This window comes from Caloenas nicobarica, chromosome 3, assembly GCF_036013445.1.
Source record: "Caloenas nicobarica isolate bCalNic1 chromosome 3, bCalNic1.hap1, whole genome shotgun sequence".
Classification (NCBI taxonomy): Eukaryota; Metazoa; Chordata; class Aves; order Columbiformes; family Columbidae; genus Caloenas; species Caloenas nicobarica.
The window spans coordinates 67,829,902-67,951,797 of NC_088247.1; the positions used below are offsets into that span (position 1 = coordinate 67,829,902).

The 121,896-nt window shown below is 42.7% G+C and overlaps 7 protein-coding genes across 7 annotated transcripts in view; 1 reads left to right on the forward strand and 6 right to left on the reverse strand.

The window, feature by feature from the left end:
- Positions 1-7,796, forward strand: part of ZBTB2 (zinc finger and BTB domain containing 2) — a 9,448-nt gene extending 1,652 nt beyond the window's left edge. The window contains exons 2-3 of the mRNA XM_065631836.1: positions 2,615-2,798; positions 4,822-7,796. Of these exons, the coding sequence (XP_065487908.1) occupies positions 2,626-2,798; positions 4,822-6,184 (1,536 nt within the window). The 5' untranslated portion in view covers positions 2,615-2,625 and the 3' untranslated portion in view covers positions 6,185-7,796. The remainder of the gene's footprint in view (positions 1-2,614; positions 2,799-4,821) is intronic.
- Positions 7,797-27,913: 20,117 nt separating this feature from the next.
- LOC135986934 (A-kinase anchor protein 12-like) lies at positions 27,914-40,300 on the reverse strand. Its single transcript, XM_065631489.1, has 4 exons — positions 40,222-40,300; positions 32,273-36,135; positions 29,584-31,494; positions 27,914-28,939 (listed from the first exon to the last, which is right to left on the reverse strand). Exons 1-4 carry the CDS (start codon positions 40,298-40,300, stop codon positions 28,931-28,933), a joined length of 5,862 nt encoding a protein of 1,953 aa, XP_065487561.1. The 3' UTR covers positions 27,914-28,930.
- Positions 40,301-44,204: 3,904 nt separating this feature from the next.
- Positions 44,205-52,127, reverse strand: LOC135986759 (A-kinase anchor protein 12-like). The gene is made up of 3 exons (XM_065631147.1): positions 48,270-52,127; positions 45,580-47,490; positions 44,205-44,935 (listed from the first exon to the last, which is right to left on the reverse strand). The coding sequence occupies exons 1-3, from the start codon at positions 52,080-52,082 to the stop codon at positions 44,927-44,929; spliced, it is 5,733 nt and encodes a 1,910-aa protein (XP_065487219.1). The 5' UTR covers positions 52,083-52,127; the 3' UTR covers positions 44,205-44,926.
- Positions 52,128-59,909: 7,782 nt separating this feature from the next.
- Positions 59,910-72,292, reverse strand: LOC135986935 (A-kinase anchor protein 12-like). Its single transcript, XM_065631490.1, has 4 exons — positions 72,214-72,292; positions 64,265-68,127; positions 61,576-63,486; positions 59,910-60,931 (listed from the first exon to the last, which is right to left on the reverse strand). Exons 1-4 carry the CDS (start codon positions 72,290-72,292, stop codon positions 60,923-60,925), a joined length of 5,862 nt encoding a protein of 1,953 aa, XP_065487562.1. The 3' UTR covers positions 59,910-60,922.
- A 3,612-nt stretch (positions 72,293-75,904) lies between these two features.
- LOC135986936 (A-kinase anchor protein 12-like) lies at positions 75,905-88,335 on the reverse strand. The gene is made up of 4 exons (XM_065631491.1): positions 88,257-88,335; positions 80,260-84,122; positions 77,571-79,481; positions 75,905-76,926 (listed from the first exon to the last, which is right to left on the reverse strand). The coding sequence occupies exons 1-4, from the start codon at positions 88,333-88,335 to the stop codon at positions 76,918-76,920; spliced, it is 5,862 nt and encodes a 1,953-aa protein (XP_065487563.1). The 3' UTR covers positions 75,905-76,917.
- Positions 88,336-92,884: 4,549 nt separating this feature from the next.
- On the reverse strand, positions 92,885-104,371 carry LOC135986937 (A-kinase anchor protein 12-like). Its single transcript, XM_065631492.1, has 4 exons — positions 104,293-104,371; positions 96,324-100,186; positions 93,635-95,545; positions 92,885-92,990 (listed from the first exon to the last, which is right to left on the reverse strand). Exons 1-4 carry the CDS (start codon positions 104,369-104,371, stop codon positions 92,982-92,984), a joined length of 5,862 nt encoding a protein of 1,953 aa, XP_065487564.1. The 3' UTR covers positions 92,885-92,981.
- Positions 104,372-108,616: 4,245 nt separating this feature from the next.
- LOC135986789 (A-kinase anchor protein 12-like) lies at positions 108,617-116,197 on the reverse strand. Its single transcript, XM_065631196.1, has 3 exons — positions 112,340-116,197; positions 109,651-111,561; positions 108,617-109,006 (listed from the first exon to the last, which is right to left on the reverse strand). Exons 1-3 carry the CDS (start codon positions 116,150-116,152, stop codon positions 108,998-109,000), a joined length of 5,733 nt encoding a protein of 1,910 aa, XP_065487268.1. The 5' UTR covers positions 116,153-116,197; the 3' UTR covers positions 108,617-108,997.
- Positions 116,198-121,896: the final 5,699 nt, after the last annotated feature.

Here is a 121,896-nt window from a genome sequence, read left to right on the forward strand (position 1 = left end):
TGTGCCACCGCTTCTCCCCTCGCGCTGTCCGAAGTAAGCGTGCGTCTTCCGAAAGGACTCGGCCTCGCGTGGGTTTTCGCCCACAGCTGAGCAAATTAGGTAATTTCAAAAGTTGTGATAAAGCGGAGCCAGGCCAGCCTGTCAAGCCGTGCAGTGGAGGGACTGTCCCTGTAGGGTTTCAGGGCACAGGAAATGTTGTACACAGGTGTTGAACCCGTCAGTGCTAAAGCACAGCCTTGCTGGTGCTAATCACAGCGTTGTGATTAGCTAAGGGTAAAACTCCAGAACAAATGCATACCTGTAATGTGCTGCTGTATATATACAAGAGACAGCACTTTCCTTACCCCTGGCATATAATTTCAGTTCAAAACATTTAAATATCTTTTAAATGCACACAAAAACTTAGTGTTGTGCATGCGTAGGAACACTGTATCATTTTGTGTAAAGATTAATTCAGGTCTCTGGTGAAGGGTAACAGTTTCAACTGCCACAGTGACTGCTGTTTGGATAACGGTGAAACTACAAGCTGAACAAACTTAGTATGATGATAACTACAAAAGATGCCTTTCTGGCTTGGAGCTCCCTCACATAGATGGTTTGCTCTGCCTGACATCTTCACTGTCCAAGTACAAACCAGACAACACTCATGAATTGAAAAATGTAGCACACAGAGAATAATCTAAATTAAAGCTAAAACAAACAAACAAAACCAAAACAAACAAAACAAACAAAAACACACCCAACAAAAAACAACACCCAACTCTGGTGTGTTTTTTGAAACATCACAAGGTCTACCTGTGTGGAGCATCTTGCAGGATTAAATAACAATGAACATGGGTTTTGCTACTGCTGACAGCAAGTATTCCCTCTTGGAGAGAGAGGATTTTGGCGTATTGTTTGTACAAACATAATTATCCAAAAAGTAATTTAGAGAAGAGAGGATGAAGCTGAAGAGAGTTGGAACCTGTTGTGTTTTGTTTTGTTTTTTTCCCCTTATTAACTGTAAGAAAATAATCAATTGTGTCTGACATTGTATTTCTTTGCCCTTACACCCCTGACTCAAATGAGTTCTGATCTCATGTGAATGCAAAGGAATGCATTTGGTCAGCCTGGTTATTGCTTTAAATACAAGGGCATTCTTCACTCTCCAGCAAGTAGAAATGCTTATTTCTCCAATGACTAAACATATTGGCATATGTGTAATACATTTTTATTCTCTTTCCCAAAAAGCCACACTGTTACTGTATAGATGAAATAAGCTGTTTGTACCCTACCTAAAATTTCAACAACTTCCTGTTAAATTTGAAGGGGAAATACCCAAGACTTTTTATAAATCTACCATTTTTAATCCACTTCTGGTTTCACTTTCTCTTTCTTTTCTGTTCATAGAGCATCTGCATTGTTCTGGGCACAATATGCATAGGTATTTTGTTGAATTGCTGTTTTATGGGGCTACATTACTGCATAATTTCATTTTTTTTCTGCCCAAAGCTCTGTTTGTTTTGGTTAAGCTTATACCCACTTGTTGATCTTACCAGCCATATATTCATCCATCCAACCACAGGCAACAGTCCTAATGTCTTTCTCCAGCTGTTTTTCCCCAAAGTTATAAATTCTTGCTTCCAAGGCTGCCATCAAATCCTTTGGAAAACGTTTATAGCTCTCAGGTAGTTCTTTGAGGGCAGCCTCCAGCAGCTGGTACAAGGAGGTGCAGGAGGAGGGAGGTCCACAGAAGCCTTGGTTTAGGGGGGCTCAGGTTTGTGCCACATTACACTGTTAGTTATGCTGCCTTGCACCAACAGCCAGTGATGGACAGAACTGCACCTCTCACTCCTTGGGTGTCTTGATTTGCTAGGTAAGCCTAAGGCTCTCGGGCATGTGGGCTCCTTACAAAATGCTGTTGTATCTGGTCTCAGTAAATAAATAGTTGTTGAGTGAAAAGATTGGCCCCTCGTGTTGTGACAGGCCAGAGGGCTTGCCAACACCTAGAATGAATTCATTTTTTCAGCCCAGGGACACTCAGGTATATATCTGGTATTTCTCAGGAGAGGGCATAACCATCAGAAATGCTTAGTTATTTAATGTTCGGTTTGGGTTCAGCTGGATGGACACATAACTTTTAGGTAATAGATATACAGAGACACTGAAAATTCAGGTTAAAAGCATCTAATTTGTCTTTTTTTGGGTTCTACTCTTGTCTCTCCTACTCATTTAGGTGAGGGTAACTGATACCAGAAGGGAGATTTATTTTTCCTATTTGAACAGATGAGTGGCAGCCAAAATACTTTGTTCTTCCCATTACAAATAGGTGTTTTTACTACTTATTTCTTCCTCTCCTTTTGCTATGTATGTTTCCCTATGCCTTTTCAGAGCTCTTTAGTCCTGGCTCTTTAAGCCTCAGCAAATCCCTTGCACCTGCGTGAATTGCATTGCCCATCATGAACCAGAGATCCTTGCCTACGTGTGAGATATCATGCACACAGTAGCTTGGGATGAAGAAGTGTTAGCAAAGCATGGTGTACAGATATTAGAAGAAAATATCTGTTAAGAGACAAGTACTGTTACATCTGTGCATCTACTGAAAAGTTTTACATGGAAGTCATTTGCTTTTCAGAGTGTAAAAAAATGGATTTGGCCAACCATGGACTTATTCTGCTGCAGCAACTAAATGCTCAGAGAGAATTTGGTTTCCTGTGTGACTGCACAGTTGCCATTGGTGATGTCTACTTCAAAGCACACAAATCGGTCCTTGCTTCTTTCTCCAACTACTTCAAGATGTTGTTTGTTCATCAAACCAGGTAACTATAAAAAGGTTCACTGTTCAAATGTTCAGGTAGCTACGCTAAAGAGGTCGAACAACATTTTTAAACCTGAAAGTGTTGGGTTTGCTTCTTGCTATGACATAAGGAATATGGAATGCAGTTTTATCTGCAAACTAGAATCTCACTTGAAAACGTGTTAAAGTTGAACTGTGATTCATTAACACTAATGTTATGATTTAGCACAATTTCTTTATCATTATAAAAGCATAGAATTCCTAGAACTGAATATTTAAAGGATTCTGTCTTTACTCTTGCACTTTCCTTCCCCCACTCACTATCCTCTTCTCTGTCTTGGCATTATTCTTTACATTTCGATAGCATTTTATACAACCCAATTAGTATTTGCTAGGAGATTTTGAGAAACGAACTTATAAAAGAGGTTAATATTTTAAATTTTGTTTTACAGTTTACCTAAGTTAGTTAAATAATACTGCATAGTGGTAGAAAATAAGATTGTGTTTATTTGGTGTGGGTTGTGTGGGGTTTTTTTTTCTTTTTTTTTTTTTTCTTTTTATGTGTGTGTGGGCAGCCTTACATGGAGGGCAATGAAAAACTAACAAAAGACTGTTTTAAAGAATTTTTCTTGTCTTTTTCCCAGTTATTTGAACTATCTCAAAAAGTTTATGTTAAGTGAGTGAAACTCTTAACTCCTTGGCTAAAAGTTCTTAGCTAAAAGTAAACATCAAGGACAGAAGTGCATTTGCGCTTCTGAGACAGGGCTGCGGGCAGATGTATCAGTCTTCATGCTCCATCAGGAGCACACAGTCATCTCTGGAAGACAGCATTGCAAAATTTACTTTTGAGTAATATATCTGAACTCAAAAGCAGTCAGGGAGCTCAAGAAGGATGCACCTCAAGAAACAGAAGAATTGGCTGTAATTTCCTCCTCTGCTTGGTAGTCTACTGTGGTTAGAGCGTTCAGACCACAGCATGCAGTCTTGTCCATTTCAGGATTTCTGTCTTACTTAACATTTGTTTAATACGAGAGCTACAAATAACTCAGAAAAAACATTAGAATCCCAGATCCTCTCCTGTTAGCTAACTGGCCTAACCCAGATGTTCCTCATTTTCTTTCTTCTTCTGTGAGCCTTGGCTCTCTTTTTGCACAGGGATCCAACTTCAACCAGGGGAGTGGTGGGTGTTTCAGTCCAGAGTATCCTAAAGGTGGATGCGTAGGGCATGCTGTCAGCTGGAGGATGGTGTTGGTTTCAGTCCCGGGCTGAAGAAGGCATCGCAGCCAAAGCATCTCGCTTTGTTGAGCACTCTAACCAAGGGGCTATTAGGCTGACCAGGTGGTACCACTGGTGCTACTGTTTCTTCCTCCCTGTTGAAGGAAAGAAGCTACCGCTCTGCTTTGTAAGGAACCTGGTCTCCACGGGATAGATGTGCTCAGGCTACACCTGTTGCATCAGATCCTCTCAAGGGATTCACACCCCATCCTGCATGGTTTCTGGGTCATAATGCAGTTGAGACAAGGTGATACCACACATTTGCAGAACTGTAGGTGTGAACACTAGTAAGCCATAGAAGCCAAAGAAGCAAGTGCCAGATGAATTTTAGGTGTTTTCAAGACTAAGTACTGAGAAAAGTTTAATGGATTGTCAATTAGACTCCAGTGCTAGCAGGTTCTAATTTAGCTGGATGTCTTTAAATCCAACCGAAAAAAAGGAAAAATATCTTTGCAATTTACAAAATATATTAATATGTGACAACAAATCTATAACATAAAAGCAATTTAGGAGGGTAGAGATTGCAATGGGACAGCTTTGTCTTTCAGGCCAGTTACTTGAAGAAGTTACTGGAAAAAAAAAGTAATCTTTCAAGTGGCCAATAAGATTAACTCTTTTATGTTAAAGCATTTCTCTATATTTATTGCAGATTCTGTGTTTGAATTTAAGTAGATGCTTCTGATTTTTATCAATGCTTGAATAACTTAGATCTAGTAAAAAAAAAAAAGATTTTCCGTATCTCTTACTGATCTTTTTGTTTCACCTTTCAGTGAATGTGTCCGTTTGAAAGCGACTGACATACAGCCAGATATCTTCAGTTATCTTTTGCATTTGATGTACACTGGGAAGATGGCACCGCAACTCATTGACCCAGTTCGACTAGAACAGGGAATAAAGTTTCTCCATGCGTATCCACTAATTCAAGAGGCCAGCCTTGCAAGTCAGGGAACTTTTTCTCACCCAGATCAAGTTTTTCCATTAGCATCTTCATTATATGGCATTCAGATCGCAGATCACCAGATAAGACATCCCACTAAGGTTACATCAGCGACTGACAAACTCGGGCGAGAACCAAGGCCACAGACATCACGGATGAACCAAGAGCAGGTTTCTGAAGGCTCGCAGCTCTCACAGTTAGCCACAACTCTGCCACAAGTGACCCGGACAAATATGTCCACTTCTGACCCATTGCCATCTTCTTTATCTCCAGAATTGGTATCTGCTGCTGGAAATAATTCACCTTCAGGAGAAGAGGCCAACATGGAAGCATCTTCTTCAGATGAACAGCCTGCCTCACTCACAATAGCACATGTCAAGCCAAGCATTATGAAAAGGAATGGAAGCTTCCCAAAATACTACGCCTGCCACCTCTGTGGTCGCCGGTTCAATTTGCGAAGTAGTTTGCGTGAGCACCTGCAGATCCACACGGGAGTTCCCTTCACATCTAGCCAGCAGGGAGAAAGTAATATTTCTTTGTCTCTCTGTAACAACACAGCTGATAAAGATGCCGTGGAAGTGCCTGAAGCAGGGATGATTAGTGACAGCGAGCTGCAGCAGATCTCAGACTCCCCAATAATTGATGGGCAGCAGCAGTCGGAGACCCCACCCCCCTCTGACATTGCAGACATAGACAACTTGGAGCAGGCAGATCAAGAGAGGGAAGTAAAAAGGCGGAAATATGAGTGTTCCATCTGTGGTCGCAAATTTATTCAGAAAAGCCACTGGAGGGAGCACATGTACATACACACTGGCAAACCCTTCAAGTGCAGCACTTGTGACAAAAGCTTTTGTAGGGCTAACCAGGCTGCCAGACATGTGTGCCTAAACCAGAGCATGGACACGTACACGATGGTGGACAAACAGACTCTGGAACTCTGTACCTTTGAGGAAGGCAGTCAAATGGACAACATGCTAGTACAGACCAACAAGCCCTACAAATGTAACTTGTGTGACAAAACGTTTTCAACTCCCAATGAAGTGGTCAAACATTCGTGCCAAAATCAAAACTCTGTCTTTACACTAGAAGAAGATCGCTCCATTCTGCTAGGCGGTGGGGACACAGAAGCCACAGAGACTGATAATGCAGTGTTAGCCTCCATCAAAAAGGAGCAGGAAGCAGTGTTGTTAGACTGAATGTGAAACCTGTATCAATTTTTTAAAGTTTCTTTACTCCTTTTTTATTAAATCAATTTTTTCCTCTCCCCACCTCTTACCTCACTTACCCCTGCCATCTTTTCCACCAGCCTCCTTCCCACCCTTTGTCTTCAGCAACCAGAATTGTACTGGCACATTAGGAAATTGGACTTTGCCTCTCCCACCAAAACAAGCAAAAAGCTCTTGCATCAAACCACAACACAATTGATTTTAATACAAAGGAACGTGTGAAAAAAATAATCCAGCTATGTTGATAGTATTAGTTAATCCAAATTTAATAGATTTTAAACAAAATTTAGATTGCTTAAAAGTGTATTTAGATACAATGATGAGTGTAATGAGAAATGGAGTATCAGTTTGATAAGCAAAAATATATATATATATATATTAGTTTCCCTGGTAAAAGGCATTTTGAGAAGATCTGGCAAATTAAACACCATGCTTTTTAGAAGTCCACATGCAAGTTGATTAAGGTTATAACTTAAAACCCTCGGAACTTTCCTCAATGAGTGCAAAAATTGCTGTTCATTGAGTTAAAAAGAGCTGAGGGTGTTGGGTTTCTTTTAGCCTTATGTTTTCCTTCAAGTATGCCTTTGGGTATCTGTTTCAGATAGCATCATTGAGTTAAGCAAAGTAGTTACTTAGTCAAATTTTGACTTAAGTAGCTGTAATAATAATGTGATGGCAATCTTTATATATATATAAAAATACTGTATATGTATAAAGATTTTTATATATATATATATAGAAAGTGTTTGTGTGTATATTGGGTACAGGTAAATAAATGCACACATCCTTTTTAAGCAACTGGCCATCTACTCTCAGATTCAGCCCAGAAAGTCTTTTAGTTGTTTGACCAAAGTAGTCATTGCACAGGTTATTTTTAATCAAATTTAAAATGTCCTGAGCTGTGTGCATTTTTATTGGCCTGTTGAAGAGAAGCTAATAGGTAAGTATTGTCACCCATGCTATACAAAGGAAACTAGAGAAGTGATGTACTGGTGACCACTGTACCATCATTAGTGCAGCACGTGTGTGTTGTTAGCTATAGGTTTGAGTCATTCTGGATGAAAGGAGAGATAAAAGCTTTATGGCCTTAGGCAAAGAAAGTCCATGATTTCGTTTGGTCTAATGGCATGAGTTAAGAGGAAGAAAAAGTGGTGCAGAGATATTCTAGCAACAGGGGATCATGGTTGTTTTAAAGTGAATCTGTAGTGCTGACAGACAAATTCTGCTCTATGAGAGTCCCGTTATTTTCAAAGCCGACACAAAAACTGAAAGGGTGAATTCTGTAGTTTTAGTTACTGCTGATGGTAGCACTGCATCTTTGTGTTAAAAATCAAGTTGCTAATTATTATTTTATATAGATGCCCAGATTTTTTGCTGGTAGCCTAAAAACCTAAACTGACAGCAGCAATGAAGCCCACCGAGTAATTACTGGGCCAACAGAAGGCATAAGCGGACAGAATAAGTGCCCCATCATAAATGGAGACAGTGTGTGTTTTGGGGGGAGGGGCGGGAGAGGGCAAGTCACAACCACAGCTCTTCTCTGTGTATACGTTTAAACTGAATATCATCTTTTTGTGTATAGTTAAGTTCTCAGATTTGTAAGTTTTTATACATCATTTCATTGAATAAAAACTGAATTAAATGGGATTTGATTTATTGAGTTGAAAGTGGAAGGTTGTTCATTTTCAATCTTCATGAAAGACTTCTTACTGAATCAATTTAAAAGCCAAGCAACATATTCTGTGTATCAGACTAAAACCTCCATCATACAGATGAACAAATAGCTTACTAAAGCTCGAAAACAGTGGATTTAGCACAAAGGGTCACTACATATTCATTTTTTTCTAGTTTATTATAACATGAGAATTATTGTAAAATTTATTGTAAGTGGTTTTGAGTTTATTATCTCTCTGTATTAGAGTAATAGATCTGAAATCAATTGATTTTACTTCAAAGTATAAAAGTGTTTTGAGATAAAAAAGTAACATCTTACAGAATTATTTTAGTGATGCCCATTTTAAAACTCTTTTAGGATCTTCATTGACCAATGTAATTTCTTTAAATGTGGTCTTTATTTTGTCTCACTCTGAAATGCTCTCAGAGCAGGGGGAAAAAAAAAAAAGAATAAATCTTTCCTAAATCAGGATAAGCTGAGCTTTTCAGGTAGAGTATAGTCTCAAATTCATTTCCAAAATGACTACAGCTCCTAAAGGTGCTGTAGCCACCTCAGCTATTAATGACTGTTTGGTCAGATGCCTTTTTTTTTTTTTTTTTTTCCTTTTTTTTTCTTTTTTTTTTTTTCTTTTTTCAGAGCTCCAGCTCTGCTCCAGTTCAGAGTACAACAGTTTAGCTCAACTCCCCAGGTGACTGGTTGTACCAGAAGGGTACACATGGCCACACTATTTTTTGTCAGATATTCAGCAGCCCTGGGTTCTTGCTTCATTCCTGCTCTCACCTCCATGTTTAGGAGAACGTGATGTTTGCTCAGTTATATGTTGAATGGGCTTAAGTGAACTGATGCCACTGAAAAACAACCAGTCCTAAAAAATGCTATTTTTCTTTCAAATCTGTTCCCTATTTTAGCTCTGCAGAGGCCTTCAGACAACTCACGGATTGTGCAAGGGTAGAGATGAGCAGAGAAGAGGTTACTGAAGCTAGCGTTGCTGTTGGCAACATCCAGGGCAAAGCAAGTGGGAACCAGTGACTCCCACTGGGGCAGGTCCCTCATCTGGTGGGCAGTGTGGCCTCGCCAGCCCGTGTACTGCCCAAAAAGAAGGGGTGGCGCAGGGCAGGGAACAAGCGGCCAGCGGAGAAGTTGGTTATGAAAGCGCTGCTGCTGCAAGAAACATGAAATTGGAGGCTCAGCAGATATACTTTCACCTGTTAATATTTATTCTTAAGAAATAACTGTCAGGCAAAGAGAAAAAAAATCACAACAAAGAGATTATTTTTATATGTGTTCACTTATCAAAATGGTTTATTTTAAATACCTTTTATTGTCTGATGCTCCATAGTGATGTTTAAGTCATTGCCTCTCACTGCTTGAGCAGTTTTGTTCCTCTACAACAAATTAGAAAAAGTATGTTCTGGTTATTAACAGAAATTTGTGACCGAGTTGCTCATTACTCATTCAGTCCGCTCATCTTCTGAAGTTGTAAATATTCTACCAAATGAAAGAAGACAGCTTTGCAGGAACTACTGAATAATCAGTGAAAATCTGCTGTCATTCAAGGCTGTGGGCTGGACCTTCAGCTTCAGTGTATTTCCAAAGGAGTAACTTCAAAGTTAATTTCCTAGGCATGTCACTTGACAGGACACCAAGTACCAAACACCTACAAACCTATCTGCTCAATAGAAACAACAGATGATTATCACTTCTGAAAGTGAAGATTGCAGTCCTCTGCAATCAATCAATCAATGTCAACTTTGTATCAAGTATCGGTCACTGGTCTGATAATCATTCTGCATCTGCTGGGGGAGAATTTATTAGAAGATGCTAGTGTTACAAACATTGAAGAGTTTAAACTGTGCTCCAGCTTACACTGCAGGGCCATAAATTGCTATCTTCTTGTTCAGAAAATCTGCTTCCTGGCTCTCCAGCTCCAAATCTCATAAAATAATAGCTTCAGTCACAAAAGGTAGTCAGTCACAGTTAAAAAAAAAAAAAGCAGATTTCTTTCTGTTTGCTTTAAATAACATGCTGACATTACAAAAACTTTTTACGTTAAGTAAAGGAAACCTGGTTAGACAAGAGTAGGTTCTATGGTGCCTGATGGCATTGCAATCCCTTGCAATGTTTTTTTCCCAATCTGCTTAGCAGCAGGATTACCTTTTCTAAGTACTTCGCCTTTTCGGAGAGTAAGATAGTTCTTGAATGATCTTTGGCCCAAGCAATTGAAGACCACATTGATTCATTCTTAACCAAGTTATTTTCCTCAATTGCATTCCCACACCTTTTAATCTTAAAAAGCAAACACAACTAAGGGAGAGTTAATTTTGGAGGTCTGTCATTGACTCATATTTATTGCTTCCTAAAAGTCGATAAATGTTTCCATGTGGCAAGATATTTCATAGCCAAGATTGATTAGGAGTATTTAGGCTACTTAAAGAAAACAAATTCCATCTAACATTCCTACCTCAACACTGTAAATATTACACTGTTAGTTACAGCAGCACACCTTCCTAATGAAATCTAGGTGAAATACTTCTGGTGGTGATAAAGGCTGGCTGTTTAAAAAGCCCAGCTGTTGTCCTACCTGAGGCAGTATGTTTCCATTTCTACAGCTCTTGTTTTGTTCATTTGTTTTTGTTTGTAAAAATGCCTGTTGTTGTCATGGGATAATTAAACCCCACTCATACCAAAAGCAGAACAAAAGGCAGAAAAAAGCAAGAAGTCTTTTGCAGCACACTTCAATGTATATTTGCCAGATGATCCATTGTTACCTAGAAGTTCAAAGAAACTCACTGTCCTTAAACCTGGGCTTCTATCAAGCCTGCCATTAAAAATGACATATTTTAAAGAAATTTAGCCAAAACCATGAAACACACTTCCTCTGCAGTACAGTCTTGCTGCCATGCTGTCTATACATCCACGCTTTTGAAGAGATCACATGTGCCAAGATGCAAATCTCAGCACGGTCTTAGCCCAGCTGTCAGTAACTGGTGCTGCTCCTTGCACTGTTTCCTTCAATGCTATTCCTTACTCTCTCAACCACATGGCTAAAGCATTTTCCATCTTGTTACTATTGTATTGTGTAAGTCCAGTTTCAGCAGTGAATTATTTGGTGGATTGTCACAGTTCACTCGGGCCTCTCAAATTCACAGGGCACTGTACTCTGTGAAATGAGCTTTGTTTCATGAGCTCATTAGGTAAAAATCAAACAAGGGCTCAATCTCCTTTCAACAAACTACTCTAGATTGTCAGTTCTCTATCTTATTGCTTCAACAATTCACATGCTCATTAACATACAAAGTCATTAAACCACACACTTACAAGCAAAAGAGTTGCCTCGCTGAGCATGAGGGTACTCATCCTTCCTCATCCCTCACTGTGAGTGTCCCCTCTGTCACCTCAGGAATCCCAGCTGCTGGTGGATCCGATTCCAGAAGCTTTTTGGGACAAGCTGGTGTATACCTGCCTTCCAGCTTGGAAGTCTGGTCTACACCTTTCCTGTGGCTTGTTGCTCATCAGAAACGACCAAGCAGTTACTTTTGCAAGGCTGCAGGGACAGCAGCTCTTATCTCTTTCTGGACACAGTATCCAGGGCGCAAGCTGCTCCTTCTGCAGCCACATGGTGCTGCTCCCTGCACAGGCAGGCCTTCGTAGGAGCTGTGCCTTAGGGCAGCCCTGAGCAGGAGCCTAGTGAGCAGCCCCTGCGGGCCTTTGCCTTATTTCTGCTGTTGCCTTATCGTTTCCTGGCTTGATTCAGCCTGGCACTGAATACAGCAGCAACCTAGAGCTGATTCTGCACTTACCCTTCAGAGCCCATTGAAGCAGCTCAGTATTCTGTGTGTGCGTTTTCTGCACATATAGCACTGACGCAGGCTTGTACACTGTGTCATGCTTTTTCCTTTCTAGCAGCTCACCAGGCTGGATTGAAGCTCACCTACCAGGGAAGACAGCTGCTAGAATAAACTGCTGCCTTTGCCACATCAATTTCTCCAGTTTTTGGGGTGTTAATATGAAGCAGGAAGTATGGTTTTACACGCATTGGGGATGCAATCCATGTCGACTTGTGAGAAGCTAGCTGAGGCCAAAAGACAAGCGGTGAGTTGCCAAAGGCAGCACTAGATGGTGCAGTCACACCAGGGCAACCACCCAGGTCTCCTGGCTCATTCCAGCTCGCTGTTCAGCAGCCCTTCCCAGGGTCAGGCACTGTGCACGCCAAAGAGCATTTCCTAAAAGTGCTCCTGCACGGAGGGGCTGCACTGGAGACCCGGAGGGGGCAGAAAAGACTCTCGCAGTCCTGCCTTGCAGCAGCCTTGCCACAGACAGCAGAGTCCTTTGCACAGTGGCCTGCAGAACACTTAGAAGTATGAAGTCCCAAAGCTTGCAGCCGCAGGTATAGAATGGAGTACATTTTCACATCCTAACTGAGAAGAAAATACGTAATTTTAAATATTATTAAATTTTACTTTATACTATATATATGCACATATATATAATACTGTTGCATCTGCCATTTAGGACTGATGAAGACCATTTCCCCTCAAAAGGAGCTGAATCCAAATTGGATCGATTTCGTGGTGGCACAGCTAGTCAGCCCCTCCAAGTGCAGCCCTGGATAAGGTCAAGCACACGCTTCTGGGCAGCCCTGAACATTGACGCTGGTCACAGTCTCTGCGCCAGTGTCAAACTGTCAGTGAGAGTTTCCCATTCCCGCAGGAGCACGTCTTCCCTGACTACCCTCCAGAAGGGTGAAGCTTGGAAAACAGGGAGGGTTACACTGACACCGAGTCAGGTCCTTCCACCCCAACAGCAGTACTTGGAGGACGTGAAGGGAGTCACTCGAAGCTGTGCACCACTACTCTCCTGTGACATACGAGGTTTGTGTGAGGAACACGTTCCTTCTCTTGACAACGCCAAGCATCGATAGATGGTGACAGAGCAGCAACAATTTCAGCTCCGAGAGGCCATGGGTGCACGTTCACCCCGACTAACGGGTCGTTAACACGGCGCGTCCCACCTGCCGGCGGCGCGGCGGGGATTCCCCTCCCCCGGCAAGGGCGGCGAGGGCCGCCGCAGGGGAGCTGGGGGCGAGGGGCAGCGGGCCCGGGCGTGCCGGCTGCGGGGCGGGAGGGCGCGGCCCGCCGGAGGCTGGCACTCACGGCTCCGCCGTGTCCGGCGGTGCTCGGTACTTGGGGCGGGCGGGCAGGGCGTGGGGCCGCTGTGGGGATCGACGGGGGCCGTACCGGGCGGGCCTGGCCCGCGGCGGGCGGGCCCCTCAGCTGTAACGGCCGCCTCCGGACAGCGCGCGGGAGGGGCGGGAAGCGCCGCGCATGCGCAGGCGGCGGTGGCGGCGGTTGGCGGCGGTTGGCGGCGGGCGACCGTTACCGCGGTGCCGCCTCAGGCGGGTGTCCCCCTCCTGTCACAGATCTTGTGAGTGCAGGGACGTGGGTCACCCCGCTGCTGGGTGTCTCAGGAGTTTCATTGGCTTGCCCCACCTGAAACCTGCTACTGGTGTGGGCAGCAGAAATTTAGTCCTCCCAGTTGGTTTATTAACACCACAATTGGACTTAAAACTGGGCTGATCAGGGCAATGTGTCATCTTTCCCACAGGCCAACGTGCTTTTGAGGCCAGAGGATAGCTGCCCTGGGGAGTAAAGGTGTGCCTCAGAGCGGAGGGCTATGCTGTCACCCGTCTTTCCTGAGCTCCGTTGCTGCAAATGAAAGAAAAGCAAAAATCGCCCGAAGGAACTGGCTGAAATCTGGAACCGGCTTTCATCTGTGTGCAGAGCTGTGCCGTGCAGAGTGGAGAGCTGATGTGTGGTGAAACAGCAGCTCAAACTGAACAGGGAGTGAATGAAAAACAACTAAGTAGTTAACTGAGGAAGCAGCCGCTTAAACTGTCCGTGCCTCAAAGGACATGAGCTTTCCTGGTTTGGGGTGGGGTTTTTGTTTACTTTTTGTTGGTTTTCTTTTTTACATTCCATTAACTGTTTCCTCTTGAGAGAGTGGGAAAATACAAGGCACAGAAGTAGCACTGAGGTATTTTACAGTGATAGAAGATTTTGACATGGCAGAGGTTTCTGCGATAACTTTGCAAGGCAGATATGTCACTTGGGCAGCTTGCAATGACAACAGTTTTCACTATGCAGTTGAACCTTGCCCCCATTTCACAGCAAGAGCATAAGCAGGGGCTTCTGCAGTATTGTCAGCCGCTCGACAGAGGTGATTGTCCTGCTCTTCTCTGTACTGGTGCGGCCTCACCTGGAGCACTGCATGCAGTTCTGGGCACCACAGTATAAAAAAAGATACTGAGCTACTGGAGAGTGTCCAGAAGAGGACTACAAAGCTGGTGAAGGTTTTGGAGGGGAAGCCCTATGAGGAGCGGCTAAAGTAACTCGGTTTGTTCAGCCTGGAGAAGAGGAGATTGAAGGGAGATCTGATCATGGTCTACTGCTTCCTCACAAGGGAAGGAGGAAGGGCCAACACCGAACTCTTCTCTTTAGCAAGCAAAAACAGAAACCGAAGGAACGGCAGGAAGATGTGCCAGAGGAGGTGTAGGTTGGACATTAGGAAAAGGTTCTTCCCCCAGAGGGTGGTGAAGCACTGGAACAGGCTCCCCAGGGAGGTGTCACAGCCCCAAGCCTGACAGTGTCCAAGAAGAGACTGGAGAATGCCCTCAGACACATGGTGTGAACTGTGGGGTTCTCAAATGCAGGGACAAGAGCTGGACTCGATGATCCTTGTGGGTCCCTTCCAACTCATGACATTCTCTGATTCTGCCTCTGAATACCTTTCACAGACAGAATTGAGAACACATGGCATCCACTCTGCCAGCCAAGGAATAGCAGTGCCCTGATGACAGTACTCCTCTTAGGGCTGGTGCTTTCCCCTTGCCTCTGCCAGCCAGGCCACAGAAGGTGCTACCAAATGCAGGGTACTTGACCCAGAGAATGGGAGCCCCACCTTCAGTTCTCATTAACTCAGGGATCAGAAGTCTCTTAGCATGGGATTTGTATCTGTATCTTAAAAAGAAAAGCATACTAAGAATTTGGAGATGATGGTTGCATCGATGCTTTTTTCCTCTTCAGAAACTGTAAGAGGTGGATCCTCTTGCTTTCTGCTCCAAAAAGAAGTTGTCCTACAGAAATTAGTTCTCAACACCTGTATTTGTGTATCAGCACAAGTCCTTGGTAGACCCATGAGAAAGTCACCTAGTGTTGCAATGTCAGGTAAAAAATTCTCCTGCTTCTGATACCCCTGCAAGAGAGGGTGATGTCTGCCTCTGGCCACACCCTGCTGATGGTCTCCTCCCAACCGCTTACAGAAGCTGAGGTTTTGCATGGTGAGAGGAAACAAGTGCAGCTGCTGCTGCCAAGAAGATGTGTTTGCTCTGGCATGTAGCTGCCGGTAGCGGTACTCATGTGCAGTGCCACACCTCAGTGGTGACTCTTACCTAGAGAAATGAGCACATTTATTTCCTGTTGGTGTCCAGGAACATTATTAAACATGGTTCTGAGGACCAAGAAATAGAGGTACAATACACTGGCACTTAGCACTGCTGTCTCTGCCATTGAGCATAAGGCAGAGAGGTCATTTGCAAAAGAGTAACACTCCAGGCTTTAAGCTATCTCCTGGATAGCATGGAATTGCTCTGACTGAAGCAAGAAGTTTTGCAGAAGTGCCAGTTTGCAAAGACTATAGAGGAGAGCAGTTCCTCAGTTTGTCTCTAAAACCTACCAGGTGAGTGGCAAAATCCTTCTGTAATGTCCGATAGGCCCAAGAGGGTGCATTTCTTGGTATCATCCTGCAGTAAGAAACCTATTAAGATTACACAGAAACCCAAGAGAGGCTCTGGAGAATAACTTCACCAAGTCAAATCCCTGCTGGAGAGACAGTTAGGTCCAGGAAGGACACTTCTTCCCTAGCTGATAGGGGTGTTTGTGGCAAAGGCTTACGCTGCAGCCACCCCCCCAAACCTGTCAAGGCGGCCACAATCCCAAGTGCTCTCTTAGACTGCAGTTTTGATACAGAAAAGCCACAACCCAGAACAAGTCATCTAAATGTGACTCAGGGGCCACAGTCTGCCCTTCCAAAGAGTTCTTTCACCTTGTTCCAGGGCTGGGGGTTTTGGACAAGGCTCAGCTTGCAGCCAGGGTGTAGATTTAGGATTAGGGTTAGGACTGGGAGAGAAACAGAGTGGGAACCTCTCTCTAGAGTGGGGCTGCTGAAGGAAGGGGGAGCCTGCAAAAAGTCTGTGAAACATCTGGTGGAGAGTGTGGGCACAGGACGCTGCCTGTTCAGATGGAATGACACCAAACAAGTATTTCAAGCATTGCAGCACTAAACAGAATGTGTTTTTCTCCCCTTCTTTCTCTCTCTTCCCTAATTTCAGCTTCAATTTTCCCTTTCACCTGAGAGCATGTGAAGGAGATGCCCCAGTTTCCTCATAGGAAAGGGGAGAAGGAGGTGGGGGAATCCTTCCTGCCCCACCCTGAGGGGAGTGGGTTGAGATATTTGCCAGGATCTCGGGGCTGGTGTGCAGGCTTTTGCATGGAGCACATATGTAACTATACTGAGCATTAAAGGCATTGCTTTTTAATGATCATGACAAAAAGGTGAAGTCTTCAAAGGAGCAACTCTTAGCATCCCTGAATTAATCCTCATGAATAAAGCTCCTGGCTCTGCCACAGCTGACAGAAAGAAGACAATTTTAAAAAGCTTTATTAATGACAACTTACCCTCTCAACTTACTCTCTCAAGAACATCTTATTTTCCCAAGCAGTTCTCAGAGATGGAGATAATGAAAGTTTCAGTTAAGCAAGTATAGTAAGTAGTCTAGAGAGAGACTATACCTATCATCTCTTCTGATTCAGATTTCACTGAAGTGCAAAAAGCTTTGGGAGTGAGGCACTCTGTGCTTATCATGGAGAGAAACACTCACGCACTTCCAGATTTTCAAAAAGCTTTACTAGAGAGGAAATGTATTTACCTTCACGATGATGCCACTGCCCATTTTCATACTCTTCCTGCAAAGACGTAATCTCTGGTTTCCTCTTCAAAATTAGGTTTTCGTTTCACAATTGTTTAATAATAATCTTATTGTTATATATGACTGCATTCTTACACAAAACTCTGCTGTGATTTGGAGCCCAAAGTGATGGGATGTTGTGTGCATCCAAGTGACCCCTGTTGCTTTGGTCCTCACCAATATCTCTTCTCTCCCACCTGGACGTATAGTGAGAGGCACTGCACAGGGTGGATGAGTCTCAGTGCCTGACTCACAATTATGGTTTCCTTTAACAGCTCTGGAGGTCTCATTATGTTGTGGGATCCATTACCAGATTGCATTTTTCTTTAGTAAGTTATTGAGTGGTCAGGCTATTACACTAAAACCTGGAATATGTGCCCTCTGAGATCCTAAAGCCCCTAGCATGGCACATAACTCCTTTCTTACTCTGGGGCAGAGGTAACTATTGGATTTCTTGTAGCACTTCATCACGTTGTCCCAAAATCAGGGTTCTTTACCTGGTGTGCAATCCGCCAATCAAACACACAGAGCCAAGATCATGTGTACGGGCATGATTTTTTGTGTTATAATGAGATAATTCTTCTAAGGACACTCTAAACTGAGAGTCTCAAAACATAGTTAAACAAGTTAACTAATTATGCATATTCCAGGGTATTAATTCCAGGACAGCAGTTCCCGATTAGGAGTTTCTTTACTAAATCACTGTTACTTTGTTTATAGACTAGACTGACCTGGTACTAACCCACTTGCTTATATATCCTTCAGTTAGTAATTGCTGACAAAATACATTCCTTTAATTTGTAAGGACTATAATCAGGGGCTGCTTTTCTCCCAGCTGTCCATCTGACTCTCCAAAAGATGAATTTGTGACTGGGCCCTTGTTTCTGTTCCTCTGGTATCTCTACCCTAGTTGACTGTGGGTATGTTGTAGCAAGTATCCGTAGCCAGTTTAGAGGTTCCCCGAAGTAGCCACCTCTTAAGACATACATCACAGATGCGCTGCCCCACAGTGGCCTCTTGTGGAAATGTTACCATTTCCAGCTCTAGCCAACATAACATGAGCTACATGTGTAGTGAGACTATGGTTTAAGCCTTGAGGTAGGTGACTAAATGCATACTGGATTCCCTGCCAGATGAAAGCAAACCTCATCCTACCTGCTTCCGGTGCTGGGATAATAAAAAACCGTATCTTTCACATTGATGGTTGCCATTCATCGTTAGGGAGATTGACTATATCAGCTATACTGGGAACAGCCACCAGCTATACTGGAAACAGCCATGGTGAGAGGTTTGGCAGCAATGGTTAGGCCTCCGTAATCAGCTGTTAGTCACCACTTGCCATGAGGCTTCTTTTGAGGCCATACAGGAGACTTGTAGGGCGAGATGACTTGCCCAGGATTCCATGCTCTTTTGCTTTTGAGGTGTTATGAAACAGAAGGAACGGTTCTACATGCATTTGAGGTGTGACTAGTGAGAAACCCAGTTGAGAAACCCTTTTGGCTGAAAGACAAGCGGTGAGTTGCAGAAAGAAGCACTAGATGGTGCAGTCACACCAGAGCAACCACCCAGGCGTCCTGGCTCGCTGTCCCACAGCCCCTCCCAGGGGCAGGCACTGTGCACCCCAAAGAGCATTTCATAGAATCATAGAATAGTTTGGGTTGGAAGGGACCTTCAAAGGCCATCTAGTCCAACCCCCCTGCAATGAACAGGGACATCTTCAACTGGATCGGGTTGCTCAGAGCTCATTTCCTAGCAGCGCTCCTGCACCGAGGGGCTGCACTGGAGAGCCAAAGGGAACAGAAAGGACTGTCGCAGCCCTGCCCTGCAGCAGAGAGTGCAGAGAGCAGAGTCCTTTGCACAGGCGCTGCAGAGCCCTCCAAACCACAAAGTCCCGAGGCTTGCAGCGGCAGGTGCACAAGGGAAGATATTTTCCCATCTTCACTGATGAGAAAAGTTTGCTTATACTGTCACAACTAACACGCCTGGGCCCAGGCTGGTGCCTTGGTGTCACTCAACCATTCAGAAGGCAGGAGATGGCACTTTCACTGCCACTGGCTTGCCCTTGTCCTCAGCATCTTGGTGAGGACGCTCTGCTATGAGAAGACCTGTGGGAGGGCCATGGATGAGTGTCTATCTTTCCCACCGTAAGCACTTTTAGGTCGTGATAGATAGATAGATAGATAGATATAGATACAGATAGATAGGAATATATATGGGAATAGATGTTCTGAAGGGTGAGAGACAGAGCCAGACAGTTTCTTAAACTCCAGGATGCGTCCTTGTTCTTGAAATTTTTGCCTTTGTGGAGAAAGGGGAGCCTTTCTCTGGGTCTGAGCATCCCATTCCTGCAGGAAGAGATGCTGGAGGCAGAAGGAGGTGTTGAAGAGCAGCAAAGAACTGCATCCTCAGTGAACGGCTCCTGGGATGCTCAGGTGTGATAAGTCTCCCTGGAAGGGGAAATGAGCCTTGAGGGGGCGTTTTCTGTCCCCCACGCTCTGTTGTCATCTCTCCTGGGAGAGAGCCATGAGCTGAGGAGCAGGTGGCAGAGAAACTTCATCTGGGCGGAAATGCCGACGCGTCCCTGCACGCTATGTTCCAGCTTCCCCAGGGAAGTGCAAGGCCGAGGGGAAGTGACGGTTTGGTCTTCAGCACCGCCTGTCCCAGCAATGTCCCCAGGTCCAGGGAGAAGACAGAGCCTGAGCATGTCCTTGCAGTGGGAGTGTACACGCGCACACACACACATACACATGTGCACACACAGAGTACACAAAAGTCTGGCTGTTCCTCCAGCCCGGAGCACTGCCCTCCGATGAGGGTGAGAAATGTTAACTCTATAAGCATCAGCACTACTACTCCCTCTATTTAATTTTGTCTGCTGAAAAAAACAGAGTATCTTCTCCCTTTAGGGACACTCTGTTCCCATGGTTTGGTTACATTTTGAATTCACAACAGAATAAAAAAAGAAAAAGAAGTGTAGATTTTTAGCTGGAATTTAAAACAGTCTAACATCAGCATTGCTCATTTCACAGAATCACAGAGAATGTGCTCATTTGACAGTCTACTTTAAGCTCTTCTGAGCTGAAGAATAACTAATATTTCAGTCTAGCTGATTTAAAATTCAAACATAACCTTCTAAGCTTTGGTCTGTGTCCTATGTCTACAGTAGGAGCCAGTTAGCTGGTTTGGTGTCTCTCTATTACTTAAGAAAATAGGTAACGAGGGGAAAAACTGAGCTACACCGAACTTTACATTTCACAGGTCATAATTAGTTGTCCAGACACAATCATATCTCTTGTTTTTAGCAAATTTTAAAAACTCTTACCCCCCTCTTCTCCTGCAGAAAAGCACTAGCCTCACAGGATCTTTGGTTCATTGCTAAGTGTTACTTTAAAGATGTGAACTTACATTTAAAGTGAAGATATTCTTACTTCAAATGTTCATACGTATGTATGAACATATTATTTTAAAAGGACTTAATCACAGAAATGCCACTGTGTCCATAAAGCCTTCATGTGCTGCTGTTAAGTATTTACTGATGGACATTGTTCGTTACAAAGCTAGTTTTCTCTCCACTATGTACAGAGGGAACTTCCTTCATTTGGGGTTTTTGCTGTTTGTTTTTGTTGTGTTGGTTGATTGGTTTGGTTTGTGTGCGGTTTTTAATGATGGAGGTTTGTACATAGCAATGAGTGGTTCAGAACATCTGCCTGGAGGAGCAGCCCATGGTCACAGTAGGCTTGAGTTCTGGAAAAGCATATTGGATTAAAATGCAGTTGTCTTGAGAACAGAGAGTCTAAAAGTTCAGTACATAAAACGTAAGCTCCATAGCCACTACAGTTTATTTCCTGGCCACAGGGTAAAAGGCAGAGAATAAAGAAACAAGATTCCACCTTTCCCCTTCCATTTCCTACTCATCTGTGCAGAGTGGGATCCGTAGTCCCCATGTAGTTCTCACTCTTTTCATGCCATCCTGCCTCCTCTGCTGATCTGGAAGAGCGGTTTTACTTTCTTGTGTTGCCACAAACAGGTCCCAAATTAATGCTCAATAAAAGCACTCATTTTTTTCAACTAATTTCAATCTTTTTCTGGTTTTGCAACAGATTGTGGAGCCTCTCTGTGGAGGTTTTCTTTTAATGCCAGGTTGGTCATAATAAACAGTTTAGTTTTCAGTAACAGCAATCTTACATCACTTGATGCATGTTTGTCCCTGCTCCTGCAGTCCTCCAGCTGTGCTCTTCTGCTTCCCTGCATGTTGTCAGTACCACTCACTGCCACTTTCCTCCTTGTCGTACCTTGCCACTCAGTGGGGAAAATTAATCAATACCTTACGTAGTTTACAACTCAAAATTCAAGAGGTGTTATGTTATTTTTCAGTGACGTTCAAAGGTTCCTTGTTGCTATGGTGTGATATAGAAGTATAACAGGTTGGTTTGCACACCATCACTGTGCTCCTGTACATTAGCCAAAACCAAAAGTAGGAGTTTTTGAAGTTTTAAGCAAAAGCATCTCTACTGCTTAGATTGTAAAGTTTGATGCTCCCCAGTGACCCAAGCTCTTAACAGGAAAGAGAAAAGAAAGTATGATGTGTCTTTTATTGGAAAAATAAATAACTAATAAATAACAGGAATGTCCAGAGCCTTGAGACACGTCAAGAAATTATTACAGAGAGAAGTATTGTATCTGTTCTTTCCCTGAGCAACCACTTGTTACGAGTGAAAGCAAACAAAATAGTAATTCCAACATAGTCAATATGCTGCCATAGTAGATATAATCTACTTCTACCAATCAATATCAATACTCATTTAAAGGGTTTGTCTGGTTTTATGTGGGTTTTGTTGTTGTTTTCGCTTGGTTGGTTGGTTTTGTTTAAGTTAAATGTACTTTTGCATGAAAAACTGTAAGCAATATGCCCAGCCTTTGCCACACCATTCATATTGATGCAGGTTCCTCCCTTGCATCTGCGAGGCATTAACTGGCTCTACTGTGGGGAGGAGAGAGGATGTATGAGCCTCAATCCGATTGCAAGATCAAGACGGATTATGCAAAAATCCAATAAAAGCATTTCCCCAGCAGACAGACTTATGCCAAAGATAATAATGCTGTTTTCAAGACTATTCAGCAAATATTCCAGTTTAGAAAAGTTGATGTCATCTACAGAATAATGGGCAGGTCATATCTGTCTTTCTAATTCTTAATTGCCATAATGAAATGATAGTGAAAACACCATCTGGGAGATAAATAAATCGATCAATTTGGGCTATGGAGTTTCCTCTGAAAAAGCACCCAGATGGCAGCCCACCCAGACTGTGGGCAGGCTGCCCTTCTAGTCAGCATCTGAAACAGTTTGGCCAACATTTCTGCCTTGCCCGATGTTCCCATCCTTGGCCTTCCCTCAGAGCTGTAAGTAACTCTCCAGCCTCTTTGCTTTAGCGAGCCAGCTTTGAAAACTTTACTCCTTTTTGGCCACCTCTCTCTTCAACTACAACAGCAAGTGGAATTCAGATCCCGAGGCTAGCCTCCCCCCATGTTTGCCCTCCTCCCTTGCTGCTTTGCCAGAGGGTCTGGGCGCAGACACGAGGCGATGCCAGCGCAGGTGGCTGGGGCCAAACACACAAGTGTGTGAAACCCGCATTCGCTCCTGGTGCAGAACGAAGTGGAGGCAGCCCAGGACCCAGGGTGGCCTTAGGTCTGGGCCTGAAACTCCCTGGCCCTACCCAGGGACCTACTCTCAAATATTGGCTGAGCATCATCTCTCTCTCTCTGTCTTGCTCTGTGAGCCTCATGGCTAACCCTGGGAAAGTGAGAGGGAGCAGTGTTAGTTCAGGAGGTTGTGTGTCAGGTTTTCTGCTTCATACAGCCATTTCTATGGGAAGTGACAGGCACGGCTGACTATGTCATGCTGTCGTGGTTTAATTGCGGGGTGACAATAAAACCGTGGCAGATGTATTGTTAACCTCCTCTCCCCGCTTCCCACTAAGGACAGGCGATTGGGAGGGAAAGAAGGACAGAGAGAAGAGAGTTGGAAAAATTAAAACTGTTTTACTAATGCTACCAATAAAATAGAGAAAATAATACCAAATATACAAAACCAATCTTGAACGTCCCGGCAACTGCTCCGGCAGGTGTAGGGCCGGCACCCGAAGTCCTGGACTGGACTCTGCAGCCAACCGGAACTGGATTCAGTCTGTCACTAGGCCTCAGTTCACAGGGACAACTCGCAAGGTCCTCTCCCAATGTCGGCCATAAGGAAAAAGGGACGAGATCCTCGTGATACCCCACTTTTATATGAAGTATTACGTGAATGGGATGGAATACATTAGTTGGTCAGTTTTCAGTTCACCTCCTGCTTGCACATCTCACGGGATGCATCATTATCAATGACCTTGCATTCCATTGCTAGGTCTACCAAAACATGTACCTAACTTTCAGGAAAACTGCGGTTAGCAAGAAGACTTTAGCTGACAGGGAAATTCACTAAAAGACAAAAACTTGTTTTTAACAAAACCAGGACACATGCCAACTGTGGGACTGTTTGATGAAAATCTCCTAGAAATGGGTTTAAAGGTTCTCAAGGAACCTGCTTACCAAGCAGAGACAATAGCTCAAGCAAGGGAGAGGAGGCTGCAGCACTGCAAGGCTGAGGGTCCACAGGAGACCATGAGATAGGGACAGTAGTGCTGGGGAGAAGGCAGGGATTGCTGTTGGGCTGCTTCCCAAAGGCTTCATGGGATGTATGCCTTTCAGGACAGCAGTTGGCTTGTGAACTCCTTGCAAATTTTTACAATTCCCTTCTTGTCTAGCTGCTTAGAAGAAAAGGTGTCTTGCAGGTTATTCTTTCTAGTCTGGTGCTTTTGTAGGAGGGACAGGGACAGATTGGTCGGCTAGATTATGAGGAGAGGGTCAAGCTGCTGCAGGACTTCACACAGAGACCATTCCCAGGAAGCAACTCCCATGGCATATTAGACTTCTGCTTCCCTCATTTCATCATTTTGTCTGTCCCAGCAGCAAGGACTGAGACATGTGGGGTTTTCAAGCTCTGGAAACGGATGTCTTTTTCAAGGAGGAACAGGAGACACTTAAAATGTTCCTCAAATTTTAAAGAGTTTATATTATTTTTTCAAGAGGATGTTGGACCAGAACAGCTACGGGCCTTTACCGCATCCTTATCTTTCATTCTCACTTTTGTGAAGACTAAATGTAGTGTCCAACTAGAAATGACATCAGCCCTAAATCAGATATTAATGTTGTGGTGGCCAAGCTTCCATCTTGTTAGTAGCATCTTAAAATGTTCACAAAGCTAAAAGTCTTTTACCACATCTCATCCATCTCCCTGAAATCAGGACTCCAAACCCTGTGCTGTCAATTCCACTGGCCTTCTCCTGGCTCCACATTGTTCCTCGTTCCAAACCACATCCTTCCTTACAGGGCCATCAGCCTCCTCAGGCCTGCTCCCCTCCCTTGTGGCAGTGTGAATGACAAACATCCAGTGTTTGGCATCCAGACATGACCATCTCAGGAATCCTCTGTGCTTTTGGCAAGCCGCCTGCCCATCCCCAGGCACTTGCTGCATCCAAGCTGTGCAGGTTCCTTAACGAGCACAGCTGCCTCCCATATGCTCTGGATCTGAATTGGAAAGCCAGATCTGCTTCCATAGCTTGAGCTAATAGCCAGGATACTTGAGCTATTGCCAATAAAACAGCATTGCGAAAGAGAAAGCAGCACACAAACCTCTCATGCAAGAGGCTGGGTCTCTAATCCCTACTTTGATGCCTTTTTAGGGACTTCATGTTAACAAGTAACGGGATAGTATAAATGAATAAACCTTGTAAAAGGACTGGCAGAGGTTGTGCGCCTTGAACACAAAGTCTGGTGAGAGATACTGGTTTGATCTATACCTCCGATGTTAGAGCTGGGCAGTGAGATCTGTCACCTGCTGTCGTGGTTTAACCCGAGCTAGCAATACAACTAGGATAGCCACTCATTCACTCCCCCCTCCTCCCACCCTCCAAATAGGGGAGAGAATCAAAAGGGAAGGGAGAAACTTGGGTTGAGATAAACACAGTTGAATAAAATAACAAAATATTAATAAACAACTAGTAAACATATATATATATAAGAGAAATAGAATATAAAATATACTTAATGTAATTCTTCACAAACTCTGTCCACATTGAGCAGCCAGTCCCAGGAAAACAGCACCTGGTCCCAACAACCAATCCCAGAGAGGGAAAAGAGGAAAAAGGCAGAAAGGCCCAGAGGCCTCTGCAAAATGGCAGGATGGCAGAAGGCCAAACTGAAGAAAGTCCTGAACAGAACTCTCCTGAACAGGTCTCTGTCCCAGCTCCAACAAAGGAGAAAGAGTGGAAGATCCCGACTCTCCTTCGATATGAAACATGACGCTAATGGGATGGAATACTCCTGTTGATCAGTCTGGATGTCAGTCAGGGGCTGCCCCATCCATGCCCCCCTTCCTCGATGCTTCACACCTGTTGGTGGAGCACTCAGAATGTCCTTGGATCTCATAGCAGAGCAATTAAAAACATTAACTCTGTGCTGGGGTGTTATCTCTTTTTCTCAAACTTAGTCCAAATAATGACTGTACTAGCTATGAAAAAGAAATGTTTCTAACTGCATGAATTAACTTATATTCAGTCAAACCAGCACACCTGCAGTATGAGCCCCCTGATGCAATACAGAAGCAAGAGGAGGGACAGGCATCCTGCAGCACTTTGACATCTCTGCGTTTGCTGTGACCAGAGCAGGTAAGTATTTGCAGATACTGGATTTAGCATTTTAGCTGCGATAGGAAGGTAGATGTGTAGCTTTACAAAATGAGTTTAGGTATGAAATCCATGCAAGCCTTGAGATACAAATGCTGCTAAACATCTTTAGCCATAGAACATAGATGGCTGGAGAAGCTTCATGTCTTAAATCCAAGGTCTGTGAACATAAATCACAAGGACCTCTGAATATTCAGTGCCATGAGGAGTATAGTCCAGCTAAGCAGAAGTGTGGGAGCCTAGAAGATATGCATTATGGGTCTAAGGTCCTTAATCTTCTACTCTATGCCATTGTTTTTTTGGTGGACGTTCATATTGTTGTTTTGTTGGGTTTTTTTAATACTTCATTTATGCCAGGGAATTATTTACTCATTTTTCATTGTGGCTCACTGAATACTGTTACTTATATTGAGGCTTTTTTCTTCACAGTCTTCTAAAGTACCTTATTCTTATTACTACTTCTTAAGTATGCTTATTTCAAAGAACCTTACAACCAAATCACAGTTTAATTCTGTAATTAGTTCCTTCAATTCACAAAGACTGAATGTCAGTCAACAACAAACGAACTGTCAGGAGCAAAGCTAACTCTGAAGATGAAGCAACTATCAGAAAATAATTTACACTAAGCAAGCTGAAAAAAACCCACATACACACTTTAGAACAAATTTGTAGCTTTATTTAATCAATGAAAATCTACCTTAAAAACACAAAATCAAATTTAGTAACCCAGTACATTGGATTAGAGAAAGCTTTGAGCTTTAAGCACAAGCCAGAAGTCACAGTCTCAAATGAGAGTTTCAGAGGCCAAAGCAATACGCTGAAACAATGTAGTATCCTTCTGTGGAGGCATGCCCCTTGCACCATTAGCGTGGTTTTGGGTGCAGTATTTCTTTAGCTGTCAGTTATAATAAGAAGCTTTTGTATTTGTTTTATAGTTAAGTTTGTTGCATTGCTTACCTGGGCCCTGGATTAACGGAGAAAACAGGCAAGTTTAAGCACTCGTCTGTCCAATTACTACCAACAGACAATTTACACTGTGGTACAGCTAGCTTTATTTAAATGAGGTTCAGACAAGAATTAACTTTACATATTATTAACAGCTTTGGAGCTACAAACGTAAGAATCAGGATTACACAGGTCATGCTATTGTTATTTCATTTTACCTGCTGCAGTTGTTGCAATATGGCTTAATGTACATAGGTATACAATTTGTACAAATTCAGCCAAGTTTGCACTTGTGAGGTGTTATTAAGAGCACTATTAACTTGCAAGCCAACTTAAACCTGTGGAAACCAGCCGAGGTTGGTGGAATTGCCCAAAGCTAGGGGGGGAAGCTGCTGCTAACGATGGACTGACATAGACGGGATTGTTTGAAACCACATTGTTGGGCTTTAAACATTTATATAATTTGCTCTGAGGTAAGGAAAAAAAAAAAATCTTTCGATGCTTCCACGCAGGGCAGCACCAGATGGTGCAATCACACCGGTGCAGTTGCATTGCTTGCTGTATGTGCAGCCTTGAGGAGAGGCGAGCCCTGCCATAACAAGAGCATTTGTACACTAGAAGTTGTTTTTAAAATAAATTACTATACAGGTAGGATAGTGAGCTATTGTTCAACTTGATGGGCATCAGTTTCACAAAGTGTGGTCTGTAACCTTCACTTTTCAAATCAGAGCTGCAAGTTTGGACTTGTACCCCGTATTTGATTTTAATGTAAACAACAAAAGAGAGGACCAACTCCTGTTGGGGACAGACACCCCAGGACTCGTAGTCTTGGGGCTTCTTCCCATTGTTAAATCGCCCTGCTCATTCTGGTCTACAGCTGTTGGTTTTTAAGCTGAAGGTTTTTAAGATCTCAGCACCCCAAAATTCTCATCAGCGTTTTGCAATCCAAGACAGAATGCATCACCAAGCCCTTACCCTCCTTCCTGCTACTCCACCTGCTGTGATAAGGAAAGAGGTTCAAGCAGGGGTTGGGAAAGGAGGAAGGCTCTCTGCAGGAAGGATGTTAGATGGTGTAGGTTTGGGTAAAGGCCTGGGGTTGGATGGGGCAGTGACCAGAAATGAGCAGACTCTGAAACGAGAGGGATGTGACTTGAGGGTTGTTACATGAGCGAGACAGCAGGGAAATGGTAAGTCTATGGGATTCTCAGAAATGAGGGAAGACTGCGAGTAGAAGTGGTTGGTGGATCTGACACAGGTCAGGCCTCTTTTGTCTTTAGAAGTATTGTAGTTCTACATTAAAATCAGAACTGGGTTTAGGATATACATATAAATATTCAAAGCAAGGCAGCCAAGTTTTTGAGAGATTTTACAAGGGGAAAAACCTGGAACAATAAATAGGAAAGTACATGTTATCAATTTCCGCTCCAATGGTATCAATTTCCGCTCCAAGCTACTCTACAAAATTCATTTAAGGGTACACCTAAATAGTACAGAAGTATCATAGCTCTACATTAAAATCAGAACTGGGTTTAAGACATACATATAAATATTCAACACATTACAGTCTAGTCCTGAGACCTGAAGTCTGGAACAAAAGAAGAAGGGTATTCTCAATCTCCTTTCAAGCTACACTGTAGAAGTCATTTCTGACTAAATCAGGCCTGCACAGATACAACTGAAGGATGGATAGAGATACCTGAATGGGACTGAAAGGCAGCAATCTTGAGTATCTTGCTCAAGAATTTGTGTGTGATCCAGTTCCTGCTGTTTGATGAAGACAAGTCTGCTACTCAGCCAGAAGTCTCATGTGTTCTCATCAGCCAGCCTTCCTTCTCCTCCTCACACATGAATCAAGCAGCATCTACAGCCACTTGCAGGTCAAATCAAGGCAGCTAGGGAAGATGTGGGGAGTAGAGGGGACTGCAGAAAGGTAGGAGGATTAAGGGATGAGCTAAAGGATTCAAGGAGGTGGGACAGACAAGACACACGTTAAGTGGGGTAAAAACTGTGGCACAAATTTAATGGTCTGTCCATTCACTCAGTTGTGTATCTCCAGTCTAAATGGTATATTTTGGGCAAAGGCAAATGCCCTTCAAGTGGAACACACGTGTAGATATAGCGAACATTAAAGCCATTTTTTTTTTTTTTCATAGAAATGACAAAAAGGGTGAAGTCTTCAAAAAAGCAAATGTTAACATCCAAGAATAAAGGGTAGTGAATAAAGCTCCTGGTTTTGCTGCAGGATTGTCAGTTGTTCTCTAGGACTGGCATCTCTCCAAACGCCGCATGGATGCTTAGCACATCTGAAAGAAAGACGACAGTGAAAAAAAGCCATATTAATGACAACTTACTCTCTCAAAAATATCTTATTTTCCCAAGCAGCTCTCAAAGATAGAGATAAAGGTCTCATGACTTAGTTAAGCAAGCATAGTAAACATCCTAAGGAGAAGTTGTACCTATCATTTCTGATTCAGACTTCACTGAAGTGCAAAGAGCTTTAGTACATGGGGCACTCCAGGTTTATCATGGAAGGTGACACTCACATCCCTTAGGATTTTACAAAGAGCTTTGTTAAAGAGGAAACATGTTTGCAGATTAAATCCCATACGTTAAACACGTGCCATATGAGTGTGTATCTAGCAAAGCTGGAAACCACATTTCTGCCTCCCAGAAATATCACCCTAAACTACAGGCCAAGTCAAAGTCCATTAAAATGAGGGTAGCTGTACAGAACAGAAAAGAAAGTGTTAGCCAAGATAGAGGCAGTAAAGTGAGGGGGGAAAAGAAATAATGATTAAAAAATATATATATATAGATAATCTGTGGCCTGTTGGTTAAACTGAGGAGCAGTCTTTCACCAGAATTAAAAAAAAAAAACAAGACAGTTTTACAGACTCCAAAAACTACTATGAAAAAAAAGAAATTGCTGACTAAAAATGCTGCTTACATTCAAGGCCTCAGGAGCCACTGAGTTCTGACTTTGTGGACTATCACAAGATGTTGCTTCTTGGCAACTATCATTCTCCCATGTCTGTGTTTTTCCATCCTCCACTGGCAGGGGATGTTGTTGTTCTTCACTTTCTCTGCACATTTGCTGACCTGTATGTTGGTCTGGTATTTCCATAATCCGGCCAACCGGGTCTTTGGTCGAATTTTCTGAAGTACTTAGTTCTAGTGTTGATTTCTGAAGTCTCTCACTTCCCCTTGAAATGTCTTCAGGGCTAGTCACAATTGTTAAAGAATTCTCACTTTGTCCATCTTCCAGCACCTCCGAAGTTAACAGCATGTCTTTTGTCTTTTCCACAGGTACATGAATTTCTGCAGACTCTGCTGTTGTAGCAGTTTTCACTATTCGTGATTGCCGGAGCTCTTGTTCATTATTCCATATCTCTTCCGTGCCTACTGGAATCTGATGATCCACCTGCGTACTTTCCAGAAGCTCAGGTATATTTGTATCTGATGGGCTTTTCCCTGTGGACTTAATGCACTGCTCTGGCTCAAAGGCAGCTGGCTCTTCTGTTTCTGCAAGTTTGTGAACAGCTGTCTCAATGGCATTGAATACAATTTTCGTGCTCCGAGACTCTATACTCACAGACTGAACAACGTCCTCAAATTCTGTGTGGGTGAGAGACAGACTGTGAATTAGAGGAATACCATTTTGTTTGGGTTGCTCTGTACTCTGGGGCCTCTCTTGCTCCTCTAACATTCCATTCATGGAAGTGGGAGATACTTGAGGCTCAGGTGCTCCTGCACTACCAAGCTCTGCAGTCCCACAGCCTGAAAAGTCAATAGTAGCAACTGGGACTCCTTCAGAAGCCATTTGTTCTGCTGTGTTTGCCAAGGGCTGTACAGTTTCAGATGTTGTGTCTGCGGGTGTCACAGTTTCTGCCATGATGTGCTCTTCAGCTGCTGCAGCTGCTACAGGCACAGGCACCGTGAGAGCCTCCAAGCCTCTAGCTTGTGGGAAGGCTGAGTCAGAGCCTTCCTCTTGCACAGTTAAAACCTCTTGCTGGACAGCACTTGAACATTCAGCACCTCTCACAGCCTCCCCTTTTCCATATTCAAATACTTCTTTGGCTCCTTCCATCGAGTGCTCATTTTTGTTATCTTCTTTCTGAAAGTCTTGACAGGTGGAGGTTTCTGCAAGTTTTTCTTCTTTTTCCACAGTCTCTTCTTCAGCTAAGCTGCTTAGTGTTTCACATTTCTTAGCAATTGTGTCAGTGAGGATGGTGCTTCCATTTTCAGGGAGATCTGGGCATATTGACGCTACATTAGATACACTGTCTGCTTCAATCTGCGTGGGGGCCTCAGTGACAGGGGTACCCCTCTCGAAGTGTGTTTCAGTTTTGGGCACAGCCCCTTCCATTTTCCCACCCTCAGTTTCATCACTCTGGGAGGGGATTTCAGTTGTTTTTTCTCTGCATTGTGGCTCAACAAAGGGCACAGGATCTTTTGCTGTAATCTGCCTGCCATCCCCATCCCTCACACTCTGCTCAGCATCTGCAGCTGCCTCTGAGCCAATTGCTTCTGAAGGAAGGGCAGAGGTTTTTACTTCGTTCTGCAGAGGAACCTCAGCAACAGCAACTTCTGTGCTTTCTTCTCCAAGGAGCACAGCATCATCTTCTTTTTCCTCTCTCTGGGCAGGTGCCTTGCCAGGAACTCCTTTGGTACAAGTTTGCTCCTGAGAGTCTAAGTCAGGAATTTCATCTTGTCTTTCAGGTTTCATGGGGACCACAGTGACAGCTGCTTCTGTGCATTCTGGTCCCATCGTGAGGGTTTTGCCCTCTCCTTCAAGCTGCACAGGCTCTTCAGGTGGAAGCCCCAAGGTAGAGGTTTCATACTCCATCTTGTCCTGCACCTGTGGAGAATTGCAACAGACCTGTGATAAAGGGTAGGAACAGGGAGTGACCAGAAGTGTTCTGCGTGAAAAAGCACCAGAAAAAACAAGCAGAGGAGTATGGTTATGGGAAGAGCACGAGATGATGACACTGAGATCAGTGGGTCACCAAGATTCCAGCTCATGTTCAGTTTCTCAGGACACACAGCTCATTAAACAAAGGGCAGCCTAAAGCAAGGGATAACCAGCAGCACTTGAAACAAAGACTAAGCCAGCAAGTTGGTGGGGAGGTACAGAGGAAGGCAGGGACACATCAGCCACAAGAACTCCCGCACATTTAAAGCTGGAGATACTGGGGTCATTTATTTCCCCCGCTTTGCACAAGTACCTCAGCTACAATCGTACCTCTGCCTATGACTGAAGATACCACCTGCTATGTATGGTACCATATAGATCACATATGTATCACATATTTTCATATAATATCTTCAGTCACATTGTGCTGTGCAGGAGCCCTCATTGCAATTGTTGCAGCACCTTCCGATCCACACAAACCATCTCCCACCCATTTCTGCAGGAATTGCATCCACCTCAATCTGCATACAAGCCTCAGTGGCTGCTGCTTATGGACATCTGTGTGTCTGTCTCACTGGAAACAAACTTCAGTTGCCTCAGGCTGCACAAAAAAGGACCCTGGCAGTAATATTGCTACTACCTGGATCTAAAGTAGGTATAATAGCTAATGCTTGCGGATTTTTTCCTTTGACAGATGAACCTTGGTGTTATATGTAATACCTACCGCAGCGCGCACTCCTGGAATACATTCATCTCTTGCCTCATCTACTGCGAAATCCGTCATGGGTAGTTTTTCTTGTTCTGAAGCCTCCTGCTTTGGAAATGGCTCTTCTTCAGGAGTGACTGCTTTGACAATGTGAGGGTCTCTGTCTTGTGATGAAGGTTCCTCTACTGTTCTCTGAGCTTCAGATATTTCTTCATGGCCTTCTACAACTGGTTCCTCACGTGCCTGACACTGGCTTTCCTCTCTAGATACATCTACATTTTCACATCCTTCTGTGCTTTCTTTTGCTCCAGCAGATAGTCCACTTCTCTCAGAACCTTCCAGAAGGACACTCTCTTCAAGTCCAGTTTGGTCCTGAATGCTCCCTGCACTTCCCAGTGCCTGGAGGTCATCTTTATGTTCCTCTTTTTTCAAGGACTGGTCAAGCAAAACAGTTGCCTGACCTACAACTTGCCCATCTTCAGCATCATCTTTCATTTCTGAATCAATTTCTTCTTGCACTGTTGTAATTACAGTTGTTGTCATGGTTCTTTCACTAACCAGCTGGGCTGCATCTGCTGACTTTACTCTTTCAGCAACTTCCTGAAGAACTTTTTGTGTTTGTTTGTCTAACTCTTTCAAATTTTGTTCAGTGGCCTCTACTTCTTGTACAGGTGTAACTTCCTCTGTAGTGTCTGGGGTTTCTAACAACTGTGAAACAGCAGAAACCATCTCAGTTGTCTCCTCAGCAAGGGACACTTCCATTGTTCCTTCAGCACAGGAAGCTTCTGCTGTCTCTTCCAGAGCTGTCACTGCTTCGGAGGTTAGCTCTAGCTCACTTGCTGTGGTGTCATCACTTCGATCCTTTCTCATCTCTGGCTCTGTCTTAGCAGCTGCCACTGCTTCTTCCACAAGAACATCTGATTCAAATGTTTTCTCAGTTTCCGTCTCTTCCTCTTCTTTTGCCTGCTCAATGCACTCTGTCAGAGCAGCAGATATCCAAGATGGTGACCTTTCTTCAATACTGCTGATTGCCCTTTCCCCTTCCACAACGGTAACAGTAACCACATGTACCAGCCCTTCATGTCCTTGCTCAATTCTTAGGCTCTCCTCTAATTTTTCTGCTCTCTCTTCCTCTGAGGTTCGTTCTCTCATCGCTTCAGCATCTTTTGCTTGTTGGGCTTCCATCTTTTCCTGCTCTGCTGCTTCGTATTCGGATAAAGGAACAACAGCTGGAATATCTGAATCTTCTTCAGCTGTTTCTGCCATGTCTTCTCTTGTTTGTTTAAGATGATTTGGCTCTGGCTTCCGATCTGACTTTTTCTTCCTACGCCTAGGCATCAGCTTTCTAAATGGAACCCATGATTCATCTTTTCCAGGCTCACCATCTGATGTTGAATGCTCCAGGCTGGATCCCACCACAGAGTCTTCAGTCCTCTCTTCCATTCTGGTTTTGGATTTCCTTCTTGGAGTGACTAACCTTTTAAAGGATTCCCATGTTGAAATACCTTCGCCCTCAGATGGGCTTCCGGCTTGTTCTGGGGAAGAATTCCCTTGTCCTTGATCACTCTCCTGAGAGCTGGTAAGAATTGCATCTGTTACTGTTTCTTTGGTCTGTCCAGGTTCTTCCACTTTTTGGCTTTCTTGAGCAAGTTTATGTTCAGTTTCTTCATCAGATGATGATGATTTCCTCCTGGCTCTTTTCTTTGAAGAACCTACACATATAAAAGCTTCCCAGGACACAGAGGTGTCAACCTTTCTTTTGGGCTCTTCCGTGGCTTTCTCTGGTTTCTGGTCCATCCCATTTTCTTTGAATTCTCCCTGCTTTTCATCAACAGCATTTTCAGTTGAAGACACTGCACCATCCTTTGTCTTATCAATTTCTTCTTCTTTATCACTTTCAGAAGGTCTTCTGACACGTTTCTTGGGAGTCACCATCTTTTTAAATGACGCCCAGGCTGTGACACTTTCTCTTTTTCGCTCCACATCTGAAGTTGCAGCTTCTTCATTTTCAGTGACTTGCATTCCATCTGCAGATTTTTCCAAAGAAGGAATTTCATTCATCTCCTCAGGAGAAGAAGCAGAACTCTCCCCCTTCTGTTCCTCTGGGCTATCTGGGGAATCTGATAAGTGCTGAATTGGTTCACCCTGTTCCCCTAACTTAGATTCTTCTCTTTTGCCTTTTTGTTTCTTCCCAGACAGTTTTTTTAATCCAGTCCCCGTAAAGAGTTTCTTTAAAGGGCTGCCTTGTGGTTTAGTTTTTTCTTGAGAAGACAACAGTTCAGCTTCATTTGTGATACCTTCTGGAGGCCTCTTTCCAGCTGCCTCTTCAGGAGTTATTTCTGTGGTTACTTCATCTGGTTTGACAGTATCAGTCATAACTATGCCAGTTTTTCCCTGTAGACCTTCATCAGTGGGTTTGATTGTCTGTTGATCATCCTCCGTGTCAACAGAACATTCAGAAGTAGAAAAGGACTTCAACTCAGGAGCACCCAGAGTCAGTTTTGTCTCATGCTCTTCGCTTGCTTTCTTCTCTGTGGTTCTATCTTGAGCTTCTCCTTGTGTGTCTAACTTTCCAGTTGTGTCTTCTGATGTGGGTGAAATTTTCAATTCTGCTTCCTCTATTTTTTCATCGGAAGTTTCTTTCCCCAGTGAAGAAGGTTTATTTCCTTCTCTTCCTTCAGATTTTTTGAGCTCTTCACTAGAAAATTCAATAGCCAAAGATCCTGCTTCAAGTTTCTCTTCAGAAGCCATTTCATTTTTGTCCTCTGTTTCACACTTGGCTCCAGTTGACTCCAGTTTTTCTCCCACAGGTAGTACTTCCGAGGACATTTTCAGTTCTCCGTTCACACTGTCAGTGATAACAGGTACCACTGACCTTGTTTTTAGTAGTTTCTCTGTCACCTCACTTTCCTTTCCTCCTTCTTCAGTTTTTTCTTCCTTTTGACCAAGATCTTCTGAGACTTCCACCAGGTTTCCTTCTTGATCACCTTCTTCAGCTTTTTTCTCCATCGCACTTTCTTTAACAACTGCTGCTGCTACATCCTCTTTTTGTCCCTGCTCATCATGCCTGATTAGCTCTTCCTTCTCACATGCTTCAGCTCCTATGGCTGCCACAGTCTTTTCTGACTCCTGCTTTTCACCTTCAGTTTGCTCCTTCTCGTGCACTTCAGCAGTTACTGCTGTCATGTTCTTCTCTTCATCTTGCTTCTCGAACTCAGATTTCTCCTCCTTTTCACTGGTTTCAGTTGTTAATGTTGAGCCCTCTTTTTCTTGCTCCTCTTCTTGTGGAGGAGACTGTAGTTCATCTTCTTTAGGCTTCCTGAAACTCTTCTTTTTTCTAAATGCACTCCATCCCTGAGTAAAAAATCTTCTTAATGGTGATGTAGTATCAGTGGCTAAGGCAGCTGATTCAGAACAAATCTCATTTGCTTCTGGTGTTTTAGGAGATTCAGGTTCTGTTTGTTCATTTTTCAATGTGTCTTTGGTGTTGTCTTCTGCACAGTATGCATCCTCAGGCATCGCTGTTTCTTCTGAGCTGACTTCTTTTTCATCACCAGCTCCTTCATGGACTCGTGTTTCTTTTTTTACAGTAAGCAGCTGAACTGGTTCCGATTTCCCTGTCTTTTCCTTCTTCACGGTGAATCTGAATCCAACAAATTTAAAAACCTTTTTAAAACCCAGATCATAAGACTGAGGCTCAGATGCCTGGTCAAGGTTTTCCGCGTCTTCTTCCGAAGATGGCAACTGTTTAACTGTATAAGCATCGTCGTCATCGTCTTTCTCAGCATCTACACCATCCTTGGTGCTTGCAACAGATGGACTTGTCTCCATAGTTTCAGCTTCTTCCTTCAGAGTTACACTGGCATGTTCTGTCTGTCCAACTGTTTTTTTTAATTTAAAAAAAAAAAAAAGTTAGTTTCCTTCTCAATTTAATGTTATATTATACCTTTATGTAAATATATTGATTTTTTTTCATTTCTATTAAACTTTCCAAAACAGATGTGTTCTATTATCTGTGTGCCTCTTCCACGTGCTGTTATTAATTTTTTTTTTAAGGACCAGTTTTTGCTCTAAGATTACCAAAATTCCTTTCATTCCTTATATCAGTGTATAGGTCTTTCCAAAATTTATTTGCAAATATACCTTTTGAGCTTATATTCTCTCATTCTCTTTCTTTCTTTCATTTTTTTTGGGGGGGGGGGGGGGCGGGGGGAGGCGGGCGGGCACAAGGCTTATGTTTAGGCTTTTTGTTGTTGTCATTATTGTTGTGTAAGGTTTATCTTTTTTACTTTAAGAAAAACTGCGAGAAAAAAAATTAATTCTGTCCTATAATTACTCAAAGAATACACAGAACAATGTATGTAATTACCCCTGAAGCAAAGCTCAGTATCCTGATGCAGCAAGACCCTCGAAAAAAAGGAAAAAAAAAAAAAAGAAAAAGAAGGGGAAAGGGGAAAAAAAAAAAGGAAAAGGGGGGAAAAAAAAGGAAAAAGGAAGAGTGTGTTGATCTAAAATGATGGCCAAAAAAGAAATCTTATTTACAGCTCTGTCACAAAAGAACAATAACTTGTTAAAATGCCCATGGGAAATTTTGTATTTTTCTGGAAACTTAAAATCCCCAGAACAGTTACATTACAACATATTTGTTTTAAAGATCATAAATCTTGTAATTCTCCCATACATCACATCACCACTATGGCCAAACAGAAACCTCATCTACAGCAATTCCACATCACTTAATGAGGTTGTTACTATGCAGGCAGGTAAAATCCAACCCCCAATTGCTCGTAAGTCTGTGTTTGCATAATCTCATTCTTGAGCACTGCTTGAGTTCTACCTTCAGGACACGGGCAACCATCCTCTCCGTCTTGCTGGGACAATTTAGGTATTAATACTGTCGCTCCCTCTGGCCACAAGTTGCCTAAGTTCACAGACTGGCATCTACATTAAACCCGCCAAAATGCAGCAATCAAGAAGCCAGCACACATCCAGTTCAGAGCACAAAATTGCAGGCTCCCCATGCCCCAAATAAGTAACTTTGGAGGGAAAGGGTGGAAAGGAACAAGGGCACCGAGCCTTTAAGTTCTTCCATTTAAACACAAAAATGAGCAGGTAAAACTGCTGTTGCCTATAATGAGAATTTTAATTGTAGTAATAACTGTGCGATGAACATGCTTGATGATGAAACAGGACAACACGTGAAGATAAAAATCTATGGCATGTTCAAGGCTCCAAAAGATTCTTGGGCTTGGATACTGCCTTGGTTTCAGTTTAGCATTGTTCTTGACCCTTGATTTTGTGCAATAGGTGAAAGCGCAAGAGCATGAGTAAGTGTGCTCTTCTCTCTGACCAACCTTGTTAGAATGCGAAGATGACAAAATAAAGAATAATAATGATCAATGTTAAACAGCAACATCTTTGGAGAAGGCACGGCCCTTTTCTTTTAAGTGTACAGGTGCTGCTTTGATGCCTAAAGGCATGGTGGACACTGCTTTCAAAAGTACGTGCATCACCGAATTCCCCAAAGTGATTGATTTTTTTATTTGATCCATCTTTTAAGTTGGATCTTACTCTGCAGCTGGCCCTGCTTTGCACAGGGGCTGGACCACCTGATCTCCAGAGGTCCCTTCCAGCCCAGATGCTTCCTTGATTCTGCTTGCCTATGTTCCCTTTGAGAAGAACAGCATCTTCATAAGCACATAGACAATGCACTCTAGATAGTGCTGAAACACAACTACACAATAGGCAAAACTAAATCTACAAGTATACTGACTTCTAATAGCTATGTAGAGGGCAAACTATGTTTATATTCACTATCGACAGCCTACTGGTTGTTGTTTCTCAGTTGATGTAAACAAAGCTTTTTATTTTTCCCTTTATCTAAGAGTTTAAAATTATTTCCGTTAATTGTTAATTCCTAATTAAAAGTCTGACCTCTGATAACATCCTAACTCCCTGAACATTTTAAAACAGAGATGTTCAAACCAAGTAATTTGTGAGGGAGTGGGGTGAGAAGAAATGGACATTCTTCTGAAGAAGCCAGGATTATTACTCTATTGGTAATACACCTCTCGCAAACACCAGAACACTCCACAACCAAAAATAACTCACTGCAAAAACACTTTAGTCAGTAAAGGGAAGTAAGATTGTAAGGACAGCTAGAAGTAGCAATAATACTTTTGAACTCTCTTTTAATTTTAAGATGGTTTCCAAATAAAAACTGATGTGCTTATTTTATTAATATTTTGGGAGTCTTATTAATCAAACATTGTGTTGTTGTATACTAAGACTACACAAGGATAAAGCCAAAGAACCACTCTCATATCTGTGTTCGTTTATTCTTAGGTCCAGAAAGAACTGTCAAACTATATAATTTAACAGAAAGCTTACCATGGCTTAATGGGAATTCACAAAGTTAGAGACATTTCTTCAAACACTAGGGTACATACCACATATTTTATACTTATTTAGTAAGAGGTACTTTAATATAACCTAGGGAGAGAGAGAGGATAGAGAGAGAGAGAGAGAGAGGAGAGAGAGAGAGAGAGAGAGAGGATAGAGAGAGAGAGAGAGAGAGGATAGAGAGAGAGAGAGATGGATGTCTAACTCTTTTTCCTGGGTGAAGACAGTGACATTTCTTCCCTTTATCTACGCTACGAGTATTTTTAATGGCTGAACCAGCTATGAAATTGAACACTAATCATTTCTTCTTCTTAGCATCTCTGGTGGAAACAAGGCCTATCAAGTCTCCCTTCTATTCTTCTTCAGTCCTGCATTAATGCCAACATGCTTACCCTTGGATATGTGGAAATCTCTATCTCCATCTGGCACGACTCAGACAAAGGCAGAAAAAAACCAGAGCTGAAAGCCTGTGTGTAACGCTGGGTCTAAGTGGGAAAGACCAGAAGCAAGAAGCCAGCAGGAGTGGAGGACAGTTCAAAAGACACTCATGACTCCTTGCAGGCAACTGGCGGGCAGCTAGAGACACAGCTTGCTAGGGGTTCCCCTTTCCTCTTGCCAACAGAACCTGGGAACGCATCACAGAATCATAGAATCACAGAGTCACAGTCACAGAATATTAGGGGTTGGAAGGGACCTCAAAAGACCATCTAGTCCAATCACCCCGCTGGAGAAGGAAAAAAAACTTCCTTTAACAAAACCAGGAGACATGCCAACTGTGGGACTGTTTGATGAAAATCTCCTAGAAATGGGTTCAAAGGTTCTCAAGGAACCTGCTTACCAAGCAGAGACAATAGCTCAAGCAAGGGAGAGGAGGCTGCAGCACTGCAAGGCTGAGGGTCCACAGGAGACCATGAGATAGGGACAGTAGTGCTGGGGAGAAGGCAGGGATTGCTGTTGGGCTGCTTCCCAAAGGCTTCATGGGATGTCTGCCTTTCAGGACAGCAGTTGGCTTGTGAACTCCTTGCAAATTTTTACAATTCCCTTCTTGTCTAGCTGCTTAGAAGAAAAGGTGTCTTGCAGGTTATTCTTTCTAGTCTGGTGCTTTTGTAGGAGGGACAGGGACAGATTGGTCGGCTAGATTATGAGGAGAGGGTCAAGCTGCTGCAGGACTTCACACAGAGGCCATTCCCAGGAAGCAACTCCCATGGCATATTAGACTTCTGCTTCCCTCATTTCATCATTTTGTCTGTCCCAGCAGCAAGGACTGAGACATGTGGGGTTTTCAAGCTCTGGAAATGGATGTCTTTTTCAAGGAGGAACAGGAGACACTTAAAATGTTCCTCAAATTTTAAAGAGTTTATATTATTTTTTCAAGAGGATGTTGGACCAGAACAGCTACGGGCCTTTACCGCATCCTTATCTTTCATTCTCACTTTTGTGAAGCCTAAATGTAGTGTCCAACTAGAAATGACATCAGCCCTAAATCAGATATTAATGTTGTGGTGGCCAAGCTTCCATCTTGTTAGTAGCATCTTAAAATGTTCACAAAGCTAAAAGTCTTTTACCACATCTCATCCATCTCCCTGAAATCAGGACTCCAAACCCTGTGCTGTCAATTCCACTGGCCTTCTCCTGGCTCCACATTGTTCCTCGTTCCAAACCACATCCTTCCTTACAGGGCCATCAGCCTCCTCAGGCCTGCTCCCCTCCCTTGTGGCAGTGTGAATGACAAACATCCAGTGTTTGGCATCCAGACATGACCATCTCAGGAATCCTCTGTGCTTTTGGCAAGCCGCCTGCCCATCCCCAGGCACTTGCTGCATCCAAGCTGTGCAGGTTCCTTAACGAGCACAGCTGCCTCCCATATGCTCTGGATCTGAATTGGAAAGCCAGATCTGCTTCCATAGCTTGAGCTAATAGCCAGGATACTTGAGCTATTGCCAATAAAACAGCATTGCGAAAGAGAAAGCAGCACACAAACCTCTCATGCAAGAGGCTGGGTCTCTAATCCCTACTTTGATGCCTTTTTAGGGACTTCATGTTAACAAGTAACGGGATAGTATAAATGAATAAACCTTGTAAAAGGACTGGCAGAGGTTGTGCGCCTTGAACACAAAGTCTGGTGAGAGATACTGGTTTGATCTATACCTCCGATGTTAGAGCTGGGCAGTGAGATCTGTCACCTGCTGTCGTGGTTTAACCCGAGCTAGCAATACAACTAGGATAGCCACTCATTCACTCCCCCCTCCTCCCACCCTCCAAATAGGGGAGAGAATCAAAAGGGAAGGGAGAAACTTGGGTTGAGATAAACACAGTTGAATAAAATAACAAAATATTAATAAACAACTAGTAAACATATATATATATAAGAGAAATAGAATATAAAATATACTTAATGTAATTCTTCACAAACTCTGTCCACATTGAGCAGCCAGTCCCAGGAAAACAGCACCTGGTCCCAACAACCAATCCCAGAGAGGGAAAAGAGGAAAAAGGCAGAAAGGCCCAGAGGCCTCTGCAAAATGGCAGGATGGCAGAAGGCCAAACTGAAGAAAGTCCTGAACAGAACTCTCCTGAACAGGTCTCTGTCCCAGCTCCAACAAAGGAGAAAGAGTGGAAGATCCCGACTCTCCTTCGATATGAAACATGACGCTAATGGGATGGAATACTCCTGTTGATCAGTCTGGATGTCAGTCAGGGGCTGCCCCATCCATGCCCCCCTTCCTCGATGCTTCACACCTGTTGGTGGAGCACTCAGAATGTCCTTGGATCTCATAGCAGAGCAATTAAAAACATTAACTCTGTGCTGGGGTGTTATCTCTTTTTCTCAAACTTAGTCCAAATAATGACTGTACTAGCTATGAAAAAGAAATGTTTCTAACTGCATGAATTAACTTATATTCAGTCAAACCAGCACACCTGCAGTATGAGCCCCCTGATGCAATACAGAAGCAAGAGGAGGGACAGGCATCCTGCAGCACTTTGACATCTCTGCGTTTGCTGTGACCAGAGCAGGTAAGTATTTGCAGATACTGGATTTAGCATTTTAGCTGCGATAGGAAGGTAGATGTGTAGCTTTACAAAATGAGTTTAGGTATGAAATCCATGCAAGCCTTGAGATACAAATGCTGCTAAACATCTTTAGCCATAGAACATAGATGGCTGGAGAAGCTTCATGTCTTAAATCCAAGGTCTGTGAACATAAATCACAAGGACCTCTGAATATTCAGTGCCATGAGGAGTATAGTCCAGCTAAGCAGAAGTGTGGGAGCCTAGAAGATATGCATTATGGGTCTAAGGTCCTTAATCTTCTACTCTATGCCATTGTTTTTTTGGTGGACGTTCATATTGTTGTTTTGTTGGGTTTTTTTAATACTTCATTTATGCCAGGGAATTATTTACTCATTTTTCATTGTGGCTCACTGAATACTGTTACTTATATTGAGGCTTTTTTCTTCACAGTCTTCTAAAGTACCTTATTCTTATTACTACTTCTTAAGTATGCTTATTTCAAAGAACCTTACAACCAAATCACAGTTTAATTCTGTAATTAGTTCCTTCAATTCACAAAGACTGAATGTCAGTCAACAACAAACGAACTGTCAGGAGCAAAGCTAACTCTGAAGATGAAGCAACTATCAGAAAATAATTTACACTAAGCAAGCTGAAAAAAACCCACATACACACTTTAGAACAAATTTGTAGCTTTATTTAATCAATGAAAATCTACCTTAAAAACACAAAATCAAATTTAGTAACCCAGTACATTGGATTAGAGAAAGCTTTGAGCTTTAAGCACAAGCCAGAAGTCACAGTCTCAAATGAGAGTTTCAGAGGCCAAAGCAATACGCTGAAACAATGTAGTATCCTTCTGTGGAGGCATGCCCCTTGCACCATTAGCGTGGTTTTGGGTGCAGTATTTCTTTAGCTGTCAGTTATAATAAGAAGCTTTTGTATTTGTTTTATAGTTAAGTTTGTTGCATTGCTTACCTGGGCCCTGGATTAACGGAGAAAACAGGCAAGTTTAAGCACTCGTCTGCCCAATTACTACCAACAGACAATTTACACTGTGGTACAGCTAGCTTTATTTAAATGAGGTTCAGACAAGAATTAACTTTACATATTATTAACAGCTTTGGAGCTACAAACGTAAGAATCAGGATTACACAGGTCATGCTATTGTTATTTCATTTTACCTGCTGCAGTTGTTGCAATATGGCTTAATGTACATAGGTATACAATTTGTACAAATTCAGCCAAGTTTGCACTTGTGAGGTGTTATTAAGAGCACTATTAACTTGCAAGCCAACTTAAACCTGTGGAAACCAGCCGAGGTTGGTGGAATTGCCCAAAGCTAGGGGGGGAAGCTGCTGCTAACGATGGACTGACATAGACGGGATTGTTTGAAACCACATTGTTGGGCTTTAAACATTTATATAATTTGCTCTGAGGTAAGGAAAAAAAAAAAAATCTTTCGATGCTTCCACGCAGGGCAGCACCAGATGGTGCAATCACACCGGTGCAGTTGCATTGCTTGCTGTATGTGCAGCCTCGAGGAGAGGCGAGCCCTGCCATAACAAGAGCATTTGTACACTAGAAGTTGTTTTTAAAATAAATTACTATACAGGTAGGATAGTGAGCTATTGTTCAACTTGATGGGCATCAGTTTCACAAAGTGTGGTCTGTAACCTTCACTTTTCAAATCAGAGCTGCAAGTTTGGACTTGTACCCCGTATTTGATTTTAATGTAAACAACAAAAGAGAGGACCAACTCCTGTTGGGGACAGACACCCCAGGACTCGTAGTCTTGGGGCTTCTTCCCATTGTTAAATCGCCCTGCTCATTCTGGTCTACAGCTGTTGGTTTTTAAGCTGAAGGTTTTTAAGATCTCAGCACCCCAAAATTCTCATCAGCGTTTTGCAATCCAAGACAGAATGCATCACCAAGCCCTTACCCTCCTTCCTGCTACTCCACCTGCTGTGATAAGGAAAGAGGTTCAAGCAGGGGTTGGGAAAGGAGGAAGGCTCTCTGCAGGAAGGATGTTAGATGGTGTAGGTTTGGGTAAAGGCCTGGGGTTGGATGGGGCAGTGACCAGAAATGAGCAGACTCTGAAACGAGAGGGATGTGACTTGAGGGTTGTTACATGAGCGAGACAGCAGGGAAATGGTAAGTCTATGGGATTCTCAGAAATGAGGGAAGACTGCGAGTAGAAGTGGTTGGTGGATCTGACACAGGTCAGGCCTCTTTTGTCTTTAGAAGTATTGTAGTTCCACATTAAAATCAGAACTGGGTTTAGGATATACATATAAATATTCAAAGCAAGGCAGCCAAGTTTTTGAGAGATTTTACAAGGGGAAAAACCTGGAACAATAAATAGGAAAGTACATGTTATCAATTTCCGCTCCAATGGTATCAATTTCCGCTCCAAGCTACTCTACAAAATTCATTTAAGGGTACACCTAAATAGTACAGAAGTATCATAGCTCTACATTAAAATCAGAACTGGGTTTAAGACATACATATAAATATTCAACACATTACGGTCTAGTCCTGAGACCTGAAGTCTGGAACAAAAGAAGAAGGGTATTCTCAATCTCCTTTCAAGCTACACTGTAGAAGTCATTTCTGACTAAATCAGGCCTGCACAGATACAACTGAAGGATGGATAGAGATACCTGAATGGGACTGAAAGGCAGCAATCTTGAGTATCTTGCTCAAGAATTTGTGTGTGATCCAGTTCCTGCTGTTTGATGAAGACAAGTCTGCTACTCAGCCAGAAGTCTCATGTGTTCTCATCAGCCAGCCTTCCTTCTCCTCCTCACACATGAATCAAGCAGCATCTACAGCCACTTGCAGGTCAAATCAAGGCAGCTAGGGAAGATGTGGGGAGTAGAGGGGACTGCAGAAAGGTAGGAGGATTAAGGGATGAGCTAAAGGATTCAAGGAGGTGGGACAGACAAGACACACGTTAAGTGGGGTAAAAACTGTGGCACAAATTTAATGGTCTGTCCATTCACTCAGTTGTGTATCTCCAGTCTAAATGGTATATTTTGGGCAAAGGCAAATGCCCTTCAAGTGGAACACACGTGTAGATATAGCGAACATTAAAGCCATTTTTTTTTTTCATAGAAATGACAAAAAGGGTGAAGTCTTCAAAAAAGCAAATGTTAACATCCAAGAATAAAGGGTAGTGAATAAAGCTCCTGGTTTTGCTGCAGGATTGTCAGTTGTTCTCTAGGACTGGCATCTCTCCAAACGCCGCATGGATGCTTAGCACATCTGAAAGAAAGACGACAGTGAAAAAAAGCCATATTAATGACAACTTACTCTCTCAAAAATATCTTATTTTCCCAAGCAGCTCTCAAAGATAGAGATAAAGGTCTCATGACTTAGTTAAGCAAGCATAGTAAACATCCTAAGGAGAAGTTGTACCTATCATTTCTGATTCAGACTTCACTGAAGTGCAAAGAGCTTTAGTACATGGGGCACTCCAGGTTTATCATGGAAGGTGACACTCACATCCCTTAGGATTTTACAAAGAGCTTTGTTAAAGAGGAAACATGTTTGCAGATTAAATCCCATACGTTAAACACGTGCCATATGAGTGTGTATCTAGCAAAGCTGGAAACCACATTTCTGCCTCCCAGAAATATCACCCTAAACTACAGGCCAAGTCGAAGTCCATTAAAATGAGGGTAGCTGTACAGAACAGAAAAGAAAGTGTTAGCCAAGATAGAGGCAGTAAAGTGAGGGGGGAAAAGAAATAATGATTAAAAAATATATATATATAGATAATCTGTGGCCTGTTGGTTAAACTGAGGAGCAGTCTTTCACCAGAATTAAAAAAAAAAAACAAGACAGTTTTACAGACTCCAAAAACTACTATGAAAAAAAAGAAATTGCTGACTAAAAATGCTACTTACATTCAAGGCCTCAGGAGCCACTGAGTTCTGACTTTGTGGACTATCACAAGATGTTGCTTCTTGGCAACTATCATTCTCCCATGTCTGTGTTTTTCCATCCTCCACTGGCAGGGGATGTTGTTGTTCTTCACTTTCTCTGCACATTTGCTGACCTGTATGTTGGTCTGGTATTTCCATAATCCGGCCAACCGGGTCTTTGGTCGAATTTTCTGAAGTACTTAGTTCTAGTGTTGATTTCTGAAGTCTCTCACTTCCCCTTGAAATGTCTTCAGGGCTAGTCACAATTGTTAAAGAATTCTCACTTTGTCCATCTTCCAGCACCTCCGAAGTTAACAGCATGTCTTTTGTCTTTTCCACAGGTACATGAATTTCTGCAGACTCTGCTGTTGTAGCAGTTTTCACTATTGGTGATTGCTGGAGCTCTTGTTCATTATTCCATATCTCTTCCGTGCCTACTGGAATCTGATGATCCACCTGCGTACTTTCCAGAAGCTCAGGTATATTTGTACCTGATGGGCTTTTCCCTGTGGACTTAATGCACTGCTCTGGCTCAAAGGCAGCTGGCTCTTCTGTTTCTGCAAGTTTGTGAACAGCTGTCTCAATGGCATTCAATACAATTTTCGTGCTCCGAGACTCTATACTCACAGACTGAACAACGTCCTCAAATTCTGTGTGGGTGAGAGACAGACTGTGAGTTAGAGGAATACCATTTTGTTTGGGTTGCTCTGTACTCTGGGACCTCTCTTGCTCCTCTAACATTCCATTCATGGAAGTGGGAGATACTTGAGGCTCAGGTGCTCCTGCACTACCAAGCTCTGCAGTCCCACAGCCTGAAAAGTCAATAGTAGCAACTGGGACTCCTTCAGAAGCCATTTGTTCTGCTGTGTTTGCCAAGGGCTGTACAGTTTCAGATGTTGTGTCTGCGGGTGTCACAGTTTCTGCCATGATGTGCTCTTCAGCTGCTGCAGCTGCTACAGGCACAGGCACAGTGAGAGCCTCCAAGCCTCTAGCTTGTGGGAAGGCTGAGTCAGAGCCTTCCTCTTGCACAGTTAAAACCTCTTGCTGGACAGCACTTGAACATTCAGCACCTCTCACAGCCTCCCCTTTTCCATATTCAAATACTTCTTTGGCTCCTTCCATCGAGTGCTCATTTTTGTTATCTTCTTTCTGAAAGTCTTGACAGGTGGAGGTTTCTGCAAGTTTTTCTTCTTTTTCCACAGTCTCTTCTTCAGCTAAGCTGCTTAGTGTTTCACATTTCTTAGCAATTGTGTCAGTGAGGATGGTGCTTCCATTTTCAGGGAGATCTGGGCATATTGACGCTACATTAGATACACTGTCTGCTTCAATCTGCGTGGGGGCCTCAGTGACAGGGGTACCCCTCTCGAAGTGTGTTTCAGTTTTGGGCACAGCACCTTCCATTTTCCCACCCTCAGTTTCATCACTCTGGGAGGGGATTTCAGTTGTTTTTTCTCTGCATTGTGGCTCAACAAAGGGCACAGGATCTTTTGCTGTAATCTGCCTGCCATCCCCATCCCTCACACTCTGCTCAGCATCTGCAGCTGCCTCTGAGCCAATTGCTTCTGAAGGAAGGGCAGAGGTTTTTACTTCGTTCTGCAGAGGAACCTCAGCAACAGCAACTTCTGTGCTTTCTTCTCCAAGGAGCACAGCATCATCTTCTTTTTCCTCTCTCTGGGCAGGTGCCTTGCCAGGAACTCCTTTGGTACAAGTTTGCTCCTGAGAGTCCAAGTCAGGAATTTCATCTTGTCTTTCAGGTTTCATGGGGACCACAGTGACAGCTGCTTCTGTGCATTCTGGTCCCATCGTGAGGGTTTTGCCCTCTCCTTCAAGCTGCACAGGCTCTTCAGGTGGAAGCCCCAAGGTAGAGGTTTCATACTCCATCTTGTCCTGCACCTGTGGAGAATTGCAACAGACCTGTGATAAAGGGTAGGAACAGGGAGTGACCAGAAGTGTTCTGCGTGAAAAAGCACCAGAAAAAACAAGCAGAGGAGTATGGTTATGGGAAAGAGCACGAGATGATGACACTGAGATCAGTGGGTCACCAAGATTCCAGCTCATGTTCAGTTTCTCAGGACACACAGCTCATTAAACAAAGGGCAGCCTAAAGCAAGGGATAACCAGCAGCACTTGAAACAAAGACTAAGCCAGCAAGTTGGTGGGGAGGTACAGAGGAAGGCAGGGACACATCAGCCACAAGAACTCCCGCACATTTAAAGCTGGAGATACTGGGGTCATTTATTTCCCCCGCTTTGCACAAGTACCTCAGCTACAATCGTACCTCTGCCTATGACTGAAGATACCACCTGCTATGTATGGTACCATATAGATCACATATGTATCACATATTTTCATATAATATCTTCAGTCACATTGTGCTGTGCAGGAGCCCTCATTGCAATTGTTGCAGCACCTTCCGATCCACACAAACCATCTCCCACCCATTTCTGCAGGAATTGCATCCACCTCAATCTGCATACAAGCCTCAGTGGCTGCTGCTTATGGACATCTGTGTGTCTGTCTCACTGGAAACAAACTTCAGTTGCCTCAGGCTGCACAAAAAAGGACCCTGGCAGTAATATTGCTACTACCTGGATCTAAAGTAGGTATAATAGCTAATGCTTGCGGATTTTTTCCTTTGACACATGAACCTTGGTGTTATATGTAATACCTACCGCAGCGTGCACTCCTGGAATACATTCATCTCTTGTCTCATCTACTGCGAAATCCGTCATGGGTAGTTTTTCTTGTTCTGAAGCCTCCTGCTTTGGAAATGGCTCTTCTTCAGGAGTGACTGCTTTGACAATGTGAGGGTCTCTGTCTTGTGATGAAGGTTCCTCTACTGTTCTCTGAGCTTCAGATATTTCTTCATGGCCTTCTACAACTGGTTCCTCACGTGCCTGACACTGGCTTTCCTCTCTAGATACATCTACATTTTCACATCCTTCTGTGCTTTCTTTTGCTCCAGCAGATAGTCCACTTCTCTCAGAACCTTCCAGAAGGACACTCTCTTCAAGTCCAGTTTGGTCCTGAATGCTCCCTGCACTTCCCAGTGCCTGGAGGTCATCTTTATGTTCCTCTTTTTTCAAGGACTGGTCAAGCAAAACAGTTGCCTGACCTACAACTTGCCCATCTTCAGCATCATCTTTCATTTCTGAATCAATTTCTTCTTGCACTGTTGTAATTACAGTTGTTGTCATGGTTCTTTCACTAACCAGCTGGGCTGCATCTGCTGACTTTACTCTTTCAGCAACTTCCTGAAGAACTTTTTGTGTTTGTTTGTCTAACTCTTTCAAATTTTGTTCAGTGGCCTCTACTTCTTGTACAGGTGTAACTTCCTCTGTAGTGTCTGGGGTTTCTAACAACTGTGAAACAGCAGAAACCATCTCAGTTGTCTCCTCAGCAAGGGACACTTCCATTGTTCCTTCAGCACAGGAAGCTTCTGCTGTCTCTTCCAGAGCTGTCACTGCTTCGGAGGTTAGCTCTAGCTCACTTGCTGTGGTGTCATCACTTCGATCCTTTCTCATCTCTGGCTCTGTCTTAGCAGCTGCCACTGCTTCTTCCACAAGAACATCTGATTCAAATGTTTTCTCAGTTTCCGTCTCTTCCTCTTCTTTTGCCTGCTCAATGCACTCTGTCAGAGCAGCAGATATCCAAGATGGTGACCTTTCTTCAATACTGCTGATTGCCCTTTCCCCTTCCACAACGGTAACAGTAACCACATGTACCAGCCCTTCATGTCCTTGCTCAATTCTTAGGCTCTCCTCTAATTTTTCTGCTCTCTCTTCCTCTGAGGTTCGTTCTCTCATCGCTTCAGCATCTTTTGCTTGTTGGGCTTCCATCTTTTCCTGCTCTGCTGCTTCGTATTCGGATAAAGGAACAACAGCTGGAATATCTGAATCTTCTTCAGCTGTTTCTGCCATGTCTTCTCTTGTTTGTTTAAGATGATTTGGCTCTGGCTTCCGATCTGACTTTTTCTTCCTACGCCTAGGCATCAGCTTTCTAAATGGAACCCATGATTCATCTTTTCCAGGCTCACCATCTGATGTTGAATGCTCCAGGCTGGATCCCACCACAGAGTCTTCAGTCCTCTCTTCCATTCTGGTTTTGGATTTCCTTCTTGGAGTGACTAACCTTTTAAAGGATTCCCATGTTGAAATACCTTCGCCCTCAGATGGGCTTCCGGCTTGTTCTGGGGAAGAATTCCCTTGTCCTTGATCACTCTCCTGAGAGCTGGTAAGAATTGCATCTGTTACTGTTTCTTTGGTCTGTCCAGGTTCTTCCACTTTTTGGCTTTCTTGAGCAAGTTTATGTTCAGTTTCTTCATCAGATGATGATGATTTCCTCCTGGCTCTTTTCTTTGAAGAACCTACACATATAAAAGCTTCCCAGGACACAGAGGTGTCAACCTTTCTTTTGGGCTCTTCCGTGGCTTTCTCTGGTTTCTGGTCCATCCCATTTTCTTTGAATTCTCCCTGCTTTTCATCAACAGCATTTTCAGTTGAAGACACTGCACCATCCTTTGTCTTATCAATTTCTTCTTCTTTATCACTTTCAGAAGGTCTTCTGACACGTTTCTTGGGAGTCACCATCTTTTTAAATGACGCCCAGGCTGTGACACTTTCTCTTTTTCGCTCCACATCTGAAGTTGCAGCTTCTTCATTTTCAGTGACTTGCATTCCATCTGCAGATTTTTCCAAAGAAGGAATTTCATTCATCTCCTCAGGAGAAGAAGCAGAACTCTCCCCCTTCTGTTCCTCTGGGCTATCTGGGGAATCTGATAAGTGCTGAATTGGTTCACCCTGTTCCCCTAACTTAGATTCTTCTCTTTTGCCTTTTTGTTTCTTCCCAGACAGTTTTTTTAATCCAGTCCCCGTAAAGAGTTTCTTTAAAGGGCTGCCTTGTGGTTTAGTTTTTTCTTGAGAAGACAACAGTTCAGCTTCATTTGTGATACCTTCTGGAGGCCTCTTTCCAGCTGCCTCTTCAGGAGTTATTTCTGTGGTTACTTCATCTGGTTTGACAGTATCAGTCATAACTATGCCAGTTTTTCCCTGTAGACCTTCATCAGTGGGTTTGATTGTCTGTTGATCATCCTCCGTGTCAACAGAACATTCAGAAGTAGAAAAGGACTTCAACTCAGGAGCACCCAGAGTCAGTTTTGTCTCATGCTCTTCGCTTGCTTTCTTCTCTGTGGTTCTATCTTGAGCTTCTCCTTGTGTGTCTAACTTTCCAGTTGTGTCTTCTGATGTGGGTGAAATTTTCAATTCTGCTTCCTCTATTTTTTCATCGGAAGTTTCTTTCCCCAGTGAAGAAGGTTTATTTCCTTCTCTTCCTTCAGATTTTTTGAGCTCTTCACTAGAAAATTCAATAGCCAAAGATCCTGCTTCAAGTTTCTCTTCAGAAGCCATTTCATTTTTGTCCTCTGTTTCACACTTGGCTCCAGTTGACTCCAGTTTTTCTCCCACAGGTAGTACTTCCGAGGACATTTTCAGTTCTCCGTTCACACTGTCAGTGATAACAGGTACCACTGACCTTGTTTTTAGTAGTTTCTCTGTCACCTCACTTTCCTTTCCTCCTTCTTCAGTTTTTTCTTCCTTTTGACCAAGATCTTCTGAGACTTCCACCAGGTTTCCTTCTTGATCACCTTCTTCAGCTTTTTTCTCCATCGCACTTTCTTTAACAACTGCTGCTGCTACATCCTCTTTTTGTCCCTGCTCATCATGCCTGATTAGCTCTTCCTTCTCACATGCTTCAGCTCCTATGGCTGCCACAGTCTTTTCTGACTCCTGCTTTTCACCTTCAGTTTGCTCCTTCTCGTGCACTTCAGCAGTTACTGCTGTCATGTTCTTCTCTTCATCTTGCTTCTCGAACTCAGATTTCTCCTCCTTTTCACTGGTTTCAGTTGTTAATGTTGAGCCCTCTTTTTCTTGCTCCTCTTCTTGTGGAGGAGACTGTAGTTCATCTTCTTTAGGCTTCCTGAAACTCTTCTTTTTTCTAAATGCACTCCATCCCTGAGTAAAAAATCTTCTTAATGGTGATGTAGTATCAGTGGCTAAGGCAGCTGATTCAGAACAAATCTCATTTGCTTCTGGTGTTTTAGGAGATTCAGGTTCTGTTTGTTCATTTTTCAATGTGTCTTTGGTGTTGTCTTCTGCACAGTATGCATCCTCAGGCATCGCTGTTTCTTCTGAGCTGACTTCTTTTTCATCACCAGCTCCTTCATGGACTCGTGTTTCTTTTTTTACAGTAAGCAGCTGAACTGGTTCCGATTTCCCTGTCTTTTCCTTCTTCACGGTGAATCTGAATCCAACAAATTTAAAAACCTTTTTAAAACCCAGATCATAAGACTGAGGCTCAGATGCCTGGTCAAGGTTTTCCGCGTCTTCTTCCGAAGATGGCAACTGTTTAACTGTATAAGCATCGTCGTCATCGTCTTTCTCAGCATCTACACCATCCTTGGTGCTTGCAACAGATGGACTTGTCTCCATAGTTTCAGCTTCTTCCTTCAGAGTTACACTGGCATGTTCTGTCTGTCCAACTGTTTTTTTTAATTTAAAAAAAAAAAAAAGTTAGTTTCCTTCTCAATTTAATGTTATATTATACCTTTATGTAAATATATTGATTTTTTTTCATTTCTATTAAACTTTCCAAAACAGATGTGTTCTATTATCTGTGTGCCTCTTCCACGTGCTGTTATTAATTTTTTTTTTAAGGACCAGTTTTTGCTCTAAGATTACCAAAATTCCTTTCATTCCTTATATCAGTGTATAGGTCTTTCCAAAATTTATTTGCAAATATACCTTTTGAGCTTATATTCTCTCATTCTCTTTCTTTCTTTCATTTTTTTTGGGGGGAGGGGGGGGCGGGGGGAGGCGGGCGGGCACAAGGCTTATGTTTAGGCTTTTTGTTGTTGTCATTATTGTTGTGTAAGGTTTATCTTTTTTACTTTAAGAAAAACTGCGAGAAAAAAAATTAATTCTGTCCTATAATTACTCAAAGAATACACAGAACAATGTATGTAATTACCCCTGAAGCAAAGCTCAGTATCCTGATGCAGCAAGACCCTCGAAAAAAAGGAAAAAAAAAAAAAAGAAAAAGAAGGGGAAAGGGGAAAAAAAAAAAGGAAAAGGGGGGAAAAAAAAGGAAAAAGGAAGAGTGTGTTGATCTAAAATGATGGCCAAAAAAGAAATCTTATTTACAGCTCTGTCACAAAAGAACAATAACTTGTTAAAATGCCCATGGGAAATTTTGTATTTTTCTGGAAACTTAAAATCCCCAGAACAGTTACATTACAACATATTTGTTTTAAAGATCATAAATCTTGTAATTCTCCCATACATCACATCACCACTATGGCCAAACAGAAACCTCATCTACAGCAATTCCACATCACTTAATGAGGTTGTTACTATGCAGGCAGGTAAAATCCAACCCCCAATTGCTCGTAAGTCTGTGTTTGCATAATCTCATTCTTGAGCACTGCTTGAGTTCTACCTTCAGGACACGGGCAACCATCCTCTCCGTCTTGCTGGGACAATTTAGGTATTAATACTGTCGCTCCCTCTGGCCACAAGTTGCCTAAGTTCACAGACTGGCATCTACATTAAACCCGCCAAAATGCAGCAATCAAGAAGCCAGCACACATCCAGTTCAGAGCACAAAATTGCAGGCTCCCCATGCCCCAAATAAGTAACTTTGGAGGGAAAGGGTGGAAAGGAACAAGGGCACCGAGCCTTTAAGTTCTTCCATTTAAACACAAAAATGAGCAGGTAAAACTGCTGTTGCCTATAATGAGAATTTTAATTGTAGTAATAACTGTGCGATGAACATGCTTGATGATGAAACAGGACAACACGTGAAGATAAAAATCTATGGCATGTTCAAGGCTCCAAAAGATTCTTGGGCTTGGATACTGCCTTGGTTTCAGTTTAGCATTGTTCTTGACCCTTGATTTTGTGCAATAGGTGAAAGCGCAAGAGCATGAGTAAGTGTGCTCTTCTCTCTGACCAACCTTGTTAGAATGCGAAGATGACAAAATAAAGAATAATAATGATCAATGTTAAACAGCAACATCTTTGGAGAAGGCACGGCCCTTTTCTTTTAAGTGTACAGGTGCTGCTTTGATGCCTAAAGGCATGGTGGACACTGCTTTCAAAAGTACGTGCATCACCGAATTCCCCAAAGTGATTGATTTTTTTATTTGATCCATCTTTTAAGTTGGATCTTACTCTGCAGCTGGCCCTGCTTTGCACAGGGGCTGGACCACCTGATCTCCAGAGGTCCCTTCCAGCCCAGATGCTTCCTTGATTCTGCTTGCCTATGTTCCCTTTGAGAAGAACAGCATCTTCATAAGCACATAGACAATGCACTCTAGATAGTGCTGAAACACAACTACACAATAGGCAAAACTAAATCTACAAGTATACTGACTTCTAATAGCTATGTAGAGGGCAAACTATGTTTATATTCACTATCGACAGCCTACTGGTTGTTGTTTCTCAGTTGATGTAAACAAAGCTTTTTATTTTTCCCTTTATCTAACAGTTTAAAATTATTTCCGTTAATTGTTAATTCCTAATTAAAAGTCTGACCTCTGATAACATCCTAACTCCCTGAACATTTTAAAACAGAGATGTTCAAACCAAGTAATTTGTGAGGGAGTGGGGTGAGAAGAAATGGACATTCTTCTGAAGAAGCCAGGATTATTACTCTATTGGTAATACACCTCTCGCAAACACCAGAACACTCCACAACCAAAAATAACTCACTGCAAAAACACTTTAGTCAGTAAAGGGAAGTAAGATTGTAAGGACAGCTAGAAGTAGCAATAATACTTTTGAACTCTCTTTTAATTTTAAGATGGTTTCCAAATAAAAACTGATGTGCTTATTTTATTAATATTTTGGGAGTCTTATTAATCAAACATTGTGTTGTTGTATACTAAGACTACACAAGGATAAAGCCAAAGAACCACTCTCATATCTGTGTTCGTTTATTCTTAGGTCCAGAAAGAACTGTCAAACTATAGAATTTAACAGAAAGCTTACCATGGCTTAATGGGAATTCACAAAGTTAGAGACATTTCTTCAAACACTAGGGTACATACCACATATTTTATACTTATTTAGTAAGAGGTACTTTAATATAACCTAGGGAGAGAGAGAGGATAGAGAGAGAGAGAGAGAGAGGAGAGAGAGAGAGAGAGAGAGAGGATAGAGAGAGAGAGAGAGAGAGGATAGAGAGAGAGAGAGATGGATGTCTAACTCTTTTTCCTGGGTGAAGACAGTGACATTTCTTCCCTTTATCTACGCTACGAGTATTTTTAATGGCTGAACCAGCTATGAAATTGAACACTAATCATTTCTTCTTCTTAGCATCTCTGGTGGAAACAAGGCCTATCAAGTCTCCCTTCTATTCTTCTTCAGTCCTGCATTAATGCCAACATGCTTACCCTTGGATATGTGGAAATCTCTATCTCCATCTGGCACGACTCAGACAAAGGCAGAAAAAAACCAGAGCTGAAAGCCTGTGTGTAACGCTGGGTCTAAGTGGGAAAGACCAGAAGCAAGAAGCCAGCAGGAGTGGAGGACAGTTCAAAAGACACTCATGACTCCTTGCAGGCAACTGGCGGGCAGCTAGAGACACAGCTTGCTAGGGGTTCCCCTTTCCTCTTGCCAACAGAACCTGGGAACGCATCACAGAATCATAGAATCACAGAGTCACAGTCACAGAATATTAGGGGTTGGAAGGGACCTCAAAAGACCATCTAGTCCAATCACCCCGCTGGAGAAGGAAAAAAAACTTCCTTTAACAAAACCAGGAGACATGCCAACTGTGGGACTGTTTGATGAAAATCTCCTAGAAATGGGTTCAAAGGTTCTCAAGGAACCTGCTTACCAAGCAGAGACAATAGCTCAAGCAAGGGAGAGGAGGCTGCAGCACTGCAAGGCTGAGGGTCCACAGGAGACCATGAGATAGGGACAGTAGTGCTGGGGAGAAGGCAGGGATTGCTGTTGGGCTGCTTCCCAAAGGCTTCATGGGATGTCTGCCTTTCAGGACAGCAGTTGGCTTGTGAACTCCTTGCAAATTTTTACAATTCCCTTCTTGTCTAGCTGCTTAGAAGAAAAGGTGTCTTGCAGGTTATTCTTTCTAGTCTGGTGCTTTTGTAGGAGGGACAGGGACAGATTGGTCGGCTAGATTATGAGGAGAGGGTCAAGCTGCTGCAGGACTTCACACAGAGGCCATTCCCAGGAAGCAACTCCCATGGCATATTAGACTTCTGCTTCCCTCATTTCATCATTTTGTCTGTCCCAGCAGCAAGGACTGAGACATGTGGGGTTTTCAAGCTCTGGAAATGGATGTCTTTTTCAAGGAGGAACAGGAGACACTTAAAATGTTCCTCAAATTTTAAAGAGTTTATATTATTTTTTCAAGAGGATGTTGGACCAGAACAGCTACGGGCCTTTACCGCATCCTTATCTTTCATTCTCACTTTTGTGAAGACTAAATGTAGTGTCCAACTAGAAATGACATCAGCCCTAAATCAGATATTAATGTTGTGGTGGCCAAGCTTCCATCTTGTTAGTAGCATCTTAAAATGTTCACAAAGCTAAAAGTCTTTTACCACATCTCATCCATCTCCCTGAAATCAGGACTCCAAACCCTGTGCTGTCAATTCCACTGGCCTTCTCCTGGCTCCACATTGTTCCTCGTTCCAAACCACATCCTTCCTTACAGGGCCATCAGCCTCCTCAGGCCTGCTCCCCTCCCTTGTGGCAGTGTGAATGACAAACATCCAGTGTTTGGCATCCAGACATGACCATCTCAGGAATCCTCTGTGCTTTTGGCAAGCCGCCTGCCCATCCCCAGGCACTTGCTGCATCCAAGCTGTGCAGGTTCCTTAACGAGCACAGCTGCCTCCCATATGCTCTGGATCTGAATTGGAAAGCCAGATCTGCTTCCATAGCTTGAGCTAATAGCCAGGATACTTGAGCTATTGCCAATAAAACAGCATTGCGAAAGAGAAAGCAGCACACAAACCTCTCATGCAAGAGGCTGGGTCTCTAATCCCTACTTTGATGCCTTTTTAGGGACTTCATGTTAACAAGTAACGGGATAGTATAAATGAATAAACCTTGTAAAAGGACTGGCAGAGGTTGTGCGCCTTGAACACAAAGTCTGGTGAGAGATACTGGTTTGATCTATACCTCCGATGTTAGAGCTGGGCAGTGAGATCTGTCACCTGCTGTCGTGGTTTAACCCGAGCTAGCAATACAACTAGGATAGCCACTCATTCACTCCCCCCTCCTCCCACCCTCCAAATAGGGGAGAGAATCAAAAGGGAAGGGAGAAACTTGGGTTGAGATAAACACAGTTGAATAAAATAACAAAATATTAATAAACAACTAGTAAACATATATATATATAAGAGAAATAGAATATAAAATATACTTAATGTAATTCTTCACAAACTCTGTCCACATTGAGCAGCCAGTCCCAGGAAAACAGCACCTGGTCCCAACAACCAATCCCAGAGAGGGAAAAGAGGAAAAAGGCAGAAAGGCCCAGAGGCCTCTGCAAAATGGCAGGATGGCAGAAGGCCAAACTGAAGAAAGTCCTGAACAGAACTCTCCTGAACAGGTCTCTGTCCCAGCTCCAACAAAGGAGAAAGAGTGGAAGATCCCGACTCTCCTTCGATATGAAACATGACGCTAATGGGATGGAATACTCCTGTTGATCAGTCTGGATGTCAGTCAGGGGCTGCCCCATCCATGCCCCCCTTCCTCGATGCTTCACACCTGTTGGTGGAGCACTCAGAATGTCCTTGGATCTCATAGCAGAGCAATTAAAAACATTAACTCTGTGCTGGGGTGTTATCTCTTTTTCTCAAACTTAGTCCAAATAATGACTGTACTAGCTATGAAAAAGAAATGTTTCTAACTGCATGAATTAACTTATATTCAGTCAAACCAGCATACCTGCAGTATGAGCCCCCTGATGCAATACAGAAGCAAGAGGAGGGACAGGCATCCTGCAGCACTTTGACATCTCTGCGTTTGCTGTGACCAGAGCAGGTAAGTATTTGCAGATACTGGATTTAGCATTTTAGCTGCGATAGGAAGGTAGATGTGTAGCTTTACAAAATGAGTTTAGGTATGAAATCCATGCAAGCCTTGAGATACAAATGCTGCTAAACATCTTTAGCCATAGAACATAGATGGCTGGAGAAGCTTCATGTCTTAAATCCAAGGTCTGTGAACATAAATCACAAGGACCTCTGAATATTCAGTGCCATGAGGAGTATAGTCCAGCTAAGCAGAAGTGTGGGAGCCTAGAAGATATGCATTATGGGTCTAAGGTCCTTAATCTTCTACTCTATGCCATTGTTTTTTTGGTGGACGTTCATATTGTTGTTTTGTTGGGTTTTTTTAATACTTCATTTATGCCAGGGAATTATTTACTCATTTTTCATTGTGGCTCACTGAATACTGTTACTTATATTGAGGCTTTTTTCTTCACAGTCTTCTAAAGTACCTTATTCTTATTACTACTTCTTAAGTATGCTTATTTCAAAGAACCTTACAACCAAATCACAGTTTAATTCTGTAATTAGTTCCTTCAATTCACAAAGACTGAATGTCAGTCAACAACAAACGAACTGTCAGGAGCAAAGCTAACTCTGAAGATGAAGCAACTATCAGAAAATAATTTACACTAAGCAAGCTGAAAAAAACCCACATACACACTTTAGAACAAATTTGTAGCTTTATTTAATCAATGAAAATCTACCTTAAAAACACAAAATCAAATTTAGTAACCCAGTACATTGGATTAGAGAAAGCTTTGAGCTTTAAGCACAAGCCAGAAGTCACAGTCTCAAATGAGAGTTTCAGAGGCCAAAGCAATACGCTGAAACAATGTAGTATCCTTCTGTGGAGGCATGCCCCTTGCACCATTAGCGTGGTTTTGGGTGCAGTATTTCTTTAGCTGTCGGTTATAATAAGAAGCTTTTGTATTTGTTTTATAGTTAAGTTTGTTGCATTGCTTACCTGGGCCCTGGATTAACGGAGAAAACAGGCAAGTTTAAGCACTCGTCTGTCCAATTACTACCAACAGACAATTTACACTGTGGTACAGCTAGCTTTATTTAAATGAGGTTCAGACAAGAATTAACTTTACATATTATTAACAGCTTTGGAGCTACAAACGTAAGAATCAGGATTACACAGGTCATGCTATTGTTATTTCATTTTACCTGCTGCAGTTGTTGCAATATGGCTTAATGTACATAGGTATACTATTTGTACAAATTCAGCCAAGTTTGCACTTGTGAGGTGTTATTAAGAGCACTATTAACTTGCAAGCCAACTTAAACCTGTGGAAACCAGCCGAGGTTGGTGGAATTGCCCAAAGCTAGGGGGGGAAGCTGCTGCTAACGATGGACTGACATAGACGGGATTGTTTGAAACCACATTGTTGGGCTTTAAACATTTATATAATTTGCTCTGAGGTAAGGAAAAAAAAAAAATCTTTCGATGCTTCCACGCAGGGCAGCACCAGATGGTGCAATCACACCGGTGCAGTTGCATTGCTTGCTGTATGTGCAGCCTCGAGGAGAGGCGAGCCCTGCCATAACAAGAGCATTTGTACACTAGAAGTTGTTTTTAAAATAAATTACTATACAGGTAGGATAGTGAGCTATTGTTCAACTTGATGGGCATCAGTTTCACAAAGTGTGATCTGTAACCTTCACTTTTCAAATCAGAGCTGCAAGTTTGGACTTGTACCCCGTATTTGATTTTAATGTAAACAACAAAAGAGAGGACCAACTCCTGTTGGGGACAGACACCCCAGGACTCGTAGTCTTGGGGCTTCTTCCCATTGTTAAATCGCCCTGCTCATTCTGGTCTACAGCTGTTGGTTTTTAAGCTGAAGGTTTTTAAGATCTCAGCAGCCCAAAATTCTCATCAGCGTTTTGCAATCCAAGACAGAATGCATCACCAAGCCCTTACCCTCCTTCCTGCTACTCCACCTGCTGTGATAAGGAAAGAGGTTCAAGCAGGGGTTGGGAAAGGAGGAAGGCTCTCTGCAGGAAGGATGTTAGATGGTGTAGGTTTGGGTAAAGGCCTGGGGTTGGATGGGGCAGTGACCAGAAATGAGCAGACTCTGAAACGAGAGGGATGTGACTTGAGGGTTGTTACATGAGCGAGACAGCAGGGAAATGGTAAGTCTATGGGATTCTCAGAAATGAGGGAAGACTGCGAGTAGAAGTGGTTGGTGGATCTGACACAGGTCAGGCCTCTTTTGTCTTTAGAAGTATTGTAGTTCTACATTAAAATCAGAACTGGGTTTAGGATATACATATAAATATTCAAAGCAAGGCAGCCAAGTTTTTGAGAGATTTTACAAGGGGAAAAACCTGGAACAATAAATAGGAAAGTACATGTTATCAATTTCCGCTCCAATGGTATCAATTTCCGCTCCAAGCTACTCTACAAAATTCATTTAAGGGTACACCTAAATAGTACAGAAGTATCATAGCTCTACATTAAAATCAGAACTGGGTTTAAGACATACATATAAATATTCAACACATTACAGTCTAGTCCTGAGACCTGAAGTCTGGAACAAAAGAAGAAGGGTATTCTCAATCTCCTTTCAAGCTACACTGTAGAAGTCATTTCTGACTAAATCAGGCCTGCACAGATACAACTGAAGGATGGATAGAGATACCTGAATGGGACTGAAAGGCAGCAATCTTGAGTATCTTGCTCAAGAATTTGTGTGTGATCCAGTTCCTGCTGTTTGATGAAGACAAGTCTGCTACTCAGCCAGAAGTCTCATGTGTTCTCATCAGCCAGCCTTCCTTCTCCTCCTCACACATGAATCAAGCAGCATCTACAGCCACTTGCAGGTCAAATCAAGGCAGCTAGGGAAGATGTGGGGAGTAGAGGGGACTGCAGAAAGGTAGGAGGATTAAGGGATGAGCTAAAGGATTCAAGGAGGTGGGACAGACAAGACACACGTTAAGTGGGGTAAAAACTGTGGCACAAATTTAATGGTCTGTCCATTCACTCAGTTGTGTATCTCCAGTCTAAATGGTATATTTTGGGCAAAGGCAAATGCCCTTCAAGTGGAACACACGTGTAGATATAGCGAACATTAAAGCCATTTTTTTTTTTCATAGAAATGACAAAAAGGGTGAAGTCTTCAAAAAAGCAAATGTTAACATCCAAGAATAAAGGGTAGTGAATAAAGCTCCTGGTTTTGCTGCAGGATTGTCAGTTGTTCTCTAGGACTGGCATCTCTCCAAACGCCGCATGGATGCTTAGCACATCTGAAAGAAAGACGACAGTGAAAAAAAGCCATATTAATGACAACTTACTCTCTCAAAAATATCTTATTTTCCCAAGCAGCTCTCAAAGATAGAGATAAAGGTCTCATGACTTAGTTAAGCAAGCATAGTAAACATCCTAAGGAGAAGTTGTACCTATCATTTCTGATTCAGACTTCACTGAAGTGCAAAGAGCTTTAGTACATGGGGCACTCCAGGTTTATCATGGAAGGTGACACTCACATCCCTTAGGATTTTACAAAGAGCTTTGTTAAAGAGGAAACATGTTTGCAGATTAAATCCCATACGTTAAACACGTGCCATATGAGTGTGTATCTAGCAAAGCTGGAAACCACATTTCTGCCTCCCAGAAATATCACCCTAAACTACAGGCCAAGTCAAAGTCCATTAAAATGAGGGTAGCTGTACAGAACAGAAAAGAAAGTGTTAGCCAAGATAGAGGCAGTAAAGTGAGGGGGAAAAAGAAATAATGATTAAAAAATATATATATATAGATAATCTGTGGCCTGTTGGTTAAACTGAGGAGCAGTCTTTCACCAGAATTAAAAAAAAAAAACAAGACAGTTTTACAGACTCCAAAAACTACTATGAAAAAAAAGAAATTGCTGACTAAAAATGCTACTTACATTCAAGGCCTCAGGAGCCACTGAGTTCTGACTTTGTGGACTATCACAAGATGTTGCTTCTTGGCAACTATCATTCTCCCATGTCTGTGTTTTTCCATCCTCCACTGGCAGGGGATGTTGTTGTTCTTCACTTTCTCTGCACATTTGCTGACCTGTATGTTGGTCTGGTATTTCCATAATCCGGCCAACCGGGTCTTTGGTCGAATTTTCTGAAGTACTTAGTTCTAGTGTTGATTTCTGAAGTCTCTCACTTCCCCTTGAAATGTCTTCAGGGCTAGTCACAATTGTTAAAGAATTCTCACTTTGTCCATCTTCCAGCACCTCCGAAGTTAACAGCATGTCTTTTGTCTTTTCCACAGGTACATGAATTTCTGCAGACTCTGCTGTTGTAGCAGTTTTCACTATTCGTGATTGCTGGAGCTCTTGTTCATTATTCCATATCTCTTCCGTGCCTACTGGAATCTGATGATCCACCTGCGTACTTTCCAGAAGCTCAGGTATATTTGTACCTGATGGGCTTTTCCCTGTGGACTTAATGCACTGCTCTGGCTCAAAGGCAGCTGGCTCTTCTGTTTCTGCAAGTTTGTGAACAGCTGTCTCAATGGCATTCAATACAATTTTCGTGCTCCGAGACTCTGTACTCACAGACTGAACAACGTCCTCAAATTCTGTGTGGGTGAGAGACAGACTGTGAGTTAGAGGAATACCATTTTGTTTGGGTTGCTCTGTACTCTGGGGCCTCTCTTGCTCCTCTAACATTCCATTCATGGAAGTGGGAGATACTTGAGGCTCAGGTGCTCCTGCACTACCAAGCTCTGCAGTCCCACAGCCTGAAAAGTCAATAGTAGCAACTGGGACTCCTTCAGAAGCCATTTGTTCTGCTGTGTTTGCCAAGGGCTGTACAGTTTCAGATGTTGTGTCTGCGGGTGTCACAGTTTCTGCCATGATGTGCTCTTCAGCTGCTGCAGCTGCTACAGGCACAGGCACAGTGAGAGCCTCCAAGCCTCTAGCTTGTGGGAAGGCTGAGTCAGAGCCTTCCTCTTGCACAGTTAAAACCTCTTGCTGGACAGCACTTGAACATTCAGCACCTCTCACAGCCTCCCCTTTTCCATATTCAAATACTTCTTTGGCTCCTTCCATCGAGTGCTCATTTTTGTTATCTTCTTTCTGAAAGTCTTGACAGGTGGAGGTTTCTGCAAGTTTTTCTTCTTTTTCCACAGTCTCTTCTTCAGCTAAGCTGCTTAGTGTTTCACATTTCTTAGCAATTGTGTCAGTGAGGATGGTGCTTCCATTTTCAGGGAGATCTGGGCATATTGACGCTACATTAGATACACTGTCTGCTTCAATCTGCGTGGGGGCCTCAGTGACAGGGGTACCCCTCTCGAAGTGTGTTTCAGTTTTGGGCACAGCACCTTCCATTTTCCCACCCTCAGTTTCATCACTCTGGGAGGGGATTTCAGTTGTTTTTTCTCTGCATTGTGGCTCAACAAAGGGCACAGGATCTTTTGCTGTAATCTGCCTGCCATCCCCATCCCTCACACTCTGCTCAGCATCTGCAGCTGCCTCTGAGCCAATTGCTTCTGAAGGAAGGGCAGAGGTTTTTACTTCGTTCTGCAGAGGAACCTCAGCAACAGCAACTTCTGTGCTTTCTTCTCCAAGGAGCACAGCATCATCTTCTTTTTCCTCTCTCTGGGCAGGTGCCTTGCCAGGAACTCCTTTGGTACAAGTTTGCTCCTGAGAGTCTAAGTCAGGAATTTCATCTTGTCTTTCAGGTTTCATGGGGACCACAGTGACAGCTGCTTCTGTGCATTCTGGTCCCATCGTGAGGGTTTTGCCCTCTCCTTCAAGCTGCACAGGCTCTTCAGGTGGAAGCCCCAAGGTAGAGGTTTCATACTCCATCTTGTCCTGCACCTGTGGAGAATTGCAACAGACCTGTGATAAAGGGTAGGAACAGGGAGTGACCAGAAGTGTTCTGCGTGAAAAAGCACCAGAAAAAACAAGCAGAGGAGTATGGTTATGGGAAGAGCACGAGATGATGACACTGAGATCAGTGGGTCACCAAGATTCCAGCTCATGTTCAGTTTCTCAGGACACACAGCTCATTAAACAAAGGGCAGCCTAAAGCAAGGGATAACCAGCAGCACTTGAAACAAAGACTAAGCCAGCAAGTTGGTGGGGAGGTACAGAGGAAGGCAGGGACACATCAGCCACAAGAACTCCCGCACATTTAAAGCTGGAGATACTGGGGTCATTTATTTCCCCCGCTTTGCACAAGTACCTCAGCTACAATCGTACCTCTGCCTATGACTGAAGATACCACCTGCTATGTATGGTACCATATAGATCACATATGTATCACATATTTTCATATAATATCTTCAGTCACATTGTGCTGTGCAGGAGCCCTCATTGCAATTGTTGCAGCACCTTCCGATCCACACAAACCATCTCCCACCCATTTCTGCAGGAATTGCATCCACCTCAATCTGCATACAAGCCTCAGTGGCTGCTGCTTATGGACATCTGTGTGTCTGTCTCACTGGAAACAAACTTCAGTTGCCTCAGGCTGCACAAAAAAGGACCCTGGCAGTAATATTGCTACTACCTGGATCTAAAGTAGGTATAATAGCTAATGCTTGCGGATTTTTTCCTTTGACAGATGAACCTTGGTGTTATATGTAATACCTACCGCAGCGCGCACTCCTGGAATACATTCATCTCTTGCCTCATCTACTGCGAAATCCGTCATGGGTAGTTTTTCTTGTTCTGAAGCCTCCTGCTTTGGAAATGGCTCTTCTTCAGGAGTGACTGCTTTGACAATGTGAGGGTCTCTGTCTTGTGATGAAGGTTCCTCTACTGTTCTCTGAGCTTCAGATATTTCTTCATGGCCTTCTACAACTGGTTCCTCACGTGCCTGACACTGGCTTTCCTCTCTAGATACATCTACATTTTCACATCCTTCTGTGCTTTCTTTTGCTCCAGCAGATAGTCCACTTCTCTCAGAACCTTCCAGAAGGACACTCTCTTCAAGTCCAGTTTGGTCCTGAATGCTCCCTGCACTTCCCAGTGCCTGGAGGTCATCTTTATGTTCCTCTTTTTTCAAGGACTGGTCAAGCAAAACAGTTGCCTGACCTACAACTTGCCCATCTTCAGCATCATCTTTCATTTCTGAATCAATTTCTTCTTGCACTGTTGTAATTACAGTTGTTGTCATGGTTCTTTCACTAACCAGCTGGGCTGCATCTGCTGACTTTACTCTTTCAGCAACTTCCTGAAGAACTTTTTGTGTTTGTTTGTCTAACTCTTTCAAATTTTGTTCAGTGGCCTCTACTTCTTGTACAGGTGTAACTTCCTCTGTAGTGTCTGGGGTTTCTAACAACTGTGAAACAGCAGAAACCATCTCAGTTGTCTCCTCAGCAAGGGACACTTCCATTGTTCCTTCAGCACAGGAAGCTTCTGCTGTCTCTTCCAGAGCTGTCACTGCTTCGGAGGTTAGCTCTAGCTCACTTGCTGTGGTGTCATCACTTCGATCCTTTCTCATCTCTGGCTCTGTCTTAGCAGCTGCCACTGCTTCTTCCACAAGAACATCTGATTCAAATGTTTTCTCAGTTTCCGTCTCTTCCTCTTCTTTTGCCTGCTCAATGCACTCTGTCAGAGCAGCAGATATCCAAGATGGTGACCTTTCTTCAATACTGCTGATTGCCCTTTCCCCTTCCACAACGGTAACAGTAACCACATGTACCAGCCCTTCATGTCCTTGCTCAATTCTTAGGCTCTCCTCTAATTTTTCTGCTCTCTCTTCCTCTGAGGTTCGTTCTCTCATCGCTTCAGCATCTTTTGCTTGTTGGGCTTCCATCTTTTCCTGCTCTGCTGCTTCGTATTCGGATAAAGGAACAACAGCTGGAATATCTGAATCTTCTTCAGCTGTTTCTGCCATGTCTTCTCTTGTTTGTTTAAGATGATTTGGCTCTGGCTTCCGATCTGACTTTTTCTTCCTACGCCTAGGCATCAGCTTTCTAAATGGAACCCATGATTCATCTTTTCCAGGCTCACCATCTGATGTTGAATGCTCCAGGCTGGATCCCACCACAGAGTCTTCAGTCCTCTCTTCCATTCTGGTTTTGGATTTCCTTCTTGGAGTGACTAACCTTTTAAAGGATTCCCATGTTGAAATACCTTCGCCCTCAGATGGGCTTCCGGCTTGTTCTGGGGAAGAATTCCCTTGTCCTTGATCACTCTCCTGAGAGCTGGTAAGAATTGCATCTGTTACTGTTTCTTTGGTCTGTCCAGGTTCTTCCACTTTTTGGCTTTCTTGAGCAAGTTTATGTTCAGTTTCTTCATCAGATGATGATGATTTCCTCCTGGCTCTTTTCTTTGAAGAACCTACACATATAAAAGCTTCCCAGGACACAGAGGTGTCAACCTTTCTTTTGGGCTCTTCCGTGGCTTTCTCTGGTTTCTGGTCCATCCCATTTTCTTTGAATTCTCCCTGCTTTTCATCAACAGCATTTTCAGTTGAAGACACTGCACCATCCTTTGTCTTATCAATTTCTTCTTCTTTATCACTTTCAGAAGGTCTTCTGACACGTTTCTTGGGAGTCACCATCTTTTTAAATGACGCCCAGGCTGTGACACTTTCTCTTTTTCGCTCCACATCTGAAGTTGCAGCTTCTTCATTTTCAGTGACTTGCATTCCATCTGCAGATTTTTCCAAAGAAGGAATTTCATTCATCTCCTCAGGAGAAGAAGCAGAACTCTCCCCCTTCTGTTCCTCTGGGCTATCTGGGGAATCTGATAAGTGCTGAATTGGTTCACCCTGTTCCCCTAACTTAGATTCTTCTCTTTTGCCTTTTTGTTTCTTCCCAGACAGTTTTTTTAATCCAGTCCCCGTAAAGAGTTTCTTTAAAGGGCTGCCTTGTGGTTTAGTTTTTTCTTGAGAAGACAACAGTTCAGCTTCATTTGTGATACCTTCTGGAGGCCTCTTTCCAGCTGCCTCTTCAGGAGTTATTTCTGTGGTTACTTCATCTGGTTTGACAGTATCAGTCATAACTATGCCAGTTTTTCCCTGTAGACCTTCATCAGTGGGTTTGATTGTCTGTTGATCATCCTCCGTGTCAACAGAACATTCAGAAGTAGAAAAGGACTTCAACTCAGGAGCACCCAGAGTCAGTTTTGTCTCATGCTCTTCGCTTGCTTTCTTCTCTGTGGTTCTATCTTGAGCTTCTCCTTGTGTGTCTAACTTTCCAGTTGTGTCTTCTGATGTGGGTGAAATTTTCAATTCTGCTTCCTCTATTTTTTCATCGGAAGTTTCTTTCCCCAGTGAAGAAGGTTTATTTCCTTCTCTTCCTTCAGATTTTTTGAGCTCTTCACTAGAAAATTCAATAGCCAAAGATCCTGCTTCAAGTTTCTCTTCAGAAGCCATTTCATTTTTGTCCTCTGTTTCACACTTGGCTCCAGTTGACTCCAGTTTTTCTCCCACAGGTAGTACTTCCGAGGACATTTTCAGTTCTCCGTTCACACTGTCAGTGATAACAGGTACCACTGACCTTGTTTTTAGTAGTTTCTCTGTCACCTCACTTTCCTTTCCTCCTTCTTCAGTTTTTTCTTCCTTTTGACCAAGATCTTCTGAGACTTCCACCAGGTTTCCTTCTTGATCACCTTCTTCAGCTTTTTTCTCCATCGCACTTTCTTTAACAACTGCTGCTGCTACATCCTCTTTTTGTCCCTGCTCATCATGCCTGATTAGCTCTTCCTTCTCACATGCTTCAGCTCCTATGGCTGCCACAGTCTTTTCTGACTCCTGCTTTTCACCTTCAGTTTGCTCCTTCTCGTGCACTTCAGCAGTTACTGCTGTCATGTTCTTCTCTTCATCTTGCTTCTCGAACTCAGATTTCTCCTCCTTTTCACTGGTTTCAGTTGTTAATGTTGAGCCCTCTTTTTCTTGCTCCTCTTCTTGTGGAGGAGACTGTAGTTCATCTTCTTTAGGCTTCCTGAAACTCTTCTTTTTTCTAAATGCACTCCATCCCTGAGTAAAAAATCTTCTTAATGGTGATGTAGTATCAGTGGCTAAGGCAGCTGATTCAGAACAAATCTCATTTGCTTCTGGTGTTTTAGGAGATTCAGGTTCTGTTTGTTCATTTTTCAATGTGTCTTTGGTGTTGTCTTCTGCACAGTATGCATCCTCAGGCATCGCTGTTTCTTCTGAGCTGACTTCTTTTTCATCACCAGCTCCTTCATGGACTCGTGTTTCTTTTTTTACAGTAAGCAGCTGAACTGGTTCCGATTTCCCTGTCTTTTCCTTCTTCACGGTGAATCTGAATCCAACAAATTTAAAAACCTTTTTAAAACCCAGATCATAAGACTGAGGCTCAGATGCCTGGTCAAGGTTTTCCGCGTCTTCTTCCGAAGATGGCAACTGTTTAACTGTATAAGCATCGTCGTCATCGTCTTTCTCAGCATCTACACCATCCTTGGTGCTTGCAACAGATGGACTTGTCTCCATAGTTTCAGCTTCTTCCTTCAGAGTTACACTGGCATGTTCTGTCTGTCCAACTGTTTTTTTTAATTTAAAAAAAAAAAAAAGTTAGTTTCCTTCTCAATTTAATGTTATATTATACCTTTATGTAAATATATTGATTTTTTTTCATTTCTATTAAACTTTCCAAAACAGATGTGTTCTATTATCTGTGTGCCTCTTCCACGTGCTGTTATTAATTTTTTTTTTAAGGACCAGTTTTTGCTCTAAGATTACCAAAATTCCTTTCATTCCTTATATCAGTGTATAGGTCTTTCCAAAATTTATTTGCAAATATACCTTTTGAGCTTATATTCTCTCATTCTCTTTCTTTCTTTCATTTTTTTTGGGGGGAGGGGGGGGCGGGGGGAGGCGGGCGGGCACAAGGCTTATGTTTAGGCTTTTTGTTGTTGTCATTATTGTTGTGTAAGGTTTATCTTTTTTACTTTAAGAAAAACTGCGAGAAAAAAAATTAATTCTGTCCTATAATTACTCAAAGAATACACAGAACAATGTATGTAATTACCCCTGAAGCAAAGCTCAGTATCCTGATGCAGCAAGACCCTCGAAAAAAAGGAAAAAAAAAAAAAAGAAAAAGAAGGGGAAAGGGGAAAAAAAAAAAGGAAAAGGGGGGAAAAAAAAGGAAAAAGGAAGAGTGTGTTGATCTAAAATGATGGCCAAAAAAGAAATCTTATTTACAGCTCTGTCACAAAAGAACAATAACTTGTTAAAATGCCCATGGGAAATTTTGTATTTTTCTGGAAACTTAAAATCCCCAGAACAGTTACATTACAACATATTTGTTTTAAAGATCATAAATCTTGTAATTCTCCCATACATCACATCACCACTATGGCCAAACAGAAACCTCATCTACAGCAATTCCACATCACTTAATGAGGTTGTTACTATGCAGGCAGGTAAAATCCAACCCCCAATTGCTCGTAAGTCTGTGTTTGCATAATCTCATTCTTGAGCACTGCTTGAGTTCTACCTTCAGGACACGGGCAACCATCCTCTCCGTCTTGCTGGGACAATTTAGGTATTAATACTGTCGCTCCCTCTGGCCACAAGTTGCCTAAGTTCACAGACTGGCATCTACATTAAACCCGCCAAAATGCAGCAATCAAGAAGCCAGCACACATCCAGTTCAGAGCACAAAATTGCAGGCTCCCCATGCCCCAAATAAGTAACTTTGGAGGGAAAGGGTGGAAAGGAACAAGGGCACCGAGCCTTTAAGTTCTTCCATTTAAACACAAAAATGAGCAGGTAAAACTGCTGTTGCCTATAATGAGAATTTTAATTGTAGTAATAACTGTGCGATGAACATGCTTGATGATGAAACAGGACAACACGTGAAGATAAAAATCTATGGCATGTTCAAGGCTCCAAAAGATTCTTGGGCTTGGATACTGCCTTGGTTTCAGTTTAGCATTGTTCTTGACCCTTGATTTTGTGCAATAGGTGAAAGCGCAAGAGCATGAGTAAGTGTGCTCTTCTCTCTGACCAACCTTGTTAGAATGCGAAGATGACAAAATAAAGAATAATAATGATCAATGTTAAACAGCAACATCTTTGGAGAAGGCACGGCCCTTTTCTTTTAAGTGTACAGGTGCTGCTTTGATGCCTAAAGGCATGGTGGACACTGCTTTCAAAAGTACGTGCATCACCGAATTCCCCAAAGTGATTGATTTTTTTATTTGATCCATCTTTTAAGTTGGATCTTACTCTGCAGCTGGCCCTGCTTTGCACAGGGGCTGGACCACCTGATCTCCAGAGGTCCCTTCCAGCCCAGATGCTTCCTTGATTCTGCTTGCCTATGTTCCCTTTGAGAAGAACAGCATCTTCATAAGCACATAGACAATGCACTCTAGATAGTGCTGAAACACAACTACACAATAGGCAAAACTAAATCTACAAGTATACTGACTTCTAATAGCTATGTAGAGGGCAAACTATGTTTATATTCACTATCGACAGCCTACTGGTTGTTGTTTCTCAGTTGATGTAAACAAAGCTTTTTATTTTTCCCTTTATCTAACAGTTTAAAATTATTTCCGTTAATTGTTAATTCCTAATTAAAAGTCTGACCTCTGATAACATCCTAACTCCCTGAACATTTTAAAACAGAGATGTTCAAACCAAGTAATTTGTGAGGGAGTGGGGTGAGAAGAAATGGACATTCTTCTGAAGAAGCCAGGATTATTACTCTATTGGTAATACACCTCTCGCAAACACCAGAACACTCCACAACCAAAAATAACTCACTGCAAAAACACTTTAGTCAGTAAAGGGAAGTAAGATTGTAAGGACAGCTAGAAGTAGCAATAATACTTTTGAACTCTCTTTTAATTTTAAGATGGTTTCCAAATAAAAACTGATGTGCTTATTTTATTAATATTTTGGGAGTCTTATTAATCAAACATTGTGTTGTTGTATACTAAGACTACACAAGGATAAAGCCAAAGAACCACTCTCATATCTGTGTTCGTTTATTCTTAGGTCCAGAAAGAACTGTCAAACTATAGAATTTAACAGAAAGCTTACCATGGCTTAATGGGAATTCACAAAGTTAGAGACATTTCTTCAAACACTAGGGTACATACCACATATTTTATACTTATTTAGTAAGAGGTACTTTAATATAACCTAGGGAGAGAGAGAGGATAGAGAGAGAGAGAGAGAGAGGAGAGAGAGAGAGAGAGAGAGAGGATAGAGAGAGAGAGAGAGAGAGGATAGAGAGAGAGAGAGATGGATGTCTAACTCTTTTTCCTGGGTGAAGACAGTGACATTTCTTCCCTTTATCTACGCTACGAGTATTTTTAATGGCTGAACCAGCTATGAAATTGAACACTAATCATTTCTTCTTCTTAGCATCTCTGGTGGAAACAAGGCCTATCAAGTCTCCCTTCTATTCTTCTTCAGTCCTGCATTAATGCCAACATGCTTACCCTTGGATATGTGGAAATCTCTATCTCCATCTGGCACGACTCAGACAAAGGCAGAAAAAAACCAGAGCTGAAAGCCTGTGTGTAACGCTGGGTCTAAGTGGGAAAGACCAGAAGCAAGAAGCCAGCAGGAGTGGAGGACAGTTCAAAAGACACTCATGACTCCTTGCAGGCAACTGGCGGGCAGCTAGAGACACAGCTTGCTAGGGGTTCCCCTTTCCTCTTGCCAACAGAACCTGGGAACGCATCACAGAATCATAGAATCACAGAGTCACAGTCACAGAATATTAGGGGTTGGAAGGGACCTCAAAAGACCATCTAGTCCAATCACCCCGCTGGAGAAGGAAAAAAAACTTCCTTTAACAAAACCAGGAGACATGCCAACTGTGGGACTGTTTGATGAAAATCTCCTAGAAATGGGTTCAAAGGTTCTCAAGGAACCTGCTTACCAAGCAGAGACAATAGCTCAAGCAAGGGAGAGGAGGCTGCAGCACTGCAAGGCTGAGGGTCCACAGGAGACCATGAGATAGGGACAGTAGTGCTGGGGAGAAGGCAGGGATTGCTGTTGGGCTGCTTCCCAAAGGCTTCATGGGATGTCTGCCTTTCAGGACAGCAGTTGGCTTGTGAACTCCTTGCAAATTTTTACAATTCCCTTCTTGTCTAGCTGCTTAGAAGAAAAGGTGTCTTGCAGGTTATTCTTTCTAGTCTGGTGCTTTTGTAGGAGGGACAGGGACAGATTGGTCGGCTAGATTATGAGGAGAGGGTCAAGCTGCTGCAGGACTTCACACAGAGGCCATTCCCAGGAAGCAACTCCCATGGCATATTAGACTTCTGCTTCCCTCATTTCATCATTTTGTCTGTCCCAGCAGCAAGGACTGAGACATGTGGGGTTTTCAAGCTCTGGAAATGGATGTCTTTTTCAAGGAGGAACAGGAGACACTTAAAATGTTCCTCAAATTTTAAAGAGTTTATATTATTTTTTCAAGAGGATGTTGGACCAGAACAGCTACGGGCCTTTACCGCATCCTTATCTTTCATTCTCACTTTTGTGAAGACTAAATGTAGTGTCCAACTAGAAATGACATCAGCCCTAAATCAGATATTAATGTTGTGGTGGCCAAGCTTCCATCTTGTTAGTAGCATCTTAAAATGTTCACAAAGCTAAAAGTCTTTTACCACATCTCATCCATCTCCCTGAAATCAGGACTCCAAACCCTGTGCTGTCAATTCCACTGGCCTTCTCCTGGCTCCACATTGTTCCTCGTTCCAAACCACATCCTTCCTTACAGGGCCATCAGCCTCCTCAGGCCTGCTCCCCTCCCTTGTGGCAGTGTGAATGACAAACATCCAGTGTTTGGCATCCAGACATGACCATCTCAGGAATCCTCTGTGCTTTTGGCAAGCCGCCTGCCCATCCCCAGGCACTTGCTGCATCCAAGCTGTGCAGGTTCCTTAACGAGCACAGCTGCCTCCCATATGCTCTGGATCTGAATTGGAAAGCCAGATCTGCTTCCATAGCTTGAGCTAATAGCCAGGATACTTGAGCTATTGCCAATAAAACAGCATTGCGAAAGAGAAAGCAGCACACAAACCTCTCATGCAAGAGGCTGGGTCTCTAATCCCTACTTTGATGCCTTTTTAGGGACTTCATGTTAACAAGTAACGGGATAGTATAAATGAATAAACCTTGTAAAAGGACTGGCAGAGGTTGTGCGCCTTGAACACAAAGTCTGGTGAGAGATACTGGTTTGATCTATACCTCCGATGTTAGAGCTGGGCAGTGAGATCTGTCACCTGCTGTCGTGGTTTAACCCGAGCTAGCAATACAACTAGGATAGCCACTCATTCACTCCCCCCTCCTCCCACCCTCCAAATAGGGGAGAGAATCAAAAGGGAAGGGAGAAACTTGGGTTGAGATAAACACAGTTGAATAAAATAACAAAATATTAATAAACAACTAGTAAACATATATATATATAAGAGAAATAGAATATAAAATATACTTAATGTAATTCTTCACAAACTCTGTCCACATTGAGCAGCCAGTCCCAGGAAAACAGCACCTGGTCCCAACAACCAATCCCAGAGAGGGAAAAGAGGAAAAAGGCAGAAAGGCCCAGAGGCCTCTGCAAAATGGCAGGATGGCAGAAGGCCAAACTGAAGAAAGTCCTGAACAGAACTCTCCTGAACAGGTCTCTGTCCCAGCTCCAACAAAGGAGAAAGAGTGGAAGATCCCGACTCTCCTTCGATATGAAACATGACGCTAATGGGATGGAATACTCCTGTTGATCAGTCTGGATGTCAGTCAGGGGCTGCCCCATCCATGCCCCCCTTCCTCGATGCTTCACACCTGTTGGTGGAGCACTCAGAATGTCCTTGGATCTCATAGCAGAGCAATTAAAAACATTAACTCTGTGCTGGGGTGTTATCTCTTTTTCTCAAACTTAGTCCAAATAATGACTGTACTAGCTATGAAAAAGAAATGTTTCTAACTGCATGAATTAACTTATATTCAGTCAAACCAGCATACCTGCAGTATGAGCCCCCTGATGCAATACAGAAGCAAGAGGAGGGACAGGCATCCTGCAGCACTTTGACATCTCTGCGTTTGCTGTGACCAGAGCAGGTAAGTATTTGCAGATACTGGATTTAGCATTTTAGCTGCGATAGGAAGGTAGATGTGTAGCTTTACAAAATGAGTTTAGGTATGAAATCCATGCAAGCCTTGAGATACAAATGCTGCTAAACATCTTTAGCCATAGAACATAGATGGCTGGAGAAGCTTCATGTCTTAAATCCAAGGTCTGTGAACATAAATCACAAGGACCTCTGAATATTCAGTGCCATGAGGAGTATAGTCCAGCTAAGCAGAAGTGTGGGAGCCTAGAAGATATGCATTATGGGTCTAAGGTCCTTAATCTTCTACTCTATGCCATTGTTTTTTTGGTGGACGTTCATATTGTTGTTTTGTTGGGTTTTTTTAATACTTCATTTATGCCAGGGAATTATTTACTCATTTTTCATTGTGGCTCACTGAATACTGTTACTTATATTGAGGCTTTTTTCTTCACAGTCTTCTAAAGTACCTTATTCTTATTACTACTTCTTAAGTATGCTTATTTCAAAGAACCTTACAACCAAATCACAGTTTAATTCTGTAATTAGTTCCTTCAATTCACAAAGACTGAATGTCAGTCAACAACAAACGAACTGTCAGGAGCAAAGCTAACTCTGAAGATGAAGCAACTATCAGAAAATAATTTACACTAAGCAAGCTGAAAAAAACCCACATACACACTTTAGAACAAATTTGTAGCTTTATTTAATCAATGAAAATCTACCTTAAAAACACAAAATCAAATTTAGTAACCCAGTACATTGGATTAGAGAAAGCTTTGAGCTTTAAGCACAAGCCAGAAGTCACAGTCTCAAATGAGAGTTTCAGAGGCCAAAGCAATACGCTGAAACAATGTAGTATCCTTCTGTGGAGGCATGCCCCTTGCACCATTAGCGTGGTTTTGGGTGCAGTATTTCTTTAGCTGTCGGTTATAATAAGAAGCTTTTGTATTTGTTTTATAGTTAAGTTTGTTGCATTGCTTACCTGGGCCCTGGATTAACGGAGAAAACAGGCAAGTTTAAGCACTCGTCTGTCCAATTACTACCAACAGACAATTTACACTGTGGTACAGCTAGCTTTATTTAAATGAGGTTCAGACAAGAATTAACTTTACATATTATTAACAGCTTTGGAGCTACAAACGTAAGAATCAGGATTACACAGGTCATGCTATTGTTATTTCATTTTACCTGCTGCAGTTGTTGCAATATGGCTTAATGTACATAGGTATACTATTTGTACAAATTCAGCCAAGTTTGCACTTGTGAGGTGTTATTAAGAGCACTATTAACTTGCAAGCCAACTTAAACCTGTGGAAACCAGCCGAGGTTGGTGGAATTGCCCAAAGCTAGGGGGGGAAGCTGCTGCTAACGATGGACTGACATAGACGGGATTGTTTGAAACCACATTGTTGGGCTTTAAACATTTATATAATTTGCTCTGAGGTAAGGAAAAAAAAAAAATCTTTCGATGCTTCCACGCAGGGCAGCACCAGATGGTGCAATCACACCGGTGCAGTTGCATTGCTTGCTGTATGTGCAGCCTCGAGGAGAGGCGAGCCCTGCCATAACAAGAGCATTTGTACACTAGAAGTTGTTTTTAAAATAAATTACTATACAGGTAGGATAGTGAGCTATTGTTCAACTTGATGGGCATCAGTTTCACAAAGTGTGATCTGTAACCTTCACTTTTCAAATCAGAGCTGCAAGTTTGGACTTGTACCCCGTATTTGATTTTAATGTAAACAACAAAAGAGAGGACCAACTCCTGTTGGGGACAGACACCCCAGGACTCGTAGTCTTGGGGCTTCTTCCCATTGTTAAATCGCCCTGCTCATTCTGGTCTACAGCTGTTGGTTTTTAAGCTGAAGGTTTTTAAGATCTCAGCAGCCCAAAATTCTCATCAGCGTTTTGCAATCCAAGACAGAATGCATCACCAAGCCCTTACCCTCCTTCCTGCTACTCCACCTGCTGTGATAAGGAAAGAGGTTCAAGCAGGGGTTGGGAAAGGAGGAAGGCTCTCTGCAGGAAGGATGTTAGATGGTGTAGGTTTGGGTAAAGGCCTGGGGTTGGATGGGGCAGTGACCAGAAATGAGCAGACTCTGAAACGAGAGGGATGTGACTTGAGGGTTGTTACATGAGCGAGACAGCAGGGAAATGGTAAGTCTATGGGATTCTCAGAAATGAGGGAAGACTGCGAGTAGAAGTGGTTGGTGGATCTGACACAGGTCAGGCCTCTTTTGTCTTTAGAAGTATTGTAGTTCTACATTAAAATCAGAACTGGGTTTAGGATATACATATAAATATTCAAAGCAAGGCAGCCAAGTTTTTGAGAGATTTTACAAGGGGAAAAACCTGGAACAATAAATAGGAAAGTACATGTTATCAATTTCCGCTCCAATGGTATCAATTTCCGCTCCAAGCTACTCTACAAAATTCATTTAAGGGTACACCTAAATAGTACAGAAGTATCATAGCTCTACATTAAAATCAGAACTGGGTTTAAGACATACATATAAATATTCAACACATTACAGTCTAGTCCTGAGACCTGAAGTCTGGAACAAAAGAAGAAGGGTATTCTCAATCTCCTTTCAAGCTACACTGTAGAAGTCATTTCTGACTAAATCAGGCCTGCACAGATACAACTGAAGGATGGATAGAGATACCTGAATGGGACTGAAAGGCAGCAATCTTGAGTATCTTGCTCAAGAATTTGTGTGTGATCCAGTTCCTGCTGTTTGATGAAGACAAGTCTGCTACTCAGCCAGAAGTCTCATGTGTTCTCATCAGCCAGCCTTCCTTCTCCTCCTCACACATGAATCAAGCAGCATCTACAGCCACTTGCAGGTCAAATCAAGGCAGCTAGGGAAGATGTGGGGAGTAGAGGGGACTGCAGAAAGGTAGGAGGATTAAGGGATGAGCTAAAGGATTCAAGGAGGTGGGACAGACAAGACACACGTTAAGTGGGGTAAAAACTGTGGCACAAATTTAATGGTCTGTCCATTCACTCAGTTGTGTATCTCCAGTCTAAATGGTATATTTTGGGCAAAGGCAAATGCCCTTCAAGTGGAACACACGTGTAGATATAGCGAACATTAAAGCCATTTTTTTTTTTCATAGAAATGACAAAAAGGGTGAAGTCTTCAAAAAAGCAAATGTTAACATCCAAGAATAAAGGGTAGTGAATAAAGCTCCTGGTTTTGCTGCAGGATTGTCAGTTGTTCTCTAGGACTGGCATCTCTCCAAACGCCGCATGGATGCTTAGCACATCTGAAAGAAAGACGACAGTGAAAAAAAGCCATATTAATGACAACTTACTCTCTCAAAAATATCTTATTTTCCCAAGCAGCTCTCAAAGATAGAGATAAAGGTCTCATGACTTAGTTAAGCAAGCATAGTAAACATCCTAAGGAGAAGTTGTACCTATCATTTCTGATTCAGACTTCACTGAAGTGCAAAGAGCTTTAGTACATGGGGCACTCCAGGTTTATCATGGAAGGTGACACTCACATCCCTTAGGATTTTACAAAGAGCTTTGTTAAAGAGGAAACATGTTTGCAGATTAAATCCCATACGTTAAACACGTGCCATATGAGTGTGTATCTAGCAAAGCTGGAAACCACATTTCTGCCTCCCAGAAATATCACCCTAAACTACAGGCCAAGTCAAAGTCCATTAAAATGAGGGTAGCTGTACAGAACAGAAAAGAAAGTGTTAGCCAAGATAGAGGCAGTAAAGTGAGGGGGAAAAAGAAATAATGATTAAAAAATATATATATATAGATAATCTGTGGCCTGTTGGTTAAACTGAGGAGCAGTCTTTCACCAGAATTAAAAAAAAAAAACAAGACAGTTTTACAGACTCCAAAAACTACTATGAAAAAAAAGAAATTGCTGACTAAAAATGCTACTTACATTCAAGGCCTCAGGAGCCACTGAGTTCTGACTTTGTGGACTATCACAAGATGTTGCTTCTTGGCAACTATCATTCTCCCATGTCTGTGTTTTTCCATCCTCCACTGGCAGGGGATGTTGTTGTTCTTCACTTTCTCTGCACATTTGCTGACCTGTATGTTGGTCTGGTATTTCCATAATCCGGCCAACCGGGTCTTTGGTCGAATTTTCTGAAGTACTTAGTTCTAGTGTTGATTTCTGAAGTCTCTCACTTCCCCTTGAAATGTCTTCAGGGCTAGTCACAATTGTTAAAGAATTCTCACTTTGTCCATCTTCCAGCACCTCCGAAGTTAACAGCATGTCTTTTGTCTTTTCCACAGGTACATGAATTTCTGCAGACTCTGCTGTTGTAGCAGTTTTCACTATTCGTGATTGCTGGAGCTCTTGTTCATTATTCCATATCTCTTCCGTGCCTACTGGAATCTGATGATCCACCTGCGTACTTTCCAGAAGCTCAGGTATATTTGTACCTGATGGGCTTTTCCCTGTGGACTTAATGCACTGCTCTGGCTCAAAGGCAGCTGGCTCTTCTGTTTCTGCAAGTTTGTGAACAGCTGTCTCAATGGCATTCAATACAATTTTCGTGCTCCGAGACTCTGTACTCACAGACTGAACAACGTCCTCAAATTCTGTGTGGGTGAGAGACAGACTGTGAGTTAGAGGAATACCATTTTGTTTGGGTTGCTCTGTACTCTGGGGCCTCTCTTGCTCCTCTAACATTCCATTCATGGAAGTGGGAGATACTTGAGGCTCAGGTGCTCCTGCACTACCAAGCTCTGCAGTCCCACAGCCTGAAAAGTCAATAGTAGCAACTGGGACTCCTTCAGAAGCCATTTGTTCTGCTGTGTTTGCCAAGGGCTGTACAGTTTCAGATGTTGTGTCTGCGGGTGTCACAGTTTCTGCCATGATGTGCTCTTCAGCTGCTGCAGCTGCTACAGGCACAGGCACAGTGAGAGCCTCCAAGCCTCTAGCTTGTGGGAAGGCTGAGTCAGAGCCTTCCTCTTGCACAGTTAAAACCTCTTGCTGGACAGCACTTGAACATTCAGCACCTCTCACAGCCTCCCCTTTTCCATATTCAAATACTTCTTTGGCTCCTTCCATCGAGTGCTCATTTTTGTTATCTTCTTTCTGAAAGTCTTGACAGGTGGAGGTTTCTGCAAGTTTTTCTTCTTTTTCCACAGTCTCTTCTTCAGCTAAGCTGCTTAGTGTTTCACATTTCTTAGCAATTGTGTCAGTGAGGATGGTGCTTCCATTTTCAGGGAGATCTGGGCATATTGACGCTACATTAGATACACTGTCTGCTTCAATCTGCGTGGGGGCCTCAGTGACAGGGGTACCCCTCTCGAAGTGTGTTTCAGTTTTGGGCACAGCACCTTCCATTTTCCCACCCTCAGTTTCATCACTCTGGGAGGGGATTTCAGTTGTTTTTTCTCTGCATTGTGGCTCAACAAAGGGCACAGGATCTTTTGCTGTAATCTGCCTGCCATCCCCATCCCTCACACTCTGCTCAGCATCTGCAGCTGCCTCTGAGCCAATTGCTTCTGAAGGAAGGGCAGAGGTTTTTACTTCGTTCTGCAGAGGAACCTCAGCAACAGCAACTTCTGTGCTTTCTTCTCCAAGGAGCACAGCATCATCTTCTTTTTCCTCTCTCTGGGCAGGTGCCTTGCCAGGAACTCCTTTGGTACAAGTTTGCTCCTGAGAGTCTAAGTCAGGAATTTCATCTTGTCTTTCAGGTTTCATGGGGACCACAGTGACAGCTGCTTCTGTGCATTCTGGTCCCATCGTGAGGGTTTTGCCCTCTCCTTCAAGCTGCACAGGCTCTTCAGGTGGAAGCCCCAAGGTAGAGGTTTCATACTCCATCTTGTCCTGCACCTGTGGAGAATTGCAACAGACCTGTGATAAAGGGTAGGAACAGGGAGTGACCAGAAGTGTTCTGCGTGAAAAAGCACCAGAAAAAACAAGCAGAGGAGTATGGTTATGGGAAGAGCACGAGATGATGACACTGAGATCAGTGGGTCACCAAGATTCCAGCTCATGTTCAGTTTCTCAGGACACACAGCTCATTAAACAAAGGGCAGCCTAAAGCAAGGGATAACCAGCAGCACTTGAAACAAAGACTAAGCCAGCAAGTTGGTGGGGAGGTACAGAGGAAGGCAGGGACACATCAGCCACAAGAACTCCCGCACATTTAAAGCTGGAGATACTGGGGTCATTTATTTCCCCCGCTTTGCACAAGTACCTCAGCTACAATCGTACCTCTGCCTATGACTGAAGATACCACCTGCTATGTATGGTACCATATAGATCACATATGTATCACATATTTTCATATAATATCTTCAGTCACATTGTGCTGTGCAGGAGCCCTCATTGCAATTGTTGCAGCACCTTCCGATCCACACAAACCATCTCCCACCCATTTCTGCAGGAATTGCATCCACCTCAATCTGCATACAAGCCTCAGTGGCTGCTGCTTATGGACATCTGTGTGTCTGTCTCACTGGAAACAAACTTCAGTTGCCTCAGGCTGCACAAAAAAGGACCCTGGCAGTAATATTGCTACTACCTGGATCTAAAGTAGGTATAATAGCTAATGCTTGCGGATTTTTTCCTTTGACAGATGAACCTTGGTGTTATATGTAATACCTACCGCAGCGCGCACTCCTGGAATACATTCATCTCTTGCCTCATCTACTGCGAAATCCGTCATGGGTAGTTTTTCTTGTTCTGAAGCCTCCTGCTTTGGAAATGGCTCTTCTTCAGGAGTGACTGCTTTGACAATGTGAGGGTCTCTGTCTTGTGATGAAGGTTCCTCTACTGTTCTCTGAGCTTCAGATATTTCTTCATGGCCTTCTACAACTGGTTCCTCACGTGCCTGACACTGGCTTTCCTCTCTAGATACATCTACATTTTCACATCCTTCTGTGCTTTCTTTTGCTCCAGCAGATAGTCCACTTCTCTCAGAACCTTCCAGAAGGACACTCTCTTCAAGTCCAGTTTGGTCCTGAATGCTCCCTGCACTTCCCAGTGCCTGGAGGTCATCTTTATGTTCCTCTTTTTTCAAGGACTGGTCAAGCAAAACAGTTGCCTGACCTACAACTTGCCCATCTTCAGCATCATCTTTCATTTCTGAATCAATTTCTTCTTGCACTGTTGTAATTACAGTTGTTGTCATGGTTCTTTCACTAACCAGCTGGGCTGCATCTGCTGACTTTACTCTTTCAGCAACTTCCTGAAGAACTTTTTGTGTTTGTTTGTCTAACTCTTTCAAATTTTGTTCAGTGGCCTCTACTTCTTGTACAGGTGTAACTTCCTCTGTAGTGTCTGGGGTTTCTAACAACTGTGAAACAGCAGAAACCATCTCAGTTGTCTCCTCAGCAAGGGACACTTCCATTGTTCCTTCAGCACAGGAAGCTTCTGCTGTCTCTTCCAGAGCTGTCACTGCTTCGGAGGTTAGCTCTAGCTCACTTGCTGTGGTGTCATCACTTCGATCCTTTCTCATCTCTGGCTCTGTCTTAGCAGCTGCCACTGCTTCTTCCACAAGAACATCTGATTCAAATGTTTTCTCAGTTTCCGTCTCTTCCTCTTCTTTTGCCTGCTCAATGCACTCTGTCAGAGCAGCAGATATCCAAGATGGTGACCTTTCTTCAATACTGCTGATTGCCCTTTCCCCTTCCACAACGGTAACAGTAACCACATGTACCAGCCCTTCATGTCCTTGCTCAATTCTTAGGCTCTCCTCTAATTTTTCTGCTCTCTCTTCCTCTGAGGTTCGTTCTCTCATCGCTTCAGCATCTTTTGCTTGTTGGGCTTCCATCTTTTCCTGCTCTGCTGCTTCGTATTCGGATAAAGGAACAACAGCTGGAATATCTGAATCTTCTTCAGCTGTTTCTGCCATGTCTTCTCTTGTTTGTTTAAGATGATTTGGCTCTGGCTTCCGATCTGACTTTTTCTTCCTACGCCTAGGCATCAGCTTTCTAAATGGAACCCATGATTCATCTTTTCCAGGCTCACCATCTGATGTTGAATGCTCCAGGCTGGATCCCACCACAGAGTCTTCAGTCCTCTCTTCCATTCTGGTTTTGGATTTCCTTCTTGGAGTGACTAACCTTTTAAAGGATTCCCATGTTGAAATACCTTCGCCCTCAGATGGGCTTCCGGCTTGTTCTGGGGAAGAATTCCCTTGTCCTTGATCACTCTCCTGAGAGCTGGTAAGAATTGCATCTGTTACTGTTTCTTTGGTCTGTCCAGGTTCTTCCACTTTTTGGCTTTCTTGAGCAAGTTTATGTTCAGTTTCTTCATCAGATGATGATGATTTCCTCCTGGCTCTTTTCTTTGAAGAACCTACACATATAAAAGCTTCCCAGGACACAGAGGTGTCAACCTTTCTTTTGGGCTCTTCCGTGGCTTTCTCTGGTTTCTGGTCCATCCCATTTTCTTTGAATTCTCCCTGCTTTTCATCAACAGCATTTTCAGTTGAAGACACTGCACCATCCTTTGTCTTATCAATTTCTTCTTCTTTATCACTTTCAGAAGGTCTTCTGACACGTTTCTTGGGAGTCACCATCTTTTTAAATGACGCCCAGGCTGTGACACTTTCTCTTTTTCGCTCCACATCTGAAGTTGCAGCTTCTTCATTTTCAGTGACTTGCATTCCATCTGCAGATTTTTCCAAAGAAGGAATTTCATTCATCTCCTCAGGAGAAGAAGCAGAACTCTCCCCCTTCTGTTCCTCTGGGCTATCTGGGGAATCTGATAAGTGCTGAATTGGTTCACCCTGTTCCCCTAACTTAGATTCTTCTCTTTTGCCTTTTTGTTTCTTCCCAGACAGTTTTTTTAATCCAGTCCCCGTAAAGAGTTTCTTTAAAGGGCTGCCTTGTGGTTTAGTTTTTTCTTGAGAAGACAACAGTTCAGCTTCATTTGTGATACCTTCTGGAGGCCTCTTTCCAGCTGCCTCTTCAGGAGTTATTTCTGTGGTTACTTCATCTGGTTTGACAGTATCAGTCATAACTATGCCAGTTTTTCCCTGTAGACCTTCATCAGTGGGTTTGATTGTCTGTTGATCATCCTCCGTGTCAACAGAACATTCAGAAGTAGAAAAGGACTTCAACTCAGGAGCACCCAGAGTCAGTTTTGTCTCATGCTCTTCGCTTGCTTTCTTCTCTGTGGTTCTATCTTGAGCTTCTCCTTGTGTGTCTAACTTTCCAGTTGTGTCTTCTGATGTGGGTGAAATTTTCAATTCTGCTTCCTCTATTTTTTCATCGGAAGTTTCTTTCCCCAGTGAAGAAGGTTTATTTCCTTCTCTTCCTTCAGATTTTTTGAGCTCTTCACTAGAAAATTCAATAGCCAAAGATCCTGCTTCAAGTTTCTCTTCAGAAGCCATTTCATTTTTGTCCTCTGTTTCACACTTGGCTCCAGTTGACTCCAGTTTTTCTCCCACAGGTAGTACTTCCGAGGACATTTTCAGTTCTCCGTTCACACTGTCAGTGATAACAGGTACCACTGACCTTGTTTTTAGTAGTTTCTCTGTCACCTCACTTTCCTTTCCTCCTTCTTCAGTTTTTTCTTCCTTTTGACCAAGATCTTCTGAGACTTCCACCAGGTTTCCTTCTTGATCACCTTCTTCAGCTTTTTTCTCCATCGCACTTTCTTTAACAACTGCTGCTGCTACATCCTCTTTTTGTCCCTGCTCATCATGCCTGATTAGCTCTTCCTTCTCACATGCTTCAGCTCCTATGGCTGCCACAGTCTTTTCTGACTCCTGCTTTTCACCTTCAGTTTGCTCCTTCTCGTGCACTTCAGCAGTTACTGCTGTCATGTTCTTCTCTTCATCTTGCTTCTCGAACTCAGATTTCTCCTCCTTTTCACTGGTTTCAGTTGTTAATGTTGAGCCCTCTTTTTCTTGCTCCTCTTCTTGTGGAGGAGACTGTAGTTCATCTTCTTTAGGCTTCCTGAAACTCTTCTTTTTTCTAAATGCACTCCATCCCTGAGTAAAAAATCTTCTTAATGGTGATGTAGTATCAGTGGCTAAGGCAGCTGATTCAGAACAAATCTCATTTGCTTCTGGTGTTTTAGGAGATTCAGGTTCTGTTTGTTCATTTTTCAATGTGTCTTTGGTGTTGTCTTCTGCACAGTATGCATCCTCAGGCATCGCTGTTTCTTCTGAGCTGACTTCTTTTTCATCACCAGCTCCTTCATGGACTCGTGTTTCTTTTTTTACAGTAAGCAGCTGAACTGGTTCCGATTTCCCTGTCTTTTCCTTCTTCACGGTGAATCTGAATCCAACAAATTTAAAAACCTTTTTAAAACCCAGATCATAAGACTGAGGCTCAGATGCCTGGTCAAGGTTTTCCGCGTCTTCTTCCGAAGATGGCAACTGTTTAACTGTATAAGCATCGTCGTCATCGTCTTTCTCAGCATCTACACCATCCTTGGTGCTTGCAACAGATGGACTTGTCTCCATAGTTTCAGCTTCTTCCTTCAGAGTTACACTGGCATGTTCTGTCTGTCCAACTGTTTTTTTTAATTTAAAAAAAAAAAAAAGTTAGTTTCCTTCTCAATTTAATGTTATATTATACCTTTATGTAAATATATTGATTTTTTTTCATTTCTATTAAACTTTCCAAAACAGATGTGTTCTATTATCTGTGTGCCTCTTCCACGTGCTGTTATTAATTTTTTTTTAAGGACCAGTTTTTGCTCTAAGATTACCAAAATTCCTTTCATTCCTTATATCAGTGTATAGGTCTTTCCAAAATTTATTTGCAAATATACCTTTTGAGCTTATATTCTCTCATTCTCTTTCTTTCTTTCATTTTTTTTGGGGGGGGCGGGGGGGGGGGGGAGGCGGGCGGGCACAAGGCTTATGTTTAGGCTTTTTGTTGTTGTCATTATTGTTGTGTAAGGTTTATCTTTTTTACTTTAAGAAAAACTGCGAGAAAAAAAATTAATTCTGTCCTATAATTACTCAAAGAATACACAGAACAATGTATGTAATTACCCCTGAAGCAAAGCTCAGTATCCTGATGCAGCAAGACCCTCGAAAAAAAGGAAAAAAAAAAAAAAAGAAAAAGAAGGGGAAAGGGGAAAAAAAAAAAGGAAAAGGGGGGAAAAAAAAGGAAAAAGGAAGAGTGTGTTGATCTAAAATGATGGCCAAAAAAGAAATCTTATTTACAGCTCTGTCACAAAAGAACAATAACTTGTTAAAATGCCCATGGGAAATTTTGTATTTTTCTGGAAACTTAAAATCCCCAGAACAGTTACATTACAACATATTTGTTTTAAAGATCATAAATCTTGTAATTCTCCCATACATCACATCACCACTATGGCCAAACAGAAACCTCATCTACAGCAATTCCACATCACTTAATGAGGTTGTTACTATGCAGGCAGGTAAAATCCAACCCCCAACTGCTCGTAAGTCTGTGTTTGCATAATCTCATTCTTGAGCACTGCTTGAGTTCTACCTTCAGGACACGGGCAACCATCCTCTCCGTCTTGCTGGGACAATTTAGGTATTAATACTGTCGCTCCCTCTGGCCACAAGTTGCCTAAGTTCACAGACTGGCATCTACATTAAACCCGCCAAAATGCAGCAATCAAGAAGCCAGCACACATCCAGTTCAGAGCACAAAATTGCAGGCTCCCCATGCCCCAAATAAGTAACTTTGGAGGGAAAGGGTGGAAAGGAACAAGGGCACCGAGCCTTTAAGTTCTTCCATTTAAACACAAAAATGAGCAGGTAAAACTGCTGTTGCCTATAATGAGAATTTTAATTGTAGTAATAACTGTGCGATGAACATGCTTGATGATGAAACAGGACAACACGTGAAGATAAAAATCTATGGCATGTTCAAGGCTCCAAAAGATTCTTGGGCTTGGATACTGCCTTGATTTCAGTTTAGCATTGTTCTTGACCCTTGATTTTGTGCAATAGGTGAAAGTGCAAGAGCATGAGTAAGTGTGCTCTTCTCTCTGACCAACCTTGTTAGAATGCGAAGGTGACAAAATAAAGAATAATAATGATCAATGTTAAACAGCAACATCTTTGGAGAAGGCACGGCCCTTTTCTTTTAAGTGTACAGGTGCTGCTTTGATGCCTAAAGGCATGGTGGACACTGCTTTCAAAAGTACGTGCATCACAGAATTCCCCAAAGTGATTGATTTTTTTATTTGATCCATCTTTTAAGTTGGATCTTACTCTGCAGCTGGCCCTGCTTTGCACAGGGGCTGGACCACCTGATCTCCAGAGGTCCCTTCCAGCCCAGATGCTTCCTTGATTCTGCTTGCCTATGTTCCCTTTGAGAAGAACAGCATCTTCATAAGCACATAGACAATGCACTCTAGATAGTGCTGAAACACAACTACACAATAGGCAAAACTAAATCTACAAGTATACTGACTTCTAATAGCTATGTAGAGGGCAAACTATGTTTATATTCACTATCGACAGCCTACTGGTTGTTGTTTCTCAGTTGATGTAAACAAAGCTTTTTATTTTTCCCTTTATCTAACAGTTTAAAATTATTTCCGTTAATTGTTAATTCCTAATTAAAAGTCTGACCTCTGATAACATCCTAACTCCCTGAACATTTTAAAACAGAGATGTTCAAACCAAGTAATTTGTGAGGGAGTGGGGTGAGAAGAAATGGACATTCTTCTGAAGAAGCCAGGATTATTACTCCATTGGTAATACACCTCTTGCAAACACCAGAACACTCCACAACCAAAAATAACTCACTGCAAAAACACTTTAGTCAGTAAAGGGAAGTAAGATTGTAAGGACAGCTAGAAGTAGCAATAATACTTTTGAACTCTCTTTTAATTTTAAGATGGTTTCCAAATAAAAACTGATGTGCTTATTTTATTAATATTTTGGGAGTCTTATTAATCAAACATTGTGTTGTTGTATACTAAGACTACACAAGGATAAAGCCAAAGAACCACTCTCATATCTGTGTTCGTTTATTCTTAGGTCCAGAAAGAACTGTCAAACTATATAATTTAACAGAAAGCTTACCATGGCTTAATGGGAATTCACAAAGTTAGAGACATTTCTTCAAACACTAGGGTACATACCACATATTTTATACTTATTTAGTAAGAGGTACTTTAATATAACCTAGGGAGAGAGAGAGGATAGAGAGAGAGAGAGAGAGAGGATAGAGAGAGAGAGAGAGAGAGAGGATAGAGAGAGAGAGAGAGAGGAGAGAGAGAGAGAGAGAGAGAGGATAGAGAGAGAGAGAGAGAGAGGATAGAGAGAGAGAGAGATGGATGTCTAACTCTTTTTCCTGGGTGAAGACAGTGACATTTCTTCCCTTTATCTACGCTACGAGTATTTTTAATGGCTGAACCAGCTATGAAATTGAACACTAATCATTTCTTCTTCTTAGCATCTCTGGTGGAAACAAGGCCTATCAAGTCTCCCTTCTATTCTTCTTCAGTCCTGCATTAATGCCAACATGCTTACCCTTGGATATGTGGAAATCTCTATCTCCATCTGGCACGACTCAGACAAAGGCAGAACAAAAACCAGAGCTGAAAGCCTGTGTGTAACGCTGGGTCTAAGTGGGAAAGACCAGAAGCAAGAAGGCAGCAGGAGTGGAGGACAGTTCAAAAGACACTCATGACTCCTTGCAGGCAACTGGCGGGCAGCTAGAGACACAGCTTGCTAGGGGTTCCCCTTTCCTCTTGCCAACAGAACCTGGGAACGCATCACAGAATCATAGAATCACAGAGTCACAGTCACAGAATATTAGGGGTTGGAAGGGACCTCAAAAGACCATCTAGTCCAATCACCCCACTGGAGAAGGAAAAAAAACTTGTTTTTAACAAAACCAGGACACATGCCAACTGTGGGACTGTTTGATGAAAATCTCCTAGAAATGGGTTTAAAGGTTCTCAAGGAACCTGCTTACCAAGCAGAGACAATAGCTCAAGCAAGGGAGAGGAGGCTGCAGCACTGCAAGGCTGAGGGTCCACAGGAGACCATGAGATAGGGACAGTAGTGCTGGGGAGAAGGCAGGGATTGCTGTTGGGCTGCTTCCCAAAGGCTTCATGGGATGTCTGCCTTTCAGGACAGCAGTTGGCTTGTGAACTCCTTGCAAATTTTTACAATTCCCTTCTTGTCTAGCTGCTTAGAAGAAAAGGTGTCTTGCAGGTTATTCTTTCTAGTCTGGTGCTTTTGTAGGAGGGACAGGGACAGATTGGTCGGCTAGATTATGAGGAGAGGGTCAAGCTGCTGCAGGACTTCACACAGAGGCCATTCCCAGGAAGCAACTCCCATGGCATATTAGACTTCTGCTTCCCTCATTTCATCATTTTGTCTGTCCCAGCAGCAAGGACTGAGACATGTGGGGTTTTCAAGCTCTGGAAATGGATGTCTTTTTCAAGGAGGAACAGGAGACACTTAAAATGTTCCTCAAATTTTAAAGAGTTTATATTATTTTTTCAAGAGGATGTTGGACCAGAACAGCTACGGGCCTTTACCGCATCCTTATCTTTCATTCTCACTTTTGTGAAGCCTAAATGTAGTGTCCAACTAGAAATGACATCAGCCCTAAATCAGATATTAATGTTGTGGTGGCCAAGCTTCCATCTTGTTAGTAGCATCTTAAAATGTTCACAAAGCTAAAAGTCTTTTACCACATCTCATCCATCTCCCTGAAATCAGGACTCCAAACCCTGTGCTGTCAATTCCACTGGCCTTCTCCTGGCTCCACATTGTTCCTCGTTCCAAACCACATCCTTCCTTACAGGGCCATCAGCCTCCTCAGGCCTGCTCCCCTCCCTTGTGGCAGTGTGAATGACAAACATCCAGTGTTTGGCATCCAGACATGACCATCTCAGGAATCCTCTGTGCTTTTGGCAAGCCGCCTGCCCATCCCCAGGCACTTGCTGCATCCAAGCTGTGCAGGTTCCTTAACGAGCACAGCTGCCTCCCATATGCTCTGGATCTGAATTGGAAAGCCAGATCTGCTTCCATAGCTTGAGCTAATAGCCAGGATACTTGAGCTATTGCCAATAAAACAGCATTGCGAAAGAGAAAGCAGCACACAAACCTCTCATGCAAGAGGCTGGGTCTCTAATCCCTACTTTGATGCCTTTTTAGGGACTTCATGTTAACAAGTAACGGGATAGTATAAATGAATAAACCTTGTAAAAGGACTGGCAGAGGTTGTGCGCCTTGAACACAAAGTCTGGTGAGAGATACTGGTTTGATCTATACCTCCGATGTTAGAGCTGGGCAGTGAGATCTGTCACCTGCTGTCGTGGTTTAACCCGAGCTAGCAATACAACTAGGATAGCCACTCATTCACTCCCCCCTCCTCCCACCCTCCAAATAGGGGAGAGAATCAAAAGGGAAGGGAGAAACTTGGGTTGAGATAAACACAGTTGAATAAAATAACAAAATATTAATAAACAACTAGTCAACATATATATATATAAGAGAAATAGAATATAAAATATACTTAATGTAATTCTTCACAAACTCTGTCCACATTGAGCAGCCAGTCCCAGGAAAACAGCACCTGGTCCCAACAACCAATCCCAGAGAGGGAAAAGAGGAAAAAGGCAGAAAGGCCCAGAGGCCTCTGCAAAATGGCAGGATGGCAGAAGGCCAAACTGAAGAAAGTCCTGAACAGAACTCTCCTGAACAGGTCTCTGTCCCAGCTCCAACAAAGGAGAAAGAGTGGAAGATCCCGACTCTCCTTCGATATGAAACATGACGCTAATGGGATGGAATACTCCTGTTGATCAGTCTGGATGTCAGTCAGGGGCTGCCCCATCCATGCCCCCCTTCCTCGATGCTTCACACCTGTTGGTGGAGCACTCAGAATGTCCTTGGATCTCATAGCAGAGCAATTAAAAACATTAACTCTGTGCTGGGGTGTTATCTCTTTTTCTCAAACTTAGTCCAAATAATGACTGTACTAGCTATGAAAAAGAAATGTTTCTAACTGCATGAATTAACTTATATTCAGTCAAACCAGCACACCTGCAGTATGAGCCCCCTGATGCAATACAGAAGCAAGAGGAGGGACAGGCATCCTGCAGCACTTTGACATCTCTGCGTTTGCTGTGACCAGAGCAGGTAAGTATTTGCAGATACTGGATTTAGCATTTTAGCTGCGATAGGAAGGTAGATGTGTAGCTTTACAAAATGAGTTTAGGTATGAAATCCATGCAAGCCTTGAGATACAAATGCTGCTAAACATCTTTAGCCATAGAACATAGATGGCTGGAGAAGCTTCATGTCTTAAATCCAAGGTCTGTGAACATAAATCACAAGGACCTCTGAATATTCAGTGCCATGAGGAGTATAGTCCAGCTAAGCAGAAGTGTGGGAGCCTAGAAGATATGCATTATGGGTCTAAGGTCCTTAATCTTCTACTCTATGCCATTGTTTTTTTGGTGGACGTTCATATTGTTGTTTTGTTGGGTTTTTTTAATACTTCATTTATGCCAGGGAATTATTTACTCATTTTTCATTGTGGCTCACTGAATACTGTTACTTATATTGAGGCTTTTTTCTTCACAGTCTTCTAAAGTACCTTATTCTTATTACTACTTCTTAAGTATGCTTATTTCAAAGAACCTTACAACCAAATCACAGTTTAATTCTGTAATTAGTTCCTTCAATTCACAAAGACTGAATGTCAGTCAACAACAAACGAACTGTCAGGAGCAAAGCTAACTCTGAAGATGAAGCAACTATCAGAAAATAATTTACACTAAGCAAGCTGAAAAAAACCCACATACACACTTTAGAACAAATTTGTAGCTTTATTTAATCAATGAAAATCTACCTTAAAAACACAAAATCAAATTTAGTAACCCAGTACATTGGATTAGAGAAAGCTTTGAGCTTTAAGCACAAGCCAGAAGTCACAGTCTCAAATGAGAGTTTCAGAGGCCAAAGCAATACGCTGAAACAATGTAGTATCCTTCTGTGGAGGCATGCCCCTTGCACCATTAGCGTGGTTTTGGGTGCAGTATTTCTTTAGCTGTCGGTTATAATAAGAAGCTTTTGTATTTGTTTTATAGTTAAGTTTGTTGCATTGCTTACCTGGGCCCTGGATTAACGGAGAAAACAGGCAAGTTTAAGCACTCGTCTGTCCAATTACTACCAACAGACAATTTACACTGTGGTACAGCTAGCTTTATTTAAATGAGGTTCAGACAAGAATTAACTTTACATATTATTAACAGCTTTGGAGCTACAAACGTAAGAATCAGGATTACACAGGTCATGCTATTGTTATTTCATTTTACCTGCTGCAGTTGTTGCAATATGGCTTAATGTACATAGGTATACTATTTGTACAAATTCAGCCAAGTTTGCACTTGTGAGGTGTTATTAAGAGCACTATTAACTTGCAAGCCAACTTAAACCTGTGGAAACCAGCCGAGGTTGGTGGAATTGCCCAAAGCTAGGGGGGGAAGCTGCTGCTAACGATGGACTGACATAGACGGGATTGTTTGAAACCACATTGTTGGGCTTTAAACATTTATATAATTTGCTCTGAGGTAAGGAAAAAAAAAAAATCTTTCGATGCTTCCACGCAGGGCAGCACCAGATGGTGCAATCACACCGGTGCAGTTGCATTGCTTGCTGTATGTGCAGCCTCGAGGAGAGGCGAGCCCTGCCATAACAAGAGCATTTGTACACTAGAAGTTGTTTTTAAAATAAATTACTATACAGGTAGGATAGTGAGCTATTGTTCAACTTGATGGGCATCAGTTTCACAAAGTGTGATCTGTAACCTTCACTTTTCAAATCAGAGCTGCAAGTTTGGACTTGTACCCCGTATTTGATTTTAATGTAAACAACAAAAGAGAGGACCAACTCCTGTTGGGGACAGACACCCCAGGACTCGTAGTCTTGGGGCTTCTTCCCATTGTTAAATCGCCCTGCTCATTCTGGTCTACAGCTGTTGGTTTTTAAGCTGAAGGTTTTTAAGATCTCAGCAGCCCAAAATTCTCATCAGCGTTTTGCAATCCAAGACAGAATGCATCACCAAGCCCTTACCCTCCTTCCTGCTACTCCACCTGCTGTGATAAGGAAAGAGGTTCAAGCAGGGGTTGGGAAAGGAGGAAGGCTCTCTGCAGGAAGGATGTTAGATGGTGTAGGTTTGGGTAAAGGCCTGGGGTTGGATGGGGCAGTGACCAGAAATGAGCAGACTCTGAAACGAGAGGGATGTGACTTGAGGGTTGTTACATGAGCGAGACAGCAGGGAAATGGTAAGTCTATGGGATTCTCAGAAATGAGGGAAGACTGCGAGTAGAAGTGGTTGGTGGATCTGACACAGGTCAGGCCTCTTTTGTCTTTAGAAGTATTGTAGTTCTACATTAAAATCAGAACTGGGTTTAGGATATACATATAAATATTCAAAGCAAGGCAGCCAAGTTTTTGAGAGATTTTACAAGGGGAAAAACCTGGAACAATAAATAGGAAAGTACATGTTATCAATTTCCGCTCCAATGGTATCAATTTCCGCTCCAATGGTATCAATTTCCGCTCCAAGCTACTCTACAAAATTCATTTAAGGGTACACCTAAATAGTACAGAAGTATCATAGCTCTACATTAAAATCAGAACTGGGTTTAAGACATACATATAAATATTCAACACATTACAGTCTAGTCCTGAGACCTGAAGTCTGGAACAAAAGAAGAAGGGTATTCTCAATCTCCTTTCAAGCTACACTGTAGAAGTCATTTCTGACTAAATCAGGCCTGCACAGATACAACTGAAGGATGGATAGAGATACCTGAATGGGACTGAAAGGCAGCAATCTTGAGTATCTTGCTCAAGAATTTGTGTGTGATCCAGTTCCTGCTGTTTGATGAAGACAAGTCTGCTACTCAGCCAGAAGTCTCATGTGTTCTCATCAGCCAGCCTTCCTTCTCCTCCTCACACATGAATCAAGCAGCATCTACAGCCACTTGCAGGTCAAATCAAGGCAGCTAGGGAAGATGCGGGGAGTAGAGGGGACTGCAGAAAGGTAGGAGGATTAAGGGATGAGCTAAAGGATTCAAGGAGGTGGGACAGACAAGACACACGTTAAGTGGGGTAAAAACTGTGGCACAAATTTAATGGTCTGTCCATTCACTCAGTTGTGTATCTCCAGTCTAAATGGTATATTTTGGGCAAAGGCAAATGCCCTTCAAGTGGAACACACGTGTAGATATAGCGAACATTAAAGCCATTTTTTTTTTTCATAGAAATGACAAAAAGGGTGAAGTCTTCAAAAAAGCAGATGTTAACATCCAAGAATAAAGGGTAGTGAATAAAGCTCCTGGTTTTGCTGCAGGATTGTCAGTTGTTCTCTAGGACTGGCATCTCTCCAAACGCCACATGGATGCTTAGCACATCTGAAAGAAAGACGACAGTGAAAAAAAGCCATATTAATGACAACTTACTCTCTCAAAAATATCTTATTTTCCCAAGCAGCTCTCAAAGATAGAGATAAAGGTCTCATGACTTAGTTAAGCAAGCGTAGTAAACATCCTAAGGAGAAGTTGTACCTATCATTTCTGATTCAGACTTCACTGAAGTGCAAAGAGCTTTAGTACATGGGGCACTCCAGGTTTATCATGGAAGGTGACACTCACATCCCTTAGGATTTTACAAAGAGCTTTGTTAAAGAGGAAACATGTTTGCAGATTAAATCCCATACGTTAAACACGTGCCATATGAGTGTGTATCTAGCAAAGCTGGAAACCACATTTCTGCCTCCCAGAAATATCACCCTAAACTACAGGCCAAGTCAAAGTCCATTAAAATGAGGGTAGCTGTACAGAACAGAAAAGAAAGTGTTAGCCAAGATAGAGGCAGTAAAGTGAGGGGGGAAAAGAAATAATGATTAAAAAATATATATATATAGATAATCTGTGGCCTGTTGGTTAAACTGAGGAGCAGTCTTTCACCAGAATTAAAAAAAAAAAACAAGACAGTTTTACAGACTCCAAAAACTACTATGAAAAAAAAGAAATTGCTGACTAAAAATGCTACTTACATTCAAGGCCTCAGGAGCCACTGAGTTCTGACTTTGTGGACTATCACAAGATGTTGCTTCTTGGCAACTATCATTCTCCCATGTCTGTGTTTTTCCATCCTCCACTGGCAGGGGATGTTGTTGTTCTTCACTTTCTCTGCACATTTGCTGACCTGTATGTTGGTCTGGTATTTCCATAATCCGGCCAACCGGGTCTTTGGTCGAATTTTCTGAAGTACTTAGTTCTAGTGTTGATTTCTGAAGTCTCTCACTTCCCCTTGAAATGTCTTCAGGGCTAGTCACAATTGTTAAAGAATTCTCACTTTGTCCATCTTCCAGCACCTCCGAAGTTAACAGCATGTCTTTTGTCTTTTCCACAGGTACATGAATTTCTGCAGACTCTGCTGTTGTAGCAGTTTTCACTATTCGTGATTGCCGGAGCTCTTGTTCATTATTCCATATCTCTTCCGTGCCTACTGGAATCTGATGATCCACCTGCGTACTTTCCAGAAGCTCAGGTATATTTGTACCTGATGGGCTTTTCCCTGTGGACTTAATGCACTGCTCTGGCTCAAAGGCAGCTGGCTCTTCTGTTTCTGCAAGTTTGTGAACAGCTGTCTCAATGGCATTCAATACAATTTTCGTGCTCCGAGACTCTATACTCACAGACTGAACAACGTCCTCAAATTCTGTGTGGGTGAGAGACAGACTGTGAGTTAGAGGAATACCATTTTGTTTGGGTTGCTCTGTACTCTGGGGCCTCTCTTGCTCCTCTAACATTCCATTCATGGAAGTGGGAGATGCTTGAGGCTCAGGTGCTCCTGCACTACCAAGCTCTGCAGTCCCACAGCCTGAAAAGTCAATAGTAGCAACTGGGACTCCTTCAGAAGCCATTTGTTCTGCTGTGTTTGCCAAGGGCTGTACAGTTTCAGATGTTGTGTCTGCGGGTGTCACAGTTTCTGCCATGATGTGCTCTTCAGCTGCTGCAGCTGCTACAGGCACAGGCACAGTGAGAGCCTCCAAGCCTCTAGCTTGTGGGAAGGCTGAGTCAGAGCCTTCCTCTTGCACAGTTAAAACCTCTTGCTGGACAGCACTTGAACATTCAGCACCTCTCACAGCCTCCCCTTTTCCATATTCAAATACTTCTTTGGCTCCTTCCATCGAGTGCTCATTTTTGTTATCTTCTTTCTGAAAGTCTTGACAGGTGGAGGTTTCTGCAAGTTTTTCTTCTTTTTCCACAGTCTCTTCTTCAGCTAAGCTGCTTAGTGTTTCACATTTCTTAGCAATTGTGTCAGTGAGGATGGTGCTTCCATTTTCAGGGAGATCTGGGCATATTGACGCTACATTAGATACACTGTCTGCTTCAATCTGCGTGGGGGCCTCAGTGACAGGGGTACCCCTCTCGAAGTGTGTTTCAGTTTTGGGCACAGCACCTTCCATTTTCCCACCCTCAGTTTCATCACTCTGGGAGGGGATTTCAGTTGTTTTTTCTCTGCATTGTGGCTCAACAAAGGGCACAGGATCTTTTGCTGTAATCTGCCTGCCATCCCCATCCCTCACACTCTGCTCAGCATCTGCAGCTGCCTCTGAGCCAATTGCTTCTGAAGGAAGGGCAGAGGTTTTTACTTCGTTCTGCAGAGGAACCTCAGCAACAGCGACTTCTGTGCTTTCTTCTCCAAGGAGCACAGCATCATCTTCTTTTTCCTCTCTCTGGGCAGGTGCCTTGCCAGGAACTCCTTTGGTACAAGTTTGCTCCTGAGAGTCTAAGTCAGGAATTTCATCTTGTCTTTCAGGTTTCATGGGGACCACAGTGACAGCTGCTTCTGTGCATTCTGGTCCCATCGTGAGGGTTTTGCCCTCTCCTTCAAGCTGCACAGGCTCTTCAGGTGGAAGCCCCAAGGTAGAGGTTTCATACTCCATCTTGTCCTGCACCTGTGGAGAATTGCAACAGACCTGTGATAAAGGGTAGGAACAGGGAGTGACCAGAAGTGTTCTGCGTGAAAAAGCACCAGAAAAAACAAGCAGAGGAGTATGGTTATGGGAAGAGCACGAGATGATGACACTGAGATCAGTGGGTCACCAAGATTCCAGCTCATGTTCAGTTTCTCAGGACACACAGCTCATTAAACAAAGGGCAGCCTAAAGCAAGGGATAACCAGCAGCACTTGAAACAAAGACTAAGCCAGCAAGTTGGTGGGGAGGTACAGAGGAAGGCAGGGACACATCAGCCACAAGAACTCCCGCACATTTAAAGCTGGAGATACTGGGGTCATTTATTTCCCCCGCTTTGCACAAGTACCTCAGCTACAATCGTACCTCTGCCTATGACTGAAGATACCACCTGCTATGTATGGTACCATATAGATCACATATGTATCACATATTTTCATATAATATCTTCAGTCACATTGTGCTGTGCAGGAGCCCTCATTGCAATTGTTGCAGCACCTTCCGATCCACACAAACCATCTCCCACCCATTTCTGCAGGAATTGCATCCACCTCAATCTGCATACAAGCCTCAGTGGCTGCTGCTTATGGACATCTGTGTGTCTGTCTCACTGGAAACAAACTTCAGTTGCCTCAGGCTGCACAAAAAAGGACCCTGGCAGTAATATTGCTACTACCTGGATCTAAAGTAGGTATAATAGCTAATGCTTGCGGATTTTTTCCTTTGACAGATGAACCTTGGTGTTATATGTAATACCTACCGCAGCGCGCACTCCTGGAATACATTCATCTCTTGTCTCATCTACTGCGAAATCCGTCATGGGTAGTTTTTCTTGTTCTGAAGCCTCCTGCTTTGGAAATGGCTCTTCTTCAGGAGTGACTGCTTTGACAATGTGAGGGTCTCTGTCTTGTGATGAAGGTTCCTCTACTGTTCTCTGAGCTTCAGATATTTCTTCATGGCCTTCTACAACTGGTTCCTCACGTGCCTGACACTGGCTTTCCTCTCTAGATACATCTACATTTTCACATCCTTCTGTGCTTTCTTTTGCTCCAGCAGATAGTCCACTTCTCTCAGAACCTTCCAGAAGGACACTCTCTTCAAGTCCAGTTTGGTCCTGAATGCTCCCTGCACTTCCCAGTGCCTGGAGGTCATCTTTATGTTCCTCTTTTTTCAAGGACTGGTCAAGCAAAACAGTTGCCTGACCTACAACTTGCCCATCTTCAGCATCATCTTTCATTTCTGAATCAATTTCTTCTTGCACTGTTGTAATTACAGTTGTTGTCATGGTTCTTTCACTAACCAGCTGGGCTGCATCTGCTGACTTTACTCTTTCAGCAACTTCCTGAAGAACTTTTTGTGTTTGTTTGTCTAACTCTTTCAAATTTTGTTCAGTGGCCTCTACTTCTTGTACAGGTGTAACTTCCTCTGTAGTGTCTGGGGTTTCTAACAACTGTGAAACAGCAGAAACCATCTCAGTTGTCTCCTCAGCAAGGGACACTTCCGTTGTTCCTTCAGCACAGGAAGCTTCTGCTGTCTCTTCCAGAGCTGTCACTGCTTCGGAGGTTAGCTCTAGCTCACTTGCTGTGGTGTCATCACTTCGATCCTTTCTCATCTCTGGCTCTGTCTTAGCAGCTGCCACTGCTTCTTCCACAAGAACATCTGATTCAAATGTTTTCTCAGTTTCCGTCTCTTCCTCTTCTTTTGCCTGCTCAATGCACTCTGTCAGAGCAGCAGATATCCAAGATGGTGACCTTTCTTCAATACTGCTGATTGCCCTTTCCCCTTCCACAACGGTAACAGTAACCACATGTACCAGCCCTTCATGTCCTTGCTCAATTCTTAGGCTCTCCTCTAATTTTTCTGCTCTCTCTTCCTCTGAGGTTCGTTCTCTCATCGCTTCAGCATCTTTTGCTTGTTGGGCTTCCATCTTTTCCTGCTCTGCTGCTTCGTATTCGGATAAAGGAACAACAGCTGGAATATCTGAATCTTCTTCGGCTGTTTCTGCCATGTCTTCTCTTGTTTGTTTAAGATGATTTGGCTCTGGCTTCCGATCTGACTTTTTCTTCCTACGCCTAGGCATCAGCTTTCTAAATGGAACCCATGATTCATCTTTTCCAGGCTCACCATCTGATGTTGAATGCTCCAGGCTGGATCCCACCACAGAGTCTTCAGTCCTCTCTTCCATTCTGGTTTTGGATTTCCTTCTTGGAGTGACTAACCTTTTAAAGGATTCCCATGTTGAAATACCTTCGCCCTCAGATGGGCTTCCGGCTTGTTCTGGGGAAGAATTCCCTTGTCCTTGATCACTCTCCTGAGAGCTGGTAAGAATTGCATCTGTTACTGTTTCTTTGGTCTGTCCAGGTTCTTCCACTTTTTGGCTTTCTTGAGCAAGTTTATGTTCAGTTTCTTCATCAGATGATGATGATTTCCTCCTGGCTCTTTTCTTTGAAGAACCTACACATATAAAAGCTTCCCAGGACACAGAGGTGTCAACCTTTCTTTTGGGCTCTTCCGTGGCTTTCTCTGGTTTCTGGTCCATCCCATTTTCTTTGAATTCTCCCTGCTTTTCATCAACAGCATTTTCAGTTGAAGACACTGCACCATCCTTTGTCTTATCAATTTCTTCTTCTTTATCACTTTCAGAAGGTCTTCTGACACGTTTCTTGGGAGTCACCATCTTTTTAAATGACGCCCAGGCTGTGACACTTTCTCTTTTTCGCTCCACATCTGAAGTTGCAGCTTCTTCATTTTCAGTGACTTGCATTCCATCTGCAGATTTTTCCAAAGAAGGAATTTCATTCATCTCCTCAGGAGAAGAAGCAGAACTCTCCCCGTTCTGTTCCTCTGGGCTATCTGGGGAATCTGATAAGTGCTGAATTGGTTCACCCTGTTCCCCTAACTTAGATTCTTCTCTTTTGCCTTTTTGTTTCTTCCCAGACAGTTTTTTTAATCCAGTCCCCGTAAAGAGTTTCTTTAAAGGGCTGCCTTGTGGTTTAGTTTTTTCTTGAGAAGACAACAGTTCAGCTTCATTTGTGATACCTTCTGGAGGCCTCTTTCCAGCTGCCTCTTCAGGAGTTATTTCTGTGGTTACTTCATCTGGTTTGACAGTATCAGTCATAACTATGCCAGTTTTTCCCTGTAGACCTTCATCAGTGGGTTTGATTGTCTGTTGATCATCCTCCGTGTCAACAGAACATTCAGAAGTAGAAAAGGACTTCAACTCAGGAGCACCCAGAGTCAGTTTTGTCTCATGCTCTTCGCTTGCTTTCTTCTCTGTGGTTCTATCTTGAGCTTCTCCTTGTGTGTCTAACTTTCCAGTTATGTCTTCTGATGTGGGTGAAATTTTCAATTCTGCTTCCTCTATTTTTTCATCGGAAGTTTCTTTCCCCAGTGAAGAAGGTTTATTTCCTTCTCTTCCTTCAGATTTTTTGAGCTCTTCACTAGAAAATTCAATAGCCAAAGATCCTGCTTCAAGTTTCTCTTCAGAAGCCGTTTCATTTTTGTCCTCTGTTTCACACTTGGCTCCAGTTGACTCCAGTTTTTCTCCCACAGGTAGTACTTCCGAGGACATTTTCAGTTCTCCGTTCACACTGTCAGTGATAACAGGTACCACTGACCTTGTTTTTAGTAGTTTCTCTGTCACCTCACTTTCCTTTCCTCCTTCTTCAGTTTTTTCTTCCTTTTGACCAAGATCTTCTGAGACTTCCACCAGGTTTCCTTCTTGATCACCTTCTTCAGCTTTTTTCTCCATCGCACTTTCTTTAACAACTGCTGCTGCTACATCCTCTTTTTGTCCCTGCTCATCATGCCTGATTAGCTCTTCCTTCTCACATGCTTCAGCTCCTATGGCTGCCACAGTCTTTTCTGACTCCTGCTTTTCACCTTCAGTTTGCTCCTTCTCGTGCACTTCAGTAGTTACTGCTGTCATGTTCTTCTCTTCATCTTGCTTCTCGAACTCAGATTTCTCCTCCTTTTCACTGGTTTCAGTTGTTAATGTTGAGCCCTCTTTTTCTTGCTCCTCTTCTTGTGGAGGAGACTGTAGTTCATCTTCTTTAGGCTTCCTGAAACTCTTCTTTTTTCTAAATGCACTCCATCCCTGAGTAAAAAATCTTCTTAATGGTGATGTAGTATCAGTGGCTAAGGCAGCTGATTCAGAACAAATCTCATTTGCTTCTGGTGTTTTAGGAGATTCAGGTTCTGTTTGTTCATTTTTCAATGTGTCTTTGGTGTTGTCTTCTGCACAGTATGCATCCTCAGGCATCGCTGTTTCTTCTGAGCTGACTTCTTTTTCATCACCAGCTCCTTCATGGACTCGTGTTTCTTTTTTTACAGTAAGCAGCTGAACTGGTTCCGATTTCCCTGTCTTTTCCTTCTTCACGGTGAATCTGAATCCAACAAATTTAAAAACCTTTTTAAAACCCAGATCATAAGACTGAGGCTCAGATGCCTGGTCAAGGTTTTCCGCGTCTTCTTCCGAAGATGGCAACTGTTTAACTGTATAAGCATCGTCGTCATCGTCTTTCTCAGCATCTACACCATCCTTGGTGCTTGCAACAGATGGACTTGTCTCCATAGTTTCAGCTTCTTCCTTCAGAGTTACACTGGCATGTTCTGTCTGTCCAACTGTTTTTTTAATTTAAAAAAAAAAAAAAGTTAGTTTCCTTCTCAATTTAATGTTATATTATACCTTTATGTAAATATATTGATTTTTTTTCATTTCTATTAAACTTTCCAAAACAGATGTGTTCTATTATCTGTGTGCCTCTTCCACGTGCTGTTATTAATTTTTTTTTTAAGGACCAGTTTTTGCTCTAAGATTACCAAAATTCCTTTCATTCCTTATATCAGTGTATAGGTCTTTCCAAAATTTATTTGCAAATATACCTTTTGAGCTTATATTCTCTCATTCTCTTTCTTTCTTTCATTTTTTTTTTGGGGGGGGGGGGGGGGGGGAGGCGGGCGGGCGCAAGGCTTATGTTTAGGCTTTTTGTTGTTGTCATTATTGTTGTGTAAGGTTTATCTTTTTTACTTTAAGAAAAACTGCGAGAAAAAAAATTAATTCTGTCCTATAATTACTCAAAGAATACACAGAACAATGTATGTCATTATCCCTGAAGCGAAGCTCAGTATCCTGATGCAGCAAGACCCTCGAAAAAAAGGAAAAAAAAAAAAAAAGAAAAAGAAGGGGAAAGGGGGAAAAAAAAAAGGAAAAGGGGGGAAAAAAAAGGAAAAAGGAAGAGTGTGTTGATCTAAAATGATGGCCAAAAAAGAAATCTTATTTACAGCTCTGTCACAAAAGAACAATAACTTGTTAAAATGCCCATGGGAAATTTTGTATTTTTCTGGAAACTTAAAATCCCCAGAACAGTTACATTACAACATATTTGTTTTAAAGATCATAAATCTTGTAATTCTCCCATACATCACATCACCACTATGGCCAAACAGAAACCTCATCTACAGCAATTCCACATCACTTAATGAGGTTGTTACTATGCAGGCAGGTAAAATCCAACCCCCAATTGCTCGTAAGTCTGTGTTTGCATAATCTCATTCTTGAGCACTGCTTGAGTTCTACCTTCAGGACACGGGCAACCATCCTCTCAGTCTTGCTGGGACAATTTAGGTATTAATACTGTCGCTCCCTCTGGCCACAAGTTGCCTAAGTTCACAGACTGGCATCTACATTAAACCCGCCAAAATGCAGCAATCAAGAAGCCAGCACACATCCAGTTCAGAGCACAAAATTGCAGGCTCCCCATGCCCCAAATAAGTAACTTTGGAGGGAAAGGGTGGAAAGGAACAAGGGCACCGAGCCTTTAAGTTCTTCCATTTAAACACAAAAATGAGCAGGTAAAACTGCTGTTGCCTATAATGAGAATTTTAATTGTAGTAATAACTGTGCGATGAACATGCTTGATGATGAAACAGGACAACACGTGAAGATAAAAATCTATGGCATGTTCAAGGCTCCAAAAGATTCTTGGGCTTGGATACTGCCTTGATTTCAGTTTAGCATTGTTCTTGACCCTTGATTTTGTGCAATAGGTGAAAGTGCAAGAGCATGAGTAAGTGTGCTCTTCTCTCTGACCAACCTTGTTAGAATGTGAAGATGACAAAATAAAGAATAATAATGATCAATGTTAAACAGCAACATCTTTGGAGAAGGCACGGCCCTTTTCTTTTAAGTGTACAGGTGCTGCTTTGATGCCTAAAGGCATGGTGGACACTGCTTTCAAAAGTACGTGCATCACCGAATTCCCCAAAGTGATTGATTTTTTTATTTGATCCATCTTTTAAGTTGGATCTTACTCTGCAGCTGGCCCTGCTTTGCACAGGGGCTGGACCACCTGATCTCCAGAGGTCCCTTCCAGCCCAGATGCTTCCTTGATTCTGCTTGCCTATGTTCCCTTTGAGAAGAACAGCATCTTCATAAGCACATAGACAATGCACTCTAGATAGTGCTGAAACACAACTACACAATAGGCAAAACTAAATCTACAAGTATACTGACTTCTAATAGCTATGTAGAGGGCAAACTATGTTTATATTCACTATCGACAGCCTACTGGTTGTTGTTTCTCAGTTGATGTAAACAAAGCTTTTTATTTTTCCCTTTATCTAACAGTTTAAAATTATTTCCGTTAATAGTTAATTCCTAATTAAAAGTCTGACCTCTGATAACATCCTAACTCCCTGAACATTTTAAAACAGAGATGTTCAAACCAAGTAATTTGTGAGGGAGTGGGGTGAGAAGAAATGGACATTCTTCTGAAGAAGCCAGGATTATTACTCTATTGGTAATACACCTCTCGCAAACACCAGAACACTCCACAACCAAAAATAACTCACTGCAAAAACACTTTAGTCAGTAAAGGGAAGTAAGATTGTAAGGACAGCTAGAAGTAGCAATAATACTTTTGAACTCTCTTTTAATTTTAAGATGGTTTCCAAATAAAAACTGATGTGCTTATTTTATTAATATTTTGGGAGTCTTACTAATCAAACATTGTGTTGTTGTATACTAAGACTACACAAGGATAAAGCCAAAGAACCACTCTCATATCTGTGTTCGTTTATTCTTAGGTCCAGAAAGAACTGTCAAACTATATAATTTAACAGAAAGCTTACCATGGCTTAATGGGAATTCACAAAGTTAGAGACATTTCTTCAAACACTAGGGTACATACCACATATTTTATACTTATTTAGTAAGAGGTACTTTAATATAACCTAGGGAGAGAGAGAGGAGAGAGAGAGAGAGAGAGAGAGGAGAGAGAGAGAGAGAGAGAGAGGATAGAGAGAGAGAGAGAGAGAGGATAGAGAGAGAGAGAGAGGATAGAGAGAGAGAGAGATGGATGTCTAACTCTTTTTCCTGGGTGAAGACAGTGACATTTCTTCCCTTTATCTACGCTACGAGTGTTTTTAATGGCTGAACCAGCTATGAAATTGAACACTAATCATTTCTTCTTCTTAGCATCTCTGGTGGAAACAAGGCCTATCAAGTCTCCCTTCTATTCTTCTTCAGTCCTGCATTAATGCCAACATGCTTACCCTTGGATATGTGGAAATCTCTATCTCCATCTGGCACGACTCAGACAAAGGCAGAACAAAAACCAGAGCTGAAAGCCTGTGTGTAACGCTGGGTCTAAGTGGGAAAGACCAGAAGCAAGAAGCCAGCAGGAGTGGAGGACAGTTCAAAAGACACTCATGACTCCTTGCAGGCAACTGGCGGGCAGCTAGAGACACAGCTTGCTAGGGGTTCCCCTTTCCTCTTGCCAACAGAACCTGGGAACGCATCACAGAATCATAGAATCACAGAGTCACAGTCACAGAATATTAGGGGTTGGAAGGGACCTCAAAAGACCATCTAGTCCAATCACCCCGCTGGAGAAGGAAAAAAAACTTGTTTTTAACAAAACCAGGACACATGCCAACTGTGGGACTGTTTGATGAAAATCTCCTAGAAATGGGTTTAAAGGTTCTCAAGGAACCTGCTTACCAAGCAGAGACAATAGCTCAAGCAAGGGAGAGGAGGCTGCAGCACTGCAAGGCTGAGGGTCCACAGGAGACCATGAGATAGGGACAGTAGTGCTGGGGAGAAGGCAGGGATTGCTGTTGGGCTGCTTCCCAAAGGCTTCATGGGATGTCTGCCTTTCAGGACAGCAGTTGGCTTGTGAACTCCTTGCAAATTTTTACAATTCCCTTCTTGTCTAGCTGCTTAGAAGAAAAGGTGTCTTGCAGGTTATTCTTTCTAGTCTGGTGCTTTTGTAGGAGGGACAGGGACAGATTGGTCGGCTAGATTATGAGGAGAGGGTCAAGCTGCTGCAGGACTTCACGCAGAGACCATTCCCAGGAAGCAACTCCCATGGCATATTAGACTTCTGCTTCCCTCATTTCATCATTTTGTCTGTCCCAGCAGCAAGGACTGAGACATGTGGGGTTTTCAAGCTCTGGAAATGGATGTCTTTTTCAAGGAGGAACAGGAGACACTTAAAATGTTCCTCAAATTTTAAAGAGTTTATATTATTTTTTCAAGAGGATGTTGGACCAGAACAGCTACGGGCCTTTACCGCATCCTTATCTTTCATTCTCACTTTTGTGAAGACTAAATGTAGTGTCCAACTAGAAATGACATCAGCCCTAAATCAGATATTAATGTTGTGGTGGCCAAGCTTCCATCTTGTTAGTAGCATCTTAAAATGTTCACAAAGCTAAAAGTCTTTTACCACATCTCATCCATCTCCCTGAAATCAGGACTCCAAACCCTGTGCTGTCAATTCCACTGGCCTTCTCCTGGCTCCACATTGTTCCTCGTTCCAAACCACATCCTTCCTTACAGGGCCATCAGCCTCCTCAGGCCTGCTCCCCTCCCTTGTGGCAGTGTGAATGACAAACATCCAGTGTTTGGCATCCAGACATGACCATCTCAGGAATCCTCTGTGCTTTTGGCAAGCCGCCTGCCCATCCCCAGGCACTTGCTGCATCCAAGCTGTGCAGGTTCCTTAACGAGCACAGCTGCCTCCCATATGCTCTGGATCTGAATTGGAAAGCCAGATCTGCTTCCATAGCTTGAGCTAATAGCCAGGATACTTGAGCTATTGCCAATAAAACAGCATTGCGAAAGAGAAAGCAGCACACAAACCTCTCATGCAAGAGGCTGGGTCTCTAATCCCTACTTTGATGCCTTTTTAGGGACTTCATGTTAACAAGTAACGGGATAGTATAAATGAATAAACCTTGTAAAAGGACTGGCAGAGGTTGTGCGCCTTGAACACAAAGTCTGGTGAGAGATACTGGTTTGATCTATACCTCCGATGTTAGAGCTGGGCAGTGAGATCTGTCACCTGCTGTCGTGGTTTAACCCGAGCTAGCAATACAACTAGGATAGCCACTCATTCACTCCCCCCTCCTCCCACCCTCCAAATAGGGGAGAGAATCAAAAGGGAAGGGAGAAACTTGGGTTGAGATAAACACAGTTGAATAAAATAACAAAATATTAATAAACAACTAGTAAACATATATATATATAAGAGAAATAGAATATAAAATATACTTAATGTAATTCTTCACAAACTCTGTCCACATTGAGCAGCCAGTCCCAGGAAAACAGCACCTGGTCCCAACAACCAATCCCAGAGAGGGAAAAGAGGAAAAAGGCAGAAAGGCCCAGAGGCCTCTGCAAAATGGCAGGATGGCAGAAGGCCAAACTGAAGAAAGTCCTGAACAGAACTCTCCTGAACAGGTCTCTGTCCCAGCTCCAACAAAGGAGAAAGAGTGGAAGATCCCGACTCTCCTTCGATATGAAACATGACGCTAATGGGATGGAATACTCCTGTTGATCAGTCTGGATGTCAGTCAGGGGCTGCCCCATCCATGCCCCCCTTCCTCGATGCTTCACACCTGTTGGTGGAGCACTCAGAATGTCCTTGGATCTCATAGCAGAGCAATTAAAAACATTAACTCTGTGCTGGGGTGTTATCTCTTTTTCTCAAACTTAGTCCAAATAATGACTGTACTAGCTATGAAAAAGAAATGTTTCTAACTGCATGAATTAACTTATATTCAGTCAAACCAGCACACCTGCAGTATGAGCCCCCTGATGCAATACAGAAGCAAGAGGAGGGACAGGCATCCTGCAGCACTTTGACATCTCTGCGTTTGCTGTGACCAGAGCAGGTAAGTATTTGCAGATACTGGATTTAGCATTTTAGCTGCGATAGGAAGGTAGATGTGTAGCTTTACAAAATGAGTTTAGGTATGAAATCCATGCAAGCCTTGAGATACAAATGCTGCTAAACATCTTTAGCCATAGAACATAGATGGCTGGAGAAGCTTCATGTCTTAAATCCAAGGTCTGTGAACATAAATCACAAGGACCTCTGAATATTCAGTGCCATGAGGAGTATAGTCCAGCTAAGCAGAAGTGTGGGAGCCTAGAAGATATGCATTATGGGTCTAAGGTCCTTAATCTTCTACTCTATGCCATTGTTTTTTTGGTGGACGTTCATATTGTTGTTTTGTTGGGTTTTTTTAATACTTCATTTATGCCAGGGAATTATTTACTCATTTTTCATTGTGGCTCACTGAATACTGTTACTTATATTGAGGCTTTTTTCTTCACAGTCTTCTAAAGTACCTTATTCTTACTACTACTTCTTAAGTATGCTTATTTCAAAGAACCTTACAACCAAATCACAGTTTAATTCTGTAATTAGTTCCTTCAATTCACAAAGACTGAATGTCAGTCAACAACAAACGAACTGTCAGGAGCAAAGCTAACTCTGAAGATGAAGCAACTATCAGAAAATAATTTACACTAAGCAAGCTGAAAAAAACCCACATACACACTTTAGAACGAATTTGTAGCTTTATTTAATCAATGAAAATCTACCTTAAAAACACAAAATCAAATTTAGTAACCCAGTACATTGGATTAGAGAAAGCTTTGAGCTTTAAGCACAAGCCAGAAGTCACAGTCTCAAATGAGAGTTTCAGAGGCCAAAGCAATATGCTGAAACAATGTAGTATCCTTCTGTGGAGGCATGCCCCTTGCACCATTAGCGTGGTTTTGGGTGCAGTATTTCTTTAGCTGTCAGTTATAATAAGAAGCTTTTGTATTTGTTTTATAGTTAAGTTTGTTGCATTGCTTACCTGGGCCCTGGATTAACGGAGAAAACAGGCAAGTTTAAGCACTCGTCTGTCCAATTACTACCAACAGACAATTTACACTGTGGTACAGCTAGCTTTATTTAAATGAGGTTCAGACAAGAATTAACTTTACATATTATTAACAGCTTTGGAGCTACAAACCTAAGAATCAGGATTACACAGGTCATGCTATTGTTATTTCATTTTACCTGCTGCAGTTGTTGCAATATGGCTTAATGTACATAGGTATACAATTTGTACAAATTCAGCCAAGTTTGCACTTGTGAGGTGTTATTAAGAGCACTATTAACTTGCAAGCCAACTTAAACCTGTGGAAACCAGCCGAGGTTGGTGGAATTGCCCAAAGCTAGGGGGGGAAGCTGCTGCTAACGATGGACTGACATAGACGGGATTGTTTGAAACCACATTGTTGGGCTTTAAACATTTATATAATTTGCTCTGAGGTAAGGAAAAAAAAAAAAATCTTTCGATGCTTCCACGCAGGGCAGCACCAGATGGTGCAATCACACCGGTGCAGTTGCATTGCTTGCTGTATGTGCAGCCTCGAGGAGAGGCGAGCCCTGCCATAACGAGAGCATTTGTACACTAGAAGTTGTTTTTAAAATAAATTACTATACAGGTAGGATAGTGAGCTATTGTTCAACTTGATGGGCATCAGTTTCACAAAGTGTGATCTGTAACCTTCACTTTTCAAATCAGAGCTGCAAGTTTGGACTTGTACCCCGTATTTGATTTTAATGTAAACAACAAAAGAGAGGACCAACTCCTGTTGGGGACAGACACCCCAGGACTCGTAGTCTTGGGGCTTCTTCCCATTGTTAAATCGCCCTGCTCATTCTGGTCTACAGCTGTTGGTTTTTAAGCTGAAGGTTTTTAAGATCTCAGCAGCCCAAAATTCTCATCAGCGTTTTGCAATCCAAGACAGAATGCATCACCAAGCCCTTACCCTCCTTCCTGCTACTCCACCTGCTGTGATAAGGAAAGAGGTTCAAGCAGGGGTTGGGAAAGGAGGAAGGCTCTCTGCAGGAAGGATGTTAGATGGTGTAGGTTTGGGTAAAGGCCTGGGGTTGGATGGGGCAGTGACCAGAAATGAGCAGACTCTGAAACGAGAGGGATGTGACTTGAGGGTTGTTACATGAGCGAGACAGCAGGGAAATGGTAAGTCTATGGGATTCTCAGAAATGAGGGAAGACTGCGAGTAGAAGTGGTTGGTGGATCTGACACAGGTCAGGCCTCTTTTGTCTTTAGAAGTATTGTAGTTCTACATTAAAATCAGAACTGGGTTTAGGATATACATATAAATATTCAAAGCAAGGCAGCCAAGTTTTTGAGAGATTTTACAAGGGGAAAAACCTGGAACAATAAATAGGAAAGTACATGTTATCAATTTCCGCTCCAATGGTATCAATTTCCGCTCCAAGCTACTCTACAAAATTCATTTAAGGGTACACCTAAATAGTACAGAAGTATCATAGCTCTACATTAAAATCAGAACTGGGTTTAAGACATACATATAAATATTCAACACATTACAGTCTAGTCCTGAGACCTGAAGTCTGGAACAAAAGAAGAAGGGTATTCTCAATCTCCTTTCAAGCTACACTGTAGAAGTCATTTCTGACTAAATCAGGCCTGCACAGATACAACTGAAGGATGGATAGAGATACCTGAATGGGACTGAAAGGCAGCAATCTTGAGTATCTTGCTCAAGAATTTGTGTGTGATCCAGTTCCTGCTGTTTGATGAAGACAAGTCTGCTACTCAGCCAGAAGTCTCATGTGTTCTCATCAGCCAGCCTTCCTTCTCCTCCTCACACATGAATCAAGCAGCATCTACAGCCACTTGCAGGTCAAATCAAGGCAGCTAGGGAAGATGCGGGGAGTAGAGGGGACTGCAGAAAGGTAGGAGGATTAAGGGATGAGCTAAAGGATTCAAGGAGGTGGGACAGACAAGACACACGTTAAGTGGGGTAAAAACTGTGGCACAAATTTAATGGTCTGTCCATTCACTCAGTTGTGTATCTCCAGTCTAAATGGTATATTTTGGGCAAAGGCAAATGCCCTTCAAGTGGAACACACGTGTAGATATAGCGAACATTAAAGCCATTTTTTTTTTTCATAGAAATGACAAAAAGGGTGAAGTCTTCAAAAAAGCAAATGTTAACATCCAAGAATAAAGGGTAGTGAATAAAGCTCCTGGTTTTGCTGCAGGATTGTCAGTTGTTCTCTAGGACTGGCATCTCTCCAAACGCCACATGGATGCTTAGCACATCTGAAAGAAAGACGACAGTGAAAAAAAGCCATATTAATGACAACTTACTCTCTCAAAAATATCTTATTTTCCCAAGCAGCTCTCAAAGATAGAGATAAAGGTCTCATGACTTAGTTAAGCAAGCGTAGTAAACATCCTAAGGAGAAGTTGTACCTATCATTTCTGATTCAGACTTCACTGAAGTGCAAAGAGCTTTAGTACATGGGGCACTCCAGGTTTATCATGGAAGGTGACACTCACATCCCTTAGGATTTTACAAAGAGCTTTGTTAAAGAGGAAACATGTTTGCAGATTAAATCCCATACGTTAAACACGTGCCATATGAGTGTGTATCTAGCAAAGCTGGAAACCACATTTCTGCCTCCCAGAAATATCACCCTAAACTACAGGCCAAGTCAAAGTCCATTAAAATGAGGGTAGCTGTACAGAACAGAAAAGAAAGTGTTAGCCAAGATAGAGGCAGTAAAGTGAGGGGGGAAAAGAAATAATGATTAAAAAATATATATATATAGATAATCTGTGGCCTGTTGGTTAAACTGAGGAGCAGTCTTTCACCAGAATTAAAAAAAAAAAACAAGACAGTTTTACAGACTCCAAAAACTACTATGAAAAAAAAGAAATTGCTGACTAAAAATGCTACTTACATTCAAGGCCTCAGGAGCCACTGAGTTCTGACTTTGTGGACTATCACAAGATGTTGCTTCTTGGCAACTATCATTCTCCCATGTCTGTGTTTTTCCATCCTCCACTGGCAGGGGATGTTGTTGTTCTTCACTTTCTCTGCACATTTGCTGACCTGTATGTTGGTCTGGTATTTCCATAATCCGGCCAACCGGGTCTTTGGTCGAATTTTCTGAAGTACTTAGTTCTAGTGTTGATTTCTGAAGTCTCTCACTTCCCCTTGAAATGTCTTCAGGGCTAGTCACAATTGTTAAAGAATTCTCACTTTGTCCATCTTCCAGCACCTCCGAAGTTAACAGCATGTCTTTTGTCTTTTCCACAGGTACATGAATTTCTGCAGACTCTGCTGTTGTAGCAGTTTTCACTATTCGTGATTGCCGGAGCTCTTGTTCATTATTCCATATCTCTTCCGTGCCTACTGGAATCTGATGATCCACCTGCGTACTTTCCAGAAGCTCAGGTATATTTGTACCTGATGGGCTTTTCCCTGTGGACTTAATGCACTGCTCTGGCTCAAAGGCAGCTGGCTCTTCTGTTTCTGCAAGTTTGTGAACAGCTGTCTCAATGGCATTCAATACAATTTTCGTGCTCCGAGACTCTATACTCACAGACTGAACAACGTCCTCAAATTCTGTGTGGGTGAGAGACAGACTGTGAGTTAGAGGAATACCATTTTGTTTGGGTTGCTCTGTACTCTGGGGCCTCTCTTGCTCCTCTAACATTCCATTCATGGAAGTGGGAGATACTTGAGGCTCAGGTGCTCCTGCACTACCAAGCTCTGCAGTCCCACAGCCTGAAAAGTCAATAGTAGCAACTGGGACTCCTTCAGAAGCCATTTGTTCTGCTGTGTTTGCCAAGGGCTGTACAGTTTCAGATGTTGTGTCTGCGGGTGTCACAGTTTCTGCCATGATGTGCTCTTCAGCTGCTGCAGCTGCTACAGGCACAGGCACAGTGAGAGCCTCCAAGCCTCTAGCTTGTGGGAAGGCTGAGTCAGAGCCTTCCTCTTGCACAGTTAAAACCTCTTGCTGGACAGCACTTGAACATTCAGCACCTCTCACAGCCTCCCCTTTTCCATATTCAAATACTTCTTTGGCTCCTTCCATCGAGTGCTCATTTTTGTTATCTTCTTTCTGAAAGTCTTGACAGGTGGAGGTTTCTGCAAGTTTTTCTTCTTTTTCCACAGTCTCTTCTTCAGCTAAGCTGCTTAGTGTTTCACATTTCTTAGCAATTGTGTCAGTGAGGATGGTGCTTCCATTTTCAGGGAGATCTGGGCATATTGACGCTACATTAGATACACTGTCTGCTTCAATCTGCGTGGGGGCCTCAGTGACAGGGGTACCCCTCTCGAAGTGTGTTTCAGTTTTGGGCACAGCACCTTCCATTTTCCCACCCTCAGTTTCATCACTCTGGGAGGGGATTTCAGTTGTTTTTTCTCTGCATTGTGGCTCAACAAAGGGCACAGGATCTTTTGCTGTAATCTGCCTGCCATCCCCATCCCTCACACTCTGCTCAGCATCTGCAGCTGCCTCTGAGCCAATTGCTTCTGAAGGAAGGGCAGAGGTTTTTACTTCGTTCTGCAGAGGAACCTCAGCAACAGCGACTTCTGTGCTTTCTTCTCCAAGGAGCACAGCATCATCTTCTTTTTCCTCTCTCTGGGCAGGTGCCTTGCCAGGAACTCCTTTGGTACAAGTTTGCTCCTGAGAGTCTAAGTCAGGAATTTCATCTTGTCTTTCAGGTTTCATGGGGACCACAGTGACAGCTGCTTCTGTGCATTCTGGTCCCATCGTGAGGGTTTTGCCCTCTCCTTCAAGCTGCACAGGCTCTTCAGGTGGAAGCCCCAAGGTAGAGGTTTCATACTCCATCTTGTCCTGCACCTGTGGAGAATTGCAACAGACCTGTGATAAAGGGTAGGAACAGGGAGTGACCAGAAGTGTTCTGCGTGAAAAAGCACCAGAAAAAACAAGCAGAGGAGTATGGTTATGGGAAGAGCACGAGATGATGACACTGAGATCAGTGGGTCACCAAGATTCCAGCTCATGTTCAGTTTCTCAGGACACACAGCTCATTAAACAAAGGGCAGCCTAAAGCAAGGGATAACCAGCAGCACTTGAAACAAAGACTAAGCCAGCAAGTTGGTGGGGAGGTACAGAGGAAGGCAGGGACACATCAGCCACAAGAACTCCCGCACATTTAAAGCTGGAGATACTGGGGTCATTTATTTCCCCCGCTTTGCACAAGTACCTCAGCTACAATCGTACCTCTGCCTATGACTGAAGATACCACCTGCTATGTATGGTACCATATAGATCACATATGTATCACATATTTTCATATAATATCTTCAGTCACATTGTGCTGTGCAGGAGCCCTCATTGCAATTGTTGCAGCACCTTCCGATCCACACAAACCATCTCCCACCCATTTCTGCAGGAATTGCATCCACCTCAATCTGCATACAAGCCTCAGTGGCTGCTGCTTATGGACATCTGTGTGTCTGTCTCACTGGAAACAAACTTCAGTTGCCTCAGGCTGCACAAAAAAGGACCCTGGCAGTAATATTGCTACTACCTGGATCTAAAGTAGGTATAATAGCTAATGCTTGCGGATTTTTTCCTTTGACAGATGAACCTTGGTGTTATATGTAATACCTACCGCAGCGTGCACTCCTGGAATACATTCATCTCTTGTCTCATCTACTGCGAAATCCGTCATGGGTAGTTTTTCTTGTTCTGAAGCCTCCTGCTTTGGAAATGGCTCTTCTTCAGGAGTGACTGCTTTGACAATGTGAGGGTCTCTGTCTTGTGATGAAGGTTCCTCTACTGTTCTCTGAGCTTCAGATATTTCTTCATGGCCTTCTACAACTGGTTCCTCACGTGCCTGACACTGGCTTTCCTCTCTAGATACATCTACATTTTCACATCCTTCTGTGCTTTCTTTTGCTCCAGCAGATAGTCCACTTCTCTCAGAACCTTCCAGAAGGACACTCTCTTCAAGTCCAGTTTGGTCCTGAATGCTCCCTGCACTTCCCAGTGCCTGGAGGTCATCTTTATGTTCCTCTTTTTTCAAGGACTGGTCAAGCAAAACAGTTGCCTGACCTACAACTTGCCCATCTTCAGCATCATCTTTCATTTCTGAATCAATTTCTTCTTGCACTGTTGTAATTACAGTTGTTGTCATGGTTCTTTCACTAACCAGCTGGGCTGCATCTGCTGACTTTACTCTTTCAGCAACTTCCTGAAGAACTTTTTGTGTTTGTTTGTCTAACTCTTTCAAATTTTGTTCAGTGGCCTCTACTTCTTGTACAGGTGTAACTTCCTCTGTAGTGTCTGGGGTTTCTAACAACTGTGAAACAGCAGAAACCGTCTCAGTTGTCTCCTCAGCAAGGGACACTTCCATTGTTCCTTCAGCACAGGAAGCTTCTGCTGTCTCTTCCAGAGCTGTCACTGCTTCGGAGGTTAGCTCTAGCTCACTTGCTGTGGTGTCATCACTTCGATCCTTTCTCATCTCTGGCTCTGTCTTAGCAGCTGCCACTGCTTCTTCCACAAGAACATCTGATTCAAATGTTTTCTCAGTTTCCGTCTCTTCCTCTTCTTTTGCCTGCTCAATGCACTCTGTCAGAGCAGCAGATATCCAAGATGGTGACCTTTCTTCAATACTGCTGATTGCCCTTTCCCCTTCCACAACGGTAACAGTAACCACATGTACCAGCCCTTCATGTCCTTGCTCAATTCTTAGGCTCTCCTCTAATTTTTCTGCTCTCTCTTCCTCTGAGGTTCGTTCTCTCATCGCTTCAGCATCTTTTGCTTGTTGGGCTTCCATCTTTTCCTGCTCTGCTGCTTCGTATTCGGATAAAGGAACAACAGCTGGAATATCTGAATCTTCTTCAGCTGTTTCTGCCATGTCTTCTCTTGTTTGTTTAAGATGATTTGGCTCTGGCTTCCGATCTGACTTTTTCTTCCTACGCCTAGGCATCAGCTTTCTAAATGGAACCCATGATTCATCTTTTCCAGGCTCACCATCTGATGTTGAATGCTCCAGGCTGGATCCCACCACAGAGTCTTCAGTCCTCTCTTCCATTCTGGTTTTGGATTTCCTTCTTGGAGTGACTAACCTTTTAAAGGATTCCCATGTTGAAATACCTTCGCCCTCAGATGGGCTTCCGGCTTGTTCTGGGGAAGAATTCCCTTGTCCTTGATCACTCTCCTGAGAGCTGGTAAGAATTGCATCTGTTATTGTTTCTTTGGTCTGTCCAGGTTCTTCCACTTTTTGGCTTTCTTGAGCAAGTTTATGTTCAGTTTCTTCATCAGATGATGATGATTTCCTCCTGGCTCTTTTCTTTGAAGAACCTACACATATAAAAGCTTCCCAGGACACAGAGGTGTCAACCTTTCTTTTGGGCTCTTCCGTGGCTTTCTCTGGTTTCTGGTCCATCCCATTTTCTTTGAATTCTCCCTGCTTTTCATCAACAGCATTTTCAGTTGAAGACACTGCACCATCCTTTGTCTTATCAATTTCTTCTTCTTTATCACTTTCAGAAGGTCTTCTGACACGTTTCTTGGGAGTCACCATCTTTTTAAATGACGCCCAGGCTGTGACACTTTCTCTTTTTCGCTCCACATCTGAAGTTGCAGCTTCTTCATTTTCAGTGACTTGCATTCCATCTGCAGATTTTTCCAAAGAAGGAATTTCATTCATCTCCTCAGGAGAAGAAGCAGAACTCTCCCCCTTCTGTTCCTCTGGGCTATCTGGGGAATCTGATAAGTGCTGAATTGGTTCACCCTGTTCCCCTAACTTAGATTCTTCTCTTTTGCCTTTTTGTTTCTTCCCAGACAGTTTTTTTAATCCAGTCCCCGTAAAGAGTTTCTTTAAAGGGCTGCCTTGTGGTTTAGTTTTTTCTTGAGAAGACAACAGTTCAGCTTCATTTGTGATACCTTCTGGAGGCCTCTTTCCAGCTGCCTCTTCAGGAGTTATTTCTGTGGTTACTTCATCTGGTTTGACAGTATCAGTCATAACTATGCCAGTTTTTCCCTGTAGACCTTCATCAGTGGGTTTGATTGTCTGTTGATCATCCTCCGTGTCAACAGAACATTCAGAAGTAGAAAAGGACTTCAACTCAGGAGCACCCAGAGTCAGTTTTGTCTCATGCTCTTCGCTTGCTTTCTTCTCTGTGGTTCTATCTTGAGCTTCTCCTTGTGTGTCTAACTTTCCAGTTATGTCTTCTGATGTGGGTGAAATTTTCAATTCTGCTTCCTCTATTTTTTCATCGGAAGTTTCTTTCCCCAGTGAAGAAGGTTTATTTCCTTCTCTTCCTTCAGATTTTTTGAGCTCTTCACTAGAAAATTCAATAGCCAAAGATCCTGCTTCAAGTTTCTCTTCAGAAGCCATTTCATTTTTGTCCTCTGTTTCACACTTGGCTCCAGTTGACTCCAGTTTTTCTCCCACAGGTAGTACTTCCGAGGACATTTTCAGTTCTCCGTTCACACTGTCAGTGATAACAGGTACCACTGACCTTGTTTTTAGTAGTTTCTCTGTCACCTCACTTTCCTTTCCTCCTTCTTCAGTTTTTTCTTCCTTTTGACCAAGATCTTCTGAGACTTCCACCAGGTTTCCTTCTTGATCACCTTCTTCAGCTTTTTTCTCCATCGCACTTTCTTTAACAACTGCTGCTGCTACATCCTCTTTTTGTCCCTGCTCATCATGCCTGATTAGCTCTTCCTTCTCACATGCTTCAGCTCCTATGGCTGCCACAGTCTTTTCTGACTCCTGCTTTTCACCTTCAGTTTGCTCCTTCTCGTGCACTTCAGCAGTTACTGCTGTCATGTTCTTCTCTTCATCTTGCTTCTCGAACTCAGATTTCTCCTCCTTTTCACTGGTTTCAGTTGTTAATGTTGAGCCCTCTTTTTCTTGCTCCTCTTCTTGTGGAGGAGACTGTAGTTCATCTTCTTTAGGCTTCCTGAAACTCTTCTTTTTTCTAAATGCACTCCATCCCTGAGTAAAAAATCTTCTTAATGGTGATGTAGTATCAGTGGCTAAGGCAGCTGATTCAGAACAAATCTCATTTGCTTCTGGTGTTTTAGGAGATTCAGGTTCTGTTTGTTCATTTTTCAATGTGTCTTTGGTGTTGTCTTCTGCACAGTATGCATCCTCAGGCATCGCTGTTTCTTCTGAGCTGACTTCTTTTTCATCACCAGCTCCTTCATGGACTCGTGTTTCTTTTTTTACAGTAAGCAGCTGAACTGGTTCCGATTTCCCTGTCTTTTCCTTCTTCACGGTGAATCTGAATCCAACAAATTTAAAAACCTTTTTAAAACCCAGATCATAAGACTGAGGCTCAGATGCCTGGTCAAGGTTTTCCGCGTCTTCTTCCGAAGATGGCAACTGTTTAACTGTATAAGCATCGTCGTCATCGTCTTTCTCAGCATCTACACCATCCTTGGTGCTTGCAACAGATGGACTTGTCTCCATAGTTTCAGCTTCTTCCTTCAGAGTTACACTGGCATGTTCTGTCTGTCCAACTGTTTTTTTAATTTAAAAAAAAAAAAAAGTTAGTTTCCTTCTCAATTTAATGTTATATTATACCTTTATGTAAATATATTGATTTTTTTTCATTTCTATTAAACTTTCCAAAACAGATGTGTTCTATTATCTGTGTGCCTCTTCCACGTGCTGTTATTAATTTTTTTTTTAAGGACCAGTTTTTGCTCTAAGATTACCAAAATTCCTTTCATTCCTTATATCAGTGTATAGGTCTTTCCAAAATTTATTTGCAAATATACCTTTTGAGCTTATATTCTCTCATTCTCTTTCTTTCTTTCATTTTTTTGGGGGGGGGGCGGGGGGGGGGGGAGGCGGGCGGGCACAAGGCTTATGTTTAGGCTTTTTGTTGTTGTCATTATTGTTGTGTAAGGTTTATCTTTTTTACTTTAAGAAAAACTGCGAGAAAAAAAATTAATTCTGTCCTATAATTACTCAAAGAATACACAGAACAATGTATGTAATTACCCCTGAAGCAAAGCTCAGTATCCTGATGCAGCAAGACCCTCGAAAAAAAGGAAAAAAAAAAAAAAGAAAAAGAAGGGGAAAGGGGAAAAAAAAAAAGGAAAAGGGGGGAAAAAAAAGGAAAAAGGAAGAGCGTGTTGATCTAAAATGATGGCCAAAAAAGAAATCTTATTTACAGCTCTGTCACAAAAGAACAATAACTTGTTAAAATGCCCATGGGAAATTTTGTATTTTTCTGGAAACTTAAAATCCCCAGAACAGTTACATTACAACATATTTGTTTTAAAGATCATAAATCTTGTAATTCTCCCATACATCACATCACCACTATGGCCAAACAGAAACCTCATCTACAGCAATTCCACATCACTTAATGAGGTTGTTACTATGCAGGCAGGTAAAATCCAACCCCCAACTGCTCGTAAGTCTGTGTTTGCATAATCTCATTCTTGAGCACTGCTTGAGTTCTACCTTCAGGACACGGGCAACCATCCTCTCAGTCTTGCTGGGACAATTTAGGTATTAATACTGTCGCTCCCTCTGGCCACAAGTTGCCTAAGTTCACAGACTGGCATCTACATTAAACCCGCCAAAATGCAGCAATCAAGAAGCCAGCACACATCCAGTTCAGAGCACAAAATTGCAGGCTCCCCATGCCCCAAATAAGTAACTTTGGAGGGAAAGGGTGGAAAGGAACAAGGGCACCGAGCCTTTAAGTTCTTCCATTTAAACACAAAAATGAGCAGGTAAAACTGCTGTTGCCTATAATGAGAATTTTAATTGTAGTAATAACTGTGCGATGAACATGCTTGATGATGAAACAGGACAACACGTGAAGATAAAAATCTATGGCATGTTCAAGGCTCCAAAAGATTCTTGGGCTTGGATACTGCCTTGATTTCAGTTTAGCATTGTTCTTGACCCTTGATTTTGTGCAATAGGTGAAAGTGCAAGAGCATGAGTAAGTGTGCTCTTCTCTCTGACCAACCTTGTTAGAATGTGAAGATGACAAAATAAAGAATAATAATGATCAATGTTAAACAGCAACATCTTTGGAGAAGGCACGGCCCTTTTCTTTTAAGTGTACAGGTGCTGCTTTGATGCCTAAAGGCATGGTGGACACTGCTTTCAAAAGTACGTGCATCACCGAATTCCCCAAAGTGATTGATTTTTTTATTTGATCCATCTTTTAAGTTGGATCTTACTCTGCAGCTGGCCCTGCTTTGCACAGGGGCTGGACCACCTGATCTCCAGAGGTCCCTTCCAGCCCAGATGCTTCCTTGATTCTGCTTGCCTATGTTCCCTTTGAGAAGAACAGCATCTTCATAAGCACATAGACAATGCACTCTAGATAGTGCTGAAACACAACTACACAATAGGCAAAACTAAATCTACAAGTATACTGACTTCTAATAGCTATGTAGAGGGCAAACTATGTTTATATTCACTATCGACAGCCTACTGGTTGTTGTTTCTCAGTTGATGTAAACAAAGCTTTTTATTTTTCCCTTTATCTAACAGTTTAAAATTATTTCCGTTAATTGTTAATTCCTAATTAAAAGTCTGACCTCTGATAACATCCTAACTCCCTGAACATTTTAAAACAGAGATGTTCAAACCAAGTAATTTGTGAGGGAGTGGGGTGAGAAGAAATGGACATTCTTCTGAAGAAGCCAGGATTATTACTCTATTGGTAATACACCTCTCGCAAACACCAGAACACTCCACAACCAAAAATAACTCACTGCAAAAACACTTTAGTCAGTAAAGGGAAGTAAGATTGTAAGGACAGCTAGAAGTAGCAATAATACTTTTGAACTCTCTTTTAATTTTAAGATGGTTTCCAAATAAAAACTGATGTGCTTATTTTATTAATATTTTGGGAGTCTTATTAATCAAACATTGTGTTGTTGTATACTAAGACTACACAAGGATAAAGCCAAAGAACCACTCTCATATCTGTGTTCGTTTATTCTTAGGTCCAGAAAGAACTGTCAAACTATATAATTTAACAGAAAGCTTACCATGGCTTAATGGGAATTCACAAAGTTAGAGACATTTCTTCAAACACTAGGGTACATACCACATATTTTATACTTATTTAGTAAGAGGTACTTTAATATAACCTAGGGAGAGAGAGAGGATAGAGAGAGAGAGAGAGAGAGGATAGAGAGAGAGAGAGAGAGAGGATAGAGAGAGAGAGAGAGAGGATAGAGAGAGAGAGAGAGAGAGGATAGAGAGAGAGAGAGGAGAGAGAGAGAGAGAGAGAGAGGATAGAGAGAGAGAGAGAGAGAGGATAGAGAGAGAGAGAGATGGATGTCTAACTCTTTTTCCTGGGTGAAGACAGTGACATTTCTTCCCTTTATCTACGCTACGAGTATTTTTAATGGCTGAACCAGCTATGAAATTGAACACTAATCATTTCTTCTTCTTAGCATCTCTGGTGGAAACAAGGCCTATCAAGTCTCCCTTCTATTCTTCTTCAGTCAAGCATTAATGCCAACATGCTTACCCTTGGATATGTGGAAATCTCTATCTCCATCTGGCACGACTCAGACAAAGGCAGAACAAAAACCAGAGCTGAAAGCCTGTGTGTAACGCTGGGTCTAAGTGGGAAAGACCAGAAGCAAGAAGGCAGCAGGAGTGGAGGACAGTTCAAAAGACACTCATGACTCCTTGCAGGCAACTGGCGGGCAGCTAGAGACACAGCTTGCTAGGGGTTCCCCTTTCCTCTTGCCAACAGAACCTGGGAACGCATCACAGAATCATAGAATCACAGAGTCACAGTCACAGAATATTAGGGGTTGGAAGGGACCTCAAAAGACCATCTAGTCCAATCACCCCGCTGGAGAAGGAAAAAAAACTTGTTTTTAACAAAACCAGGACACATGCCAACTGTGGGACTGTTTGATGAAAATCTCCTAGAAATGGGTTTAAAGGTTCTCAAGGAACCTGCTTACCAAGCAGAGACAATAGCTCAAGCAAGGGAGAGGAGGCTGCAGCACTGCAAGGCTGAGGGTCCACAGGAGACCATGAGATAGGGACAGTAGTGCTGGGGAGAAGGCAGGGATTGCTGTTGGGCTGCTTCCCAAAGGCTTCATGGGATGTCTGCCTTTCAGGACAGCAGTTGGCTTGTGAACTCCTTGCAAATTTTTACAATTCCCTTCTTGTCTAGCTGCTTAGAAGAAAAGGTGTCTTGCAGGTTATTCTTTCTAGTCTGGTGCTTTTGTAGGAGGGACAGGGACAGATTGGTCGGCTAGATTATGAGGAGAGGGTCAAGCTGCTGCAGGACTTCACACAGAGACCATTCCCAGGAAGCAACTCCCATGGCATATTAGACTTCTGCTTCCCTCATTTCATCATTTTGTCTGTCCCAGCAGCAAGGACTGAGACATGTGGGGTTTTCAAGCTCTGGAAATGGATGTCTTTTTCAAGGAGGAACAGGAGACACTTAAAATGTTCCTCAAATTTTAAAGAGTTTATATTATTTTTTCAAGAGGATGTTGGACCAGAACAGCTACGGGCCTTTACCGCATCCTTATCTTTCATTCTCACTTTTGTGAAGACTAAATGTAGTGTCCAACTAGAAATGACATCAGCCCTAAATCAGATATTAATGTTGTGGTGGCCAAGCTTCCATCTTGTTAGTAGCATCTTAAAATGTTCACAAAGCTAAAAGTCTTTTACCACATCTCATCCATCTCCCTGAAATCAGGACTCCAAACCCTGTGCTGTCAATTCCACTGGCCTTCTCCTGGCTCCACATTGTTCCTCGTTCCAAACCACATCCTTCCTTACAGGGCCATCAGCCTCCTCAGGCCTGCTCCCCTCCCTTGTGGCAGTGTGAATGACAAACATCCAGTGTTTGGCATCCAGACATGACCATCTCAGGAATCCTCTGTGCTTTTGGCAAGCCGCCTGCCCATCCCCAGGCACTTGCTGCATCCAAGCTGTGCAGGTTCCTTAACGAGCACAGCTGCCTCCCATATGCTCTGGATCTGAATTGGAAAGCCAGATCTGCTTCCATAGCTTGAGCTAATAGCCAGGATACTTGAGCTATTGCCAATAAAACAGCATTGCGAAAGAGAAAGCAGCACACAAACCTCTCATGCAAGAGGCTGGGTCTCTAATCCCTACTTTGATGCCTTTTTAGGGACTTCATGTTAACAAGTAACGGGATAGTATAAATGAATAAACCTTGTAAAAGGACTGGCAGAGGTTGTGCGCCTTGAACACAAAGTCTGGTGAGAGATACTGGTTTGATCTATACCTCCGATGTTAGAGCTGGGCAGTGAGATCTGTCACCTGCTGTCGTGGTTTAACCCGAGCTAGCAATACAACTAGGATAGCCACTCATTCACTCCCCCCTCCTCCCACCCTCCAAATAGGGGAGAGAATCAAAAGGGAAGGGAGAAACTTGGGTTGAGATAAACACAGTTGAATAAAATAACAAAATATTAATAAACAACTAGTCAACATATATATATATAAGAGAAATAGAATATAAAATATACTTAATGTAATTCTTCACAAACTCTGTCCACATTGAGCAGCCAGTCCCAGGAAAACAGCACCTGGTCCCAACAACCAATCCCAGAGAGGGAAAAGAGGAAAAAGGCAGAAAGGCCCAGAGGCCTCTGCAAAATGGCAGGATGGCAGAAGGCCAAACTGAAGAAAGTCCTGAACAGAACTCTCCTGAACAGGTCTCTGTCCCAGCTCCAACAAAGGAGAAAGAGTGGAAGATCCCGACTCTCCTTCGATATGAAACATGACGCTAATGGGATGGAATACTCCTGTTGATCAGTCTGGATGTCAGTCAGGGGCTGCCCCATCCATGCCCCCCTTCCTCGATGCTTCACACCTGTTGGTGGAGCACTCAGAATGTCCTTGGATCTCATAGCAGAGCAATTAAAAACATTAACTCTGTGCTGGGGTGTTATCTCTTTTTCTCAAACTTAGTCCAAATAATGACTGTACTAGCTATGAAAAAGAAATGTTTCTAACTGCATGAATTAACTTATATTCAGTCAAACCAGCACACCTGCAGTATGAGCCCCCTGATGCAATACAGAAGCAAGAGGAGGGACAGGCATCCTGCAGCACTTTGACATCTCTGCGTTTGCTGTGACCAGAGCAGGTAAGTATTTGCAGATACTGGATTTAGCATTTTAGCTGCGATAGGAAGGTAGATGTGTTGCTTTACAAAATGA

Excerpts from the sequence above, each read along its gene's own strand:
- LOC135986934 (XM_065631489.1), bottom strand. The coding sequence starts at position 40,300 with ATGTGGAGCCAGGAGAAGGCCAGTGGAATTGACAGCACAGGGTTTGGA. Across the intron at positions 36,136-40,221 it reads AGGGAGATGGATGAGATGTG|TTGGACAGACAGAACATGCC; the intron begins GTAAAAGACTTT and ends TAAAAAAAACAG. Across the intron at positions 31,495-32,272 it reads TTCCAGGAGTGCGCGCTGCG|GTGCAGGACAAGATGGAGTA; the intron begins GTAGGTATTACA and ends AATTCTCCACAG.
- LOC135986759 (XM_065631147.1), bottom strand. The coding sequence starts at position 52,082 with ATGGAGACAAGTCCATCTGTTGCAAGCACCAAGGATGGTGTAGATGCT. Across the intron at positions 47,491-48,269 it reads TTCCAGGAGTGCACGCTGCG|GTGCAGGACAAGATGGAGTA; the intron begins GTAGGTATTACA and ends AATTCTCCACAG.
- LOC135986935 (XM_065631490.1), bottom strand. The coding sequence starts at position 72,292 with ATGTGGAGCCAGGAGAAGGCCAGTGGAATTGACAGCACAGGGTTTGGA. Across the intron at positions 68,128-72,213 it reads AGGGAGATGGATGAGATGTG|TTGGACAGACAGAACATGCC; the intron begins GTAAAAGACTTT and ends TAAAAAAAACAG. Across the intron at positions 63,487-64,264 it reads TTCCAGGAGTGCGCGCTGCG|GTGCAGGACAAGATGGAGTA; the intron begins GTAGGTATTACA and ends AATTCTCCACAG.
- LOC135986936 (XM_065631491.1), bottom strand. The coding sequence starts at position 88,335 with ATGTGGAGCCAGGAGAAGGCCAGTGGAATTGACAGCACAGGGTTTGGA. Across the intron at positions 84,123-88,256 it reads AGGGAGATGGATGAGATGTG|TTGGACAGACAGAACATGCC; the intron begins GTAAAAGACTTT and ends TAAAAAAAACAG. Across the intron at positions 79,482-80,259 it reads TTCCAGGAGTGCGCGCTGCG|GTGCAGGACAAGATGGAGTA; the intron begins GTAGGTATTACA and ends AATTCTCCACAG.
- LOC135986937 (XM_065631492.1), bottom strand. The coding sequence starts at position 104,371 with ATGTGGAGCCAGGAGAAGGCCAGTGGAATTGACAGCACAGGGTTTGGA. Across the intron at positions 100,187-104,292 it reads AGGGAGATGGATGAGATGTG|TTGGACAGACAGAACATGCC; the intron begins GTAAAAGACTTT and ends TTAAAAAAACAG. Across the intron at positions 95,546-96,323 it reads TTCCAGGAGTGCGCGCTGCG|GTGCAGGACAAGATGGAGTA; the intron begins GTAGGTATTACA and ends AATTCTCCACAG.
- LOC135986789 (XM_065631196.1), bottom strand. The coding sequence starts at position 116,152 with ATGGAGACAAGTCCATCTGTTGCAAGCACCAAGGATGGTGTAGATGCT. Across the intron at positions 111,562-112,339 it reads TTCCAGGAGTGCACGCTGCG|GTGCAGGACAAGATGGAGTA; the intron begins GTAGGTATTACA and ends AATTCTCCACAG.